The following is a 116,055-nucleotide window of genomic DNA, read 5'->3' on the forward strand; positions in this document are numbered from 1 at the left end:
TAGCATTGCTAATTCCATTTCTCTCATCATGTCTTTACTTATTGTATATGTTTTTATCCACAGGGTGTGAAAACTTGAATTATTTCTCCATTCTAAAAGTTGCAGTATCCCCTCTCCTTGAATGTGGACTGAACTTAGGGATGTGCTTTTGAAGCCTAGAGTATGGAAGGGAAATAAAGTATCTCTACAGAGGAGATATCTGGCAGACACCACCTTAATCAGATGATTGAGGTTAATATCACCCTAATAAATTGATACTCCATATATTCATAAAATAAGATACAATAATAGGATATAATGAGAATGTACATCCCCTGTGTGGTATTTCCCCCAAAACCCATACCTGCACTGTGGTTTAATCGTAAGAAAACAAATTGAAGGCCAATCTATAAAATATCTGATTAGTAACTTCAAAGTGTCAAGGTTATGAAAAACAGTAAAAGATTGGAAAACTGTTGACAGATTAGAAAGGACAAAGGTGACATGATGACAAAATGTAATATGTAAAATTACAAAATTGCAATCCAATCCCAAATTGGATCCTGGAACAGAAAACCTCCATGGAACCTTAGTGCAAAAACTGGTGATGTCTGGACAAAGCCTGTAGCTTAGCTAATGCTAATGCGAGATGTTACCATTAGGGGCAACTGGGTCATGTATCTCCATTTCCGTGACATCTTTGCAAGTTTTCTATAAATCAAATTATTCCAAAATAAGTTTGCTTTTAAAGCTTACAGTAATTTAGGAGTGCCTGGGTGGCTCAGTCCATTAAGCGTCTGCCTTCAGCTCAGGTCATAATCCCAGGGTCCTGGACTCGAGTCCCACATTGGGCTTCTTGCTCAGCGGGGAGCCTGCTTCTTTCTCCCTCTGCCTGCAGCTTCCCCTGCTTGTGCTCACTCGCTAGCTCTCTCTCTCTCTGACAAATAAATACATAAAATCTTTTAAAAAAATAAATGATACTGTTGAAACTAAACATACATTGTAGCAGAAATGATTAGATATTCACCTAGAATGAAGGTTCCTGCTCCTTTTTCTTGCTAGGAAGGAATTTCTCAGACAGGGACTTCATTTGCTCCTGGTGGGATCACTAGTTCTTGCCAGTGGAAAATGTGAGTCACTCGCCAGTCTAGGTGGTGAAAAAGCCAGTATGCCTTCTCTACTTTCTCTCTTCCCCCATCAGCTGGCTGGATGCCAGTGCTCATGATGACCTTGGAAGCCACATGTTATGGAGACCGTCAACCTAGGTTCCTGAACAACTTTGTGAAGCAATGCACTCCACCCACCCCACCCCCCCACACCACCATTAAGAAACACTCCTTTGGGTCTCTATATAGATGAGAAACTGAAACCTTTATGATTTCTGGGTCTTTCTGCTCCAGCAACTCACATTATCTTAACTAGTATGTACATCTACTTCACTTGAGTCTCCTGCCTTCCCTAACTATCTTAACTAGGTTGACCTTACACAGTATTTCTAGATTCACAGAGAGAGTCGGGCTGAGGTTAACAAACATTGTTATGAACAAGAAATACATACAGGAGGACTCACGTGAATAAAGATTATTGCAATTCAATTCATTTAGAATTAAAATAGTATATTTTTCAATGAATGGCAGGGTCACAGGGATCTTTCCACCCAAGTTGCATGTCACCCTCCTTCTTCGAAGAGTGCTTTAAAAAAGTCAAGTAAATTTATCTGCGTGAATGTGTGTTACCGTAGCTCTGAAAAAAAAGAGCACACATACTAATGTGTACCGTCTCTTTTAAAACCATTGTATGTAAGTTCTCTCCTTTTTATGACCAGGAAGAGATTTAAAATGTGCTCTTGGGGGAGGGGTTAAGTGGAATCCTTTCCCTGTATTCCTGCTTCTGGCAAAGGGACATTGTCACCATGAGGATGTCATGCTACAGGGTATTGGTCATTGTGTGAATGGCCCACTCTGTCTGTGTGTGTGTGTCTATCACGGCAGGAACCCCTGAGTTGTGAATGGATTCTGTGCTCTGTTCGCAGGTGTGGAAAGCAGTTAGCTCTCTGTATACAAAAGCGGTAAATTTCAACATGTTCTCAACACATCTTGAATAGGAACGAGATTACAAAGTGAGCCAGATTTTTCTGGTGCCTAAACTATACTCACTTGTATATAATTATCCTTTAAAGATACATTGTTCATTTTCTTTTTAGATTGCTCATCTGGCAAACTTCCTTCAAGGTATTCTCCTAAAATGTACATTCCACAGGGACAGGACTTTTCACTGATATATTCCCAGGCTTGGAGCAGTGCTTGACACAGGTCGCTTCATAAATATCTGATGTATGTCTTCACCTCAGCAATGACCTGCTTCTGGAAGTCTTCCCTAATATTCCCAAGATCTGACCTCTCTGTCACTCTTGCGCATCCCAAAGCATCCTGGGCTACTTCTATTATATATTCTACTACATGTTCACGATGTTAACTTATCAGCCTACCCACTAGGCTCTAAACTCTTTATGAGCAGGAAATAAATCTTCTATACTCATATTTCCAATGCCAACACTGGCACAAAATAAATGGCTGATAAATGTTTACTGAAAAAAATACGTAGGTAAATGCTTTCTCCTAGTTTAACACTATTACCTGGAGAATCTGTTCTTTATACAATGGTACAGACCATCAGCATATTCGCATCTCTTAAGAAGCACTAATAATCCCATATCACTGAGCACAGAAATCAAAGATGCAGCAAAGGTTTAGAAATTTTGGTTACTCGATGGGAGAGAAACCAGAGCCCTTCACAAAAGTGATACTTGTTAGTGAAGATAAACTGATCATGACAAGTTACTACACATTTGGGCAACAGTACCAGATACTTGTTCAGTTTCATAATATTTCCTGGCAGATGTTTTTATCTCTACCAGAGATAAAGAAGAAAGAACACATCTGAGAAATTCGGGAATTTCCATTTTGACAATGAGAGTGAGAATTTCTTGTAAATTTTAAGAGGTTTTTTTTTCCCTTTCCCCTTATGATACTTCCTAAATTAACTTGCAAATATAGGAACTCATATGATTTGGTTTTCTCAGTTTAACTAATCTTAAATCTCTATTTGTGGCAACAGTCCTACGTAGGGGTTTATTATGAGGAGCAGTTCATACTTTAGTGACAATTATCTATGGAAACACTGAGGTCTGATGCTCATGTTTACAATGATTTTATGAATTCATTTCTCTACACAGTAAAGATATTACAGAAGAATGTGGAAGGTTTTGTCAGCTGTTCTTCTCTTGAGAGTCTGGCATAAATTAGACAAGATTTGAAAAAGGCTAGAATAATGACAGAAAGAGCAGGACACCAGGCAATCATTTGCCTCTCCATTTAAAAAAAAAAGTAATTTTCTTGAAGGAGGCATTTTTTTAATAATTATTTTACTTACTTAATACTTAATGTCTTACTGAAGAACCAACCATCCAGGATTTGAGTTTAATTCATTCAACAAACATTGATTGAAGATGTACGATTGTCAGATGTTGTGCTTTGGGATGAAGGATAAAGAGAACACTGCGTGCCTGGAGTCTGAGTCACAGAGTTCAAATGAACTTGGTTTGCTTAGGGGATGAAAAGAGGTCCACTGGGACTGGAACACATGAAGATACGGCTGGGGAGATTGTGGTGATGACATTGTGAAGGGCCTTCCATCGATATGCTGAGGAGTTTGGACACAAGCTGGAAGCAACCTTTGAGGAGAAGGTGAAAGTTCGTAAGTAGGGTGCTATCATTATCAGATTTGTTTCCTCTGGTGAAAACTCCAGCAGGCTTTGGGTACATGGACCAAAGATAGCACTGGGGATTAATGACAGGTGGGTCTTTCTAAGAAATGCGAAAAAACGAATGTAAGGCAGTAGATTGTGCATGGAGAAAAGCGAGTTGATGGACAATTGGATGAATGGAATAAGAGAGAAAAACTGAAGATGAGATGGAGTTGGTTTCCTGCTGGAGAGGCTCAGGGCATATTAATCATTGAGTCAGGGAACACAAGGAGTACAGAGGATTATGAGTTCAGTTTTAGATATACAACAGTTTAATGAATAAGATGCTTGTAGGAGACCTAGGTGAAGACAACTGATAGGTAGTTGGAAATTGAGTTGGGAGGCATCAGTGGACAGGGGGTGGTACACCCCCAAAATATGTGAGATCATCAAGGGAGTATATACTGCAGTGAAATCCAGCACAAGAAGAGCAGAAATTGGTTTGGGCAGATAATGATTGACAATCTCTTTAGAAAAAAATTCACCACAGTGGTATAAATAAAAGTTGGACTACATTGGACTAAGGAGTAAAAGCAGTAGGTTCAGACTTCCATTCCAAGATGATAGGTTGAGAATTATACAAATACAGAATGGGGAGATGCTCATATTTATGGGTTAGGACAGAATCCTATCCAAGGGAGAATTTGAAGACTTCCTACTACATTCATGAATCACTTAATTAGGCCAATTAATCTTCAGATGTACTCAGGTGAATTTTGTTCTTTAACAAGGGGGAAACCATGGTTTGCAGTGAAGAGCTAAACCAAATGCAAAGGGGGCCTGGCTTCTTGTTTTGAAAGGAGAAAACACCACTCAACAGAGTGCCCTCAGGCCTACTCAGAGTGGCTGCAGGGATGTAACACTAGTTGGCTTGGATGGAGCCAAATCCCCACCCTCTCCTCCCCTCCCCCCACACTTTCAGGAAGAGTGGAAGGTAATTGAGTGGTAACCTGCCTTGCCGTCACGGTGAGGAAGGAGGTAGAGGAGTTAGAAGTGACTTGGCAGCTTCGGCCACTGGTCTGACAGAGGTGATGCCCGAGTTCTCTAAGTTGGGGCCAAGGGGCCAAGTCAGGATTTGTGGATCACTGGGCCCCAATCCAGCCAGGAGGGCAGGCCAATAGTCTTAATTCTGCACATTCCAGCAGTAAATGTCCCCAGGGTCCCCAGTGACAGACATTTCTGGGACATCAGTACTAACTTGAGGAGGGTCCCTGAGGCCCACAACAGTTTCAAAGCCTACAGAGAGATCCCCTTTTGGATATAAGGACTCCTTCTTCCCGCCAAGAGGGTCCATGCATGGCTTCTCCCGTGGAACCCAGACACCTTGAAAAGTAAGAGGGGGGAGGAGGATGAAATGGCTTTGATGTGGAGTTACAGGTTAGATTATTGAATATTTACCCAGCAAGAGACAGTATTAAGCATCACACACTAAAATACCTTTACTTGGCAAATTTGACTCTGACAGCATCCCATTTTACTGTCTCCCTTCTCCCTCCAACCAAGTGGGGTGGAGCTTAGTGAGAATGTTTAGATTGATTAAAAGGACCTACTATTATGGGCTGTGGTATTGAAATTTTTAACCTCATAATTCTATGACCTTGATGCAAATTATCCCATTTAATCCTCACAACAGCCTTATAATACAGATTATTATACCTCTTTTATAGATGAGAAAACAAGGCTTAGAAGTAGTAAGAGGGGACCAGTTACCAAATCTACACTGATTCATTCCAGAGACTGTTCTCTTAAGCAGATTTCTGTTTTCTCCCTACAAGTCAAATAGAATATGTAATGGAAGTTAAAAGTTTCAGTAATCAATTGATTAGTTGAGGTTATGTATACCACCCTAAACCTTTATATCTAGGAAATCCCAACCATCATTCATTCATACACCAAATATTTTTTGAGGGCTTACTTTGTGTCAATCCCTGTGCTTAATGCTAGAGGTATACTAGTCAAGAAACTGCATTTGATAAAATTGGGGTGGTCACCCAATAGGAATTCAGGATCTCTTGCCCAGTTCTTGAGCCTGAGTCAGTTTTCAGACCTCATACTGGTTGACTGAAGAGGTGGCCAGGTCACCAGGCAGAGGAACCCTGAAACCCCATCATAAGAGTTTTCTGTAATGATTCTCCCAGCCTTTCTTCAAGGGACATATGGCCATCTACCATGGCGGCTGAGTACTGGAGAAAGAAGAATTCTGAAAGGTACTCAATGGCTCTCAAATACAGGGGTTGAGTGGATACTGATATTTGGACACCTGAGCATCACCATAGGGTGTTTTTCTCTGCATTTTAGGCTTTAATTTAATAATAGGTATGGGGGCGCCTGAGTGGCTCAGTCAGTTAAGCATCTGCCTTCAGCTCAGGTCACGATCCCAGGGTCCTGAGATTGAGCCTTGCATCGGGCTCCCTGCTCAGTGGGGAAGTCTGCCTCTCCCTCTCCATCTACCTCTCCCCCTGCTCATTCTCTCTCTCTCTCTCAAATAAATAAAATCTTAAGAAAAAAAAAAAAACCCAGTCCAAAAAAAAAATAGGTTATGGCACACATTTAACATATATGACTTGCAAATATTTTTTCTTAGAATCTAGATTTCTTTGATGTTATATAATGTATAGTATGTCAAAATAAGGTTTTTATTGGTTTTAGATTTCCTTGAGGAGACCAACTTGGTGACAAGTTGGGCTCAAAAGAAGATAATACTTCATAAGCATTATCCTTCATAAGGGAATAGCTAACACAATAACAAGAGTGGTTTGGGTGGTAGATGTGTGTAAAATGTCAAGATAACTAACTTTTATTTTTTTTAAAGATTTTATTTATTTATTTGACAGAGAGAGCATGAACACAAGCAGGGGGAGTGGCAGGCAGTGGGAGAAGGAGAAGCAGACTCCCCGCAGAGCAGGGAGCCTAATGTGGGGCTCGATCCCAAGACCCTGGGATCATGACCTGAGCCGAAGGCAGACACTTAACCAACTAAGACACCCAGGTGCCCCTAACTAATTCTTTAAAGAAGAGCAATGAATACGCAGAGGAACATGCCATGTTTTTGCGTGGGAATACTAAATGCCTTAGAGATGTCACAGTCAGCTTTGGAACTGCAGAACACCAAAAAAAGAAGGAAAGAACTTACAAGCAGCCAGGGAGAAAAGACAGATCACCTATAATTAACTACTGATTTCTCAACAGCAACAATGGAAACTAGATGAGTGTGGAATGATAGATCCAGAGTCTTCACAGAAAACTATCTTTTGAGAATGACGGCAAACTGAAGATGTTTCAGATAAACAAAAACTGAGAATGTTTATCACCAAGAGACTTTCTCACCAAGGCAACATCTAAAGACTATATTTTGGGGGCGCCTGTGTATAATTCAAAACAAAAGAAGTCTGTATAACTGGAAAAAAACATCATGTGCAGGAATTGGAAGATTCACTAGTATCAAGGTATAATTCTCTCCAAAAGGACCTAAGGATTTAATGTAATCTCAACAAAAATCCCAATGACCTTTTTTTTTTTTTGGTAGAAATCGACAAGTTGATAAAATCTATGGAAAATCAAAAGATCTAAGAAGTCAAAACATTTTTTAAAAGAAAAAAATTAGAAGACTCAAATTATCAAATTTCAAGTGTTGTATAAAGTTACGGTAATTAAGAGAGTGTGGTATCAGTGTGAGGAAAGACATGAAGTTTGATGGAATAGAAGAGAGAATCCAATTATAGACCCACAAATAAAGGTCAGTTGATTTTTGAAAAGGTGTCAATTCAATGGACAAAGCAAAGTCTTTTCTGCAAAATGTGCTGTAATGATATACCACAAAAAAAAAAAAAAGAAGAAAAAACTACTTGGCTTCACACCATATACAAAAATTAACTCAGAATTATCATAGATTCAAATATAAGAGCTAAAACTAAAAAAATTTCTAGAAGTCTAGATGAAAAATATTTATGATTTTGGAAGGGACCAATGGCTCTTAATCAGGGGTGATTTTGGTGCAGGGAACACTTGGCAATGTTTGGATATATTTTTGGTAATTACAACTTTGGATGGGAAGTTGCTACTAACATCTAATAAATAGAAGTCAGCAATGTTGGTAAACATTGTACAATGCACAAGGCACCCCTCATACACAACAGAATTATCCATCACAAAATGTTAAGAATGCTGAGGTTAAGAAACCCCAGGGTAGGCAAAGGTTTCTTAAGATAGACACAAAAATATGAACCTTTTGGAAAAAAAATTGATAAATTGGGCTTTACCAAAACCTTTTCCTTTTTGTAAGACTGTTAAGAAATGAAAAGATAAGCCATACACTAGAAGGTAATATTTGTAAAACACATATATGTGAACTGAAATGTTCACAAACTGATGAATGGAGAAACAAATTGCAGTACAACCACACAATGGATAAGCCACTCAGCAATAAACATGACATAACTACTGAGAGATGAAACAACATGAATGTACCTGAAAAGCACAAAAAGACAAAAAAGCTATTTACCATATGAGTCCATTTATATGACATCCTAGAAAAGGTAAAACTACAGGTACAAAAAAATAGATCAGTGATGTTCACAGGCTGGAGGTAAAAGCAGGAACTGACCTCAAAGGGCCATTGGAATATTCTCCACCATGATTGGGCTGATGCTTACACGAATGTATCCTTTATCAAATTCATTGAACTTTTAAAAGACTGAATTTCATTGTATGTAAATTATACTTCAATAGGCCTGACCAAAAAGAAAAAGAAAGAAAAGAAAAGAAAGAAAAACACCCTTACCGTTGGCTTAATTCAAAAGCGTAACATATCAAAGTCACAGGCTAACATTTAGTGATTACAGGGAGTTTGGAAGTCTATGAAAGGCTACACTCATATATATTTTATAGTCTAGGTGTCAGAAGGGAGAGATTTGCTCCATCTCTACTGTTATTACAGAAGTACAAATTAAGGGGCGCCTGGGTGGCTCAGTTGTTAAGCATCTGCCTTCGGCTCAGGTCATGATTCCAGGGTCCTGGGATCGAGCCCCACATTGGGCTCCCTGCTCGGTGGGAAGCCTGCTTCTTCCTCTCCCACTCCCCCTGCTTGTGTTCCCTCTCTCACTGTCTCTCTCTGTCAAATAAATAAATAAAAATCTTAAAAAAAAAAAAAAAGAAGTACAAATTAAAACACCAATGAGGTTCCCACCTCAGGGCTTTCGCACCTGCTGCCTAAAATGGTCTTTCCCTAGATTTTCACGGGGCTGCCCCTCACTTTGTTCATATCTGTGCTTAAAAGTCACCCCCCTGCTGACCCTTCTTGATGATGCTAGCCCCCTAATGCCATCATTCTCTAGTTCCTTATTATGCTTTGTTTTTCTTCATCACATTTATCACCACCCAACACTATATTGTATATTAACCTGCTTATCTCTTTATTGCTTGCCTGCCCTTAGTGATTACATGCCCACAAGGGAAAGAATTAGGCCTTGATTGCTCCTGGATTGTCCTTGTGGCCTAGCATGGTGATTGGAACATTACAGGTTCTCAATGAGTATTTGTTAAATAAATAAATGAATAAACAAGAAATGATTTTATATAGTTTTCTTTGCATCAGATGTATAAAACTTCAAAAAAAGAGTGTTGTGAGAGATGTAAGAAATCTGATACCTTCATATTCTGTTGGAGGAGTACTGATTGGTGTAGCATTTTTTGAGGGCAGTTAGCCAATATTTATTAAAATGTGCATACCTTTTGACACAGCAAGTCTACTTCTAGAACGTTTTTGGCAGAAATATTTATACAGATGCACAAAAAATTTAAGAACAAGGATATTCACAGCGTCATTGGATATAACAGTGAAAAATTATTTTGAAAGTAAGGGATTCATGAAATACATTTCATTAAATTAATTCTGTGGAATATTATGCACCTGTAAAAAAGAATAGGGTCGATCATATACTATCAACATGGTGATAACACAGAAGAGAGGCGGTGGTATCATGGTGTAGCCTGTGGACTCTGGGCTTATCCCCCAGATCTGCCGTTTCCTGGCTTTGTGATCCTGGGCAAGATACTTAATTTCTCTGTGTCTCATCTTACCATCTGCAAAGTGAAGATTATAATTGTTCTCACTTTACAGGATTCAACTAGTTAATATATTTAAAATACTTAGAGCAATGTCAAGAATATAGTAGATACAACAAATACTAGATTTTATTGTTACAATAATAATTATTTTGTTGTTATAAAGTTGTCATATGTTGTTGTTATAGTATTGCTATACCACTTATTATTATTATGACTACGACTATAGAAAGAGTTTCAAAATCTCTATTAGAGTAAGCTCCATGATTCAGGGACTGCATTTCTCCTGCTCATCACTGTAACCCCAGCACCTAGGAAAGTATATGGTACATAGTAAACCCTCAATGAAAAATGGTGACTTGTTGAATGAAAGATGATAGATTTATAAAGCAAGCTGTAGATCAACATGTATAAGAGGTTTTTAAAAGACAATTTACTAATGTAACATAGTGTGTCAACCAAACTTCAATAAAAAAGATAAAAGGCAATTTAATGGTGAAGTGTTTAGGGATGATGTGTACTGATCTCTGCAACTTATTTTGAAGTACATTTAAAAAAAAGATGGATAGTTGAATGGTAACTGGCATAGATATTGGCCCATATTTGAATAGATATGTGGAAAAACAATGAAGGAAACATATTAATAGGTGGTAGGTACATGAGTGTTTTACTGTACAATTCTTTCTTTTATGTTGAATGATAAAAGGCTGTGTGTGTGTTTATATTCAGCATGGAAGAGATCTTTAGGGTTTCTTTTTTTTTAAATTTTTTTATTGTTATGTTAATCACCATACATTACATCATTAGTTTTTGATGTAGTGTTCCATGATTCATTGTTTGTGCATAACACCCAGTGCTCCATGCAGAATGTGCCCTCCTCAATACCCATCACCAGGCTAACCCATCCCCCCACCCCCCTCCCCTCTAGAACCCTCAGTTTGTTTTTCAGAGTCCACAGTCTCTCATGGTTCGTCTCCCCCTCTGATTTCCCCCCCTTTATTCTTCCCCTCCTGCTATCTTCTTCCTCTTTTTTTTTTCTTAACATATATTGCATTATTTGTTTCAGAGGTACGAGATCTTTAGGGTTTCTAAGCAGGAATGCTACTGACATTCCAAGTGGAAAAATGTTTTATCTTGTGGGACCCTCCTAGGCATTCCAGAGTTGTTAACATCTGAGCACTCTGCCCCTAAGGGCCACAGAGCTTCCTAATCACTATGACAACCACAAACGTTCTCACATATTTCCAAATGCCTAAATGTTGACAACCAGAATCCATATCATGATTATTTCTTTGCAGTTTCATTTAAGAGGGGGATGGAGTGAGAGGGACAAGGCAGGAAATAATATTTGTATTATAATTTCAATAAAATATGCTAAAACTTAAAAAATCAATTAAATCTGCAAAAAATAATTGTCTGGAAGAATATGCATCACTTTGTTAACAGTGATTACCCCTTGGGAGTAGCAGCAGGACCTGGAAGGGAATGAAGTCTAACCTTTCACTATAAACACTTTTATTATTTTTACTTTTATAAGCATGAATTATTCTGGAACAATAAAATGTAAAGTCAATTTGAAATAAGAAGAAAGCTAGTTGAAACATTTACTGAGAAAAACAACAGGAAGAGCTGTAAGAGATTTTGTCTTCTTTGGCCTATTCTATACTAAGAATATAACACTTTCATAAGAAAAATGAACTTTAGTTAAAACAAAAAGAATGTTAAAATTCATAGAAAAATGCATGAACATAAATATTTGTGAAGCAGACAGACATTCTTGGTTCTTAACCATATTTGTTAGAAATTATCTGTACAGGGCGCCTGGGTGGCTCAGCCGGTTAAGCCTCTGCCTTCAGCTCAGGTCAGGACCCTGGGATCAAGTCCCACATCAGGCTCCTTGCTCAGGGGGGAGCCTGCTTCTCCCTCTGCCTGCCCCTCCCCCTGCTAATGCTCTCTCTCTCTCTTTCTCTCTCTCTCTCTGACAAATAAATAAATAAAATCTTAAAAAAAAATAAAATTACTTCTTAAAAAAAAAGAAATTGTCTGTACGGACATTAAGTCATTGGTAATTTTTCACCAGAAAGATTATAGTTTGACTAATAGGTTATGTTCTTATCATACTCTTGTTATGATCATTGAAATCTCAGTGATGTGCTTGCTGGAATCGGGCCATTTTGGAAATTATCATTGTGGATGCTGCCACTTAGTGGTGAAATGTGTTGACTATTTGTTGTCAAAATCTGTAATTTGGACAAGGGATTTAGAAGTTTTAAGACCATGTCTGAACCATTCATTTATTCATTTTACAAACATCTGCTGAGTCAATAGAACACTGATAAGCACGGAGAGGATCTGAAGAAGTATCAAGAACAGATTCTGCCCTAAAAATGCTTATCATCTGTTCAAGACACAAATACATACTTGAGAATTTCAATAAAATCATGATGCAATATTGAGTGCCATAAAACCATAGAGTCTCACATTTATAGAGGATCTTAACAGTCATCTTGTTCAACCCAATGAGATGATTAATGCCAAATACGGGATAGAGAATTTATGAGCAGAAGAGATCATTGACTGAGGTTGTAGTGTTTTCTGAGGTTCCAGCCTGAGAAACCAGGAGAGTAATGGTACCCCTGACAGAGGCACAGAGGTTAAAGCAGGGAGATGATTTGGGAACTAAGACGATGACATCTGTTTTAGACTCTGAACGTGAAGGAACAATAAGACGCTATGTTGCCTAGTCTCCTTTTGCTCCCAGATTCATTCCCATACCCTTTGCTGACCCCATAGATAGCTTTACCCAGCCTCTCCTAACCTCTGGCTTCAACCAATGGGAGGCACCAGTATGAGACTGAACGGTGGAAACAGATTAAGTTTGGGGTATTTCTTTTCTGCTGCCTCACTGCCTGGCTGCATCCTGTCTCACAGTGGCTGCATTTCTGATCAGTCTACTACTACATCTCCTGTCAGACAGCCCCCCTTCCACAGCTCCAGCTCTCACAGATTCTGATAGCTCCATTTCCTTAAAGACATTGTTAAATATCATTTCTTTTTAGACATTTCCTTAAAGATATAATTTGCCGTTGAATAAAATGTAAAAGGAGAAGAGCAGAGGGCATAGTTCTAGTCTATGGACTAGACCATTTAGAGAGGGCAGGAGGAGGACTATTACCCAAAAAAGAGAGTTATCAAAGAAGAAGCAGGAAAGTGTCTGGTCCTGAACACCAAAGTAAGACAACATTTCAAGAAGGGATTAATGGGGGCGCCTGGGTGGCTCAGTTGGTTAAGCATCTGACTCTTGGTTTCAGCTCAGGTCATGATATCATGGGTCGTGGGATGGAGTCCTGCATCAGGCTCCGTGCTCAGTAGGGAGTCTGCTTGTAAGATTCCCCCCCCCTGCTCCTGCCCTCCCTCCCAATAAATAAATCTTAAAAAAAGAGAGAAGGGTTTAATGAAGATACTATCAAATACTGCAGTAGGGTCAAGGAGAAGACAAATTTAAAAACACTACTGGATCTGTAAGGACTTATTATCTCAGTGGTATTATATTATTTCAGAGGGCAGTTTTAATAAGAGTAAGAATAGAAACCAGGTTGTCAAAGGTTAAAGAGGGAACCCAATTTAAAAACAGGCAAAGGGAGGATATCTGACTGGCTCAGTCAGTAGAGCATGTGACTCTTGATCTGAGGTTCATGAGTTCAAGCCCCACACTGGGCAGGAAAACTTACTTTAAAAAAAAAAATAAAATAAAATAAAAATGGGCAAAGGGCTTAAATAGAAATTTTACCAAAGAGGGGTGCCTGGTTGGCTCAGTTGGCAGTGTGTGCAACTCTTGATCTTGGGGTCATGAGTTTGAGCCCCACGAGTTGGGCATGGAGCCTATGTAAAAAATAAAATTCGCCAAAGATGATATACAAATGGCTAATTAACAATGGGAAAAGATGCTAACATCATTGGTCATCAGGGAAATGCAAAGAAGTGCGAATCAAAACTATACTGAGTGATTATAATTAAAACGACAAGACAGTGCCAAGTGTTAGAAAGGATGAGAAGAAACTGGAATGTTCCTGCTTTGCTGGTGGGAATATAAAATGGTACAGCCACTTTGGAAAATGGCTTGGCAGTTTCTTAAAAAGTTAACTACACTGACCATATGACCCAGTAATTTCATTCCTCCATATTTACCCAAGAGAAATGAAAACATAGGTCCACTCAAAGACATGTATGTGATTGATTGTTCATAGCAGTATTACACATGATAGCCCCGAACTGAAAACCATTTACACGTCCATCAACCAGTGAATGGATAAACAAAATGTGGTAGGCATACAATGGACTACTACTACTCAGCAGTGAAAATGAATGAACCACTGATACATGCTACAACATGGATGAACCTCTAAACATCATGCTCAGTGATGGAAGTTAGACACAAGGACTAGATATCACAGATACTGTACGATTCCATTCCATTTTCTAGGAATGTCTAGAAAAGACAAATTCAGAGAGATAAAAAGCAGACTAGTGGCTGTCTAGGGCTGAAGGTGGGAGTGAGAATTAACTGCAAACGGGTACTAGAAATGGAAATATTCTAAATTCCTTTTTTTTTTTAAAGATCTTATTTATTTGACAGAGAGAGTGAGAGATCACAAGTAGGGGGGAGCAGCAGAGGGAGAGGGAGAAGCAGGCTCCCCACTGAGCAGGGAGCCTGATTCAGGACTCAATCCAGGACCCTGGGATCATGACCTGAGCTGAAAGCGGATGCTTAACCGACTGAGCCACCCAGGTGTCCCGGAAATATTCTAAATTCTAATTCTGCATTATGGTGATGGTTGAATCACCCTACAAACTGACTAAAATCATTGTTGGACCTAAAATAGGTCAATTTTATGGTATGTAAATTATACATTGATCAATTTGGTTTCTTTAACAAGTTAAATAAGGAAGATGCAAGGAAATTGAGGAAAAAGAATTAAGGCAGTGAATGGAAAAAGAAACAAAAATATTATTCCATGATTTCTCAACAGACACGGAGGCTTTGGCCATGACTTTTTGTTTGAGATAAATTTGCATGTTTCTAGCTTAACTAGAGGAAAATTCTCAAAATTAAGTAGCAGTGAATCTGCATAATGTGTAGTGAAAAGAAAGCTACAAGGATGATCTTACCTGTAGAATCTAGATCAATATAAAGTGAGATGGGAAACATGAGTAAAACTGTCCTACCTTATTTGGATTGCAATTGTAGTCCCATTGCTTTAAACATTTTATGTATTTATTTATTTTCAAGTAGGCTCCCCACCCAACATGGAGCTCCAAGCCATGACCCCAAGATCAAGAGTCACATGTGCTACCAACTGAGCCAGCTAGGCATCCCTCATGCCATTGCTTTTTTTTTTTTATTCTTATGTTAATCCCCATACATTACATCATTAGTTTTAGATGAAGTGTTCCATGATTCATTGTTTGTACATAACACCCAGTGCTCCATGCAGAACGTGCCCTCCTCAATACCCACCACCAGGCTAACCCATCCTCCCACCCCCCTCCCCTCTAGAACCCTGTTTGTTTTTCAGAGTCCATCGTCTCTCATGGTTCGTCTACCCCTCCGATTTCCCCCGCTTCATTCTTCCCCTCCCGCTACCTTCTTCTTCTTCTTTTTTTTTTTTCTTAACATATATTGCATTATTTGTTTCAGAGGTACAGATCTGAGAGCCATTGCTTTAAATTAAGAACTCAGGGGCACCTGGGTGGCTCAGTCAGTTAAGTGTCTGCCTTCAGCTCAGGTCATGATCCCAGAGTCCTGGGATCGAGTCCTGCATCAGGCTCACGTCCTCATTAGCTCATTAGCAAAAATAGGTACCCTTTGCTCTGCCTCTCTTCCCCCTGTCCCTCCCCAGAGTAAAACCTTCTGTGAATTCATCTGATCAGGATGATCTAAATCACATCTGGAACGCTGCTTTCAGGGATGTGCCAGGTATCAATTGTTGCTTCTCAGTTCTAAATTCACCCCTTATCACCAAACTCTGATGGACTCAGGCTTTCACCTTTGTTAAGTAATGAGGATGTCAACCTTGGCCAGCAGAGGGCGTTGGAGAGATTTTTGCAGGAAGAAGAGGGCTCTTGCTTTTTCCTCCACCTGCGGCATGGTGGGTTAGCCTATGAATATGTGAGGACATCAGTGATGCTCTGCCCAGCACCGCACGCCCAGAGAGCACAGATACTGCCTAGGCCGAGGCTGGAGCCACGTTATCGTGGTTTTTCTGATATGGACACTGTGTCCAGGCCCGCACCCACAAAGGAGCCCCAACTTCCAATGTGCACCTGCATTCCATGCCAACATTTAATGTGATGCAATAAAATTAGTACTTAAAGGGAAGTTTATAGTTTTGAAACATTAATAAAAAACAAAGACTGAAAAAATTGAGCTAAGTATTAAAGTTGAGAAACTATTTCAAGAGCAACAGAGCAAATTCAGAGAACAAGAGGAAAGGAAATTATAAAGATAAAGGCATAAATCAATAAAATAGAAAACCACAGAAAAATAGAGAGGATGAGCCAAAGAGCAAGTGAAAAAAATTAGGAAAAAATTGAGAAAATACGAAGAAGTAATACATAAGATGAAACAAACAGAAAGTAAATCACAGTAAACACTAACAGATTTTAAAACCTAGATGATTTGAGTACGTTCCTGGAAATCTCCCATACCAAAATTATCCAGGTCCAAATAGTTTTCAAAGTGAGTCCTATCTCAAAATTTAGGTTTGTTCTCCCTAACATTCTAGTTTCCTTCAATTCAGTTCATCAAAACTTTAAGTTCTATGAGGGGCTTAAATTCACCACCCTGGCATCAAGAGTCATATGCTCTACTGACTGAGCCAGCCAGGCATACCCAATTCACCAAAACTTTTAAGAGTTGCCAACTCTATACTTGGTACTTTTATCAGTGCAAAATATATTGACTCACTTGATAAATTTTTATCACTTGGCTACTATCAGCAAGGCATAATGCCTTGTGTAGGGATATAGTTATAAACAAGACAGGAAAGTCTCTTGTCTTTATGATGTCTATATTCCATGGATGAAACATACTAAAAAAAACCCACAAGTAAATATCAAATAGAATAAAGCATGGTCACACATGTGAAAATTATATTTATTTATATAAAGGTGATGCATTTGAATTAAAAAAAAATAAACAGTGGGCCATGTTATGTTTGGCTCTTGAAATTCTATCAGAAACAATTAAATTTCTTAATAATTTTATTTTATTTTCTATTTTTCAAAAAATTAAAAACTGTCCTGGATTTCTCTTTTAGAATAAAGAAAGAAAGGGATGAGGTCACTTAAAACAGGTCTATGTTTTATGAACACACACCATATATCCTGAAAGGAGGAAGGGGACAAAAATCAAAAAATGTTTCCTGGCAAGAAGCAAGTTTTTCAAGTCTGAAGCTTAAAAGTAAAAGCATTTCACAATGTGAACATTTTATTTTTTTTTACCTTGAATAAGGCAAGGACTTAGCTAAATACAGATTTATCAGGAGTTATTTTAACTTGGCTTAATCTGCTGGTTAAAGCTCTTTGTTTAGGTTCAATATTCTTATCAGCTCAAGGTAAGGCCTTCCAAGTACACATCTTTACATACAACCTGTATGTTTTGTAGGCCCAGGGTAAGAGGTTCCTCTCTGTGAATGACCATTTACTTTTACTGTTCATTTTTCATCAAGGCCAAGCCAAAGGAGACTCAAGCAAGGATAGTTGATCTTTTAAGGCTCAATATGTAAAAGCATTGTCCTTCTCTCTTGAATTTTGAACCAAATGAGAAAGCTGTGCAAGAATCAGACAGCTAGAAGGGCACCTGGGTGGCTTGGTCCTGGGATTGAGCCCCACATCGGGCTTCCAGCTCAGTGGGGAGTCTGCTTCTTCCTCTCCCCCCCGCCCCTCCCCTACTTGTGCGCATGCAGGCGCGCTCTCTCTCTCTCTTGCTCTCTCTCAAATAAATAAATTTTTTTTTAAGATTTTATTTATTCATTTGCTAGAGAGAGAGAGCATGGGCGAGAGAGAGTGAGTAAGAGTACAAGCAGGGGGAGCTGCAGGCAGAGGGAGAAGCAGGCTTCCAGGCGAGCAGGAAGCCCGATGCGGAACTCGATCCCAGGACCCTGGGATCATGACCTGAGCTGAAGGCAGCCGCTTAACCGACTGAGCCACCCAGGCATCCCAATATATAAAAAAAAATTAAAAAAAGAATCAGACAGCTAGAGATCAAAGTGTTAGCTTTAGTACTTGATGAAGTTAATTGGACAATGTTGTTTTACCTCTGTGGACAAGTGGGCAGCCCATATTTCATCCCTGAATGAGACAGAGTTTCTAGGTCCTTCCTCAGGCCCTGGCACAGACACTCCCATGCCTGGCAGATAGTGGATCAGAACTCTTGTCTCTGGCAGATCAGTTCAATTCCTTTCAACCTCACCAGTCAGGTGCATTCCTCCTCTCCTGCGGTGAGGAGAAGGAAGGGAGAAGAGGAGTATTAATAAAATGTTGGGGGGGGAAATGGTGTCTTGAAATGAAAGACAGTTATTGCAAACGTCTTGAGACATAAGCTCTCTGGTTTTATTCTATCAAATGGTACTGTTCAATCCCCCTTTTCTAAAAAAGGCACTGAAGACACACCACAGTTTAATCTTTGTCTCAAGTGAACAATTAGCATTTCTGATGATCTCTTGTAGCATTCTAACTGATTTTGATAAGATTCTGCGCATCCCAGGATTTATCCCTTAGAAGCAAGCCACTTACAAGAACACAGGGAAAGGGGGAGGAGAGAATAAATCTTGCGTAACCGATCTTGCCTTGGTTTTAATCTTAACAAAATCTAAACTATTAGTCAACAGTCTGACTGCTTAATTTGGGCATCTCATACTCAAGTACCAGGCAGGTAGTATCATTGAAGCAGCTAATATAACTCGGTAACTCAGGCTAATATCTTTATTTCTACACACACACAAGACCTCCTCTCCCTTTTATTTTAATCATGTGGCTCTACCTTCTGTTTACCACGTTTGATAAAGATGTGTGTGCAAAGAAATCTTTCTCACCTGTAAAATAAATTATAGTGCAAGTGCTACAATAAATGTCATGGACTCTGAGCCTCAGGGCTGGGGAAATGAAAGGGAGCCATGGACTGTGGTGAGCACATGCCCCAAACAAAGGGGGCAGGCAGTCCCTACTGAGCCACAGCTGATCGCTGTCATGCAAAAATGTGGCCACAGCGTGGCCAGATCTTCTCATTTATTCAAAATAAACTAGACATTAGGATTAGGATTTGTCTGCGAAATCTCACAACTTTAAAATATTTTTAAAAACTTGCTTGTGAAATAAAACTTATCCACACGCCATAGGTTGATCATGTGTGATGTGCTTAAATTACTCTTGCTTATGCCCTAGCAAAAGATTAGCTAGTTTTTTTTTTTTTTTTAATTCAGAGAGGGTTTTATGATGTTTGAAGTTTTCATCTTAATGTTCAAAAAAACTATTGGGTAAAGAACATATTGAAAAGAAAAAAGAGGGGCACCTGCTGGCTCAGTTTGTTAAGCACTCTTTGTTTCGGCTCTGGTCACCATCTCAGGGTCGTGAGATTGAGCCTCCTGTTGGCTACTAGCTCAGGGCAGAGTCTGCTGGAGAGTCTCTCCTTTTCCCTCCCCCACTCTGCTCTTGCCCACCACGTGTGGGTGCTCTCTTTCTCTAATAAATAAATACATAAGGGCGCCTGGGTGGCTCAGTTGGTTAAGCGACTGCCTTCGGCTCAGGTCATGATCCTGGAGTCCCGGGGTCGAGTCCCATATCGGGCTCCCTGCTCGGCAGGGAGTCTGCTTCTCCCTCTGACCCTCCTCCCTCTCATGCTCTGTCTCTCATTCTCTCTCTCTCAAATAAATAAATAAAATCTTTAAAAAATAAATAAATAAATACATAAAATCTTTGGGGGAAAAAAAGGAAAAATACTTTTCTTGATTTTGTGATAGATCTTGTCATTAGAAAATTGGAAAAATGCACCAGTGAAAAGAACACAGTGATGATTTATCTAGTATTTTTGGAATAAAGTGATCCATTTCTGTAAACTTCATAGTTTACAGAATTAAAATATTAAACCCCCAATTTTTTCCTATTATCAGTGATTGTTCCATTTTGGAAATATATTTAAAATATGTATTGCATGCCCACTATTCCTCTGGTGTTCCCAATCTGGAGAACCAGCAGTCAGCAGTCCCTACCACATCCAATCGATCCAACAATGTTACAGGATTTTTTCTCCATCAGTGCCCATGGTTCTTGGTGATGCCACTTCAAAGAATGAAGAGGTAGACCAAACAGAATAGTGGGCAGCAAAGTAAGGTTTATTGAGAGATAGTAAAGCGATACTACAAAGCTCCCAAGGAGGGAGGGGACCCGAGAGGGTTGCCCCAGGAGTTTCTAAGTCTAGGGGTTTTTATGGGCTTGTTGGCGGGCTGTTTTCATCTGATTAACCCTCCCTGCGCCTGTCATCCAGTCAGGTTTTTGTCACCTATCTATCACATGGGAAAGGGTGGAGGGCTCCTTCCAGGGTGGTGTAAAATCCTTTTAAAGGTGGTTTCCTCTGAGGGCAGAGGGGCCTCTTATCCCTGCCTGCCTGCTTTCCAAATACCCTTCATCACCAAGTCCTGACAGTTTCATTTACTAAATATACCTGGGATTCTTTCCCTTGTCTTTGTTCTGACCCTCCTCCAAGCCACCAGTGCCCCTTGCCTGGACTCTCTGGTAGTTTCTGACCTAGGGTTGCCAGACTTGACAAATAAAAATACAGGATGCCCAGTTAATTTGAATTTCAGATAAACAACACATAATTTTTTTAGTATAAGTCAATCCCAGATATTGGATGCGATATACTTACAGTTAAAAAATTATTCATTGTTAATCTGAAATCAAAGTTAACTAGGGGTCTCACTTCAACTCCATGGGTCACCTCCAATACATTTTCCACACCATGGTTATGATTCTTAAAATTCTCACCTGATCATGTCACTTTTTGGCTTTTATTAAAATTTCTTGTTATCTTTAAGATTTAGTCTTGGGTTTTTTTATTTTTAAATTTATTTTATTTTTTAAGGTTTTATTTATTTATTTGCCAAAAAGAGAGAGAGAGCGCACACACAAGCAGGGGGAGCTGCAGGCAGAGGGAGAAGCAGGCTCCCTGCTGAGGAAGGAGCCCAATGCAGGACTCGATCCCAGGACCCTAGGATCATTACCTGAGCTGAAGGCAGAGGCTTAACTGACTGAGCCATCCCAAGTCTTTGTTTTTTTAAATGATTTTATTTTTAAGTAATCTCTACACCCAACGTGGGGCTCGAACTCACAACCCTGAGATCAAGCATCGCATACTTTTCTGACAGCCAGGTGGGTGCCCCAAGTCCTTTGTTCTTAATATAGCCCTCAAGTCCCTGCCAACCTCTCCCGACTCCATCTCATTGCACCTCCACCCTCTCCAGCTTTAGATTAGAGCCTTCAACATGCCAGTCCAGCCTGGAGTACACTTCCCTTCCCACCCTCCCATCTTTAGTCCTCAAAACTTGGTGTCAGCACCTCCTCCAGGAAGCCTTCCCTGATCTTCTAGGCTAAGTTAGCTCCCCTCACAATACTAACTTAATACCTGTTTGTTCTTCTAGAGTGTAAATCCCAGGAGTCTCTACTAGGTACCCTTAGGGCCTGGTAAAATGTCTAGCACAGAGTATTCATTGATAAATGATGAATAAACACTAAACATTTCTTGAACTTTTCTCAAAGACTGGGTTCACCACTATATCACCCATTATCCTACTGTACTGGGAGCTATTGGTGCCTCCATTACATGTCTCTGTTCTTGCCTCTACTTACATTATTGGCCCCAAAATGGTCATATTTTTTTAATCAGTTTGACTTCTTTTTTAAAAAAATATTTTTTCTCTCTCATTTTTCTGTAATATTATCTGTTAAAGTCACTTCTTGCTTGGGAGAAGAACAGGAAATGGAACTCTTAATTTTTTCTTTCCCTGATCTGTCAGGGACTGAGAACTGAGACAACAAATTTTCTCAGAATTGTATTTATTAGATTTTGAGAGGACTGAGGGGTTTGCTTAAAAGCAAAACTCATGGATTTCAGTGGGTTCCTGGCAGTCTTTTTCCTTTCTTGTTTTTTTTCTGGCTTTTTTAGGTTGCCAGATAAAAGATTTTGAGATAAATGAGATGCCACTGTGTATTTTTTTCCACTGTTCAGAAGCTGATAGTTTAAAATCATTTCATGGGACACCTGGGTGGCTCAGTCAGTTAGGCGTCTGCCTTCAGCTCAGGTCACGATCCCAGAGTCCTGGGATCGAGTCCCGCATCTGGCTCCTTGCTCAGCGGGGAGCCTGCTTCTCCTTCTCCCTCTGCTGCTCCCCCTGCTTGTGCATGCTCACTCTCTCTCTCTCTGACAGATAAATAAATAAATAAAATCTTAAAAATAAATAAATAAAATTTCCACAAATTTCATACTGCTAGATTAATCTTCTAGAAGATATTTAATCAGATCATTCTCATGGTGATTGCTTATTAGAACAAAGCTAAATATTCTTAACTTTTCTTACTTTTCTTTTTCTTGACTATTTAACTTTTATTTCTTTTCTTAACTTAAAATATCCCAGGCACTTAAGCGCTTTCATGCATTATCTTATTTAATCTCCCTAATGTCTCTATAAGGTAGCTACTAGAGATGTATCATTTTATACTCACATTTATTTTACTCAAGTTCAATGACACTGGCTTAGGAGGGAGAGAGCAAGCAAGAGTGAGTTCTTTAGAAGAAAGGGCTTTGACAAAAACTTCTTCTGACACCCTTGAAGCTCTCTGGTTGGAGAATAAAGAGGCAGAAGAAAAAGAAAAAGCAAACAGCAAAGAAAACTTTCTTAGACCTATAGCTTCTAGGCAAGGCCAGGACTAGGGGCCAGGGCTAGCAGAGTGAGGCACTTGCCGTGGGTACAAAATTTAAGGGAAAGCCCAAAACTCACTAAACAAGATGAATAATATTTTAATGCTATTATTTAAAAAGCTCAAAATTAATACAAAATATCCACCGAGAACAAAATATCAAAATTTTAAACAAAGAATCTGTCTTGACCTTGCACTTGCAGGACGACTCACTTCCCCCCACCCTCAGCCCTGTTCTAGAGCCTAAGTATACTGTTCAAATCTCAATTCTGTCATTTACTGGTCATGTGGTGTTAGACAGTTATTTAACTTCACTGTACCTCAATTTCTTCATCTGTAGAATGGGGATAATAACGCTGTCCTTCATAAGGTTGTTGTGAGGGTTAGCTGAACCCCTGTCTACAGTAGATTCTAAGTAAATGCTGGCCATCATTATTGTGGAAACAAACACTGCATAACAGAGTCCTGTTGAATGCTAGATGGTTTTGTATCTTGTTACCATGCTTGAAAAGCCCCCAGAACTGCGTGTCTCACACAACTGCCCTAATTTGTGTCACGTATGTAGAGCATGTAATCAGCTTTTCCTAAAGGATTAAAAGAATTGACTAAAAAGTGTGAATGCCTTACCTTGGATTGATCTGTTCATTCTATCTCACCACCCAGTTAAGGGCATATTTTGAGTATTTCCTTAAGCTGCTTCTGAAGACGATTCTAAAAATGCTATAAATGATGGCAACATAGGCTATGTGTACTGTTTTCCGGGGTGACTAGATCAAGACAAAAATCGTATTAACTAGGGTATATTGAGAGAAAATAAAAATCTCTCCCAAGTAAGAGGCGCCGAGGGGAAGCCCTCCTGGAAATCACCTGGTGCCAAAGTAGAATTAATTGACCACTACCACCGTCTTGGTTCCCCTTCTATACTTCACACGATTTCTATCTTAACTTTTTTGTACTTAGCGGTTTGCGTGTTTATCTCCCCAGCCAGACTCCCTGGCAACAGTCGCCAGGTCAAGTTCATTTTTTAATACCCAGCACCAAGCACTTGCCAGGCACCGGACACTCACGACACATTCAGTGACTCCATGAATGAATTGAATTTGGGTTTGGGCACATTTAGCCTAAAAGTTTCCTCTTTCAAACAACATAATTAAGGAGACAGGGGAAAGGAGCCTCATAGAGTATCTCCTCTTAGCGCTGTAAAAATGATTTACCATGATTTCCCAGTGACTGTAAATGCAGAAAGGGTTTTGTGAGCACAAGCACTCATAACGCCGTCTGGGGCACAGCGACCTTGCATGGTCGGGTCCGCTCTCCTTGCGTGCCCAACTCTGCGGAGCCTAGGGGACCCGAGCGGCCCCCGCGCACGCGCGGGCGGGAAGGGCGCTCGCCTACCCTCCGCTCATCCCCCCTCCCTCCGGCCGCCAGGTGGCGCTGGCTGCCCTGCAGCCACGTCGCCGCCGACTCTCGCCGGGCCAGATCGGGGCGGCGCCGGCCGCCTCGCGGGCCGCGGGTCCGCCTCCGCCGCGCCGAGGGCGTGGGCTCCCGGCTCCCGGAAGCGGCGGCCGCGGCGCGGGGCCGAGCGGGCGTCGGTCCCCCGGAGCAGCAATGCGTGGCGGCCGCCTCTTGTGACCTGAGCGCGGCGGCCGGGCAGGGGCCGCTGAATAGCTGCTCGCTGAGGCGGCGGCGGCCGCGGCTGCTCGGGGCGGGGCGTGGCGTGGCCGTGGCGTGACGGCGGCGGCCTGATGCTGCTGAAGCTCTTACAGAGACAGACCTATACCTGCCTGTCCCACAGGTATGGGCTCTACGTCTGTTTCGTGGGCGTCGTGGTCACCATCGTCTCTGCCTTCCAATTCGGAGAGGTGAGTAGCGGCGCGGGTGCCCCCCCCCGGCCCGGGCGCCTTGGACCGGCACGACCCCGCGGCGCCCCGAGCCCCTGCCCTCGCCGAGCCCCGCGGCGCCCCGAGCCCCTGCCCTCGCCGAGCCCCGCGGCGCCCCGAGCCCCTGCCCTCGCCGAGCCCCGCGGCGCCCCGAGCCCCTGCCCTCGCCGAGCCCCGCGGCGCCCCGAGCCCCTGCCCTCGCCGAGCCCCGCGGCGCCCCGAGCCCCTGCCCTCGCCGAGCCCCGCGGCGCCCCGAGCCCCTGCCCTCGCCGAGCCCCGCGGCGCCCCGAGCCCCTGCCCTCGCCGAGCCCCGCGGCGCCCCGAGCCCCTGCCCTCGCCGAGCCCCGCGGCGCCCCGAGCCCCTGCCCTCGCCGAGCCCAGGCGTGCTTGCCTCTTGCCTCCCCATCCTCGCTGCAGCTCCGGGGACACGTCCCAGAGGCTGCCTCCCCCCCCGGAGGCTCCTAGAACTCAGATCTCCCCGAGCTCCGGTCTCGCATCTGGGATCCAGATCGCGTCCTCCCGACGGTTTGAGGGTAGGCGCTGGTTCTGCGGGTTCCCTTTGCCTCCAGGTGCTTTCTTCGGGCTCCCCAGGTCATTTGATTTTCTCCTTCAGGCCTGTTTTCCTCCACGAAGCCCCCTCGCGGGACCCAGAGTCGGTGTCTTTTCCCCTTCCTAAATTCTCCAAAATTCTCGTTCGTTGCCCCTCCTATAGGTTTCCTCCTGTTGTCACCCTCCTAATCTTTTCGCTTTTGACAAAGGCGCTTTGTCATCATCATCTCGTTTCTTTCCGGATGTCAAAACTTTCTCCAAGGGGTGTGTGTTTCTTTGTCCGTGAATTTGCAGTGAGGACAAGGTACTGGCCCCAATTTAAAGACTTACTTGTGAAAGGGATTTTTTTTTTTTTTTTTTTTTTTTTGCACTTTGGCTCTGTTATTGGGTTCAACACCAGTTATCCTGCAGAGGCTCTACTGGGAGATGTGCACACACGAATGTGAGAGATCTGTTGGCAGCTCCAGACATTCTTCCCTATCTCGAGATCAGCTGAGGCTAGGGCCCCTTCATCTGACCAGGAAGCCTTGTCTTGGACTCCAGCACCCAACCTCTTGGGAGCCGGTACAAGCCCTTGCGTCATGGGCTATGCTAATAATTTAGACTCTGGATCATACAAGTCCGGCCTTTCTTGATCTGCTCTTAATTAATGTGCAATAAAGTAGTTTGGTTAGACTCTGTAAACTCTTTAGAGGGTCCACACAACAGGTTTGGGGAGGTGGAGACACCCAGGTTTGATAGATTTTTTGCCTCTCTGGGTAGTAGATTAAACATTTTCTTGAATGAAACAGCCCTTTGGTTTAGGTTGGATAGTATATGATTTTAGAGTACACATTTAAAAACAAGTATAGCAACTTGGAGAAAAGTTGTGTTTTCAAATTGTTAGACATCTGTTTCCTTGTTTTAATATTTCCCCTTTTTTTTTTTTTTTTTGGTAGGAGGTTGCAGAAGGTTTTAAAATTAAGAGAATGGTTTTTAGAAATGCCACAGTATACATTTGCTTAAAGTCTGTACCCATGCTGGATTGTAAGCTTCACAAGAGAGGGTGCTGTCTGTTTAACTACTGTAATCCTGACCCAAGCACTGTGCCAGATATTGCCAGCATAGGCCATCTAAATATCTGTTTAATGAGTGAATGAATTATGTGGCTTGCTTTCCACTTTTAATAGTTCTTGTTTTAGAGGCAAATGAAAATAAGTCTTATACGTCAGGGTGAGAAAGTGCCCCAGACAAGTAAGCGTGGAATATGTACCTAATATTATACCGCTGCTATTCTTTGTTTCATGTACTGCAGTTTAATACAGTGAATAGATCTATGCACAGTTAAGTGTCTTGATAGAAGATTTTTTTGGCCCTGAGTAAATTTAATTTAGCTGTGTACTAACACCTCGGCAGTGTGAAGGTGACTGAAAGGTATCAGTTGCTAGAATTTTTCATTTTATATATTCCATGCCTGGTTATTTATTTACCAAAAGAAAGACATTTGTTAGCTTTGAAATGGGCCACAAATCTTAAAGTTTGGAACAGACAAAAGAAATAATAGATGAAGAATGTCAACACATGGCATGGGAGGTGGAGACAGCTGGCTCAGTGCCACTAATATATTGCCTGTAGTACAATTTCTTTCTTTCTTTTTTCTTTTTCTTTTAAATAGGCTCCACTCCCAACGTGGGGCTTGAACTGATGACCTGGAGATCTGAGAGTCGCACGGTCTACTGACTGAGGCAGCCAGGCACCCCCGTAGTACAATTCCTGCAGCACAGTGGAAAAGAGGAGCCATGGGATTAGGCAGATCAGGGTTTGAATGCTGGTGCCAGTATTAATGATAATAGCTAATATATAGGGCTAACCAGATACTAGGCACGGTCTTAACTGCTTTACATATATTAACTCTTTTATTTCATTTATTTTTAAATTTTTATTTAAAGATTTTTATTTATTTATTTGTCAGAGAGAGAGCGTGCACAAGCTGGGGGAGCGGCAGGCAGAGGGAGAAGCAGGCTCCCCACTGAGCAGGGAGCCCAACGCGGGACTTGATCCCAGGACGCTGGGATCATGACCTGAGCCGAAGGCAGACGCTTAACCAACTGAGCCATCCAGGCGTCCTATATTAACTCGTTTAATCTTCATGACAGCACCCCTGCGAGATGGGCACTGTTATTATACGAGTTTTGTATGTGATGAAACTGAAGCATTTGCACAGATTAATCCAGCTAGCTCATAGCAGAGCTGGGCTTTCAGCCAGCACTGTGTGGTTCCAGAGCTGTACTGCTCTTAAGCACATCTCTTCACGGTCTCTCAACACAGTCTGGTCTGCCCTTTGTATGATTTTGGAAAAGATACTTAACCCTTTTGAACTCCAGCTTCCTTGTCTTTGAAATGGAGATAAGAACAACTTCGTGGCAGGGTTGATAGGATTAAATAAGACCTCTTCTACAAGGCACCATTCGAGGCTCCTGGCACATAACAGACTTTCATTAAATGGTAGTAGGTACTGCTACTGTATTATCATCAACTATTTTATGCCCTTAGTCCTTATTCTGAAATAAACCCTTCAAGTAGAATACTCCCATCATACAGTTAATGTTACCAACTTGTTAATAACTTCACTAATTGCAGTGCATAAAAGGACTAAGAAGGTCCTTGTTAACTGTGAATTCATTAATAATTTTCCCCCCTCTCAGTATAAGTGGTATTGGCTGCTGCCTTTTGATAAGCCCTTTGTACACTTATCCAAATTTTGAGGAAGAAAAATATAATTGAGGGAGGGAAGTATTAACACATAGTATTTTTAAAAATTTCCCTTAAAGTTGAGCCAGGTAGTTTCTGGAGAACTCTGGGGAACTCTGATAGAACAAAAGCAGAGCTGGATCCAAACCACAGGGAGAGCCCTCAGGATGGGTACTAATAGCCACCCAAGTATACCGCGTTGGGGTGAGAGAAGCAGGTAGGAGCTTATCTAATGTAAACTAGTTGATTGGATAAATCCTGTGACCTCTGGGAGCCTAAGTCCCCACATCTGCAAATCAGGGCACTAGATCACTATGCTCCTAAGATCATTTTTAGCTCAGAAACTTCTGACTTTAAATATTTGTCCTCTGTTGGTTGATATTTTGTAGACTTTAAAACATGTGTTTTTGGAGTAAAATTTTATTACTTCAGGGCTATCATTATTTAGTTGAACCATTTATATACAAATCCACCATCCCTTATCTGAAAATTCTACTGAATTAACCTTATAATTTTAACATCAGTATCTTTTACAGTGAAACATAGGAGTATTCTTACTCAGGAAAATAAATACTATAAATAGTTTCCAGTCAGTTGTAGGCCAAGTTTTGCCACCAAATGAGTTCAGGTGGTCAGGTTTTGTTGCCAAATAAGGTACAAAAAGGTCTTCAGTGTTGAGAACTTTCTGGATTTCAGGATTGCGAACAGAGGATTGTAAATCACAGCTGGGTGTATATGAGTGTATCTGCATGTATGGAAACAAATAAGTACGCCAAAATTAACTTCCATGAGGAAGCAGATTTAGGTAGAATCTACCCATACTGGGTAGTAACTTTCCCCTGGCCTCCCTACTCCCTTTTGCTTGCCTGCCTTCTGCCATTTTGGATTAATGAGATGTTACTGTTCTGTGAAAAAGAAGGTTGAAAACTGGATCCAGTCAAAGTCATGCTCAGCCAGTTTCTCATCCTGGCTCAATTTGAAAAAAGAAATACACGGTAACTACCGTGTTTGTATTTGATTAGTTCACTCATTAAACGTATATTTTGAGTGTGTTCTTTGTCAAAGGCAACAAATAGGTGGAGTCCAAGGGATCTGGCCTGAGAACTGGGAGACAGCCTCTGGCCTGGTTCTAGTTCCAGCGTAAACTGTGACCTTCCATGCTTTCCATGCTGTGTTATATTCCCAGCTGCCTCCTGGTTTGGGGCAGCCACCCTTATCTGTTATCTTATCTCGTGTAGATTTCTTTCAGGGGTGAGGAAGGCTTTCATTAATTAAAAATAATGTTTTGGGGCGCCTGGGTGGCTCAGTCGGTTAAGCGACTGCCTTCGGCTCAGGTCATGATTCTGGAGTCCCGGGATCGAGTCCCACATCGGGCTCCCTGCTCGGCGGGGAGTCTGCTTCTCCCTCAGACCCTCCCCCCCTCATGCTCTCTCTCTCATTCTCTCTCTAATAAATAAATAAAATCTTTAAAAAAAAATAATAATGTTTTAAAAAGTCAAGATTTCTAAGACCCTCATTTTAGCTTTAATGTTCTGTGAATATACATTTATTGAGTGCTTCATATGAAAAAGCATGAACTATAATGTAATGTCATTTGCACTAGAGAGAAAATGCCAGTGGCCACACAGCCTTTTTAAATGGTCTCTTTCTTTTGTGGGGTTTGGGAAAGATACACAGCCCTGCTAACTGTCAAAGCAGGGACCTTGTCTTAGTACCTGCTGTATTCTTAGCACCTAGGAAGTGCTTGGTACCCAGTTGGTGCCAAATAAATGCTTGATATGGATGGGTGAATGCATTAATTGGGTGATCTTAATAAACATCCCTTCATTTCCAAAAAAAAGTTAAGATTTCTACCCTGAAGCAGACCCATCTCTAGCTACCTTTGATTTCTCAGACACCATTTCTGACTGTACTTTGTATGGTGAAAAAGGTGTTAGCAGGTATACAAAGAATTACAGCTCCTTTGGCCATGTTTGTCTAGTTGAGGTGAGGCCATGCTCTAGATATGAGTAACAGTACAAGGAAGTAAGTAATTGAATGGGTACACAGTAATTGCTTAGAAAGTCAGAGGAAAGGAAGAAAATTATGGGTTGAAACATCCTAGAGGACGTGGGGATTTTTACAAGGAGGCAGGAACTGTTTGCTTTTGAACTGTTAGCGGTTTGAACTGGTACTATCAGCACTTTGTTGATGTGACAGTGACAGAGTGACAGAACCCAACTCAGACCTGCCTTAAGAAAAAGGTAGTTTTTTGACTCATATTGTTGAAAAACAGGGTGAAGCTTCTCCCAGGGTTGGATAGGGTGCTCAAATGATGACATCAGGAATCTCTTTTTGTCCCTAGTCTCCAGCTCTGTTGGTTTAGTACCCAGGCAGGTGCTACCCGTATGGGAGGAGATTGCAGCCAGCCCTGGCAGCTTCTAGTCTGTCAGTTGAGTTTCTTTCTCCTTAGTGCCAGCTAGACCGAGGGTGGCCTGCCCAGCCATGGAACGAGTGCCCTTGCTGTGCCCTCGTTAACTGCCTGTACCGTCCCCAGAGCTAGGGTTGTGGGTGGTGCTGTCAGTCTCAGCCACAGGGACTGACGGGGGTTCCCCAGAGGGCAATCACGAGACTGTTATCAAGAGAAGGGCCAGAGCAGCACATGGTCTACACAGTGCCTCGAGCCAAAACCCATTTCCTTTCCTGGGCCTTACTGTTGGCATTGTGACTGTGATAGCTGTTAGCCCTTTACCTTCTTCTAAAGGATGTAAAAGTTATTTCCATTTTGGATGTCTTATTAATTATTCTGTCTGTGAAACCTGTATTCTTAGTTGGGTGTATTTTTTGTTGTTGTTGTTGTTGGCCGTGCTAATATGCAGTTCATGTGCCCTTATATCTTTCAGCAACGATTCATTATGTACCTTTAATATGGTGATTTGATAGTTACAGTTTTAGCAATGAGGTCTAAATATTGTTCATTTTGTTAATGCAATTTAGCGTGTTGTGAGAGAAAAAACTTAACCTTCTTGCAGCACCTGGCACACCTGGTTTGGATATTCTCACTCCCTCATTCTTCACGGAGACTACCCTCCCTGTTCTCCTTGCCCACCCACTGTTCTCTCTCAGTCTTGAATGTTGAGATTCCCCAGGCTTTGCTCCTTGGCCATTTCCTCTTATGGGGGATGTCATGTTTCAGACCCCCATCCAGACGTTTGTGACTCCGCCGTCTCCAGCTGCTTTAATGACAAGATCTAATTCCGCACTTCCTTCTACCTGCCTACAGTGCACACCTTACCACTCTGCCTCCCTTTGACAGATAGCAGCACTCATTCATCATGGTGCTTTTTCTTCACTGCACCCCAACATAGCTTCAGAATAATTCTTTAACAGTGTGGGATTCCTCTAGCTCCTGAGAGCTCTCCCAGAAAATGGAGGAAGAACTTGACCCAAGACCTCAGCAAGCCTTTCCTGGAATTGGATCATAGAGGCATTCCTAAAAACACCCCTTGGAAGGAGGAAGAGGTTGCTTTTGGACCAGTCTGATCCATTCCTGAACTTAGGGCCTGTCTCCTGAACATTTGTGTTATGTGGGTGTGGAGTTCTATTAGGAAAGAGTAGGTAAGTGGTGCTGGGTAGATCATGGCTGTAAGTGTCATGTTCAGTAAGCACAATTGGTGGGATGTGCAGCAGTTCTCATGTTGAATAAGCACAACTGGTGTGTAGCAAGTGTCTTTATCTCCCACTGGCCCTTTGTATCAACTTGTAGGGTTAGTTCTACCTCTGCCTTTGGGTGAAAATTCAGGTGGGCCTAAGCCTTCTCTTGTCACTCCTAGGTAATAAAAAGTCTTTTTTTTTTTAAGATTTTATTTATTTATTTGTCAGAGAGAGAGAGAGAGCACAAACTGGGGAGCGGCAGGCAGAGGGAGAAGCAGGCTCCCTACTGAGCAAGGAGCCCGATGTGGGACTTAATCCCAGGACTCTGGGATCATGACCCGAGCTGGAGGCAGATGCTTAACAACTGAGCCACCCAGGCGTCCTGGTGATAGAGAGTCTTGTGGTCACTTCAAATTATGAAACATAATGTCATTTCAGCAACTTCAAGCCTGTTGAATTTGAAGCGTCTGAGGTAAGGCCTGTTCAGGCCTGCCCTAGGCAGAAAACCTGCAATTGAGGAAGGAAGGTTGGGCACAGTGGGCTACTTTTCTCTTTCTTCATCTGATGCTTCTCCTTCACCTCCATAGCCTGTTTCTGGCCCTTTCTAGGGGCCAGCACCCTAGGAGGTTGGAGCACCTAGAAGAGGGAAAGGAAGTTAGGGCAGGAAAGTCCTTCCAAAAACAGGTGTGGAGCTTTCTGGAATTTGCAGGTCTCAAAGCTTGTTCTGTCTTGAGTGCTTTCAAAGGGCCTCCCTCAGAGACCACAACCTGAGCGCCATGACTTGCTTTAACTCTGGTGAGAGCAAATGCCTCTTCGTTTAGTCTGGTTGCTTGCTCCTTCCTTGGTCCCTAGGAATCTGATAGTACTGTGAGCCTCTCATCTCAGTCTCTTTGGTTTTCTTTTGGGGGGCCCTGGACCCGATCTAAGATGACCCTCTGCAGGTATTCTCTTGTGCGTGGCACACATCTGGTGCATGGGAGACTGACGTGCTTTGCTTTGTAAGAGAGGAAGTTTATCTTTTTCTTCTACTCTTCTAAGTTCTTGGCTAAGGCCCCTTTAACAAAAGACAGATTGATAAGAGAAAAGCATACATATTTATTTAATACAAGTTTTACATGATGTGGGAGCCTACATAAGGAAATAAAAACCCAGAAAAGTAGTTAAACCTGAGTATTTTTATTGAAGGTATAATGAAGAGTGGAGAGTTTGGGAAAATTGTGATAGGATAAAAAAGAGAATGAGCTAAGTGTAGTAAGCTGGGGAAACACAAGTCCTGTTCATTCAGATTCCTTTCGGCAATACTTGTTCTTTGGAGATAAGGATGCTCCTTTCCTCCTGGTGTAGGGAGGGCACCTCTCACAGAGAGTCTGATTACCTGCTTCAGGGGAGGGTCAGAAAATTCTTCCTGCACCTGCTGTTTCTCAGATTTCTTCAGCTTGAAATATTCAATAAGCCGAGGTGCTGTTATTTTGGGGTAGTGTATCCGGAACCCTGTCAACTCAAAGTGGGGTAGCGTGGGCTGATTCCAGCGTAGCAGCAACCTCTCTTTTGTCCTCAGAGCAGTTAGCCAGCCTGCCCATCTGTTTCTTGGGTTGAGACAGATGTGGCATCCACCCACCTGCACGGACCTGTAGTGGGCTGTCTTGGTGGTCCCACTGACCCCTTTCCCTGGCTTGAGGAGAATGGAAAAAGATCTCCACCTTCCCCCTTTCGATGAGATCAAGTGGATTTACAGAATGCCAGCAGTTTCCTAAACCCTCCCCTGGACCTTTCTACCATGATTTGGATGAGTTTTCAACCATCTCCTGAGGAAACTTTGCCTCTTGTTTCAACTCTTCACTTTGGACTGTGACATCTGTTTTTTTGGTGCCTCAGGAGAGACATTTCTACATGCACGTTTTCTTGGTGCAGTTAATTGAGTTTGCCCAGGAGACGAAACCTATGTGCCATTTCTGTACTCAGCATCTTGAGCACAAAGACATTGCCTTTCTTATCTTGAGGTCCCTGCGCCCAGCAGAACACCAGAATCATTCTTCTGACAGCACATTCTTTGGTTGAGCACAGTGCTAGGCCCCCGAGCATAGAGCAGAGAGCAAAGCAGGCTGCTCCTGCAGACGAGGAGTTTATATTCTGGTTGTACAGTCAGACATTAAATGCTTCTTAATGACAGTTGTGAGAAATGCTACAAAGAAGGAGAGGGTGTTGTGGGAGAGACCAGCAGTGTCCTCTCGGGTGCCTGGGTCGGGAGAGGCTTTCTTGCTTTAAGTGGAGCTCAACTTTGAAGGGTCAGAATTGCTGAGGCAGAGGGCAGAGCAGGGCAAGTGTGCTCTCTAGGCCATTGGTTCTCAACCAGGGGCGATTTTGCCCCCAGAGGCATTTGGCAATGTCTGGAGATATTTTAGGTTGTCATACCTGGGGCACGAGGTGGGGTTGGTGCTACTGGCCTTTAGTGGGTGGAGGCCAGAGATTCTGCTAAACATATGCACAGGACAGGCCCCACAGCAAAGATTATCCAGCCCCAAATAGCAGTAGTGCTCAGACTCTGGAACCAGCATGAAGGTCTTGAAGTTGGGGTACATTTGAGAAGGTGAACACAGGCCCATGTGGCTGGAGGCTGGAGAGCAAGAGAAAGTGAGGATCTAGGGGAGACTAGTGCAATTGGTGGTACCCACTTCCCAGCACTTGGTAGATTAGGTGTTCAGGATTTGGGTGTTCTGAGAACAATGGGATGCCATTCAAGGTTACTATATACTGTCTTTTAGTGAGTGGAGGCCAGGGATGCTGATGAACTTTCTGTGGTGCACAGGACAGCCCCCACAACGTGTTCTCAGGTATTAAAGGTCAATAGTGCCAAAGTGGAAACACCTGAGTTAGAGGGCGAGCAAGAATGGCTGCAGGCACTTAATCAGGAGCCTTGGACTAGGCTGGTAGAAGGGTATGTTAGGAGAAGTGGATAGATTTGAGAGATTTAGGAGGCAAAGTCATCTGGTCTTTATGTTCCATTATGTGCCAGACACTCTGTTGACATCTTGGGATATAAAAGTGAGCAAGATGGACAAGTTCATTTGCTCTGCCAGATACTAACTATAGGTGTTAAGTGAATGAGTAAGTGCTTTGTTGAGTGAATACATACAAAAAATTATTTTTATACATTGATTGTGATTGAGCCTTAGTGAGGAAAGATGGTTTAAATGACATGTCTAATGTATGCAAGGCACCTTGCATAGTGCCTGGTGCAAGGTGTTCAGTAAATGCTAAATAAATGCCACATGTCCCGTCCCAGGACTGTTCTTCCCTTGGCCAGGATGCTCAGTGAAGAGAGCAGCCGGAGAAGACCAACCTTCTGGTCTGGTGCCCAAGGTCACATTGAAAAGTACATTAATCTTTCCTTAAAGACAGAGCTGAAAGGTTCACAATGATTTCTTTACCTGAGTGTGCTTTATTTATTATGTTGATAGGAAAACAGAGGCAGTAAGTGCATTAATTTAATACAGGCTGTGCTTTACAATAATGTATGTTATTCTAGTTCCTTCTAAAATGTAACAAGTGTAGCTGTAATAAGTTCTGCGTGTTCACAGTATATCTTGTAGTATCTCTTACTGTCCTTTAGATTGATTGTTCCAGTCTTGTGATCCACATGCAGTGTCTTTAGCAGATGATTAGTCAGCCTGTGTGTGATTCATACTTGCACTAAATTAAGCAGGGGAAAAAAATGATCTTTGAAAAATGTTACAGACTAAGTCACACTTGTGCAGGGAGAGCCTATTGCATTCTAGCGTCAGACTAAAAACCATATTGCCCACTTTAAAATTGCTTCCTAAAATTGTTTCTTCTTTTAGGTTCTAGTTTATCTCCCCACCCCCAGTATGCCTTTTATTCCCCCTTCACTACCTCATGCCATTAACTTCATTTCTTTCTTTCTTTTTTTTAAGATTTTATTTATTTGAGAGAGAGAGAGAGCAAGCACAGAGGGAGATTGAGAGGGAGAAGCATACTCCCTGCTGAGCAGAGTGCCCTATGTGGGGCTGGTTCCCAGGACCCTGAGATCATGACCTGAGCTGAAGGCAGATGCTTAACCAACTGAGCCACACAGGCACCCCCATTAGCTTCATTTCTATCTCTGATTAATTCCAAATTGGATAAAACTTCCTTACCAAATTTTCAGAAGTTGTTTATTCAACAGAGATTTACGGAGGTGCCTACTTTGGGCCAGGTACTCTGCTGCCTACTAGAGACACAAAGATGATTCAGTTTCTTTCTGCTCTTGAGGAGCTCGCTCTAGACAGGGAGATGGGCAGGCACATAGACAAAATGCATAGTGATAAATTAAGTTGAAGGACGAGGCATGGGTGTTTCTCAGACGTAAGTGACATTTGAACTTGATCTTGAAGGAGATAGGATAGATGGCCCAAGGGAAGGAAGGGGACCCCCCCCGCTACACACACACCCCTTTTCTTTTTTTTTATTATATTAATCACCATACATTACATCATTAGTTTTTGATGTAGTGTTCCATGATTCATTATTTGCGTATAACACCCAGTGCTCCATGCAGAATGTGCCCTCCTCAATACCCACCACCAGGCTAACCCATCCTCCCACCCCCCTCCCCTCTAGAACCCTCAGTTTGTTTTTCAGAGTCCATCGTCTCTCATGGTTCGTCTCCCCCTCCAGTTTCCCCCCCATCATTTTTCCCTTCCTGCTATCTTCTCTTTTTTTTTTTTTTTAAACATATAATATTTGTTTCAGAGGTACAGGCCTCTGATTCAAGAGTCTTACACAATTCACAGCACTCACCATAGCACATACCCTCCCCAGTGTCTTATCACCCAGCCACCCCATCCCTCCCACCCCCCACCACTCCAGCAACCCTCAGTTTGTTTCCTGAGATTAAGAATTCCTCATATCAATGAGATCATATGATACTGTCTTTCTCTGATTGACTTATTTCGCTCAGCATAATACCCTCCTGTTCCATCCACATCGTTGCAAATGGCAAGATCTCATTCCTTTTGATGGCTGCATAATATTCCATTGTATATATGTACCACATCTTCTTTATCCATTCATCTGTCGATGGACATCTTGGCTCTTTCCACAGTTTGGCTATTGTGGACATTGCTGCTATAAAGACACCCCTTTCCAATAGGGAAGGATTCCACAGGTGTAAAGGCATGGGTTTGAGAGGCATTATCACCTTTCAGGACCAAAAGTAGTTCTGAAGGCCTGCAGCACACTGGGGATTGAAGCTGGAGAGGCCTGTAGTAGCCAGTTTAGGACTTGGCTGTTGAAGGATATGAAAGAATTTGGATTCGTCCTGAAGAAAATAGAGACCATTCAGATGATTACTATTTTGGGGCCTTCATAGAAAAAAAATTTGCCAATCCCATGGCTTAAAATTACATTTATTCTGGGCACCTGGGTGGCTCAGTCAGTTAAGTGTCTTCCTTCAGCTCGGGTCATGATCCCAGGGTCCTGGGATTGAGTCTTGTGTCCGATTAGCTTCTCCCTCTCTCTCTGCCCCTCCCCTTGCTTGTGCACTCTCTCTCTCTCTTTTTCAAATAAATAAAATCTTTTTTTAAATGACATTTATTCCCTTGATGTGCTGGACACTTGGGAGTTGGATCATCTGGGTGGGATTTGGTTGGCTCTGCTACACTTGTCTTTCATCCTCCTGGGACCAGTGGGCCAGCCTATACATGTTCTTAAGACAGTGGTAAAGGCGTAAAAAATCAGGCAGATACTTGTAAACCTACCTGAGGTTTAGACTTAGAACTGGTGTATTCACTGTCTTTTTATTCCCTGAACCATCAAATTTGTTCCTGCCTTAGGAGCTCTGCATTATCAGTCCCATCAGCCTAGAGACCACTGCCTCCAGACCATCATGTGTTGGGCTCCTTCTTGTCTTACAGGTCTTAGCTCAGTAACACCTTTTCACCCAACCTAAAGTAGCCTCTTTCAGCAGACCATTCCTTATTATAGTCCCCTTTTTCTTCTTTTTTTAATAGTACTTAGTCTGAAAATGTGTATCTGTGTATATATTTAATGTCTTCTCTTGCTCCACCAAAAAGTAAGCTCTGGGAACAGATTTTCTGTCTTATCCAGTCTTTCTGCCTTATTCAGTGCTGTATCCTCAGCCCCTAGAATAGAACCTGGCACCAAGAAGTTGAGTGCAGACATATATTGTCCTAGTATCTAAATATAGAAAGGTCACCTGCAGTGATCAGTTTCTTTCTAAATTTAACCTTAATAGAAAGTAGATAGGTTTAGTTGATATACATATATAATTATATTAGGGTTCTTCAGAGAAACAGAACCAATAGGATGTGTATCAATGTGTGTATGGAAATAGATTTATTACATAGAATTGGCTCACATGATTATGGAGGCTGACAGGTTTCCAAGATCTGCAAGGCTAGAGACCTAGGAGAGCCAATGGGGTAGTTCTTTTTTAAAAATTATTATTATTTTAGGATTTTATTTATTTATTTGAGAGAGAGAGCACATGGAGAGGGAGAGGGAGAAGCAGACTTCCCACTGAGCAGGGCGCCTGGCATGGGGCTCAATCCCAGGACCTTGGGATCATGACCAGAGCCAAAGGCAGACACTTAACCAACTGAGCCACCCAGGCACCCCAACCAATGGTGTAGTTCTTTTTTTTTTTTTTTTAAAGATTTTATTTATTTATTTGACAGAGAGAGACACAGTGAGAGGGGAACACAAGCAGGGGGAGGGGGAGAGGGAGAAGCAGGCTTCCCGCAGAGCAGGGAGCCCGATGCGGGGCTCGATCCCAGGACCCTGAGATCATGACCTGAGCTGAAGGCAGACGCTTAACGACTGAGCTACCCAGGCGCCCCCAATGGTGTAGTTCTAATCTAAGTCTAAAGGCCTGAAACACAGAAGAGCTTAGTATAGTCCCTGTCTTAAAATTGGCAGACTTGAGAGCCAGGAAGAGCTGATGTTTTGTTTCGAATCCAAAGGGAGGAAAGACTGATGTTCTAGCTCAAGGCAGTCAGGTCAGAAGCAGTTCTCTCTTACTCAGCCTTTTTGTTTTATTTAGGCCTTCAACTGATGCAATGAGGTCCATCCACAATAGGAGGACAAACGCTTTACACAGTCTATTCCTTCAAATGTTAATTTATCCAGAAACACCCTCGATGACACAACCAAAATAATGTTTGATCAAATATCTGGACACCCCCCTGGCTTAGTCAAATTGACACATAAAATTAACTATCATAGAAATTTAATAGATTTTATTTTAGAGCAGCTTTAAGTTTATGGAAAAAACTGCATGGAAAGTACAGAGATTTCTCATAAAACTCCCCTCTCCCAGCATATTTTCCCTTATTTTTAACATTTTGCATCAGTGTGTGGTACATTTTTATAATTGATGAACCAATATTGATACATTTTTATTAACCAAGAATATATTGATTAGGATTCATTCTTTGTACTGTATAGTTCTATGAATTTTGACAAATGCATACTGTTAGATCATGTATCTGCCATTACAGTATCACCCAAAATAGTTTCATTACTCTGATAATACCCTTGCCCTCCACTACACCTAGTCCTTGCTCCCCTCCCCACTGGCAGTCAATGATTTTGGGTATTTTATTTTATTTTTTTATTAAGTAGGTTCCATGCCCAGTGTGGAGCCCAATGCGGGGCTTGAACTCATGACCCTGAGATCAAGACCTTAGCTAAGAGTCAGACACTTAACCAACTGAGCCACCCAGTTGATTTTTTTTTTTTAAACTCTGTATATAGTTATGCCTTTTCCAGAATGTCATATAGTTCGTTGCTGGTGTGTAAGAAAGCAGTTGGCTTTTGTATATTACTTTTGTGTGCTGCAACCTTGTATCCTGCAACCAACTGTTTATTAGTTTCAGTTTTGTTTTGGTCGATTCTGTGGAATTTTCTACATAGTCATGTCATCTGTCAACAAAGATAGTTTTACGTCTTCCTTCCCAATCTATATACTTTTTATTTCCTTTTTTTGTTATTACATTCTTTTTTGAAGATTTTATTTATTTGACAGAGACACAGAGAGAGAGGGAACACAGGCAGGGGGAGTGGGAGAGGGAGAAGCAGGCTTCCTGCTGAGCGGGGAGCCCGATGAGGGGCTCGATCCCAGGACCTTGGGATCATGACCTGAGCCGAAGGCAGACGCTTAACCATCTGAGCCACCCAGGCACCCGAAAATAAGATTTTTTTTAATAGCTTCGTAATATTTGTTTGTACTTTATTTTCCTGATCACCTGTTGTTTAATTATTAGATACTTTTTTCAGATTTTATTTTGTAAGTAATAATGGCCATTATCATATTTATGCATATTGTGCAGGTCTTTGGGTACATCTGTGATGATTTCCTTGGCGTGTTCGTATCTAGAAGTAGAGTTAGCCAGAACAAAAGACATTTTGTTTGGTTCTATGATACATAATGCTAATTGCCTTTCAGGAAAGGGGGTGATTTTTTAAAATGGCCTTGCAGCTATTTAAAAATCTATAACATACTTTTCAACTAATTTATGATTTTTATGCACTTGCAACTCATAAAAAGAGATCTCTTCTTGGTGTATTTAAAAAATGTTTTTAACCAGCAAATAGTATGAGATAAAATTCGTTTGTTGATGGAGTGAGTGCAGTATCACAGGCAGATATTTTGTAAAACTTTATCTCGTTTCACTAAACTTTTTTATTTAAATTAAATTTTTATTTAAATTTTGCCAAAATAAAGTAAAAAAAGAAAGCTTAATTCGACTAGTTTTGGTTCCTGGCTTAATAGTTACAATGGAAATATTTAGCAGGTTCAACTACACTTTCATTCATATTTTGGCTATATTTTACACATGATATATTGTAATTATTTGTCTCATATTTGTCTCCCCAGCAGACTGTGAGCCCCTTGAGGGGCTAAATAAGTTCAGTGTGTTTTCATAGTCTTAATATCTTATATTTTCTATTGTACTTTGTAGTTGTCAGAATATATGGATATATATTTGCTCACTTGTTTTTTTATAACAACCCCTTGTAGGATAAGGTATTACTTAAATTTTACATTTGGCACTTAGGTTTAAGTGACTTGTCTAAAATCACAAAACTGGGGCTTCCTTGTGTGACTCTTGCTTAACTTTAAGAATTGAATAACCGTAACACTGTCCAGTGGAAGTTTGTGCAGTGGTGGAAGTATTCTGTAATTCTGAGCTGCCCCATACAGTAGCCACTAATCCTGTGAGTGCTTGAAATGTGGCTGGTGTGACTAAGGTACTGAGCTTTTTATTTAATTTTACTTAGTCTTAATTTAGATAACCATTTGTGGCTAGCGTATACCATTTTGGACAGTGCAGGTGTAAACTCATAGGTAGAATAACTGTTTGCCAGGACCTGATAGCAGAGACTCAGACATTGGCTTGCAGAGTTGAGCCCTGGATTTAAAGTCCATCCTATACAATTCTGTGATTCTATAACCTCTGACCAGTAAAACAAGTAAATCTATGTATACCCAGAAAGTCCGTTTGAATATATTTTGAAAAAATCTTTGGTAGGTTTTTTTTTTTTTTTACTTTTACTTTTATTTAAGTGTGGGTGCAGGAGGTTTTGTTTTTTTGTTTTTTTTCCCCTTTAGATATTTTTTTACAATGAACTGTCAAAGGTTTAACGTTTTTAATTCTACTTTTTTTTTTTAAGATTTTATTTATTTATTTGAGAGAGAGAGAATGAGAAAGAGAGCACATGAGGGGGGGAGGGTCTGAGGGAGAAGCAGACTCCCTGCCGAGCAGGGAGCCCGATGCGGGACTCGATCCCGGGACTCCAGGATCATGACCTGAGCCGAAGGCAGTCGCTTAGCCAACTGAGCCACCCAGGCGCCCTTAATTCTACTTTTAAATATGATTTCCTTTACTATTTTGCTCCCATCCCATCCCTGTGGCAAACAATCCTCTCCTTCTCTCTGCTCCTTTATTTCCTTAAAAATCTCAGTTTTCTGTCCTGGGAAAAGGAGAGAGATTCTGTTAAACTGTCGTGATTAACCCTATCCTTGACTATTATTTTTCCTGTCAGTCGTCTGTTTCAAGCTGTACTCATTTAAAAGCTGAACAGTAAATATTCCTTAATCATTTTATGCTAGTAAATAGTCCTTAACAGGGGTGTCAGCTCCTTGAGGACCGAGGCCTGATTTCCATTTTGTGCTCCTTAAAATGTTCAACAAATACATGATGTGTGTCTAATTCTGTAAAGGAGGTAGAAATGGTCTAGAAAAGTGTTTTTGACTTTAATTAATGTTTGAGTAAATAGTGGTCACGCATCTTGGGTTTAGATCATTTCCTTTATATGAAATGGGGGAAATCACCCAGTTTTAATAACCATTCAACTCGTAATAAGAAATGGGTTAATCTCTTATTTTAGTCACTTTGCATTGGGAAATGCTATAGACTGAATGGTTGTGTCCTCTCAAAATTTATTTGTTGAAACCTTATCTCCAATGTAATAGTGTTAGTAGGTGGGGCCTTTGGGAGGGAATTAGGTCACGAGGGTGCAAATTGACACACTTAGAAAGAGACCCCAGAGAGCTTCCTCACCCCTCCTACCATGCAAGGTGACTACAAGGAGAGGGCAGTCTGAACCAAAGTAGGCTCTCGGCAGACACCCCGTCTGCTGGTGCCTTGATCTTCGTCTTCCCAGTCTTCAGGATTGTGAGAAATACATTTCTGTTGTTTCTAAGCTACCCAGTCTGTGATATTTTGTCATAGCAGCCCGCATGATGATGAGCAGATTGACTTCCTGACTGGTATCAAGGAAGAGGAGAGTTAGTAGATCATTTATATTCAGTTCCAACAAGAAAAGATAAAGCTTAGAATATCTTTAAGATATCTTGGTCTCTCTTATAATGCCTCTTAATGAAAAATAAATTTTGTTTTCAGAGACTGTGAAGAACATGTTGTAATCTAGGAATATTTTAAACTTTTTGGGGGGGAATATTATGAACTTGGAATATCATTATTAGTGTGTGAAAAGCTCTGTCATTGCTACTTAGGGTACTTACTCCTTGAGGTTGGAAAGCCTGAACATCCTAAGTTTTTTTTTTTTGTTTTTTTTTTAAAGATTTTATTTATTTATTTGAGAGAGAGAGAATGAGAGAGAGCACATGAGAGGGGGGAGGGTCAGAGGGAGAAGCAGATTCCCCGCCGAGCAGGGAGCCCGATCGGGACTCGATCCCGGGACTCCAGGATCATGACCTGAGCCGAAGGCAGTCGCCCAACCAACTGAGCCACCCAGGCGCCCCCGAACATCCTAAGTTTTACAGTAGCCTGTAAAACAATACAGGGTACCCATGTCACATTTCTTTTTCTTTTTTTTTAATCTGATTTTTTTTTTTTTTTATGTAGGCTCCATGCCTAGCATGGAGCCCACCGCGGCAGCTTGAACTCACAGCCTTGAGATCAAGTGTCAGATTGAAGCTCACGTCTTCTGATTGTAAATCTTTTTTTTTTTTTTTTTTAAAGATTTTATTTATTTGCGAGAGACACAATGAGAGAGAGACAGAGAGCATGAGAGGGAGAAGGGTCAGAGGGAGAAGCAGACTCCCTGCTGAGCAGGGAGCCTGATGTGGGACTCGATCCCGGGACTCCAGGATCATGACCTGAGCCGAAGGCAGTCGCTTAACCAACTGAGCCACCCAGGCGCCCTTCTGATTGTAAATTTTAAGATCATTGCAGTGTATATCAGTTCTCTTCTGGACAGTTACCTTCCTCTTTTCCTTAACTGGGGAATTCTTCTGATACAAAGGATTATGAAGCTTGTGTCTCAGTAACTGTTATTCTTCTACAGGCATGCATTTGAACTTTTTCTAGGATTATCAAAATCTTCAACCAAAGCACATACCAGTTTTATAACTTTAAAAAGTTTATCATCCAAAAATTTTAGTATTTGTGTGCACAAGCCAGTTAAAGGACTGTTAGACATTCTAAAAATACCGGGAGCAAAACAAATTTATTATGGACTGTGGTCATTTATAAACATGCCAGGGAAACAGATCTGGGTCGTTGAATTAAGGATGATAAACATAACCAGTTTCAGAATTGTCTGAATGACCACATTTATAAATGTATGTTTGACAAAGCGAGCTCTGTGTAAGTAAGCATCAGAGGAGGGAGCCTGCTGAGGCTGAGAGAGCCTGGGCGAAGCTAAACAGGAACATGGGCTCTGAAGTTAGGCTGATTCACATCTCAGCCCCATTACACACGGCTGTGTGGCCTGGGGCTTCTCTTTGGGCAATGACCCATGAAGTGCCTGCCTCACAGCTAGTACCTTGTAGCAGGGCTTCAGTGGGGAGGAGAGGAGCACCGGGCATGATGGTTCTTGGTGAATGTGGGAATGTGCCCCTTCTCCTCTGTTATCAACACATTAAGACTGGCTGGCTGCAATTTGTAAAAAATGACCAACAGTTGATCCTGAATACCTTGAATGCCATGATTATTAAAATGGAGTCTTAAAAGTGATAAATATTTTAAACTAGTAGAATAAATTACCTTTAGATGATTTTTACGTATTTCTCAGAGAGAGCGAGCACAAGCAGAGGGAGAAGCAGGCTTCCTGCCGAGCAAGGAGCCTGACGCAGGACTCGATCCCAGGACCCTGGGATCATGACCTGAGCCAAAGGCAGACGCTTAACAGACTGAGCCACGCAGGCATCCCTAGATGATTTTTACAGTTCTTTATTAATAATACATTGCTTATGTGGTATTTTAGAGCTCATATAGTATTTTAATACTATTTTAGTTCATTGTGTCTTAAATTTTACCAACAAACTACTTTTGATGGCAGAAAAAAGTAAATACTCTGAAGAGAATAGTGTAGAGAGGTATGTGTGTGGAGGGGGTGGGGGGATAGAGCAAAATGGCAAGTAGGAAATTTTAAAGGCCAGCATTGTGTCTATAAAAATCACATCAGTTTTCTGTTTTTCTCCATAAAAATTTTGCATTACTATCAGTATAATATTTTAAATATTTTGCCATTACAAATGATGGTTCAGGAAGATATGCTTTGTTTACCCATGTCTTCTAACATGCCTGATGCCTTCCTCAGACCTTCTATTTATGCATGTCAAGTGAGAATCACTGTCCTACTGCAGCAACACAACAAACTGATGAAATACATTTTGTACTTAGTTCATAGTTGAGGAAATTGAGTACCCACAGTTACTAAATAGAAGAACTGGGAGGTTCTCCCCCTGGAGGTGTCCCATGTCCCAAGTCCCCAAACCCAGTCTTTTGTTTTTTAAGATTTTATTTATTTATTTGGAGGAGAGCGAGAAAGTGCATGCATGAGCGGGGGGGGGGCAGAAGAAGAGGAAGAAGCAGATTCCCAGCTGACCAGGGAGCCCAGAGGATGCCAGCTCAATCCCAGCACCCAAAGGCAGATGCTTAACCAACTGAGCCACCCAGGCGCTCCACCCCCCCAAATCCAGTCTTACATTACTCCTGCCGTAACCAGATAATATTTATATTTATGAACAAGAAGATGGTATATAATGAATCATGCTGGGCATGAGTTGATGGTAAGTAGATTGTAAGTAGTTCTGTACCCTCAAGCAGTTTATAACTTAATTGGTCTGACAGGATGTTTCCATGAGGGGGAAGGTAAATAATGATAAAAAAAAGCTAAGGGATGCAAGGCAAGAAATATTAGAGGGCCGTGAGTAACTGATTTCCAAATAAGCAGTAGAGATGAAAGTTAAAGTTCTGAGGAGGAAGTGTTCAGGTTGGCTGAGGAATATGGAGAGGCTTTGTGGATGAAAAGGGACTTGATTTTATAGTAGTTAGTGTTTCTCTAACCTTTTCCTCTGGTCTTTTGTTTATTGCTAATAATGGCTGAAAACAAGATCTGATTGCAAGCTTAGGTCTATTTTGGCTTGTTTGTTGTTTGAAAGGTGCTTATATTTGTATAGTTTACCCCAGAATAATTTCATAATTGCCCATTCAGATTTCCACTCTTTTCTACACTATCCTTGATAGTGTAAGAAAATGATCTGACACTAGTGCTCAGATGATTTTTTATTTGATTTACAAGGTTCCTTTTCGATCCCCGGTATAGCACATTACTCATTTACTTAAAGAGTTTGCCAAGATTTCCATAATAGGGTGTAGTTCACAGTTGGGATTAAGCAGAAAAGGGAGGGCGCCTGAGTGGCTCAGATGGTTAAGCGTCTGCCTTCGCCTCAGGTCATGATCCCAGGGTCCTGGGATTGAGTCCCACATCGGGCTCCCTGCTAGGCAGGGAGCCTGCTTCTCCCTCTGCCTCTGCCTCTCTCTCTCTCTCTGACTCTCATGAATAAATAAATAAAACATTTAAAAAAAAATAAGCAGAAAAGGGAAATGGTTATGACGGAAGAGGATCATGTTTCAATGCTGATGGGTTAGGACAAGGGATAAGAGACCCAGAGGAGGCTGAAGACAGGAAGAGAAGAGACATGGTGTCCCAGTGGCATTGACATGTGGGTGCAGGGAAGAAACCATGCCGGACATGGTGCCAGCCGCACAGCCCTGCACCTCCTTCTGTCATATACTCTTAGGGCTGGAAGGGATTTCAAGGACAGTTGGTCAGACCCCCTTCATAAAATGTAAAACAGAGGAAGAAACAGCCTAAACAGACCAGAGAACTTGCATAAGGTCTCATAAAAGTGACAGAGCTGGAATGAAACCCCGTGTCCCCTGAATCATAACCCAGCATTCCTACTACCTTCCCTGAAGTGTGCAGAACTCTCGCTGATAGGAGAGGAGAACATTCCTAAATGTGATAGATAAGGACCCTTTGCTGCTGTGTTCTTTCTAATACACCAAAGTGGTTTGGAGATGGTGAGATTAATTTATCTGATGAAGGAAGGCACGTTGTGTCAACATACAGCACATCAGCATTTCTCAGTCATTTGTGAAGTATGCCCTCTCTGATAATATCTTCTCATCTTCTGGGTAGCACTACAAGCCAAGAACAGTGATACTGAGCTTTATTTTTTGTGGTTTGTTTTATACAAGTAATGTACTAGTTGTCCTTTTGCAGCTACATAGGGATATTGATGGAGAATCACTTCTGTTTGAGCTCAGTAAGTTGATCTAAACCAATACAATTATGTTATTAAAAATAGATATATATTCTATATTTAGCAAAGATGGTATTTTATAGCTATATGCCTGCCACTGGGTTATGGTGTGATGTGTGATACTACCATAAAGCTCATTCCCCCTCTTGGAATTTCCAGTCCAGTTGGAGCAGCCAGTTATATGCATCTACAGCTTCAAATCTACCAGGACTAAAATGGGACTCCCACCAGCGTGCATCCCTATTACACCGTTCCTCCTATGTCATTAAGTGGCCCTGCTGTTTCTTCAGTCACTCCTATTAGAAATACTGGAAACCTAGCAATCACCTCGCTTCTCTTCCCCTTCTTCACTCCCTCATCAAGTCTGGTAGCAGATCCCTCTAACACACCCTTTGTACCCCAGCTTTAGTACCAACAGACCTGTTCATCCTTTCAGTCTGCTAACATTGCTTCTTCAGTCAAGTCTTTGTCTTCATAGAAAGAGGTGCTCCTTCTTCAGTGCAGTTGTAGCCAGCAATAAATTTCTCTATTAATCATTGGCTATAGTTCCTTCAAGTCAGGGAACTTACCTTATTTCTCTTTGTAAATCCAGTACAAGGTACATTAGACCCTCAGTTTTTAAATCAGTACGTTGAGTGATGGGCGGATTATTATTTAATTTGTGGTGTTTATGAAGCACCCCAGTGAAGTAAGATTGTCAAGATAGGCAGAGGTCAGATATTGAAAACCTGAATGCTGTGCAAAGAAGTAAGATTGTCAAGATAGGCAGAGGTCAGATATTGAAAACCTGAATGCCATGCAAAGAAATGAGCAGTTATAGCTGGGCACATGGGTCCACACGGCCTCCCCTGTAGCCACATGTCATCACGTGACTGTGTTCTGGCCACCGAAAACAGAAGTGGTAGGTGCCCCGTCCAAGAAGTTTCCTTGATGGAGGGACATATCATTCCCTATCTCTCCTTTCTGCTGACTGGAATGAAAGCTAAGTGATGGTGGCTCCCGTGGTCATCTGAATGTAGCAGGGCCACACATCCTAGGGTTTGCACAGTAGGAAGCTGAAAGAAGCCTTGGCAGGAAGGGAGAGCATTTCAGGAAGAGGAATTGAATGAAAGGACACATTTGAAGGTCAGATAGAAGATAACCTGGCAAACGAGACTGAAAAGGAGTCACCGGAGTGATGGGAGGAAAGCTAGGGAAGTGGTTTAGTAAGGAGGAACTGGGTAGCTGCTACCAATTGAGTAAGATAGAGATGGGGAAAATGTCACTGGATTCTACAACATGGAGCCCTTGGTAAGACCACTGACATGGTAAGGGCAGAAGTGGTATTGGAGTGGCTGAAGGGTAAATAGAGCATAGAAAGGGACTGTCTAAAGATATTTGACCTTGAAAGAGAGAATTTGGAATAGAGGGACCAACTGCCAGAGGGTGTGGAGTGAAGGGAAGGTTTTCCTGAGATTACTGGAATAGGCTGATGGAAATAATCCTATTGAGAGGAAAAGAGAGAACAGACAACAGTCTTGAGACAAGTTGATGAGATCCAGAGCAAATGGACAGAGATGGGGTGCTTGCAAGGAGGAGGGACACTTCCTCTGTGGTGAAGGGAGTAAAGAAGAAAATGGGGCACATGTGTGGGTGGGCTTATAGATTTGGGGTGCAGACATGAGGGAGCTCCTATCTGAACTTTCCATTGTCTCCTGAATTATTTAGCAAGGTCATCAGCTGAAACTCCATAGACAGTAAGGCCATCACCCCCATATCTTGTCAGTCTCTCCTATTATAGCTTTGTTCTGTGCTGTGAGGAGAATCTCCCGAGGTTTGGATGGATCACGGAGCTGCCTGAAAATCCTTTAGTGCCTCTGCTTCCCATGGTACATAGGGCACAACAGTCAGCACCCAGCTTCCCTTCCCAGCCCCATTCTCTCCACTCACTAGCTGTGCTCCCACCAAAGCCAGCTGCACTGTTGCCCTGAAACCACTCACCCTTGCTGCTTCTCAGCCTTCGAACATGTTCTTGCGGCACTGTCCCTTTCTCCCTACCTTGTGAACTTATTCTCTAAGACCTAATTCTCATATTGCATCCTTTTAAATCCTCTTTGATTCCCCTCCTTCCACAGGCCAGTAACTGTAGCTTTTATGTATAACTGTCCTTCTATTGTAGTTTTTTTATCTGGACTGAGCACAGTGTTTGGTATAATATATATATGGGAGGCACTGGGTGAATGGATGAATTTTGATTTCTTTTCCTGTTCCTTTAATGATTCTTAATGAAATTGAAATGAAATGAAAGTTCTATACTCTTAGTATTGATGCAGGGTAAACATTTTTTCCTTTTTTTTTTTTTTTTTCCTTTTTTTCCTAGGTGGTTCTGGAATGGAGCCGGGATCAATACCACGTTTTGTTTGATTCCTACAGAGACAATATTGCTGGAAAGTCCTTTCAGAATCGGTAAGAAGAGATCAGTTTCGGAGAGTAGCTTATTTGGACTTAAATGATGAGTCATGAGATCGCCCTTGCTTTAAATACAACAGTTGAAGTTGAAGGGATTTTTCCAAGTGTAGATATGGTTTAACCTATTCAAGACCACTCCTATCTGAAGGAATCTGTAGTCCCTCCTCACATTTTATGATTGAAAAAGCTGATTAAAATCTGATTCCCAAAGAGTAATCCTGCCTTGCAGAGTTACATGATCTCATTTTATCATCGCCCCAGTTCTGGAGGTAAAGGTAATTCCATCTCCCTGCAGGGTGAGGAACCTGGGTGGCTACCCTGGCCAGTATTACTCTTTTCCAAGCCCTGGCCCATATCCTTCTGTTGACCTCTCTCTGTTAACCAGGCCCAGTCCCATTGAAACCACCAGACCGACCCCCCACTCACCCCTGTGGTCACCACATCTTGCTGCCTCACTGTGAGGAGGAGCAAACAACCCCACAGGTTGGGTCTTTGTCTCTTGAAGGCCAAGAAGCTTCTTGGTGCAGCCCCCCTTGGATGCCACCTTCAACTTTTCTTTTCCTTGGAGATATTTTTCCTCCCTTGTAAGACAGGCCTCAGAGTGGAATCAACCCTTCCCCACATCCTCCTTTTCTTCCTGCAGCTAAAATGAACTGCAGTCTCTTTTTTATTTTAATTATTACTTATATTGTTTTATATCATAAACCAGTTTATGTCTGTGGTTGAAAACAGTTCAAATAATACAGAAAAATAAAAAGTAATGCCTCTCTCTGTTCCATTTTGAATTTCCCCGCATCTAGAGGAAGCATTATTAATGAATTTTTGTTTTGGATTCTTCTGGTAATCATCATTCTAACTTTAAAAAATAAATGGAGTTTTCTCCCTTTTATTCATTTTATGCAGTATTTATTGACTCTTTTCCATTGTAAGGGTGCACAGCGAATCATTACAGGGCAAGGAGCAGTAGGTGACCGGAACAAATGTGGGGCAGCTAACAAGGGTGGTTAACCCCACAAAAGTCTAAACGTCAGAGGCCATAACCCAAATCCTCCCTTGATCATCCTGACTGTCCGTTTCCCCCTGAGGATAGTTCCCACTGAACCAGAAAGCCTAATGAAACTACAAGTAACTATAGTTGGTGTCAGTTAGCACACCTTGACAGTTTCCTGAGACTTGTAGACTACATCACCAATTGCTCTGGAGCCCTTGCTCCCCGCTTAGAAGCACTTCCTTGTCCCTCTGTTCACTTTTTATGAGTGCCTATGTGGTTTCTATCAAATAAGCAGTTTTTTAAATTACTATGCTGATTGGATGTATGCACTCTTATAGTCATGAACATCTTAGGGAGGAAGGGCTAAGGGATTCTTTGATTGACGTAAAGCTTTACTCTTTGCTTCCGTGCCTTATGTGTGAATGACATCCCTGACTTTACTCCTTTAACAAAGAATGAATCTTTGAGTCTTCCTCTGTTTTAGACACTGAGATATAATTTTGTGGTAAAGAATTGTGTAGTCTAGTGGGGAGAATAGCATGTAAGCAAATAATTCGTGAAGTAGGGAAACTCTAAGCTTTTCTCTTAGGATCTCTCTCTCTTTTTTTAAGATTGTATTTATTCACTTGAGAGAGAGAGAGCATGAGCGGGGTGGGGGTGGGGGGTAGGGTAGAGGCAGAGGGAGTCTGACACAGGGCTTGATCCCAGGACCCAGAGATCATGACCTGAGCCAAAGGCAGACACTTAACCATTTTTAAGATATCCCTCTTAGGATCTCTTAAAAACAGTTTTCAAAGACTCTAGCGATCTGCGAAATTAGAACTATTTTTTATGACAATACTAGGGTGTTATTTGTCTTTTTTTACTGTGTTGACATTTGCACTGATGGTGTAAAAGCATTGCTGGTAAAACTGCCACATCTTAGCATGAGTCACTGTATTCTTCACTACCCCATATTTGCAGGGGTAAGATAAAAGCTAGTTTCACTTAAAAATGTTCATGATGAAGCAGTAAAAGTCGTTAATTTGATCATATCTTGACACTTTGACCACACATCTTTTTAATGTTCTGTGCGCTGAAATGCATGTGACTCTGTGGTGAGTGTCTTGAGGAAAAGCCCTGTGTGATTGAGTTGCAATCTAGACTAGCCCTTCTGTTTCATGGAACACCACTGTCATAACTTGAAAGGACAGATGACAGTATTATTACTCAGACTTGGTCATTTGGCAGATGTTTCTTGACAGGGAACAAAGCAATTCTATGTCTTGAAGAAAAAAAAAGTAATAGTATTTGTTGCCAGTGATAAAATTTGAGCTTTCAGGTGAAAATAAGAATTTGGGAAACCTTGTTTCTATCACTGTGGGCTTAACAGCTTCACAGTATCATAAAGACTTCTCTGTTTAGATCTGTGGCATTGTCCAAAAAATCACATTCGTTAAAACTATATAAGAAAATGAAAGAAATAGGGCACCATTTGGCAGATCTACATTTACTCAGTAAGCTATTATTTTCCAGATAACCAATACATTGTTATAGGATCACTGTTACAGATGTTACAGAATCTTGCATGGGTAAAAAAGCCATTCAAAGTGCAAGAAGGACCAGTGGATTTCAGTGGAAAAGCACAGAAAGTTCATTAATGTGGCTTCATATTCCACACTGCAACTAATTTTTTTTTTTTTTTTAATGGAGAAGGGATCTGAGTGGGGAAAGATTTTTTTTTTTTTAAGATTTTATTTATTTATTTGAGACAGAGAGAATGAGAGACAGAGAGCACAAGAGGGAGGAGGGTCAGAGGGAGAAGCAGACTCCCTGCCAAGCAGGGAGCCTGATGTGGGACTCGATCCAGGGACTCCAGGATCACGACCTGAGCCGAAGGCAGTTGCTTAACCAACTGAGCCACCCAGGCGCCCCACACTGCAACTAATTTTTAAGCAACTACCAGTTACTTTGGTGTAGGATCAGAGAGGAAAACCCACTATTACCTGAAAAGGCTTTTATTATTTTTTTAAAGATTTTATTTATTTGAGAAAGAGAGAACACGAGCAAGGGGAAGGGGCAGAGGGAGAGGGAGAAGCAGGCTCCCCCTAAGCAGAGAGTCCCACGCAGGGCTTGATCCCAGGACCTTGGGATCATGACCTGAGCCAAAGGCAGACACTTAACAAACTGAGCCACCCAAGGGGCCCCCTGAAAAGGCTATTAAAATACAACTCTCCTTTCCAGCTAAGTATCTGTATGAGCCTGGGTTTTTGTTATATAGTTCAACCAAAACAACACATGGGAATAGATTGAACATGGAAGATCTGAGGTGCTTGCTCTCTTCTACTAAGTCATTAAAGAGACTGACAGAAATGTAAATCAGTGCCTCTCTTCTCACTAGATTTTTTTGTTGTTTTGGAAAATATTGTTATTTTCATTTAAAAAGTTATTCATGTTAACGTGTGAAGAGGTTTTTTGTTTTAAAATGAGTATTATAATATTTTTAACGTTTTATTTTCAAATATGGCAAATAATAGTTATAACCTATAAACAGAAGTTTTTGGGGGTCCTTAATAATTATTAAGTGTGAAGTGAATAATTATTAAATGTTCTTTGACATAGCAGTTCTCAAAACCTTAGTGTGCAGCAGAATCCCATGGAAGGCTTGAGAAAATGCATTTTCCTCCCACCCTCAGAGTTTCTGAGTCTGGAGGTCTCAGAGGGGCTCACAGAATTTTCATTTCTAACAAGTTCACTGGTGACACTGAAGCTGCTGGTCTGGTGACTACGCTTTGAGAACAATTCATTTACAGATTCTTAATGAAATAAAATTTTCCTACTTTGTTTGCATTATTGCCAGTTATCTTAAGACAAGCTCAAAATGGATTGTCTTTTTTTAATCAATATTTATCAAGCACCTACTCAGCCTACTGTGCCTCATGCTGTGCTTGTGCTGATGGTGCACACTTGCAGAAATCCCTGCCCTGAAGGAGCTTCAAAGCTTCAGAAGGAAAAGTAGCTTTAGAAAATCCAGATACGGAGGTCAGCAGTTCTTGTTCTCTTTCTGAAAAGTTTTGTGTATGTGTGTTAAATATTTCTCCTCCTAATTTTAGATTGCATTAAAATGTAGTTTGATTTTTATATAGGAATATTTCAAAATTGCCTAATTTTGATGATGACAAGTAAATGGATCATATATAACATCACATGTTCTGATACATATATATATATACTTTTTAAAGATTTGTTTATTTGACAGAGAGAGACACAGCGAGAGAGGGAACACAAGTAGGGGGAGTGGGAGAGGGAGAAACAGGCTTCCCGCGGAGCAGGGAGCCCGATGCGGGGCTCCATCCCAGGACCCTGGGATCATGACCTGAGCCGAAGGCAGACGCTTAACGACTGAGCCACCCAGGCGCCCTTGTTCTGATATATTTTAAAATACCATAATATTTGTAGGAAGTTTTCATTATTTTGCTAGTTTCTCTGCAAGTCCCTTTAATGTTATTTGAAATGTTGTTTAAAACAAAGTTCTATATGTCATTAAGAAGTGAATATGTAAATTATCTACTGCTACTAATTGTGAGGCATTAAGTCAGTCTGGGGACTAGTCATCTCTAAAATGTAGGTATTAGATTAATTAAGTGTAAAATCTCTTCCAACTCTTTGGCTCTAAGATATCATTTAAGTTTTCTTACCTATTTTATAGAACGTAGAAACAAGGGACTACATTCACAGTGTCCTTTATATGTCATAGTGCCTGTATATTTACTTAAACTGAACTGATTAAAATAAAAGCTGTATTACTGTCACATGGCTTTGGTTCTGAGTCATAGGTAACTTATTTAGTCTTCAGCTCTAAGATAAAGGCTTTCTTCTCATCTGGAAACTAAGATATAGTGGTCTCGTGGTTAGAAAGAAAGACTCAGACTCACTGTGGCCATGTCTAATAGTAGAAAAACAACTGACTCACTGACCTGGGGCAGATCACACGATCTCCTTAGTTTGTTAGTTTAACACCAGAGAATTAAATTGATCATATAATACAACCTTATCAGAAGAGCCAGTACATAAATCCATTATATACTTAATGTTTTCCCCAATTGAACATGTATGGATATCTCCTCACTCTGTTAAAAATTTTTTTTTTTTTTTTTTTTTATTTGACAGAGAGAGACATAGCGAGAGCAGGAACACAAGCAGGGGGAGTGGGAGAGGGAGAAGCAGGCTTCCCGCGGAGCAGGGAGCCCGATGTGGGGCTCCATCCCAGGACCCTGGGATCGTGATCTGAGCCGAAGGCAGACGCTTAACAACTGAGCCACCCAGGCGCCCTGTTAAAAATTTTCTAATAGCAGGTAATAACTTGTACAGAATAGCTTTGGAACGTGCAATTCTTCTTTTTTTTTAATCTTAAAAAAAAAATAACTTAAAAAATATGTCACCAAAGCAGTTTTTTCAAATTAATTTTTGATCTGAACTATTGGGAATGAGATGACCTTGGATAATTTAGGTGTGGGCAACGCAAGACATTTCTTTTTAATGGAAAAGACTGATATATATGTTGAGGGAATTAACTTAGAGTTAATTTAGCCAACAAGTATATGTTAAACCCCACTCATGTACCAGGCCCTATTCCTAGGCATCTTGTGATGACCAAGAGGAACTCATTGACCTCATAGAGAATTGGCATTTTAGCGGGGGGAAGCTATTTTTTAAATCTTTTTTAACTTAAGTATGTGAACTGCAACCTGTATATAAGTCATTAGTTCTTAGTGTGGATTTCTGGACCAGCAGCATTGCCATACCTGGGAACTTGTTAGAAATGCAAGTTCTGGGGCCCCACTCCAGACCTAGTGAATCAGAAACTCTGGGGATAGAGCCCAGCAATCTGTTTTACAAGACCTAAGGTGATTCTGATGCATGCTAATGTTTGAGAACCATTGGTATAATAAATGCATAAAGGACCTAACTGAGGAAGCTTTTGCATACTGTTTTGGTGAGGAGAGAGAACCTGAAGATGTAGGAAAGAGGGGAAGTCATTAATGCGGCAGGGCACAGAATGTATGGTACCACATCTGCCCTAGATAGTCCATCTAGTGGAAGACAGACATGCATAAAAACTAGTATAACATAGTGTGCTAAGGATTCCTTAGAGTACAGAGTACAATAGAAGCTGCATGGTAAGCAGTACATTCTCTTTGTGGGAGGTGAGGGGAGAGGGCGATTGGGGAAGGAGGAAGTGGTTCAACAAAGCATGTAAAAAAGGATATTTTAGGCAGAGGGAGAGGCATGTTCAAAGGCACAAAAGCTTGCAAGTCTTACTCCGTTGGGGTAAGCGACTAGAGTGTCTAGAGCACAAGGTGCAGATTATGACACGGTTGAGATGTTATTCTGCAGACAATAGTGAACATCGTCAGGAGGGTTGGTAGATGTTCAGCTTTCACATATGTCTTGAGTATTAGGTGATTCCTCATTTTTCCCATGAAGCTTTGGATCCCTGGTTCCTCTCTGACCTTCATTTTCTCTTATGCTCTTCCCTTTTCCCCCCTTGTCTCTGCCACACTGGCCTTTAGCTCCTTGACCATTGCCAGTTAGGTGTCTGCTTCAGAGCATTTGCACATGGTATTCCCATTCTCTGAACCGTTCTTCCCCCAGTTACCCACATTGCTTGCTTCCTCAGTTCCTTCACATCTTTGCTGAAATGCCACTTGCCTTTGAGTCATGATGAACTCCTGTATCATAGGTCCGAAGTAGACCTGAAAGATGGGGGGGATTTTGGTTAAGTTGGTAAAAGAAAGGGGAAGAGAGCTTTCAGCAGGGGTAAAACCTGAACAAAACACTAACATGAGACTTAGGTGAGATACGAATTAGATGCCTGCCTGACTTTTTTGAGGAAAAGATAATAAGGAAAAAATCAAGCAGTTTCAGGAAGGTCTGTTCTAGTGTTTCATATATATCATTGACTCATTTAACAAATACTGAGCTTCTGTGCGCTGGGCACTATTCTAATTGGTTGGATACCTTAGGGAACAAAACAGGAAAGCTTCCTGCCTTCTTGGAGCTTATATTCTGGGGGAGGGACACATCCAGTTACCAATGTAGGTAACATGTTAATTATTTAATATGTTAGAAGGTGGTAAATGCTATGAAGACAAGAAAAAGCAGGGCAGGGGAAGGAGGGTTGGGAGGGGCTGGACTTGGGGCAGCAGGGAATAAGGAAGGCTGCAGCATTAAATAGGGCTGGGTCTTCATTAGGAACTGTTGGATAACTCCTTTTTGGTAGTTTTGCTTAGCTTCTAATTTCTATGTTTGGCTACATTTGCATCACAGCACCCTTGTTTGCTAAACTGAGCATGTAGGAGTGTAAACTGAGCTTCTGAGACCTCCTGACAGTCTTAAAGTGGAGTAATGCAGAACTGCATAAAGATCTGCATGCATCTTGCAGAGAAAGTTCTCAACAAATAGTCTCCCAGCACCAGTTTGAAAACATGCAATTCTATGGTATGGTTGGCTGGTTGGATTACCTTTTCATTGATTATTTTTTTTCATAACCTTTGAATTTAAGCCCTGTTATACTCTTATTCCCAAATGTACTGGAAAAATTCATGTAAGCTGGAAGACCTGTGGGTTTGCCCTAGGCTCTGTCTGCCCATGCCAATTGACGTGGTTTATACCTGGGTGAATGGCACAGATCTTGAACTACTGAAGGAACTACAGCAAGTCAGAGAACAGATGGAGGAGGAGCAGAAAGCAATGAGGTAAAACTGATTCTTTAAAAACAAAACACACACAGTTCTAGGAGTACAAGTAACAGTGCATTTCAGAAAGGAATTTTAGTGACCACTTCAGTGACTCTTGGCCTTACTTCGTAAGATGGCCATTTTATGACTGTGCCACTCCAGTGATGCCTTGTTCTCCGAGGGCCCCAAACGGAAAGGAGCCTCCCGAGAAAGCCCTAGACTTCCTGCTTACTCAGGCTGAGTCACAGGTGTGATATCTTCATGAAATAAGATGTTTGTTTTTCAACGTAGCTTCATGGTAAGACCCGTTACTCCCTTGAAAAACAAAACAGGCCTACAGAATTAACTTTTTTCCATTTGATAAAGTCAAAGTATATTCCTTTTATCCTTTTTAATATCAAATCATACAATATGGAATTAGAAACTTTGCTAATTTTTTATATACGGAGTTTTGATCATTTTATTTCTTTTATCTGAGAAAGGTACAATGCCCTTGAATGGAGAGCCTTTAGAGCTATAATTCCTTAGCAGTTTTTGTTGAGAATTTCTCCATTCATTTCTTTGTAAATGTTAATGGGTGCTCCCCAGTTGCAGGTCATTGACCAAATTATACTGCAACAAATTGTCTCTTTCTCTTTGTGTTAGAGAATATTATACCTTCCCAGTGCATGAAAATGACTTTGGCAGCCTGGTACCATGTTTTACTAGTAAAATGTAAACACTTAAATTTTAAGTTACTTAATTTTTTGATTACTGTGGGAGGTATGTGATGATAATAACTTGAGCATATTTCATTGAAACTTAAAATTTATTACGCACCTTAAATGTTGTAAGCATTATATTTCCTAACCTACTGGTTAGTTCCAGGGGGAGTAACCAAGAAAATCAATGTTGTCAGTTACCTCTTGTTCACAGTTAGGACTAGTACTAGCCCATGCATATGTAATGAAATATATTTGCTTTCATTAGAGAAATCCTTGGGAAGAACACAACAGAACCAACTAAGAAGAGGTAAGTGTTTTGATTCTCAGGAATAGAAGTTGAAGTATTGAAGTGAAACTTCCGGGTTCTCACCTGTTTTTGTTGGATACACAGTATTTTGTATTTATTGTTCCTCTTCAGTCCCTCATCTGCTAGTTTTTGACCCCCAAATTAAGTGCCTCCATTAGATGGAAGATCTTGCAGTGCCAAAGGCATAGTTGATTGAGAACTCTTATTCAGGTTGTACCTAACCAAAGCTTTATCGTTTCCGGATGGGTTAGGTTTCTGGATGGTAAGGTTTTCTTCTCTGTTGTTTTCATTAATCTGTCTTAGTGTTCTGTTCTCTTGGTCCACTTAAAGTATGACTTATACCCAGTGTTTTCATTTCTAGAATTTATATCCATCATTCAATTGTGTATTCATAATATATTTCCTTTAAAAAGCTGTCCTAGTTCTGTCTTATATTTAAGGACTTGGGAAGAGGATTTAGCCCAATGCCAAGAATCAGATGTGCCTATCATGATTTAAATCATAACTGACTCTGATAGGCCCTTAAAACAAGACTGCCTCACTGTCCAGCGGAAGTCTCTGTTAACTGCACTCCCCCACTTAACCTTTTAGACTTAAAAGAGTTATTTTGGGGCACCTGGGTGGCTCAGTCGTTAGGCGTCTGCCTTTGGCTCAGGTCATGATCCCAGGGTCCTGGGATCGAGCCCCGCATCGGGCTCCCTGCTCAGCGGGAAGCCTGCTTCTCCCTCTTCCACTTCCCCTGCTTGTGTTCCCTCTCTTGCTGTGTCTCTCTCTGTCAAATAAATAAAATAAATAAAATCTTAAAAAAAAAAAGTTATTTTATAGAAATGATCCTGAGGAATTTTGAGGTCTAGAAGTGCCCTCTGAATCATTTCTTTGTTATATATATTTATTTATAAATATACTACTGTAATACTACTGTTAATACTTTTTAATACTAATATATACTACTTTTAATAACACTGTTAATATTTTTAATTTTTTAAATACTGTTATTTTTAAGTAACAAATTTTTTAATTATTCAAAGTAATACTGCCACGTTACAGAAGGATTGAAAGGACCTTGAAAAGAACAGGCTCACATAATTCTATGGTCCTCAGTCAACAACTGTGATCATTTTATTATTCCCTTTTCATACATGTATTTATAGTTGTAATTTATAATCTTTTTTGTAATTTATAATCTATGTACAATTTTGTCTCCTTTTCAAATTTTATGTGATCTGTACATCTATGTTGATAAATTATCTTCATGCTTCTCAGTTTTAATAGTTGTATAATATTCCATAAAGTAACTGTACTATAATTTACTAAATGTTGGGCACTTCTGTATTTTCACTGTTGTAAATATTTTGTGATCTTATATTTGGGTTTGTCGCATTTTCTGTTTGTGGGTTTGTTTTTCCTGTTTTGCTTCTCTTCTCCTACTTGCATTAGATTCCTGGAAGTAAACTACCGAGGAAGAAGCATATGTATAAGTTTTTATGGGTCTAAATAAGGACACATGCATTTGCTATAAAATTGCTTCTCCAGAGAGGAAATGGGGAATACCCACCTGCAGTGTTCAAGAGGAATAGGTGTACTGTGCTTGCACTAACATTGAGTCCATTTTTTGAGGGATGCTAATTTAGTAAACAAAATGTGATACCTCATTTTCTCTTGCATTTCTTTAAATATTAGTAAGGTGGAACAATTTTATATATTAACTAGTTGTAGCTCCCACTTTGTGAATTCTCCAGCCGTGTTTTGTCCATTGTTTATTTAGGTAATTTGTTTATTCTAGGTATTCCTTATGTTTAGATAGAAATATCTCATACATTCATCTTAGAACATTGTCACATTTGCTTTTATTTACATTGGTGTAGTGTCTCTCCAGTGTATTTAATTGTGAATTGGTAAGTTGTATCTGGTAGGCTGACTAAATTCTGTAAACAGAATTTATCTACTTCCTAATCTGCCTAATGGTAGACTTCACTGGAATTATGAAAAAATCTTTAAAATGGTAGTAATGAAATGCTTAATTTCTTGTGCACCTTTGAGTTAGTAAATTTTGGTGGCAATCATATTAATAGCAGTTTGAAAGCGCTTTCTTTAGAAGCTGTACTTGTTTAAAATAATTTTATATCATACTTGCTATATTTTTATATTCTTGAGATAAGATTCCTTTATTAAATATGATTTTTATAGGATATAGAAAAATATCTAGAAAATTTAGTAGTACCAACGAGCTTTTCAATGTTGATCAGTTTTTCAAGACTGTTTTTGAGCATGTTGGTGTCTGTTTCCAGTGAGAAGCAGTTGGAGTGTTTGCTGACACACTGCGTCAAGGTGCCAATGCTCATCCTGGACCCAGCCCTGCCAGCCAACATCACACTGAAGGACCTGCCATCTCTTTATCCATCTTTTCATTCTGCCAGTGACCTATTCAATGTTGCAAAACCAAAAAACCCTTCCACTAATGTCTCAGTTGTTGTTTTCGACAGTGCTAAGAATGGTAAGATCTCCTTATGGGTATTTTAAAATCATGTCATCATTGGCTTTTTGAGTAACAAAATTCTGAATGGAACAGACATGATTCTGTTTTAAAGAAGTACCTGATAAACTAAAAACATAAAAACAGAAGCAAAAGAGCTGCCACTGTATTTCAGCCCTAACTTCAGAAAGGGATTGCATATGTCTTACTCCGTGTAACACACTCGCCTTTCTGTGCTGTGGTTAGGACCTTAAATTTGATACTTCATTTACCTTATTCTCTTGGCTCTGACTTATTGTGGAGGCTTATTACTATTATTATTTTTTACCATATAACTCTTCAGCAAGGTTATTTTCTACAGTTTGAACAGAACATACCTGGAACATTCTTACTTTCCATTCTGAATTATCTGATTATACAGTTGATTTGGTCAGATAATAGAATTGAAATTGTAATTTCTGGCATAGAATAATGCACACATCTAGAGATCCCATCCTCCCACTTGGCCACTGAGCTGGTGAGCCCCATGCCTGTGACTCTTCTGGCCTGTTGTCTCTCATGCTTCCTCTGCACTGAGCCTCTCTCCTTGGAGGCTACATGTGTTTCACTTGTGTAAAATGAAAACTGTCATGTTCCCTTTACAGCATTGAGTCCTGTTCTCAAGTTCCCATTCTTTTAGTGTCATACCTCCCAGCTTAAATCTTTGGAAATATCTTTGATGTGTTCTTACTTTTTACATCCATCCCTAATAGATTAACCTCACCCTATTACTTGCTTTTGTTTTTCGCAAATGATTCTCCGCTTTCTTACTCATCTCACTTCCTCTGCACCAGACTGAATTCCTTCACACAGGCTCCCGTGATAGCTGCCTAGCTCCTCTACCTATAAAGTTCCTCTCCAATCTGTCCGGCACACAATCTGAATAAATCAGAAAGTTCTGATTTTATTTGCTTGCTTCCTTTTTGAAGACAATAATACAGTAGTATGTATTTGTTATATATATCTTTGTTACAAATTCCCCTTCCTGGTGTTCAGGACCCAGCCCTGATTCTGCCCTTTGTTTCCCCTGCCCTCTTGCCCTCCTCGAGGCTGCCAGTTTCTTCACACATGTGGTGCTGCTGTCCTGGTCCTCTTCCTCTCCCAGCCTGCCTCCCGTTCTTTTCAGCCCCACCTCTGTCTCCATGAAGATCCTGGACAGTACATTCACAGTGATTCTAATTCTTTTTACTTTTCTGTATCCCTGTAGTACTTTTAACCTCACTCACAACTTACTTTTTGGGGTTTTTTTGTTTTGTTTTTAAAGATTTATTTATTTTTTAGAGGGGGCGGGCAGAGAGAGAGAGGGAATCCAAGCAGACTTCATGCTGAGTGCAGAGCCCAATGTGGGGCTTGATCTCATGAGCCTGAGATCATGAAAACCAAGAGTCGGATGCTTAACTGACTACACCAGCTAGGCGCCCCAGAACTTAGTTTTTGATTACGTAGTAGTTTATGGTGTCTTCATCTAATTTCTTAATCTAGCAGAGACCTTATCACTCACCAGTTTGTGTCCTTCACAGTGTCTAACATCGTGCTGTCTTCTTGGCACTTAATAAGTTATTTGTAATTTGAAAGAAAATTGTAACCTAAGTATAGATATCGCTGCCTTTACACTATAGATTTGTTTCTGAATTATTTTGTATAAATAACATTTTTGTATTTAAGTTATACTTTATACAGGAAAATATAATCTTTGACAGATTATAACAAATTATCTTGATTTCTTGTTTCGCGAAATCTAGCTTTTTTTTTTTAAACTGTCAATAAAGTGTATTTTTTTAAAAGTGAATATTATTTATTTGAAATAAATACAGACATTATCTTGAGATCTTTGGTCTTTACAATGTGTATTTGTATACTGAGCATCTGGTTTTGTGGAAAGATGTATTCTTCCTCTACAATTTGCAGACTTGTATGTGAGCGTTGAGCACTTACGGTAATGGTCTGTTACCTCATGGTGTCTCAGTACTAAGCATTTCACCTCTTTCATTTGATGCCTGTCCTCTTAAGGATTATTGTAAAATTGTGTTCTTGTGAGGTGTCCTTTCCCATTATATTCTTTTATTGGATGGTAATTATTACATAGAATGCCATCTTTTTTGTTTTGTAGAATCTATTTTTCTTTTTTTTTTTTTTGACTAAGTATGTAGTATACAGTGGCTAACTGAACATAATAACAAAAAAAAAAGAAAAAACTATCCTTTATCAGATGGGTGGTTTGCAAGTATTTTGTCCCGTTCTGTAAGTTGCCTTTTCACCCTGTCGATGATTCCTTGGCCAAGTAGCTTTGTTTTTTAAATTAGTTTTAAGGTACTCTGGTGATGTTTTCCCCGGAGAGAAAAAGGAATGACATTAGGAATTATAACTCGGTTATAACATCTATGGAGAGAATCTTGAATTTTTCCTCTGCTAATTTTATAACATAGTAAAGACTTAAGTTGTAAGTTTTGATATGAATAAAATTTGTATTAAACTATAGTCTTCTAAACACTGTTTTTGAATTCCCACTTGGGTTTCTATTTGCACTACTTATTCATTTGTTCAGTAAAGATTTGTGGAGCCACTGCTCTGTGTTGGATGTTGTTCCAGGTAACAGGGAAACAGCAGAGAACAAAAAAGACACATCCCTGCCTTCACAGAGCTTACATTTCTAGTGGGGCACAGACTCACTCTTTATTCTCCTCAATTATCTAGATCAGGGATTGCCAAATTCTTTCTTAAAGGACCAGATAATAAATATTTTAGGTTTTGTGGGCCAATAGGCAACATGGAGGATATTATGTAGGTATTTTATATAAGTATTTAATATTTAGCCATTTTAAAATTGTTCAAAATTGTTCTTAGCTTGGGGCCATACTAAAACAGGCAGTGGCTAAATTTTGGCCATAGAATGCCAACCCCTGATCTAGATAAAAAATTTGTATCCACATTTTATGTTCCATTTATCTCATTTAACTTCTTTCAAGTACATCATCAAGAGCTGTTGACTTTTTTCTCCTTGTGAGATGTGTCGTTTCTCCCCCTCCAGTGCTCCGCCACTGCACTTGTCATCTAGGTTCTCTTGAGTAGACGGGACTTCAGCAGTCGCACAGTCCAGCCCTGCAGCCTGGGCCTGGATTTCTCAGCAAGGTGGTTTTTCCAGTCAAGCTTATCCCCTTTGATCTATAGGAAATGAATGTTCTCCTGTGATAATTCATTTTATCTCCGGACTACATTGACCTTTACACGGAATTATGAAGTGCTTCCTTACAGCTTTCTCACACTGGTTAAATTTGTACCCACTGGGATCTTCCAGAACTAATGTAATATAATCTCTTTCCCATGTGATGTGACATTTCTTTTCATTCCTGTTCTTTTAGCTGTCTCTTAGGGGCTTGTCTGTGTCCTAGATTGTTCTTCTCAGAATGAGCTTTGGTTTCTGTTGCTTTTATTTATTTTTTACTTTTAAAGATTTATTTTAGAGAAAGAGAGTGAGCACGGGGGAGGGGCAGAGGGGGAAGAGAGAGAGAGTCTCAAGCAGATTCCTCACCGAGCAAGGAGCCTGATGTGGGGCTCCATGTCATGACCCTGAGATCACAACCTGAACCGAAACCAAGAGTCAGATGCTCAACCGACTGCACCACCCAGGCACCCCATGGTTTCTGTTACTTTTAAAGTGTGTCAGCTAGAGTAGAATATTTTTTTCAGGTGGTTCATTTGCAAAGAGAATGGGACTATTCATTATTTGTTGAGTGTATACTATGTGCCAGGTACTGTTCTCAGTGCTGAAGGTGCAGCAGTGAAGAGATGGACAAAAATCTTTGCCCTCATAGAGTTTACATCTTGGCAGAGGGAGACAGACAATAAATACAGCATACACGTAAATTATATAGTTTGTAGAAGACAAGTGGTGTAGAGAAAAATTGAGCAGGGGAAATTGGGTGATAAAGGCAGACTCACCAAGAAGGTGACTTCTGAGTGAAAATTTCAAGGTGAGAGGGCCAACAACATGAATATATGGGCAAGGAGTGATTCCGTTAGGTGGACTAGCCAGTGCAAAGACCCTGAGGCAGGAGTGTGTCTGGCATATTTGAAGAAGAGCAGGGAGGCCAGTGTGGCTGGAATAGAGTGAACAAGGGAGAGGGGCAAGAGATGAGCCTAGAGAAGTAATGGGGTAACGGATGGGGTTGGCCCTGGCAGCCATGACAGGGACTTTGGCTTTAACTCAGAATGCGATGAGCAGGGGCGCGTGGGTGGCTCAGTCGGTTAAGCGTCTGCCTTTGGCTCAGGTCATGATCCCCACGTTGGGATTGAGCCCCACGTTGTGCTCCCTGCTCAGCAGAGAGTCTGTTTCTCTCTCCCCCTTGGCTGTTCCCCTGCTTGTGCACCCTGGACTAAAACTCCTAAGTCTTTTTAAAGAAACTTAATATACGGATGTCTGGTTGGCTCAGTTGGTAGAGCATTCAAGTCTTGATCTGAAGTCGTGAGTTCAAGCCCCATGATGGGCAGGGAGACCTACTTAAAGAAAAAAAAAAAAAAGAATACATGCTAATACTCAAATACTTCTTAATTTATGCTTGCATAGTTGGTTTTTGGTGCCAAGTTAAAGGTCTTGGTTTGTAGATTTCATTTTGCTAGGTTTGACTTGTTGCTCCAAATAGTAAGAACTCTGGGGAACCCCTAGTATGTTTTATTCAGGATAATCACTTCTCTGTCTACTTCGTGTAAATCCACACGTTCTGCAAGCATGCCTTCTGGTCTTCCAAAACCTTGATGGATTATGGAACAAGACCGAAACTACAGCAAACCTCTAAAACCTCTCTTTAGGTTGATGGTAGCTTTATAATTTCATTCTTTAGTCAGAATTGGTTATACTCCACCAAGCTTGAGATCTAGGCTAAGTCTCTGTTATATCCATAAAGATGACATGAGATGTCATTAGTTACCTTTGCTAAGATTATGTACAAATAGCTACACCACATCTATTAGAATTCTCTGATCTACCAGTGTAGAACCTCCCATGTCAATGGGGAGAGAGAGAGAGACAGGTGCATATCTGATAAATTTATTCATAATGAACTCCTACTCTTAGTGCTCAGTGCTTCCTTTAAAGATTAACAATATACCGCAAAGGCTTTCATTTTTTCATTGCTCACCAATTCTGTTTTTATGGTCATCTGAGACTCTTGCCCAGAACCAACAGCTATGTTGGCCAAGCTGGACCTTGCTTTCTATGCCCATTTTGCAGATTACAGTCTTCTGACCTCTCTCCTGTTTTCCAAGATCCTGGGATCCCCAAATGTCAGGATCAAGTTGCTGATTTCATTTGTCCCCCTCACTTTAGAACTCGGAGTCTGGGCGCCTGAGTGGCTCAGTTGGTTAAGCGACTGCCTTCGGCTCAGGTTATGATCCTGGAGTCCCGGGATCGAGTCCCACATCGGGCTCCCTGCTCGGCAGGGAGTCTGCTTCTCCCTCTGACCCTCCTCCCTCTCATGCTCTCTGTCTCTCGTTCCCTCTCTCACAAATAAATAAAATCTTAAAAAAAAAAAAAGAAAAGAAAAAGAAAAAAACCGTATCTTTAGAACTCGGAGTCTCCCAGTTGGGCTGTGTCATCCCCCCTCTCCATCTCTAACTTAATCTGCTCTATTCAGCCTTACCTGATGAATTTTAGGAATTCACTGTGACCCTTGGGGAACCCTAGGATCTACAGTGGCTCCCTGCTGTTAATCTAGATGCCATTGGCCTGTCAAGGGCTCCCTTCTGGTTACCCTTCTTGTACCTACCACTCCCAAATGTTTTACTCTAGCCAAACAGTTTTGTTTTTTTTTTTAATATGTTGATGTTTGCTCCAACATCTGTGATTCTGTCAGTCTGTCATTTTCATGTTTCTGCTGCCTGTATGAATCTCTCCTTCAGTACTGCAAAATTTAACATGTAATTGTACACTGGAGTTACATCATTCCCCTTTTGTTGGATGGGTTAAATTTGTCTCCCCGAACTACCTGTTTTTGAGACCATGTATTATACTGCTATAACAGCTCTCAAAATGCTTTGTAGTGTTTTGGCAGATATCATAGGTAAGTATTCATTAAAAACATGCTTTTTTATTGTATTCTTTATTGTAGTTGAAGATGCCCAGAGTGGAATGTTTAAAGGAAACAGCAAGCAGACAGTTTGGAGGGGCTATTTGGTATGTTATTTTAAATTAATTATGTCTATGCAGTAGACTAGAATAAAAAGCTGTTTTACCTTGAGAGGCTTTTTTTTTTTTAAATTTTATTATGTTATGTTAGTCACCATACATCATTAGTTTTTGATGTGGTGATCCATGATTCATTGTTTTTGTGTAACACCCAGTGCTCCATGCAGTACGTGCCCTCTTTAAATACCCATCACCGGTTGAGAGGCTTTTTAATGTATACTTTTTCACTAAGCCTAGCTTACAGGTATTAATGAATGCTGATTTAAGTAATCTTAACATTCTGATTTTGAAGCTGTAAGTTTTCACCAGCCTTATGATGTGGAAAGTGAGTTGTGTTTTTCCCTCTCTTATTTTAGACCACAGATAAAGAAGTCCCTGGGTTAGTGCTAATGCAAGATCTGGCTTTCCTGAGTGGATTTCCACTGACATTCAAGGAAACAAATCAACTAAAAACAAAATTGCCAGAAAATCTTTCTTCTAAAATAAAACTGGTAAGAGCATAGGAAACAGAGCAGTGAGTATAGCACATTTTCATTTAATGCATGACTCTTCTCTTGTGATCCATTTCATTATAGTAGAGCTGACAGTCATAAGCAAGAGGGTCTCTGTTCTGCCACAGTATTGTCATGAAGATGGCTCTTTCTTTACAGAAGATTCTTACTCTTTACTTTTTTTTTTTTTAAAGATTTTATTTATTTATTTGACAGAGAGACACAGCGAGAGAGGGAACACAAGCAGGGGGAGTGGGAGAGGGAGAAGCAGGCTTCCCTATGAGCAGGGAGCCTGATGCAGGGATGTGGGGCTTGATCCCAGGACCCTGGGATCCTGACCAGAGCCGAAGGCAGGCGCTTAACAACTGAGCCACCCAGGCGCCCCTTACTCTTTACTTTTTATTTGGGCAAAAATTTAAGAGTCTTATTTGGTTTGCTGGTTTCCCAGACAGAAACATGATTCATTTGTTTAACAAAAGAGCTCCTACTGTGTGTCAGGTGCTGTTATACCTGCTGAGAATATAGCAAGTGGACAAAAACAGACAAAAGCCCTGAATGGAACTTACAGTGGAAGGAAACGGAAGCACAGGAGGGAGTGAGGGAAGTCATACATAAGTAAACACTTGGACTGCAACCTGCCTATTTATTAAGAGCCTTCACTCATAAAGGGAGTATGCTTCAGATATTTGCAATGGTTGATAATGTGAAACCTTTATTCATAAATAGCTAATTGAGCCACTAATGTATTTGGGGATTTATACCTATTAACTCTTCACGCTTTGATGCCATTTGTTAGAGTTGACTTTGGAGGCTGCCCTGAGACATGCCTTTTCCTTAACATTTATTGTTTTCAGACCCACTTGCCCTATTGTATGGGTGTTCTTTCCTTTTGAGCTTATGTCAAGATACCTGTGGTTCTGTCAAACATTCCAGGTTGTAAAACGTGAATACTTTTCTCTTAGAAGGCATAAAGTTCTGGGCTCAGAATTTTTTTTAGGGTCTGGTTTTCTTGATTTTAAAAGGAAATGTTCTTTAAATTCTGCCACAGTGTTCAGGTTCCTGACTCTTACTTCCTTCTATTCGTGTCATTTAACAATTTGGAGGTGAGAGGATGGAGATGGGTAGGCAGTGATGGGGAAGAGCAGTGTTTGTGGAGTTCTTATTTAGTTGCTCTCTTGACCATGTTTTTTAATATCCTACCCCACCCCCAACATTCCCTTTAACTTGTTTCTTTCCATAAATATTTCACTGTTTTAAGATACACTATGTGACCATTGTAAGTGTGATGGTAATATGAATGACATTTTTTTCATATTTTCCTTAAGTTTTTTTTATGGTACTTGGAAATCTAGTAGTTTACAGCTAGATTGGGGTTGAATTATTTCTTATCTTCAGTTATTTAAAAATATATACTGTATTCCTCCTTCCTCTAAGGAAGAGGAATTGAAAAAATTTGACATATAACACTGTAAATTTAAGGTGTACAACATGCTACTTTAAATACATTTATGTATTGTAATATGATTGCCATTGTAGCAGTATTTATCACATTACAAAATTATAGTACAGTATTATCTATATTCATTATACGGTGCATTAGATCCCTCTGGCTTACTTAGTACTCATTGCAAAGTTTGTGTTTTTAAAACGTCAGTCTTATTCCCCAAACCCTATCCCCATGGTAAATACCATTTTACTTTATGTTTTTTATGATTTTGACTTTTTTGGATTCCACTTGTGATATACAGTATTTGTCTTTCTGTGTCTGACTTTTCTCACTTAGTGTGATGTGCTAAGCCTAAGATCCATCTATGTTGTAGCAAATGATAGGATGTCCTTTCTCATGGCTGAATAATATTCCATTGTATATATATACTACATCTTTTTTATCTGTTTATCTCTGTTGATGGGCATTTAGGTTGTTACCATATCTTGGCTATTGGGAATAATGCTGTAGTAAACATGGGAGTGCAGATACTGCTTCGAAATCCTGTTTTCATTTCCTTTTGGTATATACCCAGAAGTGGAGTTGCTGGATTGTATGATAGATTTATTATCTATCTATGTAATTTTTTGAGGAGCCTCTATATTATTTTCTATAGTGGTTGGACCAATTTATATCCCCACCAGTATTGTACAAGGGTTCCATTTTCTCCACAGCCAATGTTTATTTAGCTTCTTGGCTTCCAAGCTGTTGGTTCTAGAATTATGGACATGTGTGTCTGTACTTTGTTACCTGAAATTCCTTATGCAAAAAAATTTTTTTTTAAGATTTTTATTTATTTATTTGTCAGAGAGAGAGCACACACACAAGCAGGGGGAGCAGCAGAGGGAGAAGGAGAAGCAGACTCCCCGCTGAGCAGGGAGCTTAATGCGGGACTCGATCCCAGGACCCGGGGATCATGACCCGAGCCGAAGGCAGCCGCTTAAGCGACTGAGCCACCCAGGCGTCCCAAGAATGACATTCTTGAATCTATTTATATGATTCCAACTATAATATGTTTCTAAAGGAAAGAAGGTTCATGACACATCTCCATTCTCCAGTCAGGTTTCACTGCTCTTTGCCTGCTGCAGCTGCTCCCCGGTGCTGATTGCTTTTGGGGTGTCTGTTGGTGGATGGGTGTGTGCTGCCAAAGAATGCCAATCCAAGTAGTGATTGACCCTTCAGCAAACTATTTTGGGTGGTATAGAGTGTGGTGAGGTAGGGTGGGATAATAACTTGATTTGGTCAAGTAGTACCTACAGGCTCTGTGCACGATGATACCCCCTTCTACCGTTATTCACCCGGCTGGAGATTTATTTGGATTCCCAGGCTTGTTTTTGTGGAGGCTAGCACCTCCTCAGAGGGTCAGGCTAATTATCCATGACTTTCATTGCACGTCATTTTCACGATGCCAACACCTACAATCAACTTCAGGGATTAGAACTTCTGGTTTTTGGAGGTTAGAGAGAAAATGAGAAAGGGGAAGAGAAGGGAAGTGTATCAGCATTTGAAGCTAATTCTTCAAGTGACTTTCTGTAGGTTCCTCTTCCTGGTTTTATTATGAATACCTTGAGAATGAAGTTTCCTGTCACTGGATTCCCAGTCCATTTAGAGTGTGAGCTTTTAGTAAATGTCTGTTGTGTGCCAGGGACTGTGCTAAGGATCACTGAGTGAATAAAGCATTTAAATAATTTTGGGGCATGATCACTTCCAAGTAAGTGTTTATACAAAGTGTTGTAAGAACACCTGGGCTTTAGGTGTACTGGCACAAGGAAGGCTTTGCAGAATAGAAGGCATTTTAGCTGGGCCCGGAACACAGCAGCCATTCTCCCAGCAGAGGAAGAAGTGGGAAAGACCATTCCAACAAGAGGGAACAGCCTGAGCAAAGGGCTGGAGGCTTGCAAGTCAATGGTTTCCAGAAAACCAAGGTAGCTGTTCCTGGAAGACAGCAACCAGGCAGGGATTTTGCTGGTGCTGAGACTGGGAAAAGAGATTGAGGCCAGATTGAGAAAGTTCTGGTAAGGAGCCTGGACTTTATCCTGGAGGCAGGAGGCATCCTTAGGAGGAGCACTTGATCTGTTTCCAAGGAACATAGTAGCTGAAGGTATGGTGGTAGAGATTAAAAGATGAGGCTGGGCAGAAAACCAGTTCAGCCACTGCAGCCATAGCCCAGCAAGATGTTCAGGTTCCACAACTGTCTTGGCAGCGGTGCCAGTAATGAGAATGGTTCCAGAAACATCCATGAGAAATACTCAGCATGACCCTCTGACTTATTAGCTGTTGGGGAGACGGAAGGAAAAATGAAAGGGGAAGTGGATGTTACTAGTGAAGATGGAAGTGATGGCTTAAACCACCTTTGGAGCCTCAGTAGGAGAAGCAAGTTTTTTGGGAAGGAAACTCAGAGCTCAGTTTGGGGTGTGTTAGAAGTGCTTGGTGGCGGGGCACCTGGGTGGCTCAGTCGGTAAGCGCCTGCCTTCGGCTCAGGTCATGGTCCCAGGGTCCTGGGATCGAGCCCCGCATCGGGCTCCCTGCTCCCCGGGAAGCCTGCTTCTCCCTCTCCCACTCCCCCTGCTTGTGCTCCTGCTCTCGCTCTCTTTCTCTGTCAAATAAATAAATAAAATCTTAAAAAAAAAAAAAGAAATCAGTCTTAAAAAAAAAAAAAAAAGAAGTGCTTTGTGGCATGTGGGAGGAAAGGGTTATTAGACACTGGACTTCAGGACCTCAACGGGCTGGACTTTTTTGCCCTCCCAGGGTCCTCCAGGAGGCCTTGGCCTAGGCCTGTGGCCTCCGAGCCAGCCAGTGCTCAGGTCTGCCCTGGACACCCTGCCCAGGTATGAGCAACCCAGGACAGATACTGCCTGTTCACCTGTGTACCCCTAGTGATTACTGCAGGCTTGGTACTTAGGGGGCCACTCAAGAAATGCTTATGGAAGGCATGAGCAAGAAGAAAGGCTGTGACTGAACACACCGCCATGTACCATGTCCTGGAATATAAAGGCAATGTTTGAGCAGTGTGATTATTCCAAGGAAGTCATTTTGGTTTTTGGTATCATGGTCATATATATACTACAACTTTGCATTTATCATTCTGTTTAGAGCAAAACTAGAATCCCCTCACCCCCAGGAAGGGAAGTGGGGGTTGAAAATATTTTCATTTGCAAAATGATAGATTTGAATTCATAAAAACTTTTCTGTGGAGTATAGTCTTACAAATCAAACAGTCTTCTGTTGAAAGCTTTCTAGTTTGATCTGATTAATAACCCTTTAATTTATCTGTAGAATTGTGTGTGATGGACACAGAATTCACCTTTTGGGAAATCACATTATCCATTGGTCTTTATTTTAAGCTCATTCTAAATCATTCTGTATTTTCATTGATAGTGGGGTTTTCATACGGTTTTTGATTTTTGTTGTTTACTTCTTTAATATATGTTAGAGCACGTGGAAGAATCTTCCCAAAGCTCTCAGGTACGTTCTCACATTTAGTTTAATTCAATACTATTGGTTGCTAAGTGGGTGTGCAAAAGAGAAGACACGGGCTTGTCCTCAAGCTACCTAGAATTACGTTTTGGAGGCAGTATGTGTGCATATGAAGTATTCAAGTAGCAAAATAAGATAGTATGAGCTATCAAGGAGAGTAGTACAGACCTCCAAGTTGGCATTTAGAGGCAGGACAGGTCTGTGTGGATCAGAGACATGGGGGAAGTTTCCAAAGAGAAAGAGGCTGCACAGATTCCTTGAAGGCTGACCAGGGTGTTTGCTCCAGCAGGAAGGACAGTGCTGGTGGGATGGGAACAGCATATTGTCCTACCTGAACTTTGTCACCTCAAACCTCTGTTCAGGGCAAATTCAAGGTAACAATAAATTGTAGTAATAACTGTATTAATAATGCCCCTTTTAGTGGCTTCCCTGAAACTGTCTGATGCACCTCCTCTTTTAAAGTATGGTACCCTTTGTTTTGGTTTCATTTCTAAAATAGACACCTATGTAGATTAAAGCAACTCTGGAATTGATTTAAGTTTTATAAAACTCTTTTTTGAGTTGTCAAATTACTGGAATGATTTTTTCAGTTGTATCAGTGGGCATGTTTTTCCCCTAACCTTATGCTACCATGTATAGGTGTATCAATCCATTATACTAGATAATGCTATAGTAACAAATACCCCAAAATCTCTGGCTTAAAAGTAGCAGACCTTTATTTCTCAGTCATGTTACCTGTCTGTTGTGGGCCTGCAGTGGGTGGGTGTAGAAGCTGTTCTCTCTTTGAGAAACTTATAATTTAAAGAATTTAGATAAACTGAACAGCCGCCCTCATCAGCTCCAACTCCCTCTCCGAGCCCTTGTTGAACATCTCAGACCCACTCTCCTCTTCGCGCCCTGATTCCCCATCCTCCCCATCTCCACCATCCACCCAAGAGGCCTCTCCCGCTGGTGATGTGGCTGCAGGATCCCCCTTGGTGCCAGAGTTGGGCTCCCCACAAGAACCTGGGAAGTCCCTGCCACCTCCAGCCCCACTGGGCCTGCCTCCGCCCCAGGAATTTGGCCAGGGGAACCCATTTATGCTCTTTTTCTGCCTTGCCATCCTGCTGGAGCACCGTGACCACATCAGGTGCAACAGGCTAGATTACAACGAGCTGGCCATGCACTTTGACCACTTTGTGCGAAACAGCACCTGGGGCCCGTCCTTTGCTGGGCCAAGGCTCTCTTCGCTGATTACCTGCAGTCAGAGCTGTGGGACTCAGAGGAGGGGGCCAAGGCCACAACCCCACCTTGATCAGGCTCCTTCCAGCCCACCAGATCTCCGGTTCTTTACCACGAGGGACTAACGTGAGACCCCAGCTCCCTGCCTGCCAGCCCTAGATCTGCTGGACTGCAGGGCCCTTTCTCCCCAGGTCTGAGAGTATGGGGCTCTGCCTTGGCACTGCCCCATGGAGGCCGTGGCCTCCTTTGTCCGTTTATGTTGTGTTGTTTTTAACAACTGTACTTTGCACACATGAAGGTCACTGTAGTCTGTGTAAAAAAATAGAAAAAAAAATTCAGATAAACTTATAATTTCATGTAAGAAGCTATATATGGAAGCCCCTGCCCAAGCTAATCCAGCCTTCAGCACTTACTGCGCCCACTTTTCCTTACCACCTCCTGTCTGTCTTCTGCTGAAGGTGTCCAGGATTAGGGTGCCACCTAGTGGCTAGCAGAAGATACTTCTCCCCACCCTTTTCACCCCTCACAACTTGGTTAATTATGGTGGCAGAAAAGCTTTTTCAACATATAAATATTCCCTTAAGCTCTTTACTTTTCATCTCTCTAGTCAGGAAAATGTCTGTGAAATTTCAAAATAGGTTTCCAGACGAAAATCAGTTTGTATAGAAGAGATTAAGATAAAGGTATTTGCCCAATAAAATTTATAGAGTATTGAAGTACTACATTTATAAAAATTTAGTGATTTTTATATTTCAGGGAGCCCTCAGAGGTGCTGTGGGAGCCACCATGGGAGGGAGGGATGGAGCGGGGGAGGCTGGGGCGGGCAGTGAGACTCAGTAAATAGCCAGATAGAAGAACATCCACCCTGTCTCCCACCTGTCCCCCAACATACTGAGGCAGGGTGACAGCAGCAGTGAGAGCTGACATTCGGTGGGTGCTCAGTATATGCCAGGCGCTGTCAGGATGAAAGAAAGTAATCAGTAAGGAAGGCAGTACACACCTGTGCATGTCTGCACCCATACACTCACATGCACTTTGTGGTAAGAAGGGGAAAAACATAAATGAAATTCTAACTTGAATCTCTAGTTTTTGGCATGGATAAACTCAGGAAAACTTTGAAAGATGAGGTAAATATAGTCAGGTAGCATATACAAGAGCTCAGAATGAGCCCATAATAATTTGCATTTGCTCTGCTTTATAAATTAAGAAACTGGCCCTGTTAGGAGAGTCAATTCAGCAGAAGGGGTTCACTGTCCTAGATTAGTAGTTTTCAGTCCTCTCCCCCACGTTTTTAAGCTACGAAAGCCTCTTTTCATAGGAAATTGAATGATACAGAGTTAGAACATGAAACGGATGTGGTAGTGTGGTGGGAAAGCCTGTTTGTAAAACATGCTGATGTTTGTGATCATCTTAGACTGATGATTTCTTTGAAAGCTTTGTCCCAAAAGGTGCTTTTCCTAATGGAAACTGTTCAAGCAGCCCTGTCAAAGACACTCCTCTTAGGTGTGGGGCACAAAAGCTGTTTGGAGACCCTGCTAGCAGGCTTGCTCTCTACCAATCCCACAATGTTACATTGCAGAGTTTCCCCCAGTATAAGGAGATGGGTAATATTCTAGAAAAAAGGTCACAATTGGTTACCAGTTATGTTTTGTTTGAAAGCAGGACAATCGAAAACATTTGAGCCAGCACTGAAAATGGGGAGATTTCATAGAACACTTGGGGATTCTGGCCTCTTAGGAGATCTTGCTGCACTTGTTGATACTGAGTAGTGACTGTGGCTTTTGGATGGGGCCTGAAATGTCCCATTTACCACAACTCCACCACTCCCTCTGTTTTACATACCTGGGTTCTTCCATTCATTTGGGAAGTGTGTCTGGCCTGTTTACATCTCCTTTTGGTGATCATAGGCTTACTAGTTGATAATCTACACAGAGAGCTAGAATTAATCCATAAACATACATCATATAGATTTTTTTATTATGTTAATCACCATACATTACATCATTAGTTTTTGATGTAGTGTTCCATGATTCATTGTTTGCATATAACACCCAGTGCTCCATGCAGAACGTTCCCTCTTTAATACCCATCACCAGGCCAACCCATCCTCCCACCCCTCTCCCCTCTAGAACCCTCAGTTTGTTTTTCAGAGTCCATCATCTCATGGTTCACATACATAATATAGACTTAAATATGTACTATACATTATATACATTTAAAGGTTAAAGATCAAACTGGGAATTTAGAGATGTCTCTTCTCTGAGGCTCAGTTTTTCTACATGTAACCCTTTTGTTATTTTACAGTTACAGTTATATTCAGAGGCTAGTGTAGCACTTCTAAAACTGAATAACCCCAAAGATTTCCAAGAACTGAACAAGCAGACAAAGAAGAACATGACCATTGATGGAAAAGAACTGACTATAAGTCCTGCATATTTATTATGGGACCTGAGTGCCATTAGCCAGGTAAGGGATGCAGAGATTCTTTCTAAACCCTGATCAAAGGTGTAGATTGTTAAGGATTTATTTATAAGTCATTATATTAGAAGAAGGAAGAAGACTTAACAGAGAGATGAGTTGATTGGAACTTTTCTAATTTTCCAGTCATTGGCACTGGTTAATATTAACTGAAGTGACCTAGAATCAGATCCAAGAACCTTCTCTTTTAAAAAGTGCAAAAGAAATGTTGGGTATTTATGTTTTAAATATGCTGAATGTTGTGCGTTTTTTGTAATGTTCAAATGTAGGGCTCAGTCTGCCAGAGCACCCTGAAAGAAGATTGGGCAGAGGGGACAGCCAGGAGGAAAGGTGTGATTTAAGTGGTATTTTACATTTTCATGTGTGAAATGTTCTTCTCAGTCTAAGCAGGACGAAGATGTTTCTGCCAGCCGTTTTGAAGATAATGAAGAACTGAGATATTCACTGCGATCCATTGAGAGGCATGCTCCGTGGGTTCGGAATATTTTCATTGTCACCAATGGGCAGATTCCATCTTGGCTGAACCTTGATAACCCTCGAGTGACCATAGTCACACACCAGGTCCATGACTTTCCATATATCACAAGGCTTTGGTTTCCTTTTCTGTCCTTCACCTATCCCTCATTTCATTCCCCTTTACATCACCCTCCCCACCTCCATCCCCTTCGATTCTTCTACTCATCTCCCTTCCTTCCTTCCAAAACCGAAGACAAAATGAAATAATTCTCATCCACCCTCTTTCTCTCTTGCCTTTGTTGTTGTTTTCTTAAAAGGATGTTTTTCGAAATTTGAGCCACTTGCCTACCTTTAGTTCACCTGCTATTGAAAGTCACATTCATCGCATCGAAGGGCTGTCCCAGAAGTTTATTTATCTGAACGACGATGTCATGTTTGGAAAAGATGTCTGGCCAGATGATTTTTATAGTCACTCCAAAGGTCAGAAGGTGAGTGCCTAAGAGGAAGGGATGCCTAGCTTAGAAGTCACTTAGGAGTTATAAACAGATCAGGAAAACAGTATACATACTACTATATATACAGTTTGGGTCAAATAAGCATTTTTTGAGTGCTGAGCTCAGGAGAGTTAACAATTTGGGAGGACAAAAACTGCTCCTTAGTAGTTATTTGCTTCCCTACATTGTCAGACACCCAGAACCCACCTTCTATATTTTCTACTATGACAATAGCAGAGAAAGCAAAACCACTATGAAATACAAAATCATGGTTAGAACATCAGCACAATGGCCAAGATAAAAAGTGAGCTCAATTTTCTGCTTACAGACATGGATGAAATTTTATGTAAGGCAGCAGTCTCATCGTGGCTTTGAGAGGCATGATGGAGAGTGGTTATGAGCACAGACCTAGGAGCCAATAGTTGAGGATGGTCCTGGGCAATGATTTGATGTGTGTTTCCCGTCTGCATAGTGGGGAAACTAGGAGTACTCCTGTGGCCCTGTTAGAAGGATTCAGTGAAAAGTTGGAGAATTACCACCATAAACTTCTAAGTTACAGAAGCCTGCGACTGGAAATGCAAATTGTACAAAGCTACTTTTCCTTTTGCTGTTTATGCCATCCCAGTGTGCTCGTTCTCTCCTTCCCCTGTTCAGTTGCCTCCTTTGTGTTTGTAGGGCTGCCAAGGTGAGCCGTGGCTTGGCAGGGGAGACACACAAAATCAGTAACTAGGGATAGTGATTTCTGTGCCGGCAGGTGTGCCCTCGGTGGGAAGGTGTGGGGGCCCAGGAGGTTGAAATCAGACTGGGCTAGAGAAGAATTCCCATCTGAATTGAAATGAACTTTGAAGAACAAGTAAGAGTTAACTAGATAAAGAAAGACATTCCACATAGATGGAGCATGCAGAGGCATGGAGTGTATTTTTTTTAATTAAAAAGTTCTAATGTACCAGGTCACTCATTTTGGAAAGCAGGCGAGTTCACAACTTAGAACACTGTGCTAATAATTTATCACAGGACCTTATGCACAGAGATAAGGATATTGAGGCTGGGGCGCCTGGGTGGCTCAGTTGGTTAAGCGACTGCCTTCGGCTTAGGTCATGATCCCCGAGTCCCTGGATCGAGTCCCGCATCGGGCTCCCTGCTCGTCAGGGAGTCTGCTTCTCCCTCTGACCCTCCCCCCTCTCATGTGCTCTCTCTCTCAGTCTCTCTCTCTCAAATAAATAAATAAAAATCTTAAAAAAAAAAAAAGGATATTGAGGCTGCTTTTCTCAGCCATGAGACAAGATTATAGGTAAATACATCCAGGAATTAATGACAATTGTCACAGAAAAGCAGTGAATATGTGGTATACTTTCTACCTGCTTTGGCATGCTTTTGTACTTCAGTCTGACGTGTTGCTGTTTTATTTCAAAATAGATCATAAACTAATCCATGAGTTGAGTTCTTGTCTGCTTTCCTTGAGTAATGGAAAAGAGTAAATGTGCTCCGTAAGAATCATCGACAGAGCAGGACTCTAAACTACTGTAGCAGGCAATGTAAAATAGGCCACGTGGATGCAGTCAGCCAGCCCAGGGAGAATCGTAACCTTCACTGGAGGCTCGGTTTCTTTTTTTTTAAAGGAATCCTAATTTGAGATTAAAAAGTGTCCATTACATTTTCTTTCTGGCTCTGTCATAGGTTTACTTGACGTGGCCTGTGCCAAATTGTGCTGAGGGCTGCCCAGGTTCCTGGATTAAAGATGGCTACTGTGACAAAGCTTGTAATAATTCAGCCTGTGATTGGGATGGCGGTGACTGCTCTGGTAAGGATGTGCTCGCATGTAATTTATTTATGTTTATGAACTTTTTTTCCATTCTTAATCATCACTGAATAAGTACAGTGACTTAAACATTCCTCATGTATGAAAACAATACATAGAGTAATCCATAGATTCTAGAGGTAATGACTAGTGTCCCCATGTGGCTCAGTTTTTTCATATTCTCCCTTGTTGAGGGCATATTCCCAGGCTGACCCTGCACTTGAAAATACCTTTTATTATTTAAAATATGAAAATCAGGAATATCTTTAATTATGTAAACTCAAGAGCAAGAATCACTCTAACTGGTTCTTCTAGGAGCTCACGGCTGGTGGCTTTCAGCAGCAGCTTGCTGTCAGTGAGTAAAGAGAAATAAAGATCTTATCTCTTCAGCATCTCCGCTCTCTTTCTTACATCTCTTACCTGCATTTGTTGATAATAGCACGTTTTTACATTTATTGATTGCCTTTCAGTTTATAAAGCATTTAAATTTATAAAGCATTATCCATTATCCACTTGAATTTCTTAGTGACCTAAGGAGGAGAGAGTATGTGTACAGATATTATCATTCCCATATTCCATATGCAGAAGCAGATTTGAAAAAGTGCTATTAGAAGAAACAAAAGTTATGTTCTGTCTGATGTACTTTTGAAAAATGTAAGCAGCCGCAGTGAGAGAACACAGACATGCCAAGATCCGTGCAGTCCAGAGACCTGTCCAGAGACATCAGCCCCTAATAGAACTAATATTAGCATTTGGTGATGAGGTCGGCACCCCATATTAGAACATGTTTTGGCAGTTCTGACAGGCTGCTCCACACACACCTCTACATGCCCCTGTGGGCAAGTTTGTACTTCAGGGTTGCACAGCTAGTAAGTGCCAAGGCCTGGTCATCCCATGCCCAGTCCTCTGTCAAGTGATGCTCCCTTTTTAGTTTGTTTTCTTCTTAAGGTACATGAAATTTTCTGGTAAACAATGGGGTGAACCTTTTCTGACCGAAATGCTGGCATCAATCTAGATAGCACTACTGAGAAAGAAGGAACTGTCCTTTTTCCAAGATGATAAGCACAGCAAGATTCTGTCTTCCTCCTCCCTCTACAGGTAACAGTGGTGGGAGTCGCTATGCTGCGGGAGGCGGAGGTACCGGCAGTATTGGAATTGGACAGCCCTGGCAGTTTGGCGGAGGACTCAATAGTGTCTCTTACTGTAATCAAGGGTGTGCGAATTCCTGGCTTGCTGATAAGTTCTGTGACCAAGCTTGCAATGTCTTGTCCTGTGGGTTTGATGCTGGCGACTGTGGGCAAGGTATATTTAACACGTAAAAAGATATTTAGAATAAGGGGATCAAAGTCCTTGATAAGTAGAGGGAGGTTTGTACTGTTGTTACTTAAAGTAATTATTCTCTATGAATCCCTTGCCCATCCTTGCATCTAAACTAGCTGTAAGTGAAAAGAGAGGACACAGATCTTTAAAAAACAGTAGACACTAGAGCTGCATCTTTTCATGTTACTGCTCCAGTCTGACTTACTTTGGACTAGGCAGATATACTTTCATTGAAAATATATGGCAAAGGTTTAATTTAGAAACAATAAAAAGAGACCAGTAATACACTAAGTAAGAATGGTTTAAATGCTGGATCTTGTTGATCGCTTATCCCTGGAGGACATTTTGGCAGATGGTTGTATTTTTTCAAATGGACACAAAGTTGAGAGTTGATCAGTGGAATTTGCCATATCTCTGTAGTGAGTTAGAGTCAGCATTCCACGTTGATAATAGTGATTGCTTCAGATAATAAAATGAGCCCCATACCAGCAGCTCTTACATTAGAATGTTTTATTCCTAAGTCAATTTAAAGTCATTCTTAGAAAGTGAAAACTCAAACCCTAAGAATTAAAGGAAAAGGAGGGGAAAATGCCTCATTTTTAAAGTCATGTTTGTGTTTTTTCCTCTAGATCATTTTCATGAATTGTATAAAGTAACTCTTCTCCCAAACCAGACTCACTATGTTATTCCAAAAGGTGAATGCCTGCCTTATTTCAGCTTTGCAGAAATAGCCAAAAGAGGAATCGAAGGCGCCTATAGTGACAATCCAATAATTCGACATGCCTCTATTGCCAATAAGTGGAAAACCATCCACCTCATAATGCACAGTGGAATGAATGCAACCACAATACATTTTAATCTCACATTTCAAAATACAAACGACGAAGAGTTCAAAATCCAGATAACAGTAGAGGTTGACACAAGAGAGGAACCCAAAGTGAATTCTACGACCCAGAAGTCTTACCAAAATTTGGTTAGCCCCACAACACTTCTTCCAGAGGCGGAAATACTGTTTGAGGATATTCCTGAAGAGAAACGCTTTCCAAAATTCAAGAGACATGATGTTAACACAACAGGAAGATTCCAAGTGGAGGTGAAAATTCCCCTGGTAAATATTTCACTCCTTCCCAAAGAGGCCCAGTTGAGTCTCAGTAACTTGGATTTGCAACTAGAACGTGGAGACATCACTGTGAAAGGATACAACCTGTCCAAGTCAGCCTTGCTGAGATCATTTCTGAGTAACTTACCAGATACTGAAGTAAAAATAAATCAAGCTGTAATAACAGATGAAAGAAACGACAGTGTAGAGGCCCCACTGGAAAAACAGGTTCACAAAAGCATCTTGCCGAATAGCTTGGGAACATCTGAAAGATTACAGAGGTCGACTTTTCCAGCAGTGACAATGAAAGTGAATGGTCACTACCAGAGTCAGAATCCACCCCCGGACTTAGAAATCGAAGAAAAATTTAAATCTGAAATTCTGACCCAAAAAGTGAGAGGTGGAAGCATGTCAACAGAAAAACTCTCATCTCGGATTGTTCCACTGGGAAAGCAGATTACAAAAGAAAAGAAAATCACAGGGAAAGAACAAGAGAAAAACAGAATGGAGGAAAATGCAAAAAACTACATAGATAATAATGAAGTACTACCTGGAAGAAAACTGCAGCATTATACAGACAGTTACCTGGGCTTTTTGCCATGGGAGAAAAAGAAGTATTTCCAAGATCTTCTTGATGTAAGTTACATCCAGCTTTATTCTTTCCCATGCTCCGGGAAAATAAATAACCTTATAAGTAAGTGATAATTATATAATAATAGGTACCATTTATTCGGGACTTTCTGTGTCAGTCATTAAACTAAATGCTTTTTCTTACATGGTTTATTGCCCTAATACCCCTAACAATAAAAATACCTTATAAGGTTATCTACTATCATGATCCCCATGTCACAGTTTAGGAAACAGCCTTAGTGTGAATGAGTAAGGGAGTTAGACAGGGGCATGCCCTAAGTAATAGAACAGGAGTGGTATCTTATCTTCACTTGGCATGTTGTGATTTCAAAAAATGCTTTTGCATATGCTGTGTGAGTCAGATCTGATTATTTTTCCAATTTTACTGATGAAAAAAACCCCAAGGTGCAAATAAATTAATTAGCTTCCAGTGTGAGCCAAGCCTCAGGGTTCAAGTGCTCACTCACCCTCCTGGACCACGGTCTCCATGGTGCCATGGTGTCATCTATACATCTGCCAAGTGCTATCACTGTGTTCACTGCAGGGAGCACTATTAGAACACAGCTTTTGGAAACTCAAAGGGCAAGCTGGGAGGACAGATTTGTGGGTAAATAATTGTAGCAACGTGATAGGTGTCTCCTGAGGTATGAGCACAGAGTCCAAAAGGAAAATTTCTTAACTTTGCCTAGGGGTATTGGGGAAGGCATCCATGAAGAAGTATCCTGTGAGCTGACCTTTGAAGGGTTTGTAGGAGTTGACAGACCAAGAAAAACCCTGTGGCTGAGGCTGGATCATGAACAGAGTGCAGCCATGAGTAGGTGTCAGGCTGGGAAAAAAGAGGTTGATGAGGGGAACTGACTTATTGCATTGTCTTTGGAAAGTATCTTATCCCTGATACAGTAGTCATTTACCAATTGTTGAGTGAGGGATTGCAAAGTTCTTGCCTGTGATGATTTCCTCTCTTCCCCCTTTCATTACTTACTTTAAATTACAAAAGTATTACAGACTAGTGGCAAAAATTGCAAGCAATCCAGAAAATATACAATAAAAAAGGAAAAGATCTCCCTCCTTCCTTCATCTTCCTACTTGAAATAATCACTATGAATATAGTTTGGCGGGTATTTTTCCAGTATTTTATATAGTTATGCAAACACACAAACTATATAAATACGTGTTTTGCAACAGGTAAATTGCTCTGTGGTTGCCTCTTGATCTAGTAGTATGTAAGCAAACCCATGCTAGTGTTTCTGTGTTTTTTAAGAGCTGTGTTTGTTTTGCAATTACAGATAGTGTTGCAATAAATATTCCTGTACATATAGCTTACTCTTGAGAAGCTTTTACTTCTGTAGGTAGAATTGCTAGGTTAAAGTTAAATTTAACTGTGTCCTTCTAGAATGTCATACCACTTCATACTTACACAGTGTGTAAGAGTGCTTGTTTCTCCACAGGCTAATCAACAATAGTATCAATCTATATTTTTTCACCAGATTGAGAAGCAAAAATATTTCATCTTTGTAAAGTGTGTTCATATATTCTGCTAATATTCTTTGCCCATTCACTCAGTTTTGCCTCTTACTGGTTTTGACAGGGTTCTTTACATTTTATAATGTTAACACTATTTTTTGGTCCTTGTTCAGAACTCAAGTGCTTACTGCTTTGATGTCACCAGTAGAAATAACTTGAAATTGAAAGTGCTATCAAATTAATTAATTTATTTTTATTTTTAAAGTAAGCTCCGATGCAGGGCCTGAACTTAACAACCCTGAGATCAAGATCAAGAGTCAGATGTTCAACCAATTGAACTACCCAGGCGCCCCTCTATCAAACTTTTTAATTTTCTAAATACTGCATTGAATTGGCTATGAAATTTCATGCTCGGTGACTAGTCCTTGAAGAATACCCTGTAAATAGACCTCCATTACACAACTGTTGTTCACAAGCCTATGTTGGTGATACTTTCACTGAAGTCCAGTTTAGTCCTGCTCTTAGGATTCGTAAAGTGACCCGTTAGTGCTCATTTCATTTGCCACAGTTAGTGCCTAGTTATATAAACTAGTACTTATTTCTTGTTAACAAAGTACACTTGTGCACTAAACATAATGCTGTGTTACATGGAATTCTCTTTTCAGGAAGAAGAGTCATTGAAGACACAACTGGCATACTACACTGATAGCAAACACACTGGAAGGCAACTGAAAGATACATTTGCAGATTCCCTGCGATATGTAAATAAAATTCTAAACAGCAAGTTTGGATTCACATCTCGGAAAGTCCCTGCACACATGCCTCACATGATTGACCGAATCGTTATGCAAGAACTTCAAGATATGTAAGTCTTGCTTATTGTTTGAGTTGCTTGCACGTGCTCAGAGCTGTCTGCTTAAAATGGCCATCTTTGCTGTGCTTGATGTAAGGCTCTAACACTTGGCAACTGATATGTTGAAGGTATCAGCTAAGTAAGTGGGAAAGAAAAAGATTCTAACTCCGCAAATGTTGGAATATATTTGAATGTAGATTAATGTCTATATTTTAAATATCCAGAGCTCACTGTATGTTTGGACAGGTTCCCTGAAGAATTTGACAAGACGTCATTTCACAAAGTGCGCCATTCTGAGGATATGCAGTTTGCCTTTTCGTATTTTTATTATCTCATGAGTGCCGTTCAGCCACTGAATATTTCTCAAGTTTTTGATGAAGTTGATACAGACCAATCTGGTGTCTTATCTGACAGAGAAATCCGAACACTGGCTACCAGAATTCACGACCTGCCTTTAAGTTTGCAGGTGTTGTATTTTTTTTCTCCTAAACCTTCTCTTTCACATATTTCATTGTAATGCAAGTAAAAGTAATTCTTAATATTTAATGGAGGTATTCACAACTAGTCCATTTTTAGTGCCAGAATTAAAACCACATTTGAGGTTCATATTTTATGAGATTACATTTTAGACTTTAAGTAGGCATTGCTATTGTATTATCTGGAGAAGAGCCAGACCATCCCTGCATATAAGATTCTCGTGACAGGTTCATTCAGGAGCTTCAGGTGGCCCACTGGAGCTGTGTCCCAGCCAGGCCTGGGTTGTTGTACAACCTTGGTCACAGCATCCTGTAGTCCCAGGAGTAGGAGACTAATTAATGGAGAGTGCCAAGATAAATCTAACTGCAGGACCTCCCATCTGGGGATCCCCCTGACCGTCTTGGGTAATAGTGCCTCATAGTCCAATATGTTCTACTTCGAGATGAAGATGAAATATTTGTGTTTGTATTATCTCATTCGGTTCTTTTTGGCGTGTTTTTGTTTTAAGAATCATATAGTCAAACTCCCTTTGAAGATAGCATTTAAAGAAATTTTGGAGACTTTTACATAATTTTTATTTTTAAAACCACAGTTATTACTTACACATATAAGGTTTATCCTTTTATTTTGCTTTGTTAGGATTTAACAGGTTTGGAACACATGCTAATAAATTGCTCAAAAATGCTCCCTGCTAATATCACTCGGCTGAACAGTGTTCCACCAACTCAGGAAGCATACTATGATCCCAATCTGGTAAGTAGCATGAGTTCCTTTGTGTAAAAAGGAAGTATATCCTTATCAGGTATTATTTATACCAGTTTTGTATAGCATTTCAAACAGTAGAAGCAGGTTCTATATTTATATCTTTGGTAGACAGCAGAAGTCCAGATAATCCAGAATCCTTTATATCTTTTCTTTTCTCCTGTCTAGTGAATGTTAAGCTAATATTGAGATTAGTTGCTAATATTCTATAACCAGACATCTGTTCACTAAGGATAGCAGAGGATAGCCAATGAGAATACTTCAGAGAGTTTTGCTGGTGGCACGGCCTATGTACACTCTTACTCAAGACTTCTCTTTCCCCCCATCTGTACTTCCATATCTGTCCTTCACTGTCTTTTATCTTCTCCTTTTTTATCTTTCTTATAAACTTTGGTTCCTAGTAAGACTTTACAGTTACCAAGCCCCTGCATTTACATAGAACTGCAGTGTGTTCTTTCCTAAGGAAGGTGATTTACACATAGAAAACAGTTATTCTTCTTGCCTTGTTATAGGCATGATGAAAGATTATTGAGATTTTAGTTTTCTTTTGAAATGCATACATTTTCCTTCATTAGCAAAATATTTTAGTATTTGCCAGATGTCTGGCATGAGATTTAGAATCAGCAAATATCCTTTGTTAAGAATTAAGTAAAGGCTGGGGACGCCTGGGTGGCTCAGTTGGTTGGGCAACTGCCTTCGGCTCAGGTCATGATCCTGGAGTCCCTGGATTGAGTCCCGCATCAGGCTCCCTGCTCGGCGGGGAGTCTGCTTCTCCCTCTGACCCTCCTCCCTCTCATGCTCTCTGTCTCTCATTCTCTCTGTCTCAAATAAATAAATAAAAAATCTTTAAAAAAAAAGAAAGAATTAAGTAAAGGCTGCTTGCTAATGGTAGTAAGTTAGTTTTGAGGCTCATACAAATAAACTACTTGGAGCATGAGTACTAGTTATACTAACAACATTAGTTAACATGACTCGAGTGAACTCTTAGCAAGGTGTTGGCTTCATTACTGTAATTAACTGTGATTATACCTACGATAAAGTATTTCCTAATTAGATTAAGAATGACAAGTTAGCTTATGAGTATGACATAGACTAGTTCATTACAATTTATGTTAGAAATTTCTTACTGAAAAAAATTCTCCCAGTAACTTTTGAGACTATTTTAACAGACAGTGTAATGTGTGATTAAAATAAAAATTTATTTACAAAAACAGGCAATTAGCCTGCAGGCCATACCATGCCAATTTGATTTTTTCAAATACTGCATTAAAGTATTTGTCTTGATCACGGATTCTTTGGTCCCCCTTAAATTTTGCACAGAGGTCAGTGCTTCACCTGCCCTACCCTAGTCTTGGCCTGATGCAATGTTTGTATTTTCTCATAGCCACCAGTCACTAAGAGTCTAGTAACCAACTGTAAACCAGTAACTGATAAAATCCACAAAGCATATAAGGACAAAAACAAATATAGGTAAGTAATACATACATTTTCTCTGTTTAGTTTAAGAATAACTGTAGGAGTCTGGCATTTTCATAATTTTACAATAGTTTCTCTCTTAAACCTTCTTTTAAAATTTATGTGAGATCGTTTTCTTTAGTAATACCAAAAGAGTAAGTCATTCTCAGGATATTGACTGTTAAAGTTTTATAAAATACTTTGCTTATTGAAATTCTGTTTTTATTTCCACATAAATATTTACACTCCTTAAATATGTTTTGATAATTAGGTTTGAAATCATGGGAGAAGAAGAAATTGCTTTTAAAATGATTCGTACCAACGTTTCTCATGTGGTTGGCCAGTTGGATGATATAAGAAAAAACCCCAGGTACTTTTTTCTTAACCAATAAACTACTTTTTTGAGTACTTTTAGGTTCACGGCAAACTTGAACAGAAAATACAGAGAACTCCCATAACTTTAAAAAATGATTTTTTTTTTTTAAAGATTTTATTTATTTGAGAGAGAGAGCGCGTGAGCACACAAGCCATGGGGGAGGGGGAGAGGCAGAGGGAGAAGCAGACTCCCCGCTGAGTAGGGAGCCCGATGCAGGGCTCTATCCCAGGGTCCCCGGATTATGACCTGAGCTGAAGGCTGACACTTAACTGACTGAGCCACCCAGGCACCCCAAAAAATGATCTTTAATCATGCAAATAAACATGAAAAAAGGCAGTGAGACTCAAGAGAAGGAAGTGGCTTATTTTGTTTGGAGCAGGTGGAATGCCTAGTGGTGAGGTAGTGTTTGAGCTAGAGATAGGAGTTGTGAGTTTAGATAGGGTTCCCCTATGCACAGGGACTAGCACAGACTTCTAAGAATCTGGTGACATGAGCTGTTCAGTGAGGCCAAGGGGTGGACTCCATCACAGGGAGTGGGGCCAGATTCTCATAGCATTTCTAAGAAATGAAAGTTCTTAGAAAGTTTCTAAGAAACTTCCAGAAAAGTTGTTTTGGTGGTTAGACTTTGCAATTCAAAGTTCAGATTAGCTTCTCAGGAAAAAAAATGCTCTCACAAATGTGAAAATTGATCCCAGCCTTGGGACTGAATAAATGTTCAGGTTTATATAAGTCTTGAAAACTTCCAGCCTGGTCCCCTAACAGTTGCCTTGGATAGTTTGATAAAATTAGTCAAAATCTGCATTTTTGAGTTTTGAACTTTAGTGGGAAAATGATATTTCAGCAGTTTCCTGGAAAAAGGACCTTGGCATGTAAAAATTGAATGTTTTTCATCTGAGTCTTTTAAAGATTTTTTAAAAATTTCTTTATTTGAGAGAGAGAGAAAGCAAGACAGCATGAGCAGGGTGAGGGGCAGAGGTAGAAGCAGACTCCCTGCTGAGTAGGGAGCCCCATGCGGAGCTCGATCCTGGGACTCTGGGATAGGGACCTGAACCAAAGACAGATGCTTAACCGACTGAGCCACTCAGGCACCCCTCATCTGAGTCTTTAAATGCTTTTGTAAGTCTTCAGTTTCACCTCATTTAAATTATGATTTTAATTATAAATGAGCAGAGATGTAAAATTTCTAGACAGGTAGAGCCATGGTATTTTTTTTCTAAAAATATCCTGTTGTGGCGGGGGGGGGGGCAGAAATTGGAAATTTAAGATAAATGGAAACATCTTTAATGCATATTTAGTGTATTCAGTAAAATACTTTATTTCCTATAAAATAACAACTATTTCCCACAAGCCAAGTAAACAGTAAGCCATTATGATTAACCTTTTTTTTTTAAGATTTTATTTGTCAGAGAGAGTGCACAAGAAGGAGAAGTGGCAGGCAGAGGGAGAAGCAGGCTCCCTGCCAAGCAGGGAGCCCGATGTGTGACTCAATCCCAGGACCCTGGGATCATGACCTGAGCTGAAGGCAGATGCTTAACCAACTGAGCCACCCAGGCGTCCCAGCCATTATGATTAATAATCACTCAGGTTGTAGCTCTCTGTATACCTGCTGTTCCCTATGACTGGAATGCCCTGCCCTAATTTTTTAAAATAACTTTAAAACCAATTTCAGTACTTGCTTTTTGCTTCCCCATTTTGTTGATGTGCCCTCCCAGTCATTTTGTTGTATGTAGGAATACCATGTGAGAATTTATAGTTTTCAGTTGTGCCTTATACCTTTATGTCTTTGTGCCAGTTTGAAAGTTTTGGGGTGAGAGAATTCATAGACCTTCATGGTACTTAAATGACAGGGACTTACTAAAAGGACACATGGTAAGCCAGGCTTAGTATCTGCCAGGCCCAGATATCTCCTGTGACCTCAAACAGATCTTAATTTTTAACTCTTACTTGTTTTACTTTTTGGGTGCTCATTTTAAGTCAGGAGTGGAAAACCAGTGTTGTGACTGAAGCTTTAAGGATAGGTCTGCCCCCATTAACAAGGAGTCTGGACTAGGCAGAATCCAGACTTTGCTTTTCCCTCAGGCCTATTCCTCTCTGCTGCCCTCCTGCTTTTGTTGGCTTCTTCTTCAGGCTGGAGATAGTTCTAGATGTCCCTGCAGATGGAGCTATGCTCTGAGACAAAGGGATTGCCCCTTTGTATGTACGGTGTGCTGTCCCCCCATTCTTTCTTTTTCTTTTCTTTTTTTTTTTTTTTTTTTTAAGATTTTATTTATTTGAGACAGAAGAGAGAGCTCGTGGGGGGGGGGTGCAGAGGGACAAGTATACTCCCCACTGAGCACGGACCCCCAACCCCATGAGGGGCTCCATCCCATGACCCTGAGATCATGACCTGACCAGAAATCAAGAGTCGGACACTTAACCAACTGAGCCACCCAGGTGCCCCTGTCCCCCCATTCTTACATCAGTTACTGTGAAGAGGATTCACATACACAGTCAGAAGCTGTCTCTGGGGTGGAGTGGGCTTGCCTCCCATTGAGTCAGCTCTTGGGGAGAGAAATACTGAGCAAAATGCGAATTCTCTCTGGAAGAAACGGGGCAAAACCCTGCTAGGCACCCAGCAGGGTCTAATTTAGCTATTGTCCACACACACCCTTTGTCTCATGCATCTACTTTCTTAATTTTTCCCAACGTTATGAAAAATTTTGAAGATACAGAAAAATTGAAAAAAATAGTACAATAAATCCCATAAAAACCCAGATTTTAAAATGTCAGTGTTTGATCATATTTGCTTGATTTACTTATACACACACACACACACATGGGTTTTGTTTTCATTATTTTGTTGTTGTTGTTTGCCGAACCATTTGAAAATTCGTTCCAGACATCCATACATTTTACCCCTAATTATTCTAGTACGTATCTTCTAAAACAAAATCATTCTCCTTTATACTGAAGACAGTTAACACATACCTGAGAACCTTAACATTGATTAATACCATCTAACAGATAATCTATATTCAAATTTCCCTAGTTGCCTCCAAATGTCCTCTATAGCTTTTTTTTTTTTTTAAATGCAGGATACAGTCAAGGCTCATGCATTCTATTTGGTTGATATATCTCTTTAGTATCCTTTAATTTAAAGCAGTCCCCAAGTTTAGAGAGTAGAGAGGATAATGAATTTTCACCCATCACTCATCTTCAATAAGAAGTGATTTAAAATGGTTGTTCTTTCATCTAAACACATCCACTCCTTTACTACCACTTCCTGATTATTTTTATGTAAACCTTGGACATTGTATCATTTTTATCTCTAGATTTTTAAAATATATTTCTCTAAATTATAACAACTCTTTTAAAATAACCACCATATCATTATTTATTCCTTAATATGATAAACAATCTGGTCAATGTACACATTTCCCCAGTTGTCTTTTCTAAACATTTATGTTTTTTAGGTTTATTGGTTTGAAGTGGTATCAAGTAAATTCACTGCAGTTATGTCTATCTATAGGTTTTCCCTCAACCTCCCCCCCCTTTTTTTTTTAAAGATTTTATTTATTTATTAGAGAGCGAGTGAGAGAGAAACAGCATGAGAGGGGGGAGGGTCAGAGGGAGAAGCGGGCTCCCCGCCGAGCCGGGAGCCCAATGCGGGACTCGATCCCAGGACTCCAGGATCATGACCTGAGCCGAAGGCAGTCGCTCAACCGAGTGAGCCACCCAGGCGCCCCTCAACCTCCCTTTTTTAACCATATAATTTTGTTATGTGTATGAAGAAATTAAATTATATATTCTGTATATTCCCTATACTTTGGACTACTTTGATTGTGTCTCAGTTGTTTAACATGTTCCCCTGTCTATTTCCTATAAATTGGTAGTTGGATCTGAGGGCTTTTTTAGATTTAAGTTTGTTGAGTTTTTGTCTGTTTGTTTTAAATTTTAGCCATGTACTTCAAAAGTGGTGTTATCCCTGCCTACTGTTTTAATGGGCCCTCAGTTCAGTGACTTTTGCCTTGAAGGGAACTTGAAACAGTAGGGAAGCATGACTGTCATCTGCTTTTTGCCAGAACTCTAGCACCTTGGTTGGAGACATATTAAAGAAAAGTCATCAAACTCATAGAATTTATAGCTGTGAGGCACCATCTTTATCTCACTTATCTACATCACTATTCTTAGTAATATAATAGAACTTGGTTTTAGGTGTTTATCAATTTCTCCCTTGGCTGCCAGCAAAATACTCTAGTCAGTGAACTGTGTTTATTAAACTCTTAATTGGGGACATGCTAAACAGAAATCATTAAATTAATTTATTCCAACAGCTAGAAGGCACTTTTAAGATTATCTTCCCTAGTTCTCTTTGTTTACAGGTGAGAAAAATCCAAAGATAAATTTTACAGAACATTCTTTCCCCAGAGAATCATATCAGCAAATATAACAACTTGGAACATGAGCCCATTTAAAATATATCTGGAATCTACATTTCTTGTTTATTGGGTCAAGATCATTTTCACAATAACCAATAACCCTGGATCTCTATTTTTCTAGGAAGTTTGTTTGCCTGAATGACAACATAGACCACAATCATAAAGATGCCCAGACAGTGAAAGCTGTTCTCAGGGACTTCTATGAATCCATGTTCCCCATACCATCCCAGTTTGAGCTGCCAAGAGAATATCGAAACCGTTTCCTTCACATGCATGAGCTGCAGGAGTGGTAAGGTCTCATGTTCACGTGTGTGTGTATGTGTTTAAAAGTGATGAAATTCCTTTAATGTGTTATTTAATAATTACTTTGTAAAAATACACTTAGAAGTTTTTATTGTGCTTATTGGCCAAGCACATCCATTGAGTCTCATTCACTGCCATCAGAATAGCTACCTTGTTTCTTGAGCACCTGTTATATATATGGCCGGAGAACATAGTAACAGAAGCTGCATGATTTGCTCAAGGTGAAGTACCTGGTAAGTGGTAAATCCAGCATGATTTCCAGCCTTCCCTATGTTCCACTGTAATCCAAAGCTGCTTTATAGTGTTTCCTTCATGTCTTATTTTACTACTATTTACCCCATGCCAGGTGCTGGGAATATATAGATGAAAGGAGTATGGTACCAGGCTCTGAGGCACTCAAGTCTCTTCAGAGAAACAGGCTGCAGGCAAACAGTTATGATATCAAGTGCTCTGGCAGGGTTTACTGCTACTGGAGTATGAATGAGGGAGCAGCTAATTCTATTAGGGGAAGGCAACATTTGGACTTGGTTTTGAATTATGAAAAGGGCTTTTCCAGGTAGGAAAGAGCATTCCTGGTAGAAGAAATGGCATGTACAAGGCACAGGGCTGTAAAAGAGAGTGTGTGGAGAAAGGAGAGACTGTGAAGGGCTGTATCTGAATTAGACTTTTTTCTTTAGAGAATGGGGTTCCCCAAGAGAAATTTTTTTTTAGATGTTTGTAGTGATCAGACTTCATGATTTGGAAAGATAACTAACAGTATGGAGTTGGGCTGGCGAGACAGTGTTGTCTGGTAACTGGAGGCAAGGGAGACAAGTACTAAGCATTTCAGTAGCTCTGAAACGGTGTGAGCCAAGGACACAGCTCAGGGAATAAAGAGAAAGCAGTAGACAGAATTGGGAGAGATTGTAGAGAGGAAATTAACAGCCTTGGCAACTAGAACTCTTTGGTGTCTTGGAGTTGGGTAAATGAGCTAATTAACATTTATATTGCTAATAGCTATGTATTTTTATTTTCAGAAGGAGTTATTACTGATTTGTGGGTGTTATCTTCTAGAAATGGCTTCTCATCATTTTCACTTTCCTTTAGCTCAGAGGAAAAAGATCTTTGGATGGTTTCAAGTGTTAACTCCCCAAATCCAGTTTGTGACTAAATTTATCTTCAGGGGCCCAATTGAATAAGAAAGGAGCGGGCTTAAGAGTAGTTTGAGAGGACTTTGATTTCTGTGTTACACAAATAAGATAAATCAGGTGTAACTCCCTGACTGGGGGGGGCTTCATTTTCTTCATCCTGCTCAGCTTCTGTGCCCTCTCTCACTGCTGGGCCACCACCACCACCCTATCTTCCAGAAATTTTACTTTTTCTCTTTCCTTTCATGACACTGTGCTTGAGTCCCCTATCACCTTTCTCTGGTTTCCCAATAGGCTTTCTTCCTGTTTCCCTTCCTTGGGTATAACACTTTCTACACTGCACAGCAGTCTGTCTGGTGTGCTGGTCTCTCCTGATGAGACTGTAAGCCCTCTTCAGGGGCAGAGATGGTGTCTTACTCTTCTCTGAGTCCACAGTGCCTTTCTAGTACATAGTAGGTGCTCAGTGGATGAAGGGCTGAGGGAACCTCCAACTATTAAAAGTTTCTCTGGTTGCTGGGACAGCTTAGCTGTATTACAGCCTGTGGCTTCTTAGCTCTTTAAATTACACATCCATTCTGAATGACACCATAGACATTAGAACTAACTGTGCTGGTTGTGATCCTATTAAGAGACATAGGACATTCAGGAGGAAAATAGAGGTGCCATTATCAATATGGGACTTGAAATAGAGACATCCACTACAGGACAAGCTGTAAATGAGAATCTGGAACTCAGCACAGAGGCCTGAATTGATAGTTATTAGAATATCTTCCAAGCCTTATGTTAAGCATATATTTAGTCTTCATAATAAATTATTTTCACATTACAGATGAGGAAACTGCTCTACTGCCTCTAACCCCAGTATCCTATCTTCAAGTCCAGTTGAGTCTACTCCTTAGGCTATCTCTTCTGTTGCTTGTTTTCTTTCATTCTCACTGGCCTTCATTATGTTTTCATACCCAGACTAACACTACTGCCTGCCTGGTCACCTGACATGCATCCTTCAGATGGCCACCATTTTTACCCCAGTTGTCACACACACACCCACACCTGCCATTTCATACACTTTCCCACTAGAGTATTATGTCTAAACCCTATTGCATATTTTTCCAGAATACCTGCAGTTCATGCCCACCTGCCTTGCCACGGCTTTAGCTCTCTCCCTGATGCTCCTAGGCCAGACTTCAGTTCTGTAGGACTCAGCTTGCTCCTCTGACTTTGCTGATGCTCACTGCCTTACTCAGCTAAATGCTTTCATTTAAGGTCCCCCATCCCGCTTCAAGGCTTAAATGAAATGTTACCAAATCTGAGGTGCTTTCCTCATTTCTCTGTTTTTCCACAAGACTTTGCTTTTGATAGTACATTTTTTTGGTCCATCTTGTGTGATGGCTAGTCATCTGCATGTCATTAACTTCCCAGGCTTATACACACTTTAGAGCAAGAACTTTTTTTTTTTTTTAAAGATTTTTATTTATTTATTTGACAGAGAGAGACACCGTGAGAGAGGGAACACAAGCAGGGGGAGCGGCAGGGGGAGAAGCAGGCTTCCGGCTGAGCAGGGAGCCCCATGTGGGACTTGATCCCAGGACTCTGGGATCAATCATGACCTGAGCCGAAGGCAGACGCTTAATGACTGAGCCACCCAGGCGCCCCTAGGGCAAGAACTTCTTGTTCATCGTCTGTATCCACAGGAAGTGTTGATTAAGTGACTGTGAAGAAATGGATATGAATGAAAGTGTACTTTTGTTTAAATGCTAAAAGTAATTTTCGTTTGAAGTCCTCTCCTCTGCCTGGGTAACTTTTACAATTCAAATATAATATTTACTATGACATAATGAAAAATCTGATCTCATGTTGGAAATGTACATTGTATGAACATTTTCAAATTGCCTCCAGACAGTGTTTTTGTGTTTCATGACTTTTTGCTACACTACTATATAAATAATTCTAATATAGTAGAACTATGCACAGAATTTACATATTTGCTTTCTTCTTTCTCTGAACAGGAGAGCATATCGAGACAAATTGAAGTTTTGGACTCACTGTGTACTGGCAACTTTGATTATGTTTACTATATTCTCATTTTTTGCTGAACAGGTAAGTCTTAAATATTTTATGTGGGGATCAAACATTATTTTTTAGTATAAGAGTATCTGATTTTTTAGAAAGTGATATAAATTCACAAGAAAATTTTAATTTATTCTTTTGACTTCTAACTCAGGTGTCGATATGTCAAACATATTTCATAATGTTCAGGCAGCAAACATAATAGTCTTTTATTCATTAATCTTCTAGATGCACTACCAGTATTCTTTTTACCTGGAACTCAGTAGATTAACTTGTAGATGTCAAGCTAAAACTGAAAATCTCTTTAAGTATTTCCAACCAAAAACCCACCTAGAATCCTCATCTGATACTGATTTTGTATGGGTTTTCAATTTTTCTTTTCTTGTAACATTTCTAAAAGTGACTGCAGTGGCTTATCTTCAGACCTCCTACTCTTCTGTGGACAGTGCCCATTGTGCTCACATTTTTCCCAATTACATTTCCTTTGAGTTGCTGGAATCTCTCTCCATGCAGGCACATACACACAACCTCCTTCAGATAAAGTCCCAGAAGTAGAAGGGACATTTGTGAGGCAAAAAGAAAAGAATCAGAGAATCCTTATTTGGTGTAGGCATGAAATGGTCTAAAGAGAAAGGGAACGGTGTCTGGGCTGACCTGACTTAGTGGGGCAAGCAAACCTCACCTCAGCCTCCATTTGAGGTGACTGTTGAGTGGAGCCTTTTTAGCTGTCAGTTATGGGAAACTTGCACTGAGTTTACTTAAACTGAGGAGGAGGAAGAGGCTGAAGTATTGAGAACTTTAGAATAAACAGTGCCTGGGCTTCCTGCCATAATGGAAGGAAATAAGAAAATGGGAGATTGGGCAGGCAGGCAGGACTGCAATTTAATCTTCATCCACTTCCCAGCGAATATCAGTCTTCTTCTTATTGCCATTATTCCTGGCTGGTAAAACTGCCCCTGCTCTAGAACAGAGGTCCACTGAGGAACTAGGAGTCAGCAGTGTGCTGGCCTGCAACGGGGAGAAAAGGCACGCTGGCTGAAGGGAGCAGCAGGTGGCAGTGGGAAGGAACAGGAGGGCCAGTCTTTTATCTGTGTCATTTATACCAGTAGAGAACAGGGAACCAGAAAGGCAAGGAAGGAGAAAAGAAGGGAAGAATAAATCCTCTCTTCTCTCTGTCCCGTTGCTCTTTACCTACTTGAATCAAATTCCTTAACCTCTACCATGCTTGCAACAAACCAGCCAACACTGCCTCTTCTTCTGCCCCAGAGTCCCAGCTCATCACTCAAACCATGGTGGCCTGTACTTGGGCAAAGCCCTGCTTCCACCCTGAGATGGAGTAGACAGTATGATCCCAAACTGAAACCATAAAGAACATATTTGTTTTTCTCACTGATGCTTTATTATAATGGCAGGCAGGTTTCCTATTTCAGATGTTTCATGGATAAACCGTTTCTTTGAGAAAGAAGTGTTTGTCCAAGTTCTAAGCTAGTAATTATAAAGTAACTTTTTGCATGACAACCCATTTCATAAATTAGGTATTACCTGTATTTTCAAATGATTATTGCTATGTTTAAAGATAGGGTAGAAGTGGTGATAGGATGTTAATACGGGTTTTTGTTTTTAAAGTTCTGTCTTACATATGTAGTCCTTTTCAAATTGAGGGCAGTGTTTTAATAGCTAAATAGAGCCAGTTTCCTTCAAAAGAAAGACTTGACAAATAGGTATCTTGAAAATAAATATGCTTGGTAATCACTGTGTAAAAATCTGTAGTTATAGGTCTTTAAAAAAGTGAAGCATAGGTCAAAATCATTTTAATCCTTGTGGGTTTAATATTTTGTGGGCACATATCTAGGCATATTGACCCTATAACAAAAGTAGGTTTTATTCTGGGGAGGAATGATGGAGACTTGTTTGTTCTGTTTTTTTGCTTTTTTTTTTTTTTTTTAATGTAGAAGACTATGGAAATGATTAAGGTCATAGGACTCAAAGTTTAAAGTTTGTTAACATGGAGAATTAAAATTTATTTTCTGTCTTTCATTATCTAGTTAATTGCACTTAAGCGGAAGGTATTTCCCAGGAGGAGGATACAGAAAGAAGCTAGTCCCGATCGAATCAGGGTATAGAAGATCTTCATTTGAAAATCATCTACCTCAGCATTCACTGAGCATTTTGAAACTCAGCATCATAGAGATGTCTTCATGATGTGATGCTTAGCCAGCCTGGCCTAAAGAAGGAAAAGCATCCAGTACAATACTTGTTTTGTGGTATGAATATAGCCTACTGACCAGGAATTCTTTAACCAAGACACAGAAAACTTGTGTGTTGAGTAGCTCTGACCTGGTTTTACTTTTAAAGCATTTGCTCATGGACCCATCATTCTTTTAATGAAAAATCTGACAAGAGAGAGCTACCAAGTTCCCATAGCAACCATTGCCAACTTTCACATGAGAAGCCTAGGCCAGCTTGGGAGCCATTGCTAAGAGACCCCAGTCTTTGCATTCCAAAGCCTTTTGCTGCGGTTTTACATTTTTATTTTTGTTTTTTCCATTTCCCATTTTTAAAATAAGTAGCTACTAAGTTATCTAGTTATCCTTACTTCTGAAAATAATGAGTTGGGATATCTAAACACGTTTTTATAGATGTTATTTAAATAATGCAACAATATCACCTCCTATTGGCAATACCTAAATTATGGATTTTATTAACATTTAAGACCATAAGTGGTCAAACTACTGATGAGATCAATGACTGACATCTAAAGTACTTTGTGCTTGTTTACTTTAGCCCCTAAGAATGTGATTTCATGCAGAGGCCTAATTAAAAAGGGCTAGAGTTAAGTAGCAGAGCTACCTTCCAGATGTAATTATGTTTTGGAAATGTACATATTCAAACAGAAGTGCCTCATTTTAGAAATGAGTAGTTCTGATGGTACTGGCACATTACAGTGGTGTCTTTTTTAATACTCAGTATATTCTAGTAGCTAGCTCTTTCAACTGGTTTCATGTAATGCAGGGGTCAGCAAACTTTCTGTAAAAAGCCACATAGTAAATATTTGCAGGCCACATGTGTCTCTGTTGCATATTCCTTATTGTTTAGTTTTAGTGGTTTTTTTTTTTTTTTTAACCTTTAAAACTGTCAAAAACCGTGTTTAGCTTGCAGCTGTACAAAAACAGGCCACCACCTGGATTGGGCCCACAGGCCATTGTTTGCTGACCACTGGGATAGAGAATTCGTATTTTCATGTATGAGTAAGCCCTGATGTTCAGCTGTGTTTTATTTATATCATTATGTGGTGGATTTCTGGAGATAATATTCCATAAATCCTTTTTGAACTCTAACAGGTATTTTAAGATCATGATCTCAACAGTATTCTTTCAATACGTATTTTGTAAAAAGAACTTGTAATGTAAATACTGTGTGCTATAATTGTTATGTATTTCAAAATGTGAAGTCTCATAAAAACAGTTTGTCTGATGCTTTGATTTTTAAATCTTTGAGGAATGAGTTTATTGTCATCCAGGTTCCACAATCACTTGAGGGTTTGTACAGTGTAGCAGCGTCTGTGCTGAACACAACTGAACATAAATGGAAGGTAATGTAAGGAGAGAGTAGTACTGTAACATACTGGCGAATGTCATGTTATAGGGGGAAAATAAGTTCTAAGTGGGATTTATCATATGGTAAAAGTTGAGGTTTCTGGGTATCATTCTAAATGTGAAGAATTTATTATAGAAAAGTTATAGAGAAATTAACATTTGGGTGTGCTGGACATTTCTGTGGTTAGATGAATAGAGTCCATATCTAATTTAGAGCTTAATAGGTAATAGGATAGAAAATAGAATCGTAGCAGATTCATAGAATCATTCCTCTAAATGGTTCTGTAGTGACTCTGTGGAATCATTGGAACAGAAGGATCTCAGAAGTTGATGAGTCGTCGGATGGTTTCAAAATTTTTAAAGCCTCAGAACCATTAGTTCAAATGAAATCCTATCAAAGGCCAGTATGTAACACAGAAGAAGGAAGCTCCTTGTCCTGCTTGACCCCAGGTGATGCCTCCAAATCCCAGGCCTGACAGGCAGAGTTTCAAAACAGCCCCCTGGACTACACCCTGCATTTTATCAAGGACACCAGGGCCAGGAAGATTATGTGATTTGCCCAAGGTCTCACAGCCAGTTAGAGGCAGAGGTAGGTTGGAGCCCTGATTATGTCTCTCTTCCCATCCCCAACCAGGCCGTGCTGCCTCTCCATGACATACAGGCACAAGCGGGCGAAGAGCATACTCTCTGAAGTCAGACTTCCGGGGTTTGAGTCCAAGATCCTGCACATTGCTTGCTACAATTTGGCTTTCTCCTAAAACGTGGGAGGCAATAACTGGTGTCTACCTAATAGGCTTATGGTGATGATTAAAGGAAAGGACATATGTAATACATCTAGCACAGTGCCTGGGAAATTACTCCTGCCTGGTAATGTCAGTGGTGATGATGGTAGTGATAAAAGTTTGTATGTAAAGGATTGCTATCCAGACCAGGGGTGAGGTTTTTAGTGTAGTCATTAGGATGAAATGATTACATTGCCCTTAGCTAAGAAAGTTACACATATTCTCATTTTTTTTTTAAGTGGTTTTTTTGCCTACTTTACTTCTTTGAAGTATTTTTAAAATTATTTCTACATATACAAAAAAGTATACAAAGTCTAATGAATAACAGCTCAAGGATTTAAAAGGGAAGTGTAATTATAACTGAGGTCAAATCACTTAAGGAAGAAACAGCACCAATCCCACAAAAATTCCTCCAGGGAGTAGAAAACAAAGGAACACACCATCTAACTCATCCATTGAGGTGAACACAGCCCCACACCAAAGGCTGGCACAATTACCATAAGAGAGGAAAACGACAGGCCATCTATCTCAAGAATCCCATATGAAAACTAACAAGCCAGATTCCGATATCCTTCAAAGAAACAACTCTTCCTTGATCAAACTGAGTCTACTCCAGGAATGCAAGGTTGACCCAATATTTGAAAACCAATGCAGTTTATATCAGCAGGACTGAAAAGAGGAACTCCATGATAATCTCAATGAACCTTTCTTCAAAAAAGATTATAAAAAATTTAAAAGTAGAGTCTAGCACAATGACTTCCATCTGTTCAACAGTTATCAAGATTTTGGCACATTTGTTTGCTCTGTTCTTTCTCTTTGTTGATGTATTTTAAAGTAAATCCCAATTTCATGGAGATAGGAGTACAAAGTTTCAGTTGTTAAGGGGAGGTAAACGGGCTTCTTGTCAGTCTAACTGTGGTGCTCCTTCTTCCACTTGCCCTAATAACAGCTACAGCTTAGTGAACACATTGTGTGTGCTAAATGACTTACGCTCATAATCCCATTTCATCCTCACCATATTCCCATTTTACCACTGGGGCCTAACTAGTTTTAGCGGCTTGCCCAAGATCTATAACTATTAAGTGGCAATGTCAGCTTTTGTGTGTCTCCAAAATTAACTCTTAGCCCCTAAGACACACTTGGATTGCAAGGGACAAAAAGAAAAACAATAAAGGGTGGAAGAGACAGATACCCTGCCAAGACTGTTGCTCAACACAGCCCATCCCTGCCTCCGTATGTCAGCTTTTCTCCCCACAGTGGGGTTGTGGCAGTTCCTGGCGCACATCTCTCAGAGAGGCAGGAAGCTTCTTCTCTGGCTCCAATATAGAAAACCCTGGTGGAGATGAGTTAATATGATTTGTGCCCACTTCTATAGCCATGGAGATGGAGACTTTTACCAAATGGAGGAGGTGAGGGGTGCTGGCCTGACAAAAACACTAGCTTCACAGAATAAAGTTTGGGTTAATGTGAAAGACCAAGTTCCTGGGTTAAATACTTAAGTTGAAGGCAAGCTGCCATACTTGAAAAAAATTAGAAAAATCAAATTTGTTGATTAGAACACAGTGAATCTTACAAATTTTTCATTATTGAAAAGATTCAAAGAAATGTTTGCAAAGTATCAGTACAGTACCTGTCACATAGTAAGTGCTCCATAAATGGTTCACAATTACAGTTACTATGGTTCACAGTTGATCCCAAGTTGTCTCTCTGATCTTCCTTCTGCTTTTCCTCCCCTGCCTCCCCTGTCTCACCCATGGCCACACACTGCCAGCCACATTGCATTTTCCCGAACATGTTATACACTTTTATCCCTCTGTATCCTTGCAGATGCTATTCTTATTGGTTGACCTGTCTTTTCCTTGCTTACCTATCCATTAAACTCCTACTCATACCTCAAGGTAGGAGTCCATCATTATAGTTCATCTACCAGGAAGTTTTCTAAGAGACTAACTGTATCACCTTAGTTCTTTGAAACAATGAATAAGGAAACAAGGAATGTAATATTTAGGCTTTCAAATGACTTTGACAAGATTCTACACCACTGGTTACTAAAGAAAATGAGAGGACATTATGTCAGAAATCCAGGTACTTAGAGTAAATGGGCAAATATGGAGGAGTATTAATGTGGTCTTCTAAGAATTAGCACTGAGTTCATTCCAGCATTATTTATAATAGCCGAGATATGGAAACCTAACTGTCCACTGATGGATGGATGGATAAAGATGATGTTGGCATATATATATTTTGTAATTATTTTTTTTCTTCCAAGTTTTTATTTAAATTCAAGTTAGTTAACATACAGTATGTTGGTTTCAGGAGTAGAATTTAGTGATTCATCACTTACATGTAACACCCAGGGCTCATCACAAGTGCCCTCCTGAATGCCCATCACCCATTTAGCCCATCCTCCCACCCACCTCCCCTTCAGCAACCCTCAGTTTGTTCTCTATAGGTAAGCAACTCTTATCGTTTGCCCTCCTCTCTGTTTTCATCTTATTTTTCCTTCCCTTCCCCTATGTTCATCTGTTTTGTTTCTTAGATTCCACATGGCAAAAATCATATGGTATTTGTCTTTCTCTGACTTATTTCGCTTAGCATAATACACTCTAGTTCTATCCATGTCATTGCAAATGGCAAGATTTCATTCTTTTTGATGGCTAAATAAAATTCCATTATATATGTACACACACACACCTTTATCCATTTATCAGTCAATGGACACTTGGGCTCTTCCCATAGTTTGGCTATTGTTGATAATGCTGCTTTAAACACTGGGGTGCATGTATTCCTTCGAATCTGTATTTTTGTATCCTTTGGGTAAATACTTAGTGCAACTGCTGCGTCATAGGGTATTTCTATTTTTAACTTTTTGAGGAACCTCCATACTGTTTTGATTATGTGGTATATTATTACAATAGAATACTACTCAGCCATAAAAAGAAGGAAATCTTGGCATTTGTGAGAGCATGGATGGACCTTACAAGTATTAGGCTAAGTGAGATTAAGTCAGAGAAAGACAAATACCATATGATGTTACTTATATGCTGAATGTGGGAAAAAAAGCCCTCTTAGGTACAGGGAACAGACTGGTGGTTATCAGAGGGGAAGTGGTTTGGGTGTTTGAAGAGGGTGAAGGGACTCAATTATATGGTGACAGTAACTAGACTTATTGTGTTGATCACTTTGTAGTATATGTAAATATCAAATTATGTTATACATCTGAAACTAATACACCAATTTTATCTTGAGACTTTAAGCAATCAAAGTGTGATCAAAGTCAATAAAACACTGAGGCCTTTCTTTGCTAAGCCTTAGATATAAGAAGTAAAACATAGGATTAAAGATAGGAAAAAAATTGGGGCACCTGGGTAGCTGAGTGGGTTAAGCATCTGACTCTTGATTTTGACTCAGGTCATGATCTCAGGGTCATGAGATCAAGCCCTGCGTTGGGAGTCCATCCTGGGCATAGAGCCTGCTTAAGACTCCTCTCTCCCTCTGTCCCCTCTGGCACATCCCCCTCCCCTCACCTGTTCTTGCTCTTAAAAAGAGGAAAAGAATTGCAGAGCTGGTAGCAAATTAAGGCAGGTACAAATTCAAAAAATATTTTCAAATTATCCAGTGGAAATTGATTCATGCACAGAAAAAATGAAATAATACCCTAAATTTAACTGTATTATCTCTTGGTAGTGAGATTATGAGTGAATTTCATTTCTTTCATAAATTATTTATCTTCTACAAATTGTTTTACAATGAATATTTATTTCTTTAAGATAACAACAACAATAAATTTTAGGTAAAATTATAATGACCCATATTAAATTTTTAGTGGAAAGTAGAATGTTTTATTAGCTAACCAAGGGAAAGCTAACTTTGAAAATCCATAAAATGTCCTTGGTTCCATTTTAAGAGACTCCGTGTGATGAAATAGTCATTTCAATTCTTGTGTTTTTATTTAGTTGGGTAAGGATTAAAATTTGAAACTTATGAATAAAGATAAGTTCTCATTTGGAGCTAGAAAAGCCAAAAGATGACATAATCTAATCTTAATTATTCATGGGGCAGATAATTCATTTATATCTTCTGTTTCTTATTTCCTTTGTGGTTTTCAGTTTTTTAAGTTTCCTAACATTTGAGAAAATAAGGCAATGGTGTTAGTATGTCACCAGATGGAGATGTTGAGCTGTTCTTGTTAACGTAGCAAATCAAGTCAGGGGTTCCAAACTTTAGTCAGTATGAGCATGACGTGGAGAATTATTTAAAATGCAGATTCCGAGGGCACCTGGGTGGCTCAGTCGTTAAGCGTCTGCCTTTGTCTCAGGTCATGATCTCGGGGTTCTGGGATGGAGCATTGCATCAGGCTCCCTGCTCTGTGGGAAGCCTGCTTCTCCCTCTCCCACTCCCCCTGCTTGTGTTCCCTCTCTCGCTGTGTCTCTGTCAAATAAATAAAATCTTTTAAAAAAAATAAATAAAATGCAGATTCCCGGGACGCCTGGGTGGCTCAGTCAGTTGGGCATCTGCCTTCAGTTCAGGTCTTGATCCCAGGGTCCTGGGATCGAGTTCCGCATCGGGCTCCTTGCTCAGCAGGGAGCTTGTTCTCCCTCTGCCTGCTCTGTCTGCCCGCTCCCCCTGCTTGTGTTCTTTTTCTCTCTGACAAATAAATAAATAAAAGCTTAAAAAGAGAGAGAAATAAGCTTCTGTTTAAATAAAATAAATTAAATGCAGATTCCCAGTCCTCACCCAAAGAGTTAATTTGGTAGGCCTAACATGGGGCCTAGGAATCTGCATTTTAACACCTCTTTCCCTCCACCCCCAACCACCACATTTCCCCATTTCATCTTCTGCTAGTGATCCTGACACAGGCTGGCCCATGAACCACACTTAGAGAAAGAGTACAAACTGAGAACTAAGTAAAACCAAGTCCTGGGAAACTCCAACATCTGATGGTCCATTGAAGAAGGAAGAGTTAACAAAGATACTGAGAGGCTGCCAGAATAAGAGGATAGCAAGAGAAAGTATAGCTATAGAAGCCAAATGAAGACAGAATGAGGGAGGGGAAAAAATGGTTAACAGTTTTGACTTAGATGAGGACCAGAGAACATGCATTTGATTTAGCAACATGGAAGTCACTGGTCACTTTAGAGGGAGCACTATTTTAAAGTAGAAAGGACCAAAGGTGGTTTAGGTTTAAAGGGTATATGGAAGGAAAGGAATTTGAGGCAACAGGCTTAGATAATTCTTTCTAGAATTTTGATGGCTAAGAGGAAGACATAGGGGAGTAATTGTTTGGAATTAAGGCCCAGGAATTTTTTAAGTTGTGAGATATCAGAATATTTGTAAATGTTAATGGGAGGGCTAGAGCAGAGAAAGGGAGAGAAAGAATGGAAAATATAAGATTCTTAGCAGACAAGAGGCTGTGGAACTCAGAACACAGGAGGAGGGACATCTCCCCTAGTCTAAGAGGAGGAAAGAATGGACTCAGATCCAGGTAGGCTATAGCACTGATGGCAGAAGTTTTGGGGGTTACAGCGTGAACTACTCCCTCAGGGAAAAAAAAAATATGACTGTTAAATACTAAGTGTGAATGGGAAGTGTTACTATTCAAGGCTGAATAGAATAGAAAAGGCTGGGGACAATGAGTTGCCATAGGGAAATGGAAGAATTTAGGGCAAAGTTGAGGGCCCAACTACGGCTGGAACTCATAAATAAAAGTGCTACAGGGGCGCCTGGGTGGCTCAGTCGTTAAGCCTCTGCCTTCGGCTCAGGTCATGACCCCAGGGTCCTGGGATCGAGCCCTGCATCGGGCTCCCTGCTCTGCGGGAAGCCTGCTTCTCCCTCTCCCCCTCCCCCTGCTTGTGTTCCCTCTCCCACTGTGTCTCTCTCTGTCAAATAAATAAATAAAATCTTAAAAAAAAAAAGTGCTACAGATTTGTTCCTTTGGGTAGATTTCTCCAGAGGCACCAGAATGACGGTAGGTAGCACAGAGGAAGATAGTTGAGTGTTTGCAGAAATAACATTTTGCCAGACAAATGCAGTGAAAGTACAGGTTGTTATTTGCATGAGACTGACTGAAATGATGGAATTTGAATCAAAGACAGGAGGGGGGGCTCATGGAGAAAGGAAAAGTAAAATGGTAATGGATTCAAAGTCTGGATGAGACTGGCATGTAGTTATAGTGTGAACAGATGAGACTAAGTGATCTGGAAAGGTGGGACATATTGGTTTGAGAGTAGGATATCTGACAGGGGAATTGTGAAGGTGGAGCAGCTTCAGGTGCGGCCATAAGAGCTGGGGGACTTTAAATGGAGTGCAGGGGCAGGTCATTTTAGATGAGGATCTTAAGAGAGAGGTCAAAAGATGTGGGCAAGAGTTGGGGTGAGAAGACTGTGCCAAATGCCACTGTATTCAGTAAATGAACAGGGGAGACCAAGAAGGAGATATTAAGGATACTTGGGACATCTATCAAAAAAAATAAGTTATGCTTTTTTTTCCCCCTGTGATTGCAAAAATATCAACTAGTTATGTATAATCTTGTCCCTTTCAAACCTTCTAAGGAAGCTCCTATGTTTTGGTGAGTGGAATTATAGGGTGGATACAACAGAAGCATGAGAAAGTTATGTTGTTTACAAAAGAAAGTAATAGAGTGACCTAAAGGGGAAGATCCAGGGCAATAGGAAAAGGAAAAATAGGGAAGAGGTGTATTAGGGAAGCAAGCAAGAGAGGTAGTGGGAGAGAACTGGCAGCTGCCACGAGGCTCTCTTAAGGGCACTTGGAAGGAAAGAGCTCCCTGGTTAAAGGGATTTCTACGAAGTTGTTCTGTTTGATGTGAAAAGTGTGTCACCTTGCTAAACTTAATAAAATATCATTTGCCTATTACAGGCAGAATTGGATGGGACAACATGTGAGAGACTGGCCTCAAGACTGTGAGAACAGTGACTACCTCAGGGTCCTTCTAAACCAGTCTATGCAAGCAGTCTTCCTTTTGATTAAATAGCTGTGGACTTCTTAGATCTTTTTTGAGAAATACTTCCTTAAAGACTCAAAAATGCCTTGTGACATTTTATATCTTCTGAGTAACTCTTATGTTTGAAAATTGAAAAAACATATTTTCCATCCCTAAATTTGCATTTGTTAATAAAATATTTAAACTCTAATTTTTATTATTAAAATTTTAAATTTATATATTATTTAATATGTCTGGCACTGGTAGCATTCATATGTTTGATATTCAGGAAATGGTATACCAGTGTCTCAACAAATACCCATTATAATATTAGTAATGTTGGTAACAGATTTACTGAGTACTTGCTATATGCCTGTGAGTGCCTACTAAGAGTTTTTATGCCTTATTTCACTTTTTAAAATCCAAGTGTCTATGAGATAAATACCATTATGCCCCTTACATTAGTGAAGAAAGAAACAGAGGCTTAGAGAGGTCTAGTAATTTACCCAAGGTCTCACAGTTAATAAGTGGCAGAGCCTAATTTAATTTTGTTCTAAATTTTCATGTCATGTTTTAAAACATTTTTATGAGTTTCTCCTTGAATAACATTGTATTTGGTGTTAGAGGTGTCAACACGTGACTGAGTTTCTAGGTGATAAAATGTGAGCAGAAATAATGTGTGTCACTTCCAGATCTAGCCCATTAAACCTCCTACCTGATGCTCCTCCATATTCTTTTTCCATCTAGCTGGCAGGGACAGAGACCACTTTTTGGCAACTTTGGAACCCCTAAGTTGAAGATGGCAGAGTTTCCATCAGCCTAGGTCCCTAAATGACTGCACACCGAAAGTTCCCTGAGGACCTGTTTACTTTCCCAGTACTGTTACAGGAGAAATAAACTTTTTTTTTTTTTAAGTCATTATACATGCTTAGTTTTATTTGTTGCAGTAATAGTCTACCCTAGCTAATGCAAACTGGGTAAGAAAAATTTCAGTTACGCACTTCTTTATCATTCACAATTGCATTTCGTTGCATTTCACATAGTGACTTAACCAAATATAATTGCCCACACTGTACCCGAGATACAGGGAGGTGCAAAATATAAAAGAGGTTTGTAATAACTTATTTGCAGAGATGGCTACAATAATTCCCCTGTCTCTGTATGTACAGACTTACGCTGCTCTGCCCATCAAGAGGTAGAATTTGGGGCACCTGGGTGGCTCAGTCTGTTAAGCGTCTGCCTTTGGTCAGGTCATGATCCTGGGGTCCTGGGATCAAGTCCCACATTGGGCTCCCTGCTTCTTCCTCTGCCCCTCCCCCTGCTCGTGCTTTCTCTCTCTCTCTCTCTCTCTCTCGCTCTCTCAAATAAATACAATCTTAAAAAAAAAAAGAGGTAGAATTTATTTCTTCACTCTCTGAAGATGGGCTCGGCCATTTGAATAACTTTGGCACATGGGACAAATGCAGAGGTTTGAAAACGATTGTGCTTTGAGGCTTCCTCTCTTTTGGCTTCAGTTGGAACCCAGAAACCATGATGTGGATGGGCTTGAAGTAGCTTCCTGGAGAATCCACTTTGAGGAAAACTGAAACACCCCAGCCAACAGCCTTCATGCCCCCAAATATTATAGCATAAAGCAAAACTGGATATACACCACGGGATACACACGAGATATAAAAGGATGTAGGACGTTTAAAAGTAAACAGATGAGAAAAGATATACTAGATAAATACTAAACAAAAGCAGCACAGGGAAGTTTTATTAATATAAGAAAAAACAGAATTTAAGACAAAAAGCATTATTAAGGTCACTACATAATGATTAGAGTTTCAACTTACAGAAAGATGAATATATTCTAAACTTTTATGTATCTAACTAGTTTCAAAACACAAAAATCAAAAATTGTTTTTTTTTTTAAAGATTTTATTTATTTATTGAGAGAGAGAATGAGATAGAGAGAGAGCATGAGGGGGGTAGGGTCAGAAGGAGAAGTAGACTCCCTGCTGAGCAGGGAGCCCCATGCGGGACTCGATCCAGGGACTCCAGGTTCATGACCTGAGCCGAAGGCAGTCGCTTAACCAACTGAGCCACCCAGGCGCCCCCAAAAATCAAAAATTGATAGCACTGTAAGGGAACATTTACAAATCCACTATCAGAGTAGAAGACTTTAACACATAACCAATAACCCCTCAATTATTCCTAGGCCAAGGAGACAAAGATATCAACAAAGTCTTAATAGATATGAATGAGGGCGCCTGTGTGGCTCAGTTGGTTAAGCGACTGCCTTCGGCTCAGGTCATGATCCTGGAGTCCCGGGATCGAGTCCCGCATCGGGCTCCCTGCTCGGCAGGGAGTCTGCTTCTCCCTCTGACCCTCCTCCCTCTCATGCTCTCTGTCTCTCATTCTCTCTGTCTCAAATAAATAAATAAATAAATAATCCTTAAAAAAAAAAAAAAGATATGAATGATACAATTAGTAAACTTAATTAGATGGACATATCTAAAGCTGAGCACCTCCAAATTAGAGCTTACCCATTCTTATCAAGCACACATAGAATAATTTTTTAAATGGCCCTTGTGCTAAAAAAAGCAAGTGGTAACACATTTAATATCACAGGTATGATTCAGATTATAGGGTATCGAGTTAGAATATTTTAAAGATTTTTTTTTTTTTTTTTTGACAGAGAGACACAGTGAGAGAGGGAACACAAGCGGGGGGGGGGGGGCGGGGGGCGGGTAGGGAGAAGCAGGATTCCCGCGGAGCAGGGAACCCGATGTGGGGCTCGATCCCAGGACCCCGGGATCATGACCTGAGCCAAAGTCAAACGCTTAATGACTGAGCCACCCAGGCGCCCCTCGAGTTAGAATATTTTAATTAAAAAGAAAAAATTGAAGAACTACATTTGTTTGAAAGTCTAAAAACATATTAAATAACTCAGGAGTCAAAGAAGAACTCATAATGGAAATTTAAAAATACTTAGAACTTGATGGTAATGAAAATATTGCATATCACAACTTGTGGGATTCAGTTAAAGGGTACATAGAAATTTATCAACTGAAATGAGTATCTTGGAAAAGAAAAAAGACTGAAAATAAACAAGTTAATGATCCAACATAAAAAGTCAGAAAAAGAACAACAAAAGAGAATAGAAGGAAATAATAAATAGCAAAAATTAATGAAAGAGAAAACTAAGATTTACTAGAAAAGATCGGTAAATAAAAAAGTCTAATAGCAAAGATACACCTCTGGTAATGTTTAAAAAACAAGGAAAGACTTGGGGGAGAATCTGGCATATGGAGGTTAATGGTGACCCCCCTGAATCTCCATCTCTCCACACATCTTCTCTAAGAACCATAAAATAGCAAAAGCGAAAATAAAATCATACATAACCCATGCCTTTAGCATTACCAGGAGACAGAGAATACAATGAACTTTCTAAGAGAAAACAACAAATTCCAACAGAGCTTGTGCCATTGCTGCACCCACAGGCTCGCAGCACCCAGGTGCCCCACTTTTGTGTCGTTAAGAAGCATTTTAGGGGCACCTTGGTGGCTCAGTCGGTTAAGCGTCTGCCTTTGGCCCAGGTCATGATCTCCAGGTCCTGCGATCAAGCCCTGAGTCAGGTTCCCTGCTCAGCAGGGAGTCTGCTTCTCCCTCTCCCCCTGCCCCTCCCCCTGCTCATGCTGGCTCTTGTGCTCTAATTAAAAAAAAAAAAAAGATACAAAAGCATATTGGAACTAGTGGAAAAGTACCCCTTGCTCTTTGTTAGAACATTTTAACATCATTAAGATGTCATCTTTTCCTAAGTAAATTTATAAATTTAATGAGATCCCAATAAAAAGTCAAGGTTTTTCTGAAACAGGAAGAAATAGAAAACTTGAACAGACCAATAACAAGCAAAGAAATTGAATCAGCCATCAAAAAATTCCCAACAAACAAAAGCCCAGGGCCAGATGGCTTCACAGGTGAATTCTACCAAACATTTAAAGAAGGGTAAATACCAATTTTTCTCAAACTATTTCAAAAAATAGAAAAGGGGGGGGACGCCTGGGTGGCTCAGCTGTCAAGCGTCTGCCTTCGGCTCAGGTCATGGTCCTAGAGCCCTGGGATCGAGCCCTGTATCGGGCTCCCTGCTCTGCGGGAAGCCTGCTTCTCCCTCTCCCACTCGCCCGGCTTGTGTTCCCTCTGTCAAATAAATAAATAAAAATCTTTAAAAAAAAAAAAAAAGAAAAGAAAAGGGAGGAAAACTTCCAAATTCATTCTATGAGGCCAGCATTACTTTATACCAAAACCAGATAAAAACTCCACTAAAAAAAAAAACTACAGGCCAAATCCCTGATGAACATGCAAAAATTCTCAATAAAATACTAGCAAACTGAATCCAACAATACATTAAAAGAATCACTCACCATTGATCAAGTGCGATTTATTCATGGGTTGCAAGGGTGGTTCAATATTCACAAATCAATCAATGTGATACACCACATTAATAAAAGGATAAGAACCATATGATCAGTCAATAGATGCCAAAAAAGCATATGACAAAGTATAACATCCATTTATAATAAAAACCCTCAAAAAAGTAAGTTTAGAGGGAAGATATCTCAACATAATAAAGGCCATATATGAAACACCCACAGCTAATATCATCCTCAGTGGGGAAAAACTGAGAGGTTTTCCTCTATGGTTAGGAACAGGACAGGGATGTCTACTCTCACCACTGTTACTGAACCCAATCCTGGAAGTCCTAGCCATAGCAATCAGATAACAAAAAGAAATAAAAGGCATCCAAATCAGCAAGGAAGAAGTAAAACTTTCACTACCTGTAAATGACATGATCCTCTATATAAAAAACCTGAGATACTCCACCAAAAAACTGCTAGAACTGATACACGAATTTAGTAAAGTTGTAGCATACAAAATCAATATACAGAAATCTGTTGCCTTTCCAGTGGCGCCTGGGTGGTTCAGGGCATGATCCCAGGGTCCTAGGATTGAGCCCTCTATCAGGCTTCCTGCTCAGCCGCCAGTCTGCTTCTCCCTCTTCCTCTTCCTCTGCCCCTAACCCTGCTTGTGCTCTCTCATGCGTGCGCTCTCTCTCAAAATAAATAAAAATCTTAAAAAAAATTAAAAAAAGGAATCTGTTGCACTTCTATACACCAATAATGAAGCAGCATAAAGAGAAATTAAGGAACCAGTCCCATTTACAATTGCATCAAAACAGTAAAATACCTAGGAATAAACCTAATCAAAGAGATGAAAGACCTGTACACTCTGAAAACTATAAAACACTGATGAAAGAAATTGAAGACAACACAAAGAAACAGAAAAACATTCCACGCTCATGGGTTAGAAGATCTGTGTCGTCCCCCCTCCAGCTCATGCTCTCTCGCAAATAAATAAAATATTAAAAAACAAAACCTCTACAATGAGATATCACCTCACACCTGTCAGAATGGCTAAAATAAACAACACAAGAAACAGCAGATGCTGGCAATGATGTGGAGAAAGGGGGAACCTCTTGCACTGTTGGTGGGAATGCAAACTTGTGCAGACACTCTGGAAAACAGTATGGAGGTTCCTCGAAAAGTTAACACAGAACTATCGACTACCCACAATCCAGCAATTGCACCACTAGGTATGTACCTAAAGAATAAAAAAACACTAATTCAAAGGGATATATGCACCCTGATGTTTACAGTAGCATTGTATACAATAGCCAAATTATGGAAATAGCCCAACTGTCCATCAACTGATGAATGGATAAAGAAGATGTGGTATATATAGAATGGATTATATTATTCCGCCATTTTTATTCTTTTTAGAATGAAATCCTGCCATTTGCAATGACATGGATGGAGCTAGAGAGTATTACGCTAAGAAAAATAAGTCAGTCACAGAAAGACAAATACCATATGATTTCACTCATATGTAGGATTTAAGAAACAAAACAAACGAGCAAAGGGGGAAAAAAAAGAGAGGGAGGCAAACCAAGAAACAGACTCTTAACTAGAGAGAACAAACTGCTGGTTACGAGAGGGGAGGCAGGTGGTGGGGATGGGTAAAACAGGTGATGGGGATTAAGGAGTGCACTTGCTGTGATGAGCATCTGATGTTTTATAGAAAGGTTGAATCACTATATTGTATACCTGAAACTAATATTACACTGTATGTACACTAACTGGAATTTAAATAAAAACTTAAAAAAAGTCAAGGTTTTTCTTCTTAGACACAAGATGATGCTAAAAGTCACATTTTTAAAAATGCAAAAGGGCGCCTGGGTGGCTCAGTCAGTTAAGTGTCTGCCTCCAGCTCAGGTCATGCTCCCAGGGTCCTGGGATTGAGTCCTGCACTGGGCTCCCTGCTCAGCGGGGAGCCTGCTTCTCCCTCTCTCTCTCTCAAATAAATAAATAAAATATTTTTAAAAATGCAAGAATAGCTAGGAAACCCTGAAAAAAATAGCTATGAGGGGCAAGGGGCCTATCAAATATTAAAATACGCTCATGGGGCACCTACGTGGTGCAGTTGGTTAGGTTTCCGATCTTAGTTTTGGCTCAGGTTGTGATCTCACCGTGGTGAGGGTGAGCCCTGAGTGGGGATGGGGATCCCCACTAAGTGGGGAGTCAGCTTGAGATTCTCTCTCTCTCCCCCTCTCTCTCTTGCCCCTCCCACTCTGTGCACTAGCGCTTTCTATACGTAAATCTTTAATATATATATATACACACTCACAAGTGTCTATAATTCAGTGTGGTACTGGTACATGAATGATAGGTCAGTGGAATGTAACAAAATCCAGATGTTAACCGATGGATTATGGAAATCTAGTGTATAATAAAGATAGTATTTTGAAATCAAGCAGGGGGCAAAGGTTGACGTTTTAGTAAATGATGTTGGGATAATTGGATAGATATTTGGGAAAAGATGAAATTAGATCTGTTCCTCACACTATATACAATTCTGTCTGCCCTTCAGAGTTTACATTCTAAGGGGGTTGGGGAAGACAATAAAGCAAATAAATTACATTTATAATAAAAAATGGTAAGTGCTAGGAGAAAGGTATACGGGGAAGGGGAATAGGGAAAGAGAAGTAAGGCGCAGAGTTTGCATTTACAATATCTAAAAGTAGGGGCAGAAAAGGCCTCACTGATATGAATACTAGCATTTGAACAAAGACTTGATAACACAGAGCAAGTCATGTACATAGACTTCATTCCAAACTAGGTAAAAGCAGAAAATTACAAGCCAATCTCAGTCATGAAAATGGACACAAAATGCTGTATAAACCAAACATAGCAACATGCTTAAAAAGCTAATATATCATGATCAACTTGGGTATATCACAGGAATGTAGGTTTGGTTTAACATTAGAAAAACATATGAATCTCATTTACCACATTAACAAAATAAAGAGAAAAGATCATTTCAATAGATATAAAGATAATTAAATAAAATGCAGCACTCATTCATGATTTAAAACAGAATGACAAAACAAACAAACAAAAAACTTACCGAACTACAAATAGAAGCTACATTTGCTAAAAGAGCAACTACCTACATACAGCATCATCATTGTTAGTAGAAACCTTAGAAACATGACCTTTAAAATAGGGAAGAATGTTCAGTACTGATGCTTCTATTCATCTTTATACTAAACATTCTAGCAAGTACAGTCAGAAAAGAAAGAAAAAAAAGCCTAAGAATTAGAAACAGAACTGTCATTATTCACAGATGATATGATTATACACTCTCAGCCTCTACAAATTATATCCAGCTGGATATAAGAATAAGATCAATATCAGAAATCAATTGGATTTTTATATACCAGCAATAACAATATAATCTATAAATAAATCTAATAACAGTGCAAACCCTGTACAGAGAAAAAAAGGACTAACTTTATTGATTAATATTAAACAAGTTCTAAATAAATGGAAAATATGCTATATTCAAGAATAGGAAGACTCATTTCCTCAAACTGGGCTCTAGATTCAGTGCAATTCCAATCAAAATCCAACAGGTTTGTTTGTTTGTTTGTTTTTCATGGAACTTGGAAAACAGATTCTAAAATTTACATGAAAAACATAAGTTCAAGAATACACAGAATACTCCCAAAGACAATAAGGTATGAGACTTGCCCTATTAGATACCAAAGATAGGGCAACCTCTTTGGGTCGCCTCCCTTCTTGGGAGCTTTGTACTATCACTTTGCTATAGCTCAAAAAACCTTGCTTTGCTGCCCACCAAAAAAAAAAAAAAAAAAAAAGATACCAAAGATATAATAAAGCTGGAATGATGAAAACTGTGGTTTTGGCACAGGGATGGGCACAACTCGCCAGTGGAACAGGTTAAAGCCGCAAACTCAAAAAAACATGTAGAAACTTATATGAAGGAACACAGCTGTTATAGGGAAAGCATGCACTATTCAATAAATTGGGTTCCACATGGGGCAAAAAAAAGTAATTGGATCCTACTTTGACACCAGGCACAAAAATCGATTCTAAATGAACAAAGACTTAAAAAATAAAAAATAAAACTTAAAACCTTTATATTTTTATGATTTTAGGATAAAGATGTTTCTTTGAAAAGATACAGAAAAAGTAATAAAGATTAATATCCAGCATATATAAAGACTTATAAATCAACAAAAAAAACCTCAAATAGGTATTTTGAGGAAAAGGAAATGCAAATAACAACAGTTTAATTTTATGAGTGATTGGAGAAATATAAAGCAGACCCCAAAGCAGTATCACTTTATACCTGCTAGAATGGCAAAATGAAGAAATCTGACTATACCGGGGAGCCTGGATGGCTCAGTTGTTAAGCATCTGCCTTCAGCTCAGGTCATTGTCCCAGGGTCCTGGGATCAAGCCCCACATTGGGCTCCCTGCTCAGCGGGAAGCCTGCTTCTCCCTCTCCCATTCACCCTGCTTGTGTTCCCTCTCGCTGTGTCTCTATCTGTCAAATAAATAAATAATATCTTTAACAAAGAAAGAAATCTGACTATACCAAGTGGTGAGTATACTAAACAATGGGAACTCACTCTACTCTGTTGGTGGGGACATAAATTGGAAACCAGTTCAGCATTACTGAATATCATCCATTTTATGACCTAGCAACTTCACACCTAGATTCTCTGCAAAAACTTTAGCATATACGCATAAGATCAAAATTTCGTAGTGGCACTGTTTATACAGGCTATGCTCTGAAAGCAACCCACATGTGCACGGTCATGAAAATCAATGAATAAACTGTGGAAGTAAGGCACAATAAAATGTCATACAGCAGTGAAAACTAAAGAAATATGGCTACACCTAATAATAGATGCTTAGTGACATGCGAAGTAAAAAGTGAGTGGCAGAATATTACAAAGAATATGGTATTATTATTATTACTTTTTTGGTATCACCCAGACACAAAACCAAGCAAAGTTAAGGACACTTATGTGTGGTAACAAAACGTAGAAAATGGGAGGGACGACGATTTACACTTTTTCAGGATAATTGAAATAATATCTCTGAAAGGGGAATTGGCGGCGGGGATAGGATGGAAAGGATTTCCTGAGAAAATGCCAAGGGCTCTGGTACAATTCTACTTCACAAATTAGGTCATATGTTCATCATGTTTCGTAACTTATATATTCTGCAACGTTCAAATATAAAAATTTAAAAAACTTAAGTTAAAAAAAAAAAAAACTAGACTGGAACAGACCTCAAGAGCGCTTGCCAGCGTAGGCAGCGGCCCGCCGCAAGGCGCTCTAGGTCAGCAGTCTCGTGGTCAGTTGCCCGTGGGGGCGGAGCCTGTGGCCTTCTATACGCACGCGCGCAGCTACCAGCCAATCAGCGACGCCCTCAGGCGAGATGACCCTGGCTTTTCTCCCGCGTGAATTCTGAGTTGCTTCAGAGGAGCGTCGCGCTA

At 40.4% G+C, this 116,055-nt stretch overlaps 1 protein-coding gene across 6 annotated transcripts; it reads left to right on the forward strand.

Annotated features, from left to right (window-relative positions):
• Positions 1–24,362: 24,362 nt before the first annotated feature.
• Positions 24,363–98,315, forward strand: GNPTAB (N-acetylglucosamine-1-phosphate transferase subunits alpha and beta). 6 transcript variants are annotated; one of them, XM_064590733.1, is made up of 23 exons: positions 24,559–24,681; positions 25,117–25,232; positions 49,071–49,156; positions 54,300–54,484; positions 56,768–56,887; positions 57,839–57,880; positions 60,169–60,374; positions 66,497–66,561; positions 66,930–67,064; positions 75,553–75,714; positions 76,108–76,287; positions 76,500–76,670; positions 78,354–78,477; positions 79,573–79,776; positions 80,424–81,529; positions 83,653–83,852; positions 84,087–84,306; positions 84,957–85,070; positions 86,464–86,549; positions 86,806–86,904; positions 91,450–91,617; positions 94,765–94,855; positions 96,871–98,315. In XM_064590733.1, exons 5-23 carry the CDS (start codon positions 56,781–56,783, stop codon positions 96,946–96,948), a joined length of 3,558 nt encoding a protein of 1,185 aa, XP_064446803.1. In that variant the 5' UTR covers positions 24,559–24,681; positions 25,117–25,232; positions 49,071–49,156; positions 54,300–54,484; positions 56,768–56,780; the 3' UTR covers positions 96,949–98,315. The 6 variants fall into 6 exon arrangements, with proteins under 6 accessions (XP_045728697.1, XP_045728699.1, XP_045728698.1 ...); XM_064590732.1 differs by lacking the exon at positions 54,300–54,484 and having other exon boundaries at positions 56,695–56,887; XM_064590734.1 differs by lacking the exon at positions 54,300–54,484 and having other exon boundaries at positions 56,742–56,887.
• The last annotated feature ends 17,740 nt before the right edge of the window (positions 98,316–116,055 follow it).

The sequence above is a fragment of the Mirounga angustirostris genome, unplaced genomic scaffold (assembly GCF_029215605.1).
Source record: "Mirounga angustirostris isolate CCGP_5_RB_7025 unplaced genomic scaffold, mMirAng1.0.hap1 SCAF_5, whole genome shotgun sequence".
Lineage (NCBI taxonomy): Eukaryota > Metazoa > Chordata > Mammalia > Carnivora > Phocidae > Mirounga > Mirounga angustirostris.

Coding starts and splice junctions, on each gene's coding strand:
- GNPTAB (XM_045872741.3), top strand. CDS start 24,617: ATGGGCTCTACGTCTGTTTCGTGGGCGTCGTGGTCACCATCGTCTCTG. Junction 24,682..49,070: donor CTGCCTTCCAATTCGGAGAG/GTGAGTAGCGGC, acceptor TTTTTTTCCTAG/GTGGTTCTGGAATGGAGCCG. Junction 86,550..86,805: donor AAGGACAAAAACAAATATAG/GTAAGTAATACA, acceptor TTTGATAATTAG/GTTTGAAATCATGGGAGAAG.